The sequence below is a fragment of the Rhodamnia argentea genome, chromosome 8 (genome assembly GCF_020921035.1).
Source record: "Rhodamnia argentea isolate NSW1041297 chromosome 8, ASM2092103v1, whole genome shotgun sequence".
NCBI lineage: Eukaryota > Viridiplantae > Streptophyta > Magnoliopsida > Myrtales > Myrtaceae > Rhodamnia > Rhodamnia argentea.
The window spans coordinates 1,096,131-1,238,306 of NC_063157.1; the positions used below are offsets into that span (position 1 = coordinate 1,096,131).

The window sequence follows — 142,176 nt, forward strand, 5'->3', positions numbered from 1 at the left end:
ATGCTCCGCAAACTCGTTGCACACATGGTGTTGACTTTGTACTGGCCTTCTGCTAGCCTCGAGCAACCGCTGCAATATCGGTTCACCACAAGCGCCCCTCGATAATGCAAGACGGCTCTTAGCTAGCTATTGAGATGGGTGAACCCAATAAAATATAAACCACACATCCAAGTCCCATACTATTGAGTCACATAACTTGCAATCGTGATCATATTAGTTTTCTGATTGAAATGACATTCACTAGTTTGGTTGAATGTTCTGATTGGCTTCTTTGTTTAACCTTTACTATTCTTTTTGTTTCTTTTTACAACTGAAGGGCTTCTTGAATTTTCTACACGTACTTCCCAGTAGAAAGAAGCACTTGACTATCCTTCGAGGTGTCAGTGGGATCATCAAACCTGGCAGGTGAGCAAATCAAACCAAATCAAAAACCAATTTTTCAAACCTCCAAATTGAATTGAACTGAACTTAATTTCATTCAGCACGTCTAATTTGGTTCCATCTCTGAGCTTGGTTCTGTGTTCTATAGACCCATTAAATGTCGTGTAATTATTCAAAATTGTCAACTAAAAATTGTCACATTCTCGTTGGATTGAAGTTTTTCACCATGTCGATTGATTACCGCTTAAAGTTCGATTGGGAACTAATATATTTCCTTTCTTCTAATGATAGCAGAATAGAGCTGAACTGAATCTGGATTAATCTTTTTTCCTTGAACAAAACGGTGAAAAATTAGCTTTACTTTTCTTATCTGGCATGTTTCTTCTCATTTGGATGGACAATTTTGCAGGATGACTTTGCTTCTGGGTCCTCCTAGTTCTGGGAAGACCACGCTCTTGTTAGCTTTGGCTGGAAAGCTTGATCCTGAACTGAAGGTTAATGCCAGTCACCTTTCATTTAATTTAAGCCCTTCTTTTATGGAGAAAATCAATATATCATCCAATTATACTGAAAGAATGAAGATTGTTCCTCAGACAACAGGAAGGGTAACTTACAATGGACACGGCTTGAATGAGTTTGTGCCCCAAAGAACCGCGGCTTACATAAGTCAACACGATCTTCACATAGGAGAAATGACAGTTAGAGAAACTTTGGCCTTCTCTGCAAGATGTCAGGGTGTTGGATCACGATATGGTTAGCGAATTTGAATTAATTCTTATAAATCTTTATAATGTCAATCTTTGAGTTGGACTTAGACAAATTTTTTTGAATGAGAAATGATGATTCTTTTGCGGCATCTGCAGATATGTTATCAGAGTTGTCGAGAAGAGAGAAAGCAGCAAACATAAAACCAGACCCTGATATTGATATCTTCATGAAGGTAATTAAACAAGGGGAGATTAGAGTCGTTTTCATTTTTCCATTTAGAGCAAGGAAATGGATTAAGTAATCCGTAATAAGTAATCCGTAAGAAGAAACTGATGAGGAACAAATGGTTTTGAGTTGGACTCCAGCAAGCAGTTACTATGTTATTGAAATTTTTAGATGTGGGTGTCTGGTTTTTCTTATGCACTGGGTCATCCAAAATTCCACAGGCAGCAGCAACAGAAGGTCAGGAGGCTAATGTTATCACTGATTATATTCTTAAGGTAATTTTGACAAGAATCACCGCAAGATCATGCAGGCACTTGACAAATAGCAGAACTTTTATGCACATGTTTTCTGCACAGGTTTTAGGCCTGGAAATATGTGCTGATACGATGGTCGGAGATGAAATGTTGAGGGGTATTTCCGGAGGACAACGGAAGCGTGTGACCACAGGTTAGAACCAGGTGCCTATTGAACTTTTAGTAACTGAAAATGTTCGTTTGTCTGACCAGTAATTTCTAGGTGAGATGCTGGTTGGGCCTGCTAAGGCATTGTTCATGGATGAGATATCTACTGGGCTCGATAGCTCGACAACGTACCAGATCGTCAACTCCCTGAAACAATTTATTCACATTCTGGATGGAACGGCAGTTATCTCTCTCCTCCAGCCAGCTCCAGAGACTTATGATCTGTTTGATGATATCATTCTACTATCTGATGGTCAGGTTGTGTACCAGGGCCCACGTGAACTTGTCCTAGATTTCTTTGAAGCTATGGGATTCAAATGCCCTGGGAGGAAGGGCGTTGCCGATTTCTTGCAGGAAGTAAGTAAAAATATGAATACTTTATTTGCGCAACTTTTAGGAGATAAAAGATATATACTGTAGCAAGTCTCTTGCAATAACATACTTTCTACTTTTCGATAGGTAACATCAAGAAACGATCAGCATCAGTATTGGGTACGAAAAGATGAGCCATATACTTTTGTCACGGTTCGGGAATTTGCAGAGGCGTTCCAGTCATTTCACGTGGGAAGAAAACTGGGGGATGAACTTTCTACCCCATTCGATAAGAGCGAGAACCACCCAGCCGCTTTGACTACCAAAAGATTTGGTGTTGGAATGAAGGATTTGCTGAAAGCTTGCATTTCAAGAGAGTATTTGCTTATGAAAAGGAACTCCTTTGTCTACATCTTTAAGATCACTCAGGTATATACCGACTTCATTCTCTTTCATTTCACTTCAAACATGAATTGTCTCATGTACTTAAACTGATGTGACCTGTTTTATTAGCTCACAATTATGGCATTTATTACGATGACCCTGTTCTTACGGACAAAGATGCATCGGGATTCCATAACTGATGGAGGACTTTACATTGGTGCCTTGTTCTTCACCGTAGTTTCGATCATGTTCAATGGAATGGCAGAGCTTTCGATGACCATAGCCAAGCTCCCAGTTTTCTACAAGCAAAGAGACCTCCTCTTCTATCCGGCATGGGCATATGCTCTTCCAACATGGATTCTGAAGATCCCCATCACCTTTGTGGAGGTTGCAGTTTGGGTATTCATCACATACTACGTCATTGGATACGACCCAAATGTTGGAAGGTGGGAAAGAGTTGTGATTATTCTTTGGTGGTCAGATGGAAATTCTAATCTTGTTGTCCTAGTTGATCCACTCTACTTTCCATATTTTGTTACAGGTTGTTCAAGCAGTATCTTTTGCTTGTGGTCATTAACCAGATGGCCTCTGGATTGTTCCGATTGATCGCAGCACTCGGGAGAAACCTGATCGTTGCCAACACATTTGGGTCATTTGCTCTGCTCATTCTTTTTGCATTGGGCGGAGTAGTTCTTTCCCGAGGTTTCACAGATGCTAGAGTTCAACCATTTTCTTTGTTTTGTTCGTAGCTTCTTTTTCATTGGAAGTGCTATATCTTGATTTACTTGTATTAGATTTTGTGAGCCATTGCCAACTATTCTAAAAGTTTAAGATGTTTGATGAATGTGTGGTTTATATTTACATATTCTGACACTTTCTATCACGCTTAGTCTGTTCTTTTGCATAAGTACTAACTGTGTACATATTTAATTGAGGAGGCAAATGTGGCCTGGAAAATTTGAACTTAGGACTTCCTGCTCTGATATCATGTTAGATTTTGTGGGCCACTACCAACTGTTCTAAAAGTTTAAGCTGTTAGTTGAAGGCGTGCTATATATCTAAATATTCTAACACTTTGAATTGTAGAGGACGTGAAGAAATGGTGGATTTGGGGCTACTGGACATCTCCTTTAATGTATGGGCAGAATGCGATAGTCATTAATGAGTTTTTAGGATCGAGTTGGGAGAAGGTGAAAGTCTTGTAACTGCTTAAAGCCATTAATTTGACCTTTTATAGATGTGAATCTTTGACTTACTGATTCCCCTTGTATTATTCCTTATAATAGATTCCCACAAATTCAAGTTCAAATGAACCACTAGGAATTCAAGTTTTGAAGTCCCGTGGGTTCTTTACTGAAGCATACTGGTATTGGATAGGAGTTGGGGCATTGTTTGGGTTCATCATCCTCTTCAACTTTGGGTTTTCCGTGGCTCTTGCTCTTCTCAATCGTAAGTGGCTTTTCTTCTTGTTGAGGTTTCTGTCAACGAGAGCTTGCCTACTCAAGCTCCATGTTATGATGCAGCCTTTGGAAAATCCCAGACAGCAAAATCAGATGATCCTGAGGGCAATGGGGACGTTAATAGAATGGGAGGATCAATTCAGATGCAATCTCAAGGCTCTAGTCACAAAAATGGATCAGGTATAAAGTTTAGCTATTTAGTTTCTTTCCATTGTCTATCATTTAGCAGACGTCAAAGGGGTGAATAAAGGTTTTGGTCCATGAAGGATTCGTGTTACTTCTTTGCCTATCTTTTCTTTTTGGTCTTGCAGGGAGGTCATCCGGGTCTACACCTACACTGCCCAAGACAGCCGTTGCCGCTGATAGGAAAAGAGGCATGGTGCTCCCATTTGAGCAGCACTCAATTACTTTCAATGAAATAACTTATTCAGTTGACATGCCACAGGTAACTATGTTAAGCTATGAAAAGTCTGAAGATAGTACTTTCTCGATTTGTTCAACCTCGAATGTTCATCCTAAGATAACTAAGTGTTTGTGGTTATCTTGGCAGGAAATGAAGAATCAAGGTGCTCTTGAGGATAAATTGGTGCTCTTGAAAGGTGTGAGTGGCGCTTTTAGGCCAGGTGTTCTCACAGCTCTGATGGGCGTCAGCGGTGCTGGTAAAACTACTTTGATGGATGTGTTGGCAGGGAGAAAGACCGGAGGGTACATCAAAGGGAACATAACAATTTCTGGGTATCCAAAGAACCAAGATACATTTGCTCGGATTTCCGGATATTGCGAACAGAATGACATCCATTCACCTAATGTTACTGTCTACGAGTCGCTACTTTACTCGGCATGGCTGCGTTTGCCTCCTTGCGTGGATGAACGGACCAGAAAGGTTTGCATTTACCACCACAATCTGTTTCAACGAGGATTGCCTTCTTAACGCAAAACAAATTGTGGATGTGCTTACTGCTTAGCTGGTTATGAAGTCTAATTGAGCATCAATGTAATTCAAATCAAATCATTTCTAATGATAAAAAAATGTTGCAGATGTTTATTGAGGAAGTCATGGAGCTTGTGGAGCTAAATCCGCTGAGACAGTCCTTGGTTGGTTTGCCTGGTGTTGATGGTCTATCCACCGAGCAACGGAAAAGGCTGACCATTGCGGTTGAACTAGTCGCAAACCCCTCCATCATTTTCATGGACGAACCAACCTCCGGGCTTGATGCAAGAGCTGCTGCCATTGTCATGAGAACAGTTAGAAATACGGTGGACACGGGGAGAACGGTCGTATGCACAATTCACCAACCGAGCATTGATATATTTGAAGCATTCGACGAGGTAAGTTCTGTCAGCACATTCAAAATACGATTAGTCTTTTTTGCAGTGCGTTCAAACTTAGAAGCTATTACGTTTTCTCTTGTTTGGCAGCTTTTCTTGATGAAACGCGGGGGACAAGAGATATATGTTGGTCCTCTGGGTTGTCAGTCTTCTCATCTAATAAATTATTTTGAGGTACAGAATGTTTCTTGAATATAATCTGGATTCGATTGTACTTTCATTTTGCTACTCGAATGACCAAGTTATATTTATTCGAAATGAAGGGAATCCAAGGAGTTAGCAATATCAAAGATGGGTATAATCCAGCAACTTGGATGCTCGAAGTTACAAGCCCAGCACAAGAACTCGTTTTGGGTGTCGATTTTTGTGATTTATACAAAAACTCAGATTTGTACAGGTGGGTTTAACGCCGATCCTGAGGTCCAACTTTTAGTCTTGCTATTGACCCGTAAAATGTCAATGGGAAAACACATTTTGGTGATTTTCAGGAGAAACAAGGCTTTGATTAAAGAGTTGAGCATTCCTCCTCCAAATTCTAAGGATCTTTATTTCCCGACTAAGTATTCTCAGTCAACTTTCACTCAGTTAATGGCTTGCTTATGGAAGCAAAATTGGTCTTACTGGCGGAACCCGCCATATACGGCCGTTCGGTTCCTCTTCACCATCTTCATTGCCTTATTGTTTGGGACTATGTTCTGGGACCTCGGCTCTAAAACGTAAGTTCTGCCTAGAATGTCAATTTTTGCCTCATTTATTCTCGAAGTTGTTTCTGAATGTTAGGTTTGCAGGACCCGGCAACAAGATTTGATCAATGCGATGGGATCTATGTATTCGGCCGTTCTCTTCATTGGGATCCAAAATGCGTCTTCGGTGCAACCAGTTGTAGCAGTGGAGAAAACGGTTTTCTATAGAGAGCGAGCTGCAGGGATGTACTCGGCTCTGCCATATGCTTTAGCACAGGTAAAATTGCTTTGAAATGATTCTGATTACGCTTATTCCAAAGATGTTATGCATAAACCCATGCTGCTAGCTAGCTAATGTGATTAATCTTTAATTCATAGGTTTTGATTGAAGTCCCTTATGTTCTCGTGCAAGCTATATCATATGGCATCATAGTTTACACAATGATTGGATTCGAATGGACAATTGCGAAATTTTTCTGGTATCTGTTCTTCATGTACTTCACATTGTTGTATTTCACCTACTATGGTATGATGGCTGTGGGCATGACCCCGAACCACCACATCGGTTCCATCGTCTCTTCTGCATTCTACGGCATATGGAACCTCTTTTCGGGGTTCATTGTGCCAAGGACTGTAAGTTCTATAGCAACCTGTTGATTCTCATGTTTCTGCTGATTTTGTTTTCAACAAGTGTAATGCCTGATTTGTGAACATCTTCATGACTTCTTATTTAACAGAGGATACCTGTCTGGTGGAGATGGTACTATTGGGCATGCCCGGTTTCTTGGACTATATATGGATTGGTAGTCTCTCAGTTCGGCGACCTAAAGAACACGCTCGAGGACACTGAGGGCACGGTCGAAGAATATGTGAGAGATTACTTTGGTTTCCGACATGACTTTTTGGGCGTGATTGCCGCCGTGATCTTAGGATTCACATTGCTCTTTGCATTCATTTTTGCCATTTCCATAAAGGTGCTCAATTTCCAGAGGCGGTAGACTTTAACGTTGCATCGGTCCTCAAAACAAGCGTGTTTCTGAAAGAAAATGAGAAGGGCTAAAGCATTCGCCATGTATCATGTTAATTTTTCTGTCTTCCTCTTTTTGCTTTCCAGTCAAATAAGTTACCTGTAAATTGGTATCTAATTGCCATATCAAGTAGATGAACTCTTTTGCTTATACAGCAACTGTCTCCATTTTTTCAATCATATGAATCTTTTCTGGAAGAAGTACTGAACTGTGAATTGGTTGCTGCAACAAACGAACATTCCTGAGACCAGAGACCAGATTCAGTTTCGAGGAACAGGAATGCATATCATGAACATTTCCCTTTTAAATCCCTGATCTTAATGAATGCCAAAATGTCAGAGTTGGTCCTTTCAAACCATTTCATTAGACATCTAACCCTAAAAGAAAAATGTAATTAGAGACAAATTGAAATGATGGGATGTATTTGTTCTTGAATTCGATAATAAATAAATCCTCGCATGTAATTTTTTGGGAAAATGACACAAATGCTCTTTAAACTTTGGTCCAATATGTAATGTGGTTCTTAAACTTTTAACTTGACCAATATAGTTCATGAACTTTAGCCTAATATACAATGAGATCCCTGAACTTTCAATTTGTTTAATGTGGTTCTTGAACTTTTGGAATATATTCAACTTAGTCCTAGAACTATAAGAAAATGTGCAATTTCATCCCTGAACTTGAATTAAGGGAAATACTACATTGAAATATCTTCATATAATTTAGGGACTAAGTTGAACATGTTTCAAAAGTGTATGGACCATATTGATCAAATTAAAAATTGAGAGACCCATTGCACATTAGTCTAAAGTTCAGGGACCATATTAGTCAAATGAAAATTTTAGGATCATATTATACATTGGGTCAAAGTATATGGACCATTTATGATATTTTCGCTAATCTTTTCATTCTTTTATACACATGATTTGCAAATGGTTCGAGTGTGTTTATTCTTAGGCCTCCATTGAGGCCCAAATATGTAAGTTTATTTATATAAAATACTTACACCTATGGTTCTTGAACTTTGACACATGTGCATTTTTGTCCTTAAACGTTTAATTTATTTAGCGTGAAGGTTGAACTTTAAAAAATGTGCAATCTAATCTCTAGACAATATGAAAATATTCAATGTTATCCTATTATTAATTCAAGATAACAGAATTTGCTTATTTGGCTTTTAATCCAGTAAAATTGAATGGTGGGAAAAATTGACATGTGAATTATCTACGTAAGATGTTTAAATCATAAGGGTATAATAAATCACGTCATCAAATAACATGAATAGTCATTTTTCCAAATTGAACAATTTAAATGGATTATCAAATTTTTATTAGAGTTTAATATAGGCTCTCACATGGACTTCCACATTAGAAAAAATGTATGCATGTTACACTTCAACGTGGTCTCAGGGCCACTTCCATTGGATTTGGGCAGTGATGCCGGAGCATCAAATTCCATTTACTGTTATGCAAGTAAGAGAGACTTTGGCCACAACTTTTATCTAATGGGTCAAATGAAGATAAAACGGCCAAGATGGAGTTTTTAGAAGATTGAAGAGAAAGATTTCTAGATTAAAGTTTTCTTAATTCAATTTGGCTTCCTAATTTGTTATTTTCTAGTTTACTATATCTAGATTAATGTTTCATAATTTGATGTTTGCTAGTTTAAGGTTTTTTTTTAGGTTCCTAATTGAATGTTTCATCGTTAATGTCCTAGTTCTTCTATGAAGAGACGAGCTTTCAAATTTTGAGTTGATAATATATGAGTTTTCCTCTCAAGTGAGCGATTCTTTTAGGTTTATCGTCCAATTGACTTTCAGAGTCATGTTTTTTCCACTTCCATCGTAGCTGAAACACTCATCTATCAAAATGTTTTACTAATATTAGCCTTTATGGGTCACACCTTTTTAAAGTATTTTCTTTTTGGCACGGGGTTTTTTTGTTTATTTTCTTCTCTCTTTTTTCGTGGGTCCCACTATGCTTTTTCTCATTGTCCCTCTCCTCCCTCATTCCGTTTATCGATTTGACACTGTCAATGGTGTCGTTGCAAACCCTTCGACAATTCGACCAACACCCAAAGAGACGAAAAAAAGAAAAAACAGAGGCAAAGCAAAGATGAGTGACGGAAAAGGGCACAACAAAGTTGTGAAGGTCTATGAAGAGATGATAGTGGTGTAATGACTGGCCACAAGACACTTTCCTCACCACGCCTGTGTAGCAGAGGCCCTTCTTTTAGTGTTTCTCAAGGTAACAGTAGTGGCGATGGTTAGAGCTCCAATGTGAAGGAAACAATTTCGACAAGACCAAGGAGCTTAATAACAATGACAATGACGATTTTGGCAAATATGTTGTTCATGGTCATAATTAAGAGGGGAAGATGCAAGCGCCCCAACCTTTGGCCGGAAGCTCTAGCTGAAAGCCTCTCCAGCCGAGGAGCTCTCCGGCTACTTGTCCCATCCACAACCAGCCAGAACCGAAACCGAAGCCAAAGTTGAGAGGATTGGAATCGTGATCTCGTCGATTCGATGCGTTCTTGGCGAGGAAGATGAGGGAGGTCGAGGAGAGAGGCGAAGTCTAGAAGCTGTTTGCAATTGAGGTTGATCAGTATACCGATAGCAGCACTCAAGCTTGCGCTCTCGATAAACACATTCAAAACTAATGATGTGAATGATGATTTTGAGCTTGATTTTGTGGATTGAGAAATTCTAGGGTCTTTTTCTATACCACCAAGGATTGATCCCTTATCAGAATTGACAAGGAACATAGGAAAGTAAAGAAGAAGGAGAAGGAAAATGGGACCACGAGAAGAGAGAATAAAGCAAATGGGTCCCATAGACCAAGCAAAAAAGGAAAATACTTTCGTAGAATGGCAACCAAAGGATGCTAAAAATGTGTACCCATAAAGGTTAATATTGTCAAAACATTGTGATAGCAGGGTGTTTTAGCCACAGTGAAAGTGGAAAAAACGCGATCCTAACTTTAATGGTTATTAAGTTCTTCGTTTCTTTATCCAATCATGGGTAAATTACTCTTTTGTCTGTTAGGATTAAACTCACAATCACAATGAAATGAAGAGTAAACGTGAGAAAGAGAATCGAGACACAAAGGATACTGGTTTACCTTTAAACTAGGGTCGGATCTAGTAGATGATTCAATTATAATTAAACGCATTCGACCTATCTGTTACAACTATCAATTATAAGAGAAAGAGATTATATATAATAATATTTATTTGTGGATTTAAACCTAAATTATCAATAAAATACGGGCTCCAACTATAAAGCCCTTTGGCACTCGACACTGCCCCCCTGAGGCTGTTGTTTGGATTCGAATGGACAATTGCGAAATTCTTCTGGTATCTCTTCTTCATGTACTTCACGTTGTTGTATTTCACCTACTATGGAATGATGGCCGTGGGCATGACCCCGAACTACCACATCGCTTCCATCGTCTCTTCTGCATTCTATGGCATATGGAACCTCTTTTCGGGGTTCATTGTGCCTAGGGCTGTAAGTTCTGTAGCAACCCATCGATTTCGATGTTTCTGCTGATTTTGTTTTCAACTAGTGTAATGCCTGATTTGTGGACATCCCCATGACTTCCTATTTAACAGAGGATTCCTGTCTGGTGGAGATGGTACTATTGGGCGTGCCCGGTTTCTTGGATTTTATATGAATTGGTAGTCTCTCAGTTTGGAGATTTAAAGAGCCCGCTCGAGGACACTGGGGGCACTGTGGAAGAATATGTGAGAGGTTACTTTGGTTTCCGACATGATTTTCTGGGCGTGATCGCCGCCGTGATGTTAGGTTTCACAGTGCTCTTCGCATTCATTCTCGCCATTTCCATTAACTTGCTCAATTTCCAGAGGCGGTAAACTTAAATGTTGCATCGATCCTCAAAACAAGCATGTTTCTGACAGATTTTGTACTGTTTTTACTAGCAACTGTCTCCATCTTTTCAATCATGTGAATCTTTTCCGGAAGAAGGATTAAACTGTGAATTGTTTGCTGCTACAAACGAATAGATTCTGAGACCAGAGACTAGATTCTGAGTCCAGAGACCAGATTCAATAACGAGGGACAGGAATGCTTGTCATGATCATTTCCCTTTGAAACCACTGATCTTAATGAATGCCAAAATGTCCGAGTTAGTCCTTTCAAACCATTTTCTTTTGGACATCTAACCCTAAAAGAAAAATCTATTTTAGCCATGCAAAAGACATTACTGTTATCCAGCAAAATAAAACATGGTCAATAGCTCCACACATGCAAAAGGGAATAAGCGACCGTGAATCACCAAAGCAAGAAGCATGTACCTCGTGCAAAAGGAAAACTTCAATCGAGATGCAAACTTTATTTGATAACAGAAGGCAAGTTGAATCTATAATTCTTTCGACAATCTTAGCATGGTAATCCTTAAGCATCGTGAAGTCCTCAGCATGTAATCCTATTACAAGATTTTTCCAGGTATGTGATAATTGTCATCTAATAATAAAACGTGAGGTGATTGGATTAATGGTTGAAAGTTTGGATAATATTTCTTTTCAACATAGAAAGTAATTTAATTCAAAGTCGGAACTTAGCATCATGGACCGTGGATTTCTGCATATTTCATTGTGATCTGGCACTACCCTGGATATCACCTTTTGCATCCGTATTTTCCTACAATTTTATTTTAGCTTCCATGTATGTTGTAGGTTCAAATATAATATTTACATATATGGATTGTGAAATGGTTGTGAAATTCATATTCTTATATTAATTGATTGACGAAAAAAAATTCGATATTTTATTTTTTCACTTTCACTCAATGTTAAATGTAATGTTTATTTTTGAAATGTCTAAGAAATGGAGCTAAATTTCTACTTTAATTGTAATTGGTTTGAGATTCGTTTTAAAATTAAGAAATTTCACTTTATATTTGTACTGTTCATTGGTCTTTATTTATGTAGTATGCGTGAAGTCTTCATCTGGCCAATCTTAATTTTAATTGACTAATCATTGCGTTATTGAGTATGTTGTTTCGATGGAAATGTTCTCATCTTATTTGACAATGTTGGCAAATATGTTGTTCATGGTCATAATTAAGAGGGGAAGATGCAAGCGCTCCAACATTCGGCCGGCGGGGACAACAAGCTCCGGGCGAAAGCGTCTCCAGCCGAGGAACTCTCCGGCTACTCGTCCCATCCACAACCAGCCAGAACTGAAACCGAAGCCAAAGCTTGAGAGGATTGGAATCAAGATCTCGTTGATTCGATGCGTTCTTGGCAAGGAAGATGAGGGAGGTCGAGGAGAGAGGCGAAGTCTAGAAGCTGTTTGCGATTGAGGTTGATCAGTATACCGATAGCAGCACTCAAGCTTGCGCTCTCGATAAACACATTCAAAACTAATGATGTGAATGATGATTTTGAGCTTGATTTTGTGGATCGAGAAATTCTAGGGTCTTTTTCTACACCACCAAGGATTGAACCCTCATCAGAATTGATAAGGAATAGAGGGAAGTAAAGAAGGAGGAGACGGAAAATGGGACCACGAGAAGAGAGAGAATAAAACAAATGGGTCCCATAGACTGAACAAGAAAGGAAAATACTTTCGTAGAATGCCAACCAAAGGATGCTAAAAATGTGGACCCCCAAAGGGTAATTTTGTCAAAACATTGTGATAGCATAGTATTTTAGCCACAGTGAAAGTGGAAAAAGCGCGATCCTAACTTTAATGGTTTTTAAGTTCTTCGTTTTTTTATCCAATCATGGGTAAATTACTCTTTTATCTGTTAGGATTAAACTCACAATCACAATGAAATGAAGAGTAAATGTGAGAAAGAGAATCGAGGCACAAAGGGTACTGGTTTACCCTTAAACTAGGGTCCGATCGAGTAGATGATTCAATTATAATTAAGCACATTATACCTATCCATTGCAACTATCAATTACAAGAAAAAGAGATCATATATAACAATAGTTATTTATGCGCTCAAACCCAAATTATCAATAAAATACGGACTCAAACTATAAAGCCCTTTGGCACTTGGCGCTGCCCCCTTGAGACGGTCGTCGAGGAGAGTCATCCGGACTCGTGCTCGCTCGGTGGTGAGCGAGACTCCCGTGCCTTCCTATTGATTGAGAGTATCGACCACACCTTAATATTATCTTGGTAATTAACTTCTATTTTCTAAGTCCCATCAAATACTTTTTGCGATCTCACCCACTCATTTGATCGGAAAATTTGTAAAGGTAAATGGATTCAATTAGATAAAATAGAAAAATGATTAAAAAAAGTTAGAAAGTATTGAAAGGAAGAATAAAATTTGACTTCTTATTTTCCAACCAAGGAAAAATAATAGAGTCGACAATTTGAATGCCGCCCGGTCTAACACACTTGCTGTCAAAACCCAAATCTTACAAGAATATGGGTAGCGACACGCCATGTATCCGAAGGACATAATCCCAAACACAAAACCCGATGGTTATGCAAACCATTCGCAGGTAATTAGTTTAAACTATAGTGAACAATTTCTTTTCCATTTCAAACAGAAAAAATGATAGTAAAGTTTTTATCCATATTTCCTGCAATAAAAATGATTTTTCGTAAGTGATAATGTGACGTTTCAAGTACGGCACCTACTAACGAGCTCTGCTTTAATATGATATTAAACATAAATAGAGGGTGCATGTGAGAAACATACTAGAAAATCACCCCTAAGACATAACAGAGCAATCGAGAACAAGCACGCGTATCACATGGGTATGGCCATTATAGGTTTTACTACGCACTTGTCTTGCAGTAACATCAATCCACACACATTAGAGACACCAAATTTCAAATACGTAGATATATTTAGAACCAATTATATGTACATTAGAGTTTTTAGAAGTTAACTAGGAAAGATTGCAAAAGATAACCATCACCACCACCACTGCACTCACAACATCCTCCATCGCCATCATCCCCACCCAAGTCATATCCATTCCATGACTCCAACCAAAAAGTGTTTGCTGCAACGTGACCATCAAAAGCCTGCTTGTACATTCTAGCTGTTCGCTAACTATGAACACCACTGCTACTCCACTCCATTATCATTGTCGCTATTGTCATCAGAGTGCATATAAGGCAACGGACCTGTCAGGTGGCCCGACGAATCCCTCACAAACAAAGACACAAAACGAAGTGGAATCATCACCTTCGGCATTCCTACGTCTACCCAAAGAACCAAAACCATCAACCGAAACTGCTCAGTGGGAAACTCGGGATCATGATAGTCTTCCCACGAGTGAACAAAGTCCACAAGTGCACCATAGCGAAGGGTGGGAATGATGGGAGGAATCGACATACCTAGATGGTCCGAAAAATAGTTCAACAAGAGTGAGCTAATAGCTCAGCTAGTGAAACAACTAATTCAATAGCTAACTATTAATTCATCACTCAATCAAGCAAGACTCGATGTCAAAGACATGCAAGCATGAGACCCAACAACAACTCCACGCATTATGCTGTATAACATCACACACACCCATGAGCATGCGAAAGACTACATGTTTACTCTTCAGTTTTCACTTCATTGTCGGTTTTCCATGGGACACCGGCCATGGTTTCTTGAGGGACACATGGCTTAATTTTTTTTCGGCTTAAGTACACCCCAAGTGCCATAAGTTGCGTATGGCGCTCACTTTAGTGCCAAAACTTTCAAATCGATCACTTTAGTGCTATGTTTTTGTAACTTCGATCACTTCGGTGCTAAGTGCATATGTGGCCACCGGAAAGTGTACGTAGAGCCTATGTGGACTTTTTACATAAAAAAGGAGGACGACGTGGCTCGTCGGAGGCCGACTCAAGCATTCGAAGAGTAATATGACGTCGTTACAACCGATTTCACCCAACATAAACCATAAATCCCCAAATTGAACCCCATAGAAACCCTACTCGCGGCTAGAAGGAAAATTTGAGTCCACATTTTGATTTCATCCCAAAATTGATAGCCCTAGGTCGAAATGGAGGGAAGGAGCTTCAGTAGGAGCTCAAATTCGGTTCGACGAAGCAAAGATAATGGTGAGATTTACTGTTATTGTGAGTTACCGAGTCCAACAAGAACGTCTTGGACTCGGTTGAATCCCGGGAGAAGATTCATGGGATGTGGCAAGTATAGAGAGGGGTCGAAGTGCAAATATTTCAGATGGGTTGATAAAAAATTCTCCGATCGAGCCACAAAGGTGATATTGGAACTTCTTGAAAGACGGCATGAACCTCTACCTACATTCATGGACGAATTGGATGGTGTCGATTCAAGGGAAGCTGAGATAAAGGCCGTAACATCTCCGGCAAATCAACCGAAGAAGGAAGTATCAACGATGCGAAAACAAAGAAAGCATGATCGAGCCTTAATTATCGTTTTGTTATATTGTGTAACCTATGTAATGTTCAAGTGTAAGGTGTGTGATGAGAGAAACTTTCTTAGTCTTTCGTAGGTGAAGTTGAGTTCGATATGTATTTGTATTGCATAATGTATAAGTAATGGACAACTTTTCTATGGATAAAGGAGCTTATCGAAGTATTTTGTTGGAAATGGAAGGTTATAATGCAGTGTTTGCTTAGTTTTTGGACAGTTTTTGGACTAGCTGTATATTGTCAATACTTTTTTCATAGTTTTTCGTTTAGTTGTTTGGTTTAATGCAAAAATGGCAGGTAGTTTGTTGTAGGTTTTTTACGTGATTCTTGTTAGTGCTGTTGCGTATAGTTGGGGAGGTTTTAACATGTTTTTTTTGTTGATACTTTGGTTCATATGTTGAGGTGAGCGATTTGCTTCACATGGAACTACAACTGCGGTCGGAATCGTTTCTCCATTTTTTGAAGCCTGAAATGTATCTTGTGTTGTGATCATGCTCATTTGCTACAAAGTTTGGCTGTTGCTATGTTGAGTGCTCAATTTCTTGGAGTTCAAGGTTTGCTTTTGCATTTTTTATTTGAGTTAAAGCTAGTAAAGTTGTATTGAGGGAGATATTTGTTTGCAAGTTTTCATATTTGGAGCTATTTAAAGGTTGCGGACATCTTGTTGCGGGTAATTTTTTGTTGCTGCAAATGCTGGTTATCGGTTATAATGTAAGTGTTATAAGTTGTACATGCTGATCACTTAAGTGCCGGTCGGGGTTAAAAAGTGATCACTTTAGTGCCAACTTTTTGTGAAAGTGATCACTTAAGTGTCAAGTTTTTCTGAAAATTGGTTACTTGAGTGCCAACTTGCTCTGAAAGCGATTACTTAAGTGCATTAAAATTGCACCAGCAACTTGCTGGTGCATCAAAACCTGCAGATCCCAAATTTGTGCCAAAACAAAACCCCAACAATATAACCACCTACCACAACTAAATATAACCAGCCAACAACCAACAATTATAACCAGCCGTCATTCACAAACAGCCAAACAACACAATAAGAAGTGGAATCACAGCAATAAAAATGCATAATTCAACAACAACAAGTTCCATCGTCATTAAGCTTATAATTTACATTAACTAAAAATACGAGCACGAGTTCCCAACAAAAAATGATAACACTAAACTGGTATGAGTTCCCAACAAAAAATGCCAACACAAAATACAAGTTCCACTCCAATCATATCAGTAAACATTAACCACTCCGACTCATTTTCCTTTTGATGGCTTTTTGACTTGGTTCATGATCCTAGCACTCTTTCTAACATGTGCAGCTTCTAGCTCTTCAAGTGGAGTATCCGGTCTTGGTTGAGATGGAACTGTTGCTGGCTTCTTCCTTGGTGGCTACTTGAAGGCTGCAGCTTTTGTCCTCGTCTTTCGCAAACTCTTGTTTGACGCAGCCGTTGACTCTTGGGTTGGCCCATCTTCGGAAATAAGAATCTCTGAGCTTCTCCCGGGCTACAACAACATAATAATAGAAGCAAATGATTTAGAAATTTTTAAATCGATATCCTTATATGGATAAGTCCTACGAAACTTACATGTAAAATAGTCATTCCGGTGCGTTCGTCCGTGAATACGCCATAACCATATTCCTTCAACCTCTTTCCAAGAGCCCCTCTTGTTAGCCGGGGAAATGGTGGGTGTGCAGCGAGCTCTTTTGGCTGCGGAGGTAGTGGTGGTGGTGCCTGGACTGTTTTCTGAGTTGGTCTTCTTCTCACCTAAAGTGTGAAAACAAAGTTATACTACAAGCCATAAAGTAACATAAACAAAGAATGTATATCTTATTGGATATTTTCTCCTCGTTTGTTCAACGGTAGATTCGGTGTGGTTTGGTGCTGGTGGAGATGGCTGGGCTGTACTCTGAGTTATTGACACTTTAGTTGGCTGCATAACATACCCCGATGCAGCAGATTGTGTTGGCTCTTCGGGTGGTGGCGGTTGGGCGGTTTGGTCAACTCTTGCCCTTCTTGTCACCCGAAATATAAAAATGAGGTTACGTTATTGTAAATCTTATAGGAAGACAAAGAAAACAAATAATGTAATATCTTACCGGATATTTTGTCCTCGGTTGGTGAACGGTTGACTCATTGTGCTTTTTTGGCAGCCCTTCAATTGGCCGCACAATGTGGCTTTCTAGTCGTTCTTGTGTCGGATTTGTAGCGACCACTTGCCCTTCATATTGCTTCCTCACTTGATAGCCTTTTTTATTGTGCCCTAGCTTACGGCAGTATGAGCACATCATCTTTGCACCAAACTTGCTCATCCTTTGTCTTGAAACCTCTCCCTCTTGCATCTTTCGTCTCCGCTTTGGCCTTCCTACTTGCTTCTTTAATGGCAAAGGTGCGGGGGCATCACGATTGGTTGGCTCTCAGTATTTGCTACTTCTAATAGGTTGCATCATGGACTTATACGCATCGAGATAGGACCTTTTGCTGTAGCAATAGCTAGGTAATGTTCTGGGTTCTCTTCTTTGTGGTGGATGGCAGAAATGGCATGCGCGCATGGAATTCCATTAAGTTGCCATGCCCGACATGAACACTTCCTCCTATGGAGGTGAACAACATATGTGTCTTCATTCTTTTTGATCTCAAATCCGTCATCGCCATTCCAAATTGGATGGCAGAACCTATTAGCAGCTATATTGTCATCTAATGTCTTCGCAATCCGAGGACCACATTCTCTAGTCCACTTCGCAGCATCATCTCGTTTATTTCGCAGCCTAGTCATGACCACAAGTCGTATATCCTCAAGCATCGCAACGATTGGCTTGCACCTAGCGGCTAATATGCTGCCATTGAAAGCTTCGCTAAGGTTGTTGTCGATGATATCGCACTTGAATTCTTCGCTAAAGAAAGGCCTACACCAATGCTTTGCTTCAGTTTGGAATAGCTCATTGAAACCGTCCTTGCTCGGCTCAAGCAAACCTTGTTTTGCTATCCTAAAGTCAGTCATGTTCGTGCTCTTTACAATTTCCTAGAATTGCTTTTGCAACTTATCTCCTTTGTACTTCTTCGCCCAGTTCGCATATATGTGCCTCGCACACATTCTATGCTCGGCATATGGCATCAAGTCGGCTAATGCGGGAACAAGCCCCTACAATATTAAACCAAGGAATAATTATAAGAAAAGGGAAAATACTTCATAATAAGCTCATTTCAAAAGAATGCATTGACGATGGCTTTACCTTTTGTTGATCACTCATGAAAGCCCAACCGCTCCCATCGGTAATCTCCAAGTCGCCCATCAAATTTTTCATGAACCAGGACCAAGTGTCCTTATTTTCTATCATCACTACAGCCCAATCTAGAGGAAACATTTGGTTATTGCCATCCCTACCAATTGCAGTCAATAATTCACCATTGCATAAGCCTTTTAAAAAGCACCCATCCAATTCTATTACTTTTCTACAGCCGGATAAAAATCCCCGCTTGCATGCATCGAAGTATACGTAGAACCTATCAAACATGGTCCCTTCATCGGGTAATGGCCTTTCCACAACTTCCGCATACACCCTACTTGAATGGTTTTAAAGCCTACATTCATAAACATAATCCCAGATCTGGGCATATTCTTGCTTGTACTGACCCAAGAGTGTTGTCATCACTTTATACTTGGCTCTCTTGCATTGATTCTCCGACACATTAATCCCTACCTGCTCTTTCACTAGCTGCTTCAAGTGAGGACTTCTAATCTCCGGCATCGCCTTGATCGTGTTGAAGAACCGCTTCGATAACCACTTACTTGTTATCCTTTTGTTGTAAAAAACAACCGAACATGTATGTTCCTCCTGAAATGATCTAATTTGAAACGATCCGCTCCTCTTGCTTAGTGCTGCGTAGATCTTCTATCCACAATTACGTTGTGGACATCTAGCTCTCACATATTTTTTCATATTTCGAAGAAACTCTAAAGTCCTCCGGTCAGCAATAGAGCTCTTTAGAATAGCATCCTTAAACTGTTTCGCATCCTCAAATTTCATACCAAGGCTCAAAATAGGACTTGCTACGGTTGGATCATAGGAAAGGTACTTATTTTTCCTTCTACGCATAGTTGCAGCTTCTTCTTCTTATTCGGGCTCGTCATCAAAAGTACCAACCCGGTCACCACTGCCAATTTCCTCACTATTACCGGTAGTTGTAGTAGGTGTAGGTTCTTCTCCATTTGCTGCTTCACCTCCCTCTAATCCTGCAAGTGCTACACTTTTTCTCCTCGCAAAGTCTTTGTGATTTTGTCTTGACCGTTGCAGCTCCTCATCGTCATCGTCGTCTCCTACGAAGCCGACATTTCGCACAACTTCATCATCGTCATCATCATCACTGGATTCTGCAACATCCCAATTTAATCCAGTGATTGCCTCATCGATTGTATTGCTTACTCCTCCCTCTCCTCACTGTCCTCCCTCTCCCTACAATCCCGCCTAATAGCCCAATCTTCCCTCTCTCCCCATTCCTCATGCCCTTCTACAATAGTTTCACCTCCATGAGAAGTGGAATCAATGCCTACTTCTATTGTTTCAGCTATGTCTTCATCTCGAGCATCATCATCACTATCATTGTCTATATACACTTTTGCTTCCTTGCCATGGAGATAGTGATAAATCACATCTTTAAACCCATTCTCATCCCACAACTCTCTCAACCCATCCCTCAAACCCTTCTCGGGAAGACAATAGAGTAATTTACCTACTTTGCAGCCATATAAATGCACTATATCCCTCACGAAAGAAGCATACGACGACGTCCCGACATCGAGGAAAATTGTTCCTTCATTTCCACCTTCGTAGTCCCACTCGTCGGTGTCAATGACAAAATTTCCACCATAACAAATAATGACAACAACGAGATTCTTGTCCATGGTTGTAGGAAAAGAGCAAAAAAATCAATGAAGATATTAGCTTTTGGGACCACAGTCAACAAATGCACGTGGAGGTCCCCACGAGCATACTTTTGATTAAAGACTCATTATTTGTCGTCTAGTATCAACAAAGCAATAGGACAGACAACCAAAGCACGGTATTCGGATTCCATATTTTGAGGTTCGTTCGCATTCAGTTCACTACTTCATAGCAAATAAAAAGCAATTTTACATTGCAAAGGTGTCAGAGGTTTGATTAAACAAGTGGACCAAAAGGGATGCAAAAAATACAAATTCGAAATGGACCGAAGGAATCTCGGGGGCCACTATTTTTCTTTATCAAGAAACCGAAGACGGAGGCTGTGCTTAAAGTAGTATACATCCCCAATGCATCAATCTCGAGCCTTCATTTTACCATATTCGCCCCCAATTTTGCCCTTAATCCTAATTTTCCCCTCGAAGCCCTAATTTCACCTTAATTTTGCCCTAATTTCTGCTCCGGTCTAACCGAGAGAGGGACAAAGGACACGGACGCATACCTCACGACGGCGAGCGGGCGGTGGCGGCGGCTACCGACCGAAGACGAACGATGGCCAGCGACCGGCGGCCGTGACTCCACGAGCGACGATCGCGACCGGATTTCGCACAAGTCCCTCGGCTCCTTCGCACAACACCTAAGAAGGCAACACTCGGCGACGTCGTTTATCTGAATACATAAACGACGTCATTTTACATTTACGTTCTTTTAAGCCACATTGGATTCCACCGTGGCAGTCGATTCTAAAAATTCGCCATGTAAGATAATAAAAATCAATTATAAAATCCACGTAATTCATTCCGCCGGGATGTTGATCGGAATGGCACCGAAGTGCACGATTTTATCCGAAATTAGCACTAAAGTGATCGAAGTTACAAAAACTTAGCACTAAAGTGATCGATTTGAAAGTTTTGATACTAAAGTGAGCGCCATACGCAACTTATGGCACTTGGGGTGTACTTAAGCCATTTTTTTCGAGGGACGCAGACCTTTTGAGGGATATACACCTCAGCGTTTCATCCATGGGACACCGGCCATGGGCAAAAGTTAACAGCTTAACAACTCTTAAAGTGAGCCTCACAGTTCAGAATTCACGATACTTCGAATTTGTGAGCTAACTTTAAAAATTACTCCCGTTGAACGAGGCCTTGCGAACTGAAGTTGAATCGGCTTGTGGAGATATCTGGGGCGTGTACGGGCTAAGCTTTCTCTCTCTTTCCTTGGCTCGTTCCTTTCTTTTTGTATCCTGAAGAGCGCGCGCGCTCTCTCTCTCTCTCTCTCTCGTTCTTATTGTCCATATATATAGGGCTACTGCTTAGGCGGTAGACTCCTGTGATTCGACTAGTCAAAGAGCACAAGTCGTTCATGAATCATGAGCATTACATAGTGGCCACCTGTCCAACCATTACGCACATAGTCTCTCTCCATATAAACTGAGAGCTGTCACCCAACTCTCCTCCTCCTTCTTCTTCTTATTGTGATTCGGAAACACAGCAAGAGCAACGGTTTAGCAGGCAGCATCAGCCATGGAAAGAGGAGATATATACAGAGCGAGCAACAGCCTGCGCGCGACCAGCTCCCCAATGGGGAGGAACCATGCAACGACCATGGACGAGTTCTCGAGGTCTTCGCACGACGAGGACGACAAAGAATCTCTGAAATGGACTGCTCTGGAGAAACTCCCCACCATGAACCGTCTCCGGAAAGGGATTCTGACGGCTTCCCATGGCGGCAGGCTAACGAGATCGACATCCAGAGCCTGGGTTCTAATGAGAGGAAGATATTGATGGAGAGGTTAGTGAGGGTCGCTGAGGAAGACAACGAGAACTTCTTGCTGATGCTCAAGAACCGCGTGGATAGGTACATACAAAGTCTCTGTTTACTGTGTCTTTGGAACCTCTGTTTCTGGGGTTTCCGAGAAAAAAGATAAAAAATTTACCTATGATTTCAATAATAGTAAAAGTAAAACCTCTTTTAGAGTTGCATCAAGTTGATACTCATGCTATTTTAAGTCTTTAAGTGCTTTCATAAGGATATCTGGAAACCATACTAATTTATCTAGAGATACTCTTACTCACATTAATGTAAATCTTCTTTCTTACAAAAAGATAAGGACTAAGATTTAGATTAGTCTAAGTACAAATATTGATTTATATTAATATGAGTATGAACATCTATAGATAAATTAATATCATTTCTATGAACATCTATAGATAAATTAATATCATTTCTAGATATCCTTACGAAACATATAATCATCAAATAGCATGAATATCAACCCGATAAAACTTTAAATTGGTTTCTACTTTTATTTTTACAGAGATTATAAACTAAAATTTACTTAAATATAAATAATATTTATAGAGACTAAAAAGGTAAAAATATAATGAAAAATATCTTTTTTTTTTGTTGATTTAGGAAAATGATTGAAATGAATAGACATTCCAAAATATGTGCAACAGTATAATTATGAAAACTTATGAATGGAACTGAAGTATTGATTGGACTTTGTCATGTAAAGTTGATGGAGTATATTGAATAATTGAAAGTATAGGGACTACAATGAACATTTAGGAATTGTTCAACGATTACATTAAATGAATTAAAAGTTCAATGATGATATCGTACATGGTGTTAAAATTCATGTACTATTAGCATCATTTTCCCTTTCGAATGCGGAAGTCAACATTATTTCCTCCATTATACGAGTCCAACTTTGGCTATTGTATTAGACTTCTGTACCTCTATTTGCCTTAAGAACAATTTGAATATGATTGATTTTGTGCACGAAATAAGATGGCTCACAAAATCGACCAGCTAGTCCTGTCGAGGCGACATTTTTTTTTTTTTTTTAGCATCTGATGGCGGAGCACATGTCACATCCTCAAATGCTGATAGTCCTCTTAATATTCCACTTATTTTGCATTTATACATCGTTACTTGATAGAAATGATCAATGAACAACTTTGAGCCTTTGCAGGCCTTATAATCACGCCTAATTTATCACTTAGAGCCGCTTACGAACAGAAACAGTCATACTACTATCCCAACTTTGCGAGCCAGGGGAGGCGACACTACTTCGATCCCCTTGCTAGGCCCACCCAAAATTGCCTTCGGGATACTATGGTATCAATGGGGTTGCTACGCCGCTGAACCGCTATATGTATGATTGTGTCGATTCCTTTGTTTGATTCGAAAAGGAGATTGACATATCCAGGAAACAAGAAGATTATATATAATGACCCCGAGCTGCCACTCACAATACACAGCTAGCATATACCTCAATTCCCTTCGCACATTCCTACATTGAAGTTAAGAGGGCCGACAAATCAAGTGAAGAAGGAAGAAAATTGTCAAAATCAATATTCCTTGGGCTGCTTTTGAGAAGAAAAATGTGAGTTGGTGGTTGGACATTGCTTTCACCAAAAGGTTGTGCTTACTAGGAAGATCTCTCGCATTTATAGCACTTGAGACTTGTACAATTATTCCTCAAAAGTCAACTACCTATTTCCATTTTGAAGCCGGTGCCCATTTCCACAGCCAAAATTGCTGAAGCATTTGTATTAATTTCGAAGATGTTTGTCTTCTCCATTCATGGTTACGAGCTGCGACAAGGAATCACGGTTCCCTCTTAAACAATCAACTTACTTAAAAGAGGTTAATTTGACGTAGGGGCAACTCTATCTTGATCAATAAAATCAAGTACGTAATAGGAACTTGTGAGCGCGGTGACAAAAATCCGATACCCAGTAAAGTTCATAGTCTTGTTTTGTGTTGGCAAGTTATCAACTTACATTTAAATATACTTGTTAGGATATTTAGTGCCAATGAGTTATTGGCCAACTAAAATATATTAAATGCTCCATGCTACGTCAATTTTCTCATGTAAGACTTTCTAACACAACTCGAACGCGCATCTCAACACTACTAATGTATAATTGAGCAAGTTATTAACCCACATTTGAACATAACACTATTAGTTGACTATCATGTTACCAACTTCATTTGAATTTTGCCTCGAAGTTTAGGTATAAATATTTAGTACACTACCAACTTACAACTGAATTTAACAAAAATATTGATATTGTCACCGTTTGAAGAAGCTCTTGTAAAAATTTGAATGGCTTATGAACGCTCTGTTTGTTTCGTGCAAAATGAGACATATTATTTAGAAATTCATTCTTTAGGAAAATGACAATATTTTTTAGTGTTGGTACAACCTGAAAATGAATAGGAGAATATTTTTCATCGTTTGGTATGGAAAATATGGTTTGATTTTTCTGGAGAAAATTATCAAAAAATTTAAAATTTTAATTATTCTTTATTTTTTTATTTTGTTTTCTTTCTTCCTCCACCGGTAGCCAACCATGGCGATGGTCGGCAACCGACCACAATGAGCTGGCCCAAGGCCAGCAAGGCTCCACCTCGCTAGATTCTGGCGAGGTTGAGCTCGCTCGAGGCCTGCGACCGGCAAGGAAAAAAGAAAACAAAAGAAAAGAATAAAGAATTATCAAAATTTCACAAATTAAAAGAACAAGGAAAAAAAGAAAGGAAAAATAAAAATAATTAGAAAGAAAAAGAAGGTGAAGTAGTGTAGGGAGGAAAGAGGGGGAAAATGATTTTCTCTTTTCAAAAAAGGAAATCATTTTCTCCACTTTTGAATGTGCCTTATCTATTGGTGGAAAATGTTGTCCTTAACTAGTTTATCTGTGAATCAACATCGGAAAATGCAAATCTTCTTTCTCATGAAGGTTATTTTTCGTGAAACAAATGGAGCCTAAATCGATGTTCACATTAATGTTTCAACATTAGTGTTATTGAGAAGTTTCGCGAGAGGACCTCATCCCTATTACCGGATAAGCACAAATAAATGCTTGAGGGTGAACACCTATTACTAGTCACTAACAAAAGAATGCTATGTACAATTTAAGCATAAGAACGGAATATTTAAGAAGGTATTTTTGGGGCTGACCATTTGATGAGGCTTCTGTTCTACAATGTCATTCCCAAGTCGAATACGTAGATGCGAACACAAGGACGCAAGTGAGAGCAAGCGAAGAGATATAGAACGTACAGAATGTCAAAATTCTCAGTAGAAGAGGAAGAGTAAATAGATTTCAATCACGCGTTAGCTGAGCTTGAGCCCGATTTTCCTCTGGTCTCTTGGTGGGTGGAAATGACAAACCCTTGCTAAACTCTTCTGATTCGCAAGAGCTTGTTTTGGTCATGTCTAGGAGTACGAATTATATGGGGGAGATCTTTTGAAAAAATTTCCCCATTTGTTTGAGGAAATTTGTTGACCGTGAGAATAAAATTCTAACACCTTCATCATCTTTCTGACAAATAATACACCCTTGCTTTTTGTGGTTTTATTCTCACAGCTGCATGAAGTTTTTTCTTAAGTACATTGACACCATGAGTCTTTTTTTTTTTTAAACTTGCCCGGGGCTCCCTAATTCTAAGGCTTCGTTTATTTAGCAAAAAATGTGATGTTTCTGAAAAACATCTTCCAGGAAGTCATTTTTCTAGAAAATGAAAATATTTTTTAGTGTTCGACTGGGATCTTAAAAATGAATTGAGAAATATTTTTCGTCATTCGATAAGGAAAACGAAAGGCTTTCATTTTGGTTGGTTCGTCTATGTAAGTTCATCGATGAGTGAGAGCAATCGAGCCACTTATTTTGTCTTTATTTTATCGCAAAAAATTTCACTTTTTGGCTTTGTAGTTTGACGCTTGTTCCAATTAAATTCCCATGGATTTAATTTATTTAATCTAAGTTCTTTTACTTTCACAGGTATTCTAATCAAATCTCTCTGTCACCAAATCCAACTGACTTCAACTGATGTGCCTCAACATGATGCAAAGTTTGACACAAATAAAATAGGCGAATCACCGGAAAAGGTGTAGAAAAAATCATAAACCTATTGCATTAGTACCAATTCAATCTTAGACCTTTCAATTGGACCAATTTAATATTACGCAAGCAAAAAGAGATATTGGCCACAACATTATCTGATGAATCAAATGAGGATAAAGTGGTCGAGATAGAGTTTCTAGAAGGTTGAAGAATAGATACTTCTTATTTCAAGCCAGAGATTCTAAATTAAAGTTTTCTTATTTCAAGTTGATTTACTAATTTGAGCACATTTCGTGTAATTTCACATTTCATAGTTTCATGTATCTAGGTTAAAGTTTCGTCATTTGATGTTTCCTATTTTGAATTTCTCTTTTTTTTTTAAATTTAAATTTAACATTCCTAATTCAATGTAACGTGGGATATTTTCCTAGTTCCCCTATAAAAAAAAAGAAAGATATACCTGCTTAATTGCAAGAATGCGGAGTTTTGGGTCGATGGTTTATGAAAATTTCTCTCAAATGAGTGATTCTTTCGGTTCTTTGTCCAATTCGCTTTGTCGGTGAACCTTATTTCAAATATATGTTTTTTTGTTTTTTCCGATGAAGTTCCATCGAACGCTTTTTACACTCACGCCCATTCACCACGCATTGTAGTGTTAAAAGGATTTGATCGGAAAAATTTTGGAAGTAAGAAGGTTTAATAAAATACGTTAGATTTAAAAAAGAGTTAGATTTAATCGACAAATTCTGAATGCCGCGTAACACGCACCGTCTCTCTCTCTAGCTCTATATATAAACTCCATTTTCACGTCTCTTCATCTCCTCCATTGCCTCCTCCTTTGTGAGCTCGTTTCATAGAACAACTCTTCATACGTAATTGCAGGAAGGACACATCAGCGGGAAACAGAACACGGAAAGCTGTCGACTGCCTCTTTTTCTTCTTCTTCTTCTTTCTCGTGTATCAGAGAAAGAGCAAGAGCAACGCTTCAGTAGGCAGCTTCATCCATGGAAGGGGGAGACATATACAGAGCGAGGAACAGCCTGCGCGAGACGATGGACGTGTTCTCGAGGTCTTCTCGCGACGAGGACGACGAGGAAGCTCTCAGATGGGCTGCTCTCGAGAAGCTCCCCACCTTCGACCGCCTCCGGAAGGGGATCCTGACGGCTTCGCGTGGTGGCGGTGCTAACGAGGTCGACATCCAGGACCTGGGTTTTCATGAGAGGAAGAGATTGATGGAGAGGTTAGTGAGGGTGGCCGAGGAGGACAACGAGAAGTTCCTGCTGAAGCTCAAGAACCGTATTGATAGGTACGGTCTCTGTTTCCTCTGTTTTGTGGGGTTTCCGAAGGGAGGAGATAAGAGTTACGAAATCTGCAACGTTTCTTGGAATGGAGTCTGCTTGGCTCCCGAGAAAAATCTACCGAGGAAAATCCTCATGTCAGACCATCTCTAGTTAGTGAAATTTTTCTCGTCGACAATGGTGGGAACTGTCCATTCATGAATCATGCACGTTTTTTCCACCGTGAAATTTTCCTGGTGTTCTCAAGATGTTCTTATTTAATTTTCTTTTTGGGCTTGAAGAACTGTGGTTATCGTGAATCTGGGTTTATTTTGCAGAGTTGGAATTGATATTCCTACAATTGAAGTTAGATTTGAGCATTTGAACGTGGAGGCAGAGGCTCATGAAGGAAGCAGAGCTTTGCCAACCTTCATTAATTTCTCCACTAATATTCTAGAGGTAAGCCAGCAATCACCTAAATATTTTTAATGCAAAAGCATAAAAATATGTGATTTAGATGGCCCTGGCTCTCTCACCTCAACGGCTAGCTTTTGGATAAGTGGCGGAGAGTCCATGTGTCATCCAAGTCCCATTTAGGATCATGACAATCAACCATGCTCTGCAAACTTGGTGCACACATGGTGTTGACTTTTGTACTGGCCTTCTGCTAGCCTCGAGCAACCGCTGCAATATGGGTTCACCACGAGTGCCCCACGACAATGCGAGATGGCTCTTATGTGAATTGATATAGACTTTAGGAGAACCACAAACCAGAAGCTAGCTAATGAGATGGGAGAACCCAATAAAACATAGACCACACATCCAAATCCCACACTATTGGGTCACATAACTTGCCATTATGATCATATTAATCTTCTGATTAAAACGACATTCGGTAATTTGGTTGAATGACCTGATTGGATTCTTTGTTTAACCTTCACTATTCTTTGTGTTTCATTTTACACATGAAGGGCTTCTTGAATTTTCTACACGTTCTTCCTAGTAGAAAGAAGCACTTGACTATCCTTCAAGATGTCAGCGGGATCATCAAACCTGGCAGGTGAGCAAACCAAACCAAATCACAAACCAGGTTTTCAAACCTCCAAATTGAATTGAACTGAACTTAATTTTGTTTCAGCATGTCCGATTTGGTTTCATCTTCGAGCTTGGTTCCGTGTTCTACAGATGCATTATGAGCAGTCATTTAAAAGTCTCAACTAAAAATTGTCGCATTCTTGTTGGACAGAAGTTTTCAACATATCGATTGGATTACCGCTTCAAATTTGATTTGGAAATAATGCATGCCCTTTCTTCTTATGATAACAAAATCGAACAGAAACGGATATGGATTCATCTTTTTTCCTTGAACAAAACAGTGAAAAATTAGCTTTAGTTTTCTTATCTGGCATGTTTCTTCTCATTTGGATGGACAATTTTGCAGGATGACTTTGCTTCTGGGTCCTCCTAGTTCTGGGAAGACCACGCTTTTGTTAGCTTTGGCTGGAAAGCTTGATCCTGAACTAAAGGTTAATGCAAGTCACCTTTCATTTGATTTCAGGCCTTCTATTGTGGATTTACAACTTTTATGTGACAAATTAATATAACATGCCATTATACTGAAGAATGAAGATTGTTTCTCAGACAACAGGAAGGGTAACTTACAATGGACATGGCCTGAATGAGTTTGTGCCCCAAAGAACAGCGGCTTACATAAGTCAACATGATCTTCACATAGGAGAAATGACAGTCAGAGAAACGTTGGCCTTCTCTGCAAGATGTCAGGGTGTTGGATCACGATACGGTTAGCTGATTAGAATGGATTCTTTCATACTTTTATGATGTCATATTTGAGTTTGGCTTAGACAAATACTTTCGAATAAGAACCGCTGATTCTTTGGCGGCATCTGCAGATATGTTGTCAGAGTTGTTGAGAAGAGAGAAAGCAGCAAATATAAAACCAGACCCTGATGTTGATATCTTCATGAAGGTAATTAAATTAAACAAGGCGAGCTTAGAGTTGTTTTTCGTTTTTTCATTCAAAGCAAGGAAAGGAATTAAGTAAACCATAAGAAGAGACTGATGAGGAACAAACTGTTTTGAGTTCGACTCCTGCAAGCAGTTACTATGTTATTGGAATTCTTAGATCAACGTGCGTGTCTGGTTTTTCTTATGCCATGGATCATGCAAAATTCCACAGGCAGCAGCAACAGAAGGTCAGGAGGCTAATGTTATCACTGATTACATTCTTAAGGTAATTTCGACAAGATTCACCCCAAAATCATGCAGGCACTTGACAAATAGCAGAACTTTAATGCCCATGTTTTCATCACAGATTTTAGGCCTGGAAATATGTGCTGATACGATGGTCGGAGATGAAATGTTGAGGGGTATTTCCGGAGGACAACGGAAGCGTGTGACCACAGGTTAGAACAAGAAGCATATTAAACTTGTAGTTACTGAAGGTGTTCGATTATCTGACCCGTAAGTTCTAGGTGAGATGCTGGTTGGGCCGTCTAATGCATTGTTCATGGATGAGATATCTACTGGGCTCGATAGCTCGACGACGTACCAGATCGTCAACTCCCTGAAACAATTTATTCACATTCTTGATGGAACAGCTGTTATCTCTCTCCTCCAGCCAGCTCCAGAGACTTATGATCTGTTCGATGATATCATTCTACTATCTGATGGTCAGATTGTGTACCAGGGCCCATGTGAACTCGTCCTGGATTTCTTCGAATCAATGGGATTCAAATGCCCTGCGAGGAAGGGTGTTGCTGATTTCTTGCAGGAAGTAAGTGAAAATATGAAAATTTTATTTGAGCAACTTCTAGGAGATAAAAGATATATACTGTAGCAAGTCTCTTGCAATAACATACTAATCTACTTTTCGATAGGTAACATCAAGGAAAGATCAGCATCAGTATTGGGTACGTAAAGATGAGCCATACACTTTTGTCACGGTTCGGGAATTTGCGGAGGCGTTCCGGTCATTTCACGTGTGGAGAAAACTGGGGGCTGAACTTTCTACTCCATTCGATAAGAGCAAGAACCACCCTGCTGCGTTGACTACCAAAAGATTTGGTGTTGGAATGAAGGATTTGCTGAAAGCTTGCATTTCAAGGGAGTACTTGCTTATGAAAAGGAACTCCTTTGTCTACATCTTCAAGATCACTCAGGTAAATACCGACTTCATTCTCTTTCAGTTCACATCAAACATGAGTTGTCTGGTGTACTTAAGCTGATGTCATTCTGTTTCAGTTCACTTCAAACATGAATTGTCTGATGTGCTTAAACTGATATGACTTGTTTTATTAGCTCACGATTTTGGCGTTTATTACGATGACCCTGTTCTTACGGACGAAGATGCATCGGGATTCCGTAACTGATGGAGGACTTTATATTGGTGCCTTGTTCTTCACCGTAGTTGTGATCATGTTCAATGGAATGGCAGAGCTTTCGATAACAATAGCCAAGCTCCCAGTTTTCTACAAGCAAAGAGACCTCCTCTTCTATCCAGCATGGGCATATGCTCTTCCATTATGGATTCTGAAGATCCCCATCACATTTGTGGAGGTTGCAGTTTGGGTATTCATCACATACTATGTCATTGGATACGACCCAAATGTTGGAAGGTCAGAAAGAGTTGTGATTGTTCTTTGGTGGTCAGATGGAAATTTTAATCTCGTTGTTGTAGTTGATCCATTCTACTGTCTATGTTGTGTTACAGGTTGTTCAAGCAGTATCTTTTACTTGTGGTCGTTAACCAGACGGCCTCTGGATTGTTCCGACTAATCGCAGCACTTGGGAGAAATCTTATCATTGCCAGCACATTTGGGTCTTTTGCTCTGCTCACTCTCTTTGCATTGGGCGGCGTAGTTCTTTCCCGAGGTATTACAGATACTAGAGTTCAACCATTTCCTTTATTATGTTTGTAGCTTCTTTTTCATTAGAAGTGCAATATTTTCATTTCTTTGAATTGTAGAGGACATGAAGAAATGGTGGATTTGGGGCTACTGGACATCTCCTTTAATGTATGGGCAGAATGCAATAGTCATTAACGAGCTTCTAGGATCGAGTTGGGATAAGGTGAAGTCTTGTATTTATCCTTATAATAGATGTGACTTCTTTGACTTACCGATTCCTCTTGTATTAATCCTTCTAATAGATTCCCATAAATTCAAGTTCAAACGAACCACTAGGAATTCAAGTTTTAAAGTCTCGTGGGTTCTTTACTGAAGCATACTGGTATTGGATTGGAATTGGGGCATTGTTTGGCTTCATCATCCTATTCAACTTTGGGTTTTCCGTTGCTCTTGCTCTTCTCAATCGTAAGTGGCTTTCCTTCTTGTTGAGGTTTCTGTCAACAAGAGCTTGCCTACTCAAGCTCCACGTTATGATGCAGCCTTTGGCAAATCCCAGCCAGCAAAATCACATGATCCTGAGGGTAATGAGGACGTTAATAGAAGGGGAGGATCAATTCAGTTGCAATCTGAAGGCTCTAGTCACAAAAATGGATCAGGTATAATGTCTAGCTAGTTAGATTCTTTCCTTTGTCTGTCATTTAGCAGAAGTTAAGACATCAAAGGAGTGAACAACTGTTTTGGTCCATCAACAACTCATGTTACTTCTTTGCCTATCTTTTCTTTTTGTTCTTGCAGGGAGGTCATCTGGGTCTACACCTACATGGCCTGAGACAGCCGTTGCCGCTGATAGGAAAAGTGAAATCGTTCTCCCTTTTGAGCAGCACTCAATTACTTTCAATGAAATAACTTACTCCGTTGATATGCCACAGGTATCTTTAAACTATGAAAAGTCTGAAGATAGTGAAAATAGATCTTTCTCGATTTGTTCATCCTCAAATGTTCATCCTAAGTATAACTAAGTGTTTGTGGTTGTCTTGGCAGGAAATGAAGAATCAAGGTGTTCTTGAGGATAAATTTGTGCTCTTGAAAGGTGTAAGTGGCGCTTTTAGGCCAGGTGTTCTCACAGCTCTGATGGGCGTCAGCGGTGCTGGTAAAACTACTTTGATGGATGTGTTGGCTGGGAGAAAGACCGGAGGGTACATCAAGGGGAACATAACAATTTCTGGGTATCCAAAGAACCAGGATACTTTTGCTCGAATTTCCGGATATTGTGAACAGAATGACATCCATTCACCTAATGTTACTGTCTATGAATTGCTACTTTACTCGGCATGGCTGCGTTTGCCTCCTTGTGTGGATGAACGAACCAGAAAGGTTTGCATATACACCACAATCTGTTTCAACGAGGATTGCCTGCTTAACTCCAAACTAATTGTGGAAGTGCTTAATGCTTAGCTAGTTATAAAGTCTAATTGAGCATCAATCTAGTTCAATCATTTCTACGATAAAAAATGTTGCAGATGTTTATTGAGGAAGTCATGGAGCTTGTGGAGCTAAATCCACTGAGACAGTCCTTGGTCGGTTTGCCCGGTGTTGATGGTCTATCCACCGAGCAACGCAAAAGGCTGACCATTGCGGTTGAGCTAGTCGCAAACCCCTCCATCATTTTCATGGACGAACCAACCTCAGGGCTTGATGCAAGAGCTGCTGCCATTGTCATGAGAACAGTTAGAAATACGGTGGACACGGGGAGAACGGTTGTATGCACAATTCACCAACCGAGCATTGATATATTTGAAGCATTCGATGAGGTGAGTTGTGTCAGCACATTCAAAAAACGAATAGTCTTTTTTGCAGCGCGTTCAAACTGAGAAGCTATTGCGTTTTTACTTGTTTGGCAGCTTTTCCTAATGAAACGCGGGGGACAAGAGATATATGTAGGTCCTCTGGGTCGTCTGTCTTCTCATCTTATAAATTATTTGGAGGTACATACTGTTTCTTGAATATAATCTGGATTCAATTGTACTTTCCTTTTGCTACTCGAATGACCAAGTTATATTTATTCAAAATGAAGGGAATCCAAGGAGTTAGCAATATCAAAGATGGGTATAATCCAGCAACTTGGATGCTCGAAGTTACAACCCCAGCAAATGAACTCGCTTTGGGTGTCGATTTTTCTGATTTATACAAGAACTCAGATTTGTACAGGTAGGTTTACCGCACATCTCGAAGTCAAAATTTTAGTCCTGCTACTGACCCGTAAAATGTCAATGTAAAAATGTATTTTCGTGATTTTCAGGAGAAACAAGGCTTTGATTAAAGAGTTGAGCATACCTCCTCCAAATGCCAAGGATCTCTATTTCTCGACCAAGTATTCTCAGTCAACTTTCACCCAGTTAATGGCTTGCCTATGGAAGCAACATTGGTCTTACTGGCGGAATCCGCCATATACGGCTGTTCGGTTCCTCTTCACTGTCTTCATTGCCTTAATGTTTGGGACTATGTTCTGGGACCTCGGCTCTAAAACGTAAGTTCTGCCTAGAATGTCAATTTTTGCCCCATTCATTCTCGAATTTGTGTGCTTATGAATGTTAGGTTTGCAGTACCCGGCAACAAGATTTGATCAATGCGATGGGATCTATGTATGCGGCCGTTCTCTTCCTTGGGGTCCAAAATGCGTCTTTGGTGCAACCAGTTGTAGCAGTGGAGAGAACGGTTTTCTATAGAGAGCGAGCTGCAGGAATGTACTCGGCTCTCCCATACGCATTAGCACAGGTAAAATTGCTTCGAAATGATTCCGACTACGCTTATTCTAAAGATGTTAAGCATAAATCAATGCTGGAAGCTTGCTGATGTTATTCATCTTTTATTCATAGGTTTTGATTGAAGTTCCTTATGTTCTCATGCAAGCTATATCATATGGCATCATAGTTTATGCAATGATTGGATTCGAATGGACAATTGCAAAATTTTTCTGGTATCTGTTCTTCATGTACTTCACATTGTTGTATTTCACCTACTATGGTATGATGGCCGTGGGCATGACCCCGAACCACCACATCGGTTCCATTGTCTCTTCTGCATTCTACGGCATATGGAACCTCTTTTCGGGGTTCATCGTACCAAGGACTGTAAGTTCTTTAGCAACCTGGCCATTCTGATGTTTGTGCTGATTTTGTTTTCAACAAGTATAATGCCTGATTTGTGAACACCCTCATGACTTCTTATTTAACAGAGGATACCTGTCTGGTGGAGATGGTACTATTGGGCATGCCCGGTTTCCTGGACTCTATATGGATTGGTAGTCTCTCAGTTCGGCGATCTAAAGAACACACTTGAGGACACTGAGGGTACGGTTGAAGAATTTGTGAGAGATTACTTTGGTTTCCGACATGATTTTCTGGGCGTGATCGCCTCCGTAATCTTAGGATTCACATTGCTCTTTGCATTCATTTTCGCCATTTCCATAAAGGTGCTCAATTTCCAGAGGCGGTAGACTTTAACGTTGCATTGGTCCTCAAAACAAGCGTGTTTCTGAAAGAAAATGAGAAGGGCTAAAGCATTCGCCTTGTTTCATGTTAATTTTTTTATCTTCCTCTTTTTGCTTTCCAGTCAAATAAGTTACCTGTAAATTGGTATCTAATTGCCATATCAAGTAGATGAACTCTTTTGCTTATACAGCAACTGTCTCCATTTTTTCAATCATATGAATCTTTTCTGGAAGAAGTATTGAACTGTGAATTGGTTGCTGCAACAAACGAACATTCCTGAGACCAGACACCAGGTTCAGTTTCGGGGAACAGGAATGCATATCATGAACCTTTCCCTTTTAAACCACTGATCTCAATGAATGCCAAAATGTCAGTTGGTCCTTTCAAACCATTTCATTATACATCTAACCCCAAAAGAAAAATCTAATTAGAGACAAATTGAAATGATGGGATTTATTTGTTCTTGAATTCGATAATAAATAAATCCTCATGTGTAATTTTTTGGGAAAATGACACAAATGGTCCCTAAACTTTGCCCCAGTATGCAATGTGGTCATTGAACTTTTAACTTGACCAATATAGTTTATGAACTTTAGTCCAATGTATTGAGATCCCTGAATTTTCAATTTGTTTAATGGGGTCCTCGAACTTTTGGAATATATTCAACTTAGTCCTAAAACTATAAGAAAATGTGCAATTTCGTCCCCGAACTTGAATTAAGGAAAATACTACATTGAAATATCTTCCTATAGTTCGGGGACTAAGTTGAACATATTTAAAAAGTGTATAGACCATATTGATCAAATTAAAAATTGAGAGATCACATTGCACATTAGTCTAAAGTTCAGGAGCCATATTAGTCAAATGAAAAATTTAGGATTATATTGTACATTGGGTCAAAGTTTAGGGACCATTTATATCATTTTTGCTAATCCTTTCGTTCTTTTATAGTCATGATTTGAAAATGATTCGAGCGCGTTTATTCTTAGGCCTCCATTGAGGCCCAAATATGTAAGTTTATTTATATAAAATACTTGTACATATGGTTCTTGAACTTTGGCCCATGTGCATTTTTATCTTTTAACGTTTAATTTATTCAGTGTGATTGTTGAACTTTAAAAAATGTTCAATCTAATCTCTAGATGATATAAAAATATACAATGTTATCCTATTATTAATTCAAGATAACATAATTTTCTTATTTGGCTTTTAATCCAGTAAAATTGAACGGTGGGCAAAAAAATGACATGTGAATTATCTACGTAAGATGTTTAAATCATAAGGGTATAATAAATCACGTCATCAAATAACATGAATAATCATTTTTCCAAATTGAACAATTAAAAAGGATTATCAAATTTTATTAGAGTTTAATATAGGCTCTCACATGGACTTCCACATTAGAAAAAATTTATCCATGTTACACTTCAACGTGGTCTCAGGGCCGCTTCCATTGGATTTGGGCAGTGATGCCGGAGCATCAAATTCCATTTACTGTTATGCAAGTAAGAGAGACTTTGGCCACAACTTTTATCTAATGGGTCAAATGAAGATAAAACGGCAAAGATAGAGTTTTTAGAAGATTGAAGAGAAAAACTTCTAGATTAAAGTTTTCTCAGTTCAAGTTGGCTTCCTAATTTGTTATTTTCTAGTTTACTATATCTAGATTAAGGTTTCATAATTTGATGTTTCTTAGTTTAAGGTTTTTCTTTTAGGTTCCTAATTCAATGTTTCATAGTTAATGTCCTAGTTCTTCTATAAAGAAACGAGTTTTCGAATTTTGAATTGATGATATATGAGTTTTCCTCTCAAGTGAGTGATTCTTTTGGGTTTTTTGTCCAATTGACTTTTAGGATCACGCTTTTTCCACTCTCATTGTAGCGAAAATACTCATCTATCACGATGTTTTACCAATATTAGCCTTTGTGGGTCTCACCTTTTTAAAGCATTTTCTTTTTGGCACGGAGTGTTTTGTTTATTTTCTTCTCTCTTTTTTTGTGTGTCCCACTTTGCTTCTTCTCATTGACCCTCTCCTCCCTTATTCCATTTATCGATTTGACACTGCCAATGGTGTCGTTGCGAACTCCTCGGCAATTCGACCAACACCCAATGAGACGAAAAAAAACAGAAGCAAGGCAAAGATGAGTGACGAAAAAGGGCACCACAAAATTGTGAATGTAAATATACATGAAGAGATGATAGTGGTGTAATGACTGGCGACGAGACACTTTCCTCGCCACGCCTGTGTAGCGGAGGCCCTTCTTGTAGTGTTTCTCAAGGTAACAGTAGTGGCGATGGTTAGAGCTTCAATGCGAAGGAAACAATTTCGACAAGACCAAGGAGCTTAATGACATTGACAATGACAATGTTGGCAAATATGTTGTTCATGGTCATAATTAAGAGGGGAAGATGCAAGCGCTCCAACATTCGGCCGGCGGGGACAACAAGCTCCGGCAGAAAGCGTCTCCAGCCGAGGAACTCTCCGGCTACTCGTCCCATCCACAACCAGCCAGAACTGAAACCGAAGCCAAAGCTTGAGAGGATTGGAATCAAGATCTCGTTGATTCGATGTGTTCTTGGCAAGGAAGATGAGGGAGGTCGAGGAGAGAGGCGAAGTCTAGAAGCTGTTTGCGATTGAGGTTGATCAGTATACCGATAGCAGCACTCAAGCTTGCGCTCTCGATAAACACATTCAAAACTAATGATGTGAATGATGATTTTGAGCTTGATTTTGTGGATTGAGAAATTCTAGGGTCTTTTTCTATACCACCAAGGATTGATCCCTTATCAGAATTGACAAGGAACATAGGAAAGTAAAGAAGAAGGAGAAGGAAAATGGGACCACGAGAAGAGAGAATAAAGCAAATGGGTCCCATAGACCAAGCAAAAAAGGAAAATACTTTCGTAGAATGGCAACCAAAGGATGCTAAAAATGTGTACCCATAAAGGTTAATATTGTCAAAACATTGTGATAGCAGAGTGTTTTAGCCACGGTGAAAGTGGAAAAAACGCGATCCTAACTTTAATGGTTATTAAGTTCTTCGTTTCTTTATCCAATCATGGGTAAATTACTCTTTTGTCTGTTAGGATTAAACTCACAATCACAATTAAATGAAGAGTAAACGTGAGAAAGAGAATCGAGACACAAATGATACTGGTTTACCCTTAAACTAGGGTCGGATCTAGTAGATGATTCAATTATAATTAAGCGCATTCGACCTATCTGTTACAACTATCAATGATAAAAGAAAGAGATTATATATAATAATATTTATTTATGGGTTTAAACCCAAATTATCAATAAAATACGGGCTCCAACTATAAAGCCCTTTGGCACCCGACACTGCCCCCTTGAGGCTGTTGTTTGGATTCGAATGGACAATTGCAAAATTCTTCTGGTATCTCTTCTTCATGTACTTCACGTTGTTGTATTTCACCTACTATGGAATGATGGCCGTGGGCATGACCCCGAACTACCACATCGCTTCCATCGTCTCTTCTGCATTCTATGGCATATGGAACCTCTTTTCGGGGTTCATTGTGCCTAGGGCTGTAAGTTCTGTAGCAACCCATTGATTTCGATGTTTCTGCTGATTTTGTTTTCAACTAGTGTAATGCCTGATTTGTGGACATCCCCATGATTTCCTATTTAACGGAGGATTCCTGTCTGGTGGAGATGGTACTATTGGGCGTGCCCGGTTTCTTGGATTTTATATGGATTGGTAGTCTCTCAGTTTGGAGATTTAAAGAGCCCGCTCGAGGACACTGGGGGCACTGTGGAAGAATATGTGAGAGGTTACTTTGGTTTCCGACATGATTTTCTGGGCATGATCGCCGCCGTGATGTTAGGTTTCACAGTGCTCTTCGCATTCATTTTCGCCATTTTCATTAACTTGCTCAATTTCCAGAGGAGGTAAACTTACATGTTGCATCGATCCGCAAAACAAGCATGTTTCTGACAGATGTTGTACTGTTTTTACTAGCAACTATCTCCATCTTCTCAATCATGTGAATCTTTTCCCGAAGAAGGATTAAACTGTGAATTGTTTGCTGCTACAAACGAATAGATTCTGAGACCAGAGACCAGATTCAATAACGAGGGACAGGAATGCTTGTCATGATCATTTCCCTTTTAAACCACTGATCTTAATGAATGCCAAAATGTCCGAGTTAGTCCTTTCAAACCATTTTCATTTGGACATCTAACCCTAAAAGAAAAATCTATTTTAGCCATGCAAAAGACATTACAGTTATCCAGCAAAATAAAACATGGTCAAAAGCTCCACACATGCAAAAGGGAATAAGCGACCGTGAATCACCAAAGCAAGAAGCATGTACCTCGTGCAAAAGGAAAACTTCAATCGAGATGCAAACTTTATTTGATAACAGAAGGCAAGTTGAATCTATAATTCTTTCGACAATCTTAGCATGGTAATCCTTAAGCATCGTGAAGTCCTCAGCATGTAATCCTATTAAGTGCAAACCAAACACTACCTCCAATAGAGTACCAAAACGTGATCATGGAAGGAGGCTGCGCACAGCGACAAAACGCCGGTGGAGGACGTCGGTGGAGGACGAGCAAGGACGCCAGAATTGTGGATTGGAGGCTCAGACAGAGGACGAACTGAATTGGTGCAGGACGTGAAGGTCGGTGAGAAGACAACCAAAAGTTATTGAAACCACACAACACATTTTCCTGTTGTTTATCTATACTCCGAACTCGGCCAATTCGTAATTGCCGCAAGACCCTTTTGCCACTGTACTCAATGTCAATTCACAAGGACCAACCCAAATAGGGAAAATTAGGAAAAATTTTAAATAAGGGCTTGAAGTGCCTTTATTTTTTCAAATAAGAGCATTGCTAATGTTGGCCAAGGTTGACGGCCTCTGGCAAGGGTCACTGTTGCTGGAGTTGAATGACACCGTCGCTTGGGCTAGCGAGGGCGACCCTTGCCAAATCCCACAAGGGCAACCCTCGCCCTTGCTCGAGTCTAGCAACCTCCTCCGGCCGTCAATGAGGCTCAATGATGGTCGGCAGAGGGAAGAGGAAAAAAGGAAAAAGAAAAGCAAAAGAAAAAAAAAAGAAAAAGGAAAAAGGAAAGAAAAAAAGGAAAAAAAAAATCATAAACAAAAAGGGCGAAAATGCCCTACGGCCGGCGAGGTCAGGCTGTTCTTTCAGATAAATGTGGCTACTTCTATCCCTTATTTGAGAAAATAAGGTTACTTCAGGCCCTTGGGCACTTCCCGCCTTCGTTTGGAATTTTCCTGAAAAATTATTGAACAAATTGTGAACTATTGTACAGAGGTTAATTATGTCCTAAACTTTTCAATTAAATCAATTTAGTTTCAAACCTTTTGACGATTTGACAATATAGTCATTTCGATCTCTTTTGGCCGAAAACACTAGTGTGGACGTTGTACAATAGGGTTTGTTGACACCAAATTTCGTTGACCCCATTCATTGCATAGAAAAATTAGGGACGGACCCAATTCTTAAACAAAAATATTGTTAAGTTACGTTTGCATATCAGGAGCATTGACATTTAGTGGTAATAAGCCCACATAAAACACATTATAATTGGACTGAGTTATGCAACCATGCTCTAAGTTTAATTTGATTATTTGGACTAAGCCCAAGATGATTCGAAATTCGGGCAAGCCCAGTGAGATTTCACATATGTGATTCACATGACAGAAGTCGAATTAGGAAAAATTGCTTTCTTTAATTAAGTTGGAGAGCAGCAAAACAAAGTGAGCTCAGAATTTCCGTTATTGGATAGGGAATGAACGAGACATCTTATTTTCTTATGTTAATGTATCACACAATTTCTTTGAAGGAGAAAATCGGACTGGTTGGACTGCTAGAGAGTCCAACACGCGCGGTCGTGCGAAAACGGTGAGTATGTGTATGCGTTGAAATTTTGAGGAGGCCTCTAAGACACCTAGATCATCAACTTCACCAAAGGAATCAAACATCAAAGATCCCGAGATCCTCTTGGGACTTCCACAATCGCCACATCTTGCCGCCCATCGTGAGTCCCGCTGTCCCGATGTGATTCCTTGTTGCCTCCTGATGCCTTAGCCCCTGCCGGACTCCCTGCCGCCGTTTGTCCATCATCGCCGGCCCTCTCGTTCGAAGTTGCTTCCCATTGCCGTTCTAGGCCTTTGTGTAACCATGCCCATTGCTGTTCGAAGTTGGGGTCTCAATTTAAGTAACTTCCCTGAAACGGTTATGCTTTACTTAATGCATTGAGATTTTTGCCCTATTTCTAGCAATTTATCTATTGCTTTGATTTATTGAGTAATAGACTCTGGCTTGCGCACTCACAAAAATCACACATCACATGTTAGTCGCTTAAGGGTAAAATTGGCTGAGGCTGCATGCAATTTTTTTTGAAACAAAGAGATAAAGTAGCGGAAGTAGGGCAGGTTAGATTTATCTGTAGCATAACAAAGTGCTCGTATCCATGAATCTCTAGTTCGCAACAGTAAAGTATTGTCCCACAATTTACTTGGGTTTCTAATCGATCCGTAATAGATTAGTGGTGACTCCTGATGAATTAAATCGCATGTCATATTGATTAAGTCAAAATCCCAGAGTTGAGATTGGTATGGGCACAGGAGAGTCCGCATTAAATATTTAGATTAGTAATCTATCTATTAGCTTTATTTTCGGTGGGTCACTTCTAGAAAGGTGACAAGAAGGTTAAGGACTTTTTAGACAATTCTCCCAACTCAAATATGCAAAATGGTAGGTGGAGTGGAGTGATACAAACTGCAAAGAGTTTGAAATTGCAATGTGTTACACGTGTATGTGGCTTTTCGAATAAGTCTACAAGACTCTCTCTATTCTTCAGAGTCCAACTTTGGCTGGATGATATCAGTATTTACAATACTCAGTTGAGATAAGAATACGCAGAATAGGGAACCGTGGGATTTTGTATATATTCCCTAATGAAAAGCACATGAGAGATTCACATATTTTACAAGATAGTTATCTAAAGACAAAATGATGTTATATTATCAGTTGCAATCAACGGAACTCAATCGAGGATATGCACGATACGCACGTGATAAGTGCAGAGTTCTAAAAGATCCAGCGAATCAAGGGAGGTATGGTAAATCTCCCAGATATGTCACTGAAAAAACTGATTAATAAGTAAGCAACTCACATTTGAAGTCTATAACAAAGTTTATGGTATGAATAATGAGTAAATTACCGGCTTACGGTTGAATTTGACAAACATTTGAGTACTATTAGTGTTGTGAAGCTCGTGTAAACATTTGGAAAACTTGTTAACTAACATCCATATGTATGGACGAGGATGGAACACATTTGTTCTTGGCGACCAATGAAAAAAGTGCTAGTGGAACTCCTACTAGGGTAATCCTATTAATTGAAGCAGAAGATACGACACGTAATATGTGGGGCTAACCTAACCATTTGATGAAGCTTCTGTTCTGCGGTGGCATTCCAAAGTCAAACGCGTGCATGTGAATATAATAAAGGGGAAAATTATCCATAAAGTCCTGAACCTATTATGATTGTGCCAATTCAGTCATAAACCTTTTAATTGTGTCAATTCAGTCCTAAACCTTTTAACAACTTGCCAATTCAGTCATAAACCTTTAAATTATGCCAATTTAGTCCTAAATCTTTTATTGATTTGCCAAACTAGTCCTAAACCTTTTAACGAATTGCTAATTTAGCCATTTCGGTCAATTACTCAAATAATAAGTTTATGACTAAAATGACAAAACTTCAAAAGATTTAAGACTAAATTGGCACAATTTCAAAAGATTTAGGACTAAATTGATACAATTGAAAAGTTTAAAATTAAATTGGCAAATCGTCAAAATGTTTAGGATTAAATTAACACAATTAAAATATTTAGGACTGAATTAGCAAGTTGTCAAAAGGTTTAGGACTCTTCTGATAATTTTCCCGAATATAAAGACGTCTACAAGAGCAAGATAAGAGAAACCGAACGCACAAAATGTTGGCACTATCAAGGTATTTCCCTAAAGGGAAAGAAAGTAACTTTGAAACATGCCTTAGCCGAGCCTGAGCCTTATCTTTTTTTGTCTTGGTGGGTAGAAATTGGACAAGCCTTTCGAGAGTTTTTGCATGTATAGGACATATATTTGACAAAGTGAGTTGGTGAACGCGGACGGTCCCGTCGCTTAATTCATAGGTTTTGGAACTAAAGTGGAGCTACGTTACCAATTGAAGGTGATGGATGGCATGTCGAAACTTTCGAATAAACCTACCCATTTGTCCTCTATGTTTGTGGACCATGAGAATCAAATTCTAGCATCTTCACCGCTAACTTCACAGGGACATCAAGAATCTCTAATGGCTAAGCAGGTTGCGCCAGTTTCTTCATGGTAAACAATGCACTTTCCCCTAGGAGACGGAATCGAATATCATTAAACATATCTCTTGAAAGCCTAATGTCACAGCGACATCTTAAAATTGTATGATGGTTTGATGATTTTATATTAGTACGTAGTCCAACCGATTTTCTAATGTAAGATCTAAAGACCCCCTGTGCTTCGAATAATTGATTACCCTAACGAAGTCGAGGTAGTTAATTCCATAATTAGTGTGAAATACCGCATCCGTTCAAAATTACTATGCTGAGTTTCAAGTAGATTTGGGGATGCCCGAATACATTAGCAACCTCAAATTGTGATTTATTTCCAAAATCTTGATAGGGTATCATAGCAAGTTAATGAGATGGATTTCGGTCACAGGTTAGGTTATATCCCAAGTCCGTCTCAAGCTCTATGAGCAGAGGCGGGCCCAAGGTTTAGTTGGCCGGGACTCTCTAAATCTAAAAGTCTGCGTTGGCCATTGTCCATAGGTTTTATAAATGGTTAATGCCACGAAAAATTTCAAATTGATACATCTATATGTGACAAATTTACCCTCTATTAATTTCTATAAAATTAAGTATAGCTTCCGTTAAATTGAGTTATTACTACGAAAAGCTCTAAATTGGTACATCTGTAATAAACGGAGGATAAAAATCTCAAATTGGTACACCCGTCAGCTGCTACATGTCATTTAACTCAAAAATTTGACGACAAATTTTAACAAAAACTAATATAGGGAAAATTTATCTTTGGTGTATCGGTTTGAGATTTTTGGTGGTCCAAGATTTTTCTCAGTATTAACCCTTTTCTTAATGGACCATAAACCCATCTTGAAGTTGAAAATCCCATTTAATACCTAACAAAATTAAGATGGATGGATCAAGAGTCGGATTAAAACTAGGCTCCATTTGTTTCATGAAAAATAATTTTCAGAAAAATATTCTTTTTGAATTTTTCGCTGGTCTCTTCACGGAAAATTAATGAATCAATGGAAAAAACATCTTACAAAGTGGGAATTCCTCTATTTGAAAAGAGGAAATCATTTTTCGTAGAGACAATTCTCTTTATCTACATGCTTCAACTTTTTTTATAATATTTTTCATTCCTTTGCCGGTTGTCGGGCCTCGGCACTAGGCCATAGACGCAGCTTGCTGAGCTTCAAGCTTGCTTGTGGCCATTGCCGGCTGGTTGCGGCGGAGGAAGGAGGAAAAAGAAAAGAAAAGAAAAGAAAAGAGAAAGAAGAAAAATAAATAAAATTATTTCTTAAATATAAGGTAAAATAAAGAGAAAATGTAAAATAAAAGAAGAAGAAAAATAAAAAAAAAATCATTAAAATCAGTACACTAATGGTAATAAATTCCGATTTTCCATATCAAAAGGCGGACTATTTTTTCCAATTCATTTTCAGGTGTCAACGAAACATAAAAAAATATTATCATTTTCCTGGAAAACATTTTCCGGAAGCATCACATTTTTCACTAAACAAACGGAGCCTTAGTCTGTTTTCATCTGTTCACATGCCTTGTAACTTACAAATTACAATAATAATTCCTTTTGAGTTTCTTTTTTATTTTCAACAAAAAGTTTAGTTGTAAGGTAGATCACTTCATTTCCAGGGAAAGGCATTCCAGCGGCCTACTTTGAGGACTTACATTGGACTTGCATATCACCTATTTATGGTTTAGAACTAAATTGACACAATTAAAAGGTTTATGACTGAATTGGCGAATCGACAAAAGATTTGGAACTCAATTGGTACAATAACAAAGGTTTAGGACTGAACTAGCCGCCGTGCAATAGAATTATGACTTTTTGGACAATTTTCGCGTTGAACTTTAGTGGTATTAAAAGGGTTTGTGGAGGAACGGATGGAACACATCTGTTTTATTTGCGACCAATGAAAAGTGCAAATGAAACACCTTATTAGGTAATCCTATTAATAGAAGCAGAAGTTCGGACTGTAATATGTGGGGGCTGACCATTTGATGGAAGCTTCCATACTCTAATGGCACTCCCAAGCCAAACACACACATACATATGAACACAAAGACACAAGTGTGAGCAAGAGAAGAGAAATCGAACGGATGAAATGCATACGCTATCAAGGTAATTCCGGAAAAAAGGGAAAGAAAAAAGTGACCTTAGAACATGCCTTAGCCGAGATGGAGCCCGAGCCCGAGAGCCTGATTTTTCCTGTTATGGGTGGAAATCGAAAGGCCTTTCGAGAGTTTTTTTGCATATCTAGGACAGAGGCTTGATAATGAGCCGTCGCTTTAATTATAGGTTTTGGGATATAAAGTGGGGCGACGGTAGACCTAAAACGTGATGAATCATATGTGGGGACTCTTGAATAAATCTATCCATTTGTTTTCTAAGTTTGGGGACCATCAGAATCACATGCTAACATCTTCACCTCCTAACTTCATATGGAGGAAAACACTTAAGATCATGCATAAAGTTGTATGATCTAAAGACCACGTATGCTTCAAATAACTGATTGCGGTAACGAAGTCGAGGTGGTTAATTGGATTCCAGAATCAGTGTGAAATACTGGGTGAATTTAAAAGTACTTCGAAGTAGATTTTAGATGTCTGACCACATTATTAAGCCCGAATTGCGACATTTCCAAAACCGTGATGATAGTATAATGGAAAGCTAACAAGACGGATTTGGGTCACATGTTAGGTTTAAGTCACAAATCCGTCTCAAGCTCTACGAGCAGAGACGGGCGAAAGGGTTAGTTGGTGCCGACTTTCATGTATTTTATGAGATTTCTTGTAAATCTTGTTACTCTATTTTCATCTGTTAGTTGCCTTGTAACTCATGAATAAAAATAGTAGTCTTTTTAAGTTCTTTTTTTTTTCTTGTATCAAAAATTTCAGTCAGAAGGTAGGTTACTCCATTAATGGGAGAACGCTAGCAGCGCGAATCGAACCTAAGCAAGACCAATGCGGAGTGTCCGACCCTTACCCGCGGTCGGCTTCTTTTAAGTTGAATGAATTTTGGGTTACTCAAGCATTCCTGTTTTTGACCAAGATGTACAATTTTGTAGGTGATTGTTTCCGGAAGAAGAAGGCAACGTATCTTCAAGGTAACATGTGTACCGGAATATGTCTTACAAATTTCTCCGCTCACGTCAAAATTTCATGAAAGCAGCAAGAGGCCTTTCGTTACTCTCTTATTTACATCAAAACTTTACAAAAACAGCAAGAAAATTGAAAATCCTTCTACTCCATGGCTCTTTGGTTCATGTCGAAATTTCATGAAAATGGTGAGACAGTCGAAGTATTATATTTTCGGGATTGCAAAAGTGCATGACACTTTCTCTTCCTTACTAATGTAATGTTCTTTGACTAATTTATCTAGTCGATATCGTTGTAACCCGTTTAAATTTCTTGTCACAGTCAATTTTGTGGCTCTAGAATACTAGAATGAGCTTCTTTGTGGTTTAAAATTTAGATCGTATAATAATCTTAGGGAAAAAGAACACCTGAAGTGTTAATATTTGTGTACGACGCTCACTTTAGTGTCAAATTTTTTTTTTATCAATTAAGTGCCAGTTTTTTTGAAAAACGGTTATTTCAATGCCCACTCTGATGAGCTTCACTGAAAATCATATGTGGCATCTAAGTGGCTCGCCGAAAGATCCTAGTTAGGAAAAAAATTTAAAAATCAATAAAAAAATACACATAATATTAAAAAAATAAAAATAACTAAAAATAACCTAAAAATAAAAAAAAATAAAAAGGCAAAATGACACAAATGGTCTCTAAACATTGATTCAATGTGCAATGTATTTCCTAAACTTTTAATTTGATTAATGTGGTCCCCGAACTTTAACCCAATGTGCAATATGGTTCATAAACTTTTAATTTGACAAAGATAGTCCCTAAACTATTGGAACATGTCCAACTTAGTCTCTAAACTATAGGAATATGTTCAATATATTCCTTTCATCAATTCAAGTTCGGGGACTAAGTTGAACATGTTCTAAAAGTTCATGGACCATATTGCACATTGGATTAAAGCTTAAGGACCACATTGATCAAATTAAAAGTTCGGGGACTAAATTGCATATTGAATCAAAGTTTAGAGACCATTGGTATCATTTTTCCAAGTAAAAAGGGAAGCAATTGCAGCGGCAAGGGCTTTTCCTTTTCTTTGATTTTTTTTTATTTTTAGGTTATTTTTCTGTTTAGTTTTGATTTTAAAAAATAATTATTTTTAAGTTTAAAAGTTCACGTGGACGCCACAGAGATTGATTTTTTTTAAAAAAATTCATGTAATATTAAAAAATTTAAAATAAATGAAATGTAATTAGTTGGTCAAAATTTCTCATTGTTGACATTTAAGTGATCACTTTTCTCCAATTTGGCACTTAAGTCATAAAAAAAAAAAATATTGCGACCAAAGTGAGCATTGTAGACAAATATTGACACTCCGGATATCCTTTTGCCATAATCTTAGCTGCCTTTGATTGAGGAAATTTTTTTTCCAAGGATTCATTTTTTGGACTTTCACCTGTTTGGTTCTCCGCAAATGATAAGTCAACCGAAAACACTTGCTGGGCAACGTAAATATTCATGCATTAAATCAGGAAAGTCAATTCTCGAATCTTTCAACCAAAAAAAGAATTCCCAATTTGAAGAGGTGAAAACACTTTTCAATATTGCTCATCTATAATTTTTTAATATTTATTTTGTTATTAAATATTTTATTTTATTGTATTTTCTTTTCTTTTTAGCTTCTTTTTTTTCAATTCCCTTGGCCGATCGTTGAGCCTTAGAGACAGTTGGTGATCGGCCACAGGTGCTAGCTAGCAAGCTCGCCCGAGGCCGGGGAGCTCTAGCCTCGCACTTGCTCGAGGCTTGCTAGCTCCCGACAAGGCCAAGACTTGTCCGACGAGCTCGAGCTCACCAGATTTAGTGAGGCAGGCAAGTTTCGGCCTCGAGCTAGCTCCAAGAATGCGGAAGAAAAAAATAAAATAAATAAAAATAATAAAAAATTAACAAAAAAATTAAAAAAAAATAGAAATCTTCTTTTCCTACAAGATAAAGTCATGAGATTGAAATAATTTTCAAAATTAGAATCAAACGCCTGAAAACATTTTTAATCACATATCATCATATAAAGAAAAACAAATCATTTTCCAGTTTTCCGAGAAATGGTTTTTCTATTTCATAAAATTTTTCATGAAACAAATGCATTCTAAATCTAATTGACGTGGCCATCTAATGATGCAAACTCTAATATCGAAAACAAAAAAAATGCGAACCCCACATGGACGTGTGAGGAATATTTAGCCAATGTAGGCAACGGGAGTATAACATGGATTGAAATTTTATGTGCGTTACACTAATTGCATGCATGATAACCATTCTATTTATCTGTTTCTGTTCCAAACTTAGTTTGGGAACAAATTTGGAAAAAAATTCGTTTGGTAATGCAATTCTATTTTTTAGTTTTTGGGACAAATTTTTGTTCAAGAAAAATATTTGAAGGAGAAATGAGAAACTAAAAATTGTAGATTCGTTGCTCCTAAAACGTAAATAAGAAGTAACCTATCAAAGCCTTTCGTTTTTCTGAAGTCCTCATTGCACTTTCTCTGTCACCCTTCCTTTATTGGTGCTGCTCCCAATCACCAACCGCCGGCCCTCGCCGACCTCCACCGGCCGCACCCGCCCACCATCGACCGTTGTTGACCCCCACCGCCGGTCGTCGTCGATTGCTGCGACCACTATCAACCGCCGCAGCTACTGAAACTATCGCCTTCGCTACCATTGTTGGCCGCCACTGCCTACGGCAATGACCATCGTCGGTTGCTGCTAACCATCAACCTCGCCTTCGCCAACCATGGCCAACCACCACAACCACCGCCGACCGCCATTGACCATTGCTGGCCTTCGCTAACCGCCGCTGCCCACTACCATTGGCCGCTGCAACCACTACCGTCGCCGGAGTAAAAAATAAATAATAATTTTTTATTTTTAGATAGTAATTAATATTTTTTAATAATAAAAATTATTTTTTAAAGAATTTTAAAAAAAATAAAAATGAAGTAGAAATTTTTCATAGAAGATTTTTTTGTTAATAATATTCTAGAAGTTGAAATTTTCAACCGTTATCAAATGAACTTTTATTTTAGGAACAGAAATATATTGTTATCAAAAGCCTTTTTTTTTCTCAAAAATTCATCTAGTCACAAATTGATTCTAGAAATAGAATGGCTATCATGCGTGTCATAAGATATAGTTTAAGGCCACATCCATTGGGTTTCGGTGGACTAGGAGCTAGAAGGATTTGATCAAGAAACTTGTGAAAGTTCAAGGATTTAATTATATTTTTTTTTGGTCAGAAAGGATTTAATCAGACAAATTGAAAATATAGATATATGATTTTATTTATTAATAATTTTAAATGATAAAAGCGATTATTTTTTAGGAAATATTTTTTTAAATAATTCAATTTTCACGCAACAAGAGGGCCCGTCTCTCTCTTGCTTATGAGCTCCAATCAAAGAGCAACTTCCTCTACGTAATTACACTAAGCACGCCTCAGCTTGGACCAGCAGTAAACAGAACACGAAAAGCTGTCATCTACCTCTTCTTCTGCTTCTTGTGTTTTAGAAACCGAGCAAGATCAACACTTTTGTAGACACAATCATCCATGGAAGGAGGAGACATATACAGAGCGAGCAACAGCCTGCGCGCGACCAGCTCCACCATGTGGAGGAGACATGCAACGACGATGGACGTGTTCTCGAGGTCTTCGCGTGACGAGGACGACGAAGAAGCTCTCAAATGGGCTGCTCTCGAGAGACTCCCCACCTTCGACCGTCTCCGGAAAGGGATTCTGATGGCTTCGCAGGGCGGCGGCCCTTACGAAATCGACATCCAGAACATGGGTTTTCATGAGAGGAAGAGATTGATGGAGAGGTTGGTGAGGGTCGCTGAGGAGGACAACGAGAAGTTCTTGCTCAAGCTCAAGAACCGCATTGATAGGTACGGTTTCCGTTTGCTCTGTTTTTGGAAACTCTGCTTTTGGGGATTCTGACAAAAGAGTGAACTTTACCAAATGGGCAACGTTTTGTGGAATGGAGTCTGTTTGGGTAAGAATGGCGGGAGTTGTTCATTCATGTTTGGGTTTGAATAGTTGTGGTTATCGTGAATCTGGGTTTATTTGCAGAGTTGGAATTGATATTCCTACAATTGAAGTTAGATTTGAGCATTTGAATGTGGAGGCAGAGGCTCATGAAGGAAGCAGAGCTTTGCCAACCCTCATTAATTTCTGCACTAATATTCTAGAGGTAAGCCAGCAACCACCTCAATATGTGAAATGTAAAAGCCAGAAAGGCAACTTCATTCTTTGTTAAGATCCCAATTCAAGGTGTAGTACTTGGATTCACACCAGTGGGATGGACTTCGATATGTACAAGACCATTAAATTGCTTTGAATGTTCTGATCAGTTTCTTTGTTTAACCTTTATTTTCCTATTTGCTTACTTTTACCCCTGAAGGGCTTCTTGAATTTTCTGCCCATACTTCCTAGTAGAAAGAAGCACTTGACTATCCTTCAAGATGTCAGTGGGATCATCAAGCCTGGCAGGTGAGCAAATCAAACCAAATCAAAAACCAGTTTTTTAAACCTCAAAATTGAACTGAACTAACTTAATCTTATTTCAGCAAGCCCGATTCAGTTCCATCTCCGAGCTTGGTACTGTGTTCTATAAATGCATTACATGTTATTATTCCAAAATCTCCATTAAAATCACATTCATGTTGATAGAAGTTTTCAACATGTCGATTGGAATACCGCTTTAAATTCTATGTGGACCTAATTTATTTTCTAATGAGAACGTAATCGAACTGAACTGGATTCAGATTTGTCTTTTTTCCCTGAACGAAATGATGAAGAATTATATTTACGTTTCTTCTCTGGCAATTTTCTTCTCATTTGGATGCACAAATTTTGCAGGATGACTTTGCTTCTGGGTCCTCCTAGTTCAGGGAAGACCACATTCTTGTTAGCATTGGCTGGCAAGCTTGATCCTGAACTAAAGGTTAATGCAAGTCACCTTTCATATAATTTCAGCCCTTCTTGTGAAATTTTTATGATAAACCAATATATCATGCCATTATACTGAAAGAATGAAAATTGTTCCTCAGACAACAGGAAGGGTAACTTACAATGGACACGGCTTTAATGAGTTTGTGCCCCAAAGAACTGCGGCTTACATAAGTCAACACGATCTTCACATAGGAGAAATGACAGTTAGAGAAACTTTGGCCTTCTCTGCAAGATGTCAGGGTGTTGGATCACGATACGGTTAGTGGATTTGAATTGATTCTTTTATACTTTTATAATGTCATGTTCGAGTTTGACTTAGACAAATATTTTCGAATGAGAAAGGCTGATTCTTTGGCGGCATCTGCAGAAATGTTGTCAGAGTTGTCGAGAAGAGAGAAAGCAGCAAATATAAAACCAGACCCTGATATTGATATCTTCATGAAGGTAACTAAACAAGGCAAGCTTATAGTTGCTTTTCATATTTTTCATTTAAAGCAAGGAATTGAATTGAGTAATCCAAAGGAAGAAACTGATGAGGAGCAAATGGTTTTGAGTTGGACTTCAGCAAGCAGTTACTTTGTTATTGAAATTATTACATCAAAGTGGGTGTCTGTTTTTTCTTATGCAATGAGTCATGCAAAATTCCACAGGCAGCAGCAACAGAAGGTCAGGAGGCCAATGTTATCACTGATTATATTCTTAAGGTAAATTTGATAGGGATCACCACAAAATCATGCAGACACTTGACAAATTGCAGAACTTTAATGCACATGTTTTCTCCACAGATTTTAGGTCTGGAAATATGTGCTGATACGATGGTTGGAGATGAAATGTTGAGGGGTATTTCTGGAGGACAACGGAAGCGTGTGACCACAGGTTAGAACTAGAAGCAAATGAAACTTTTAGTAACTGAAAGTGTTCGATTCTTCTGACCTGTAATCTCTAGGTGAGATGCTGGTTGGGCCTGCCAAGGCATTGTTCATGGATGAGATATCTACTGGGCTCGATAGCTCAACGACATACCAGATCGTCAATTCCCTGAAACAATTTATTCACATTCTTGATGGAACGACAGTTATCTCTCTCCTCCAGCCAGCACCGGAGACGTACGATCTGTTTGATGATATCATTCTCCTATCTGATGGTCAGATCGTGTACCAGGGTCCACGTGAACTTGTTCTAGATTTCTTTCAAATCATGGGATTCAAATGCCCTGGGAGGAAGGGTGTTGCCGATTTCTTACAGGAAGTACGCTATAGTATGAGTTATTCCAGCAACTTTGTGGAGATAAAAGATATTCTCTAGAGCAATCCTCCTGCAATAACATACTTTTCTGCGTTTTGATAGGTAACATCAAGAAAGGATCAGCATCAGTATTGGGTACACAAAGACGATCCTTACACTTTTGTCACAGTTCGGGAATTTGCGGAGGCATTCCAGTCATTTCATTTGGGAAGAAGACTTGGAGATGAAATTTCCACTCCATTTGATAAGAGCAAGAACCACCCGGCCGCTTTAACTACCAAAAGATTTGGTGTTGGAATGAAGGATTTGCTGAAAGCTTGTATTTCAAGAGAGTACTTGCTTATGAAAAGGAACTCCTTTGTCTACATCTTCAAGCTCACTCAGGTAAGTACCTACTTCATTCTCTTTCAGTTCCACTTCAACCATGAATTGTCTGGTGTACTTGAACTGATGTTACTTGATTTATCAGCTCACAATTAATGCGATTATTACAATGACCGTGTTCTTTCGGACTAAGATGCATCGGGATACTGTAACTGATGGTGGAATTTACATTGGTGCCTTGTTCTTCACTGTAAATTCGATGATGTTCAATGGACTGGCGGAGATTTCGATGACAGTAGCCAAGCTCCCAGTTTTCTTCAAGCAGAGAGACCTCCTCTTCTATCCAGCATGGGCATATGCTCTTCCAACCTGGATTCTAAAGGTCCCTATCACATTTTTGGAGGCTGCTGTTTGGGTATTCATTAGCTACTACGTCATTGGATTCGACCCAAATGTTGGAAGGTAAGAAAGAACTGTGATTATTCTTTGGTGGTCAGATGGAAATTCTAATATTGTTGTCGTAGTTGATACATTCTACTGTCTATGTGGTGTTACAGGTTTTTCAAGCAGTATCTTTTGCTTGTGCTCGTTAACCAGATGTCCTCTGGAGTGTTTCGATCGATCGCGGCACTTGGGAGAAACCTGATCATTGCCAATACATTCGGATCATTTGCACTGTTCACTCTCTTTTCATTGGGCGGAGTCGTTATTTCCCGAAGTATCAAAGATACTAGAGTTAACCTATTTTTTCTTTCTTTTGTTCATAGCTTCTTTTTCATAAGCAGCGCTAATTCTGATTGATTTGATTTGTAGAGGACGTGAAGAAATGGTGGATTTGGGGCTACTGGACATCTCCTTTAATGTATGGGCAGAGCGCGATAGTCATTAACGAGCTTTTAGGGTCAAGTTGGGATAAGGTAAAGTCTTGTAATTGCCCAATGCCAACATATCGACTTTCATAGATCTGACTCTCTAACTAACGGATTCCTGGTGTTATTCATTATAATAGATCCCCCTAGATTTAAGTTCAAACGAACCACTGGGAATCCAAGTTTTGAAGTCCCGTGGGTTCTTTACTGAAGCATACCGGTATTGGATAGGAGTTGGGGCATTGTTTGGGTTCATCATCCTCTTCAACTTTGGGTTTTCACTGGCTCTTGCTCTTCTCAATCGTAAGTGGCTTCTGTTATTGTTGAGGTTTCTATCAACAAGAGCTCTCCTACTCAAGCTCCATGTTATGATGCAGCCTTCGGCAAATCCCAGACAGTAAAATCACTTGATCCCGAGGGCAATGATGATGTTAATGGAATAGGAGGATCAATTCAGTTGCAATCTCAGGGCTCTAGTCACATAAATGGACCAGGTATAGATAAAGTCTTTATAGTCAGTTTCTTTTCATTGATAATCATTTTGTAATAGTTAAGACCTCAAATGGGTGAAAAGGCTTTGGTCCATTGATGACTTGTGTTCCTTCTTTGCCTATCTTTTCTTTTGGGTATTGTAGGGAGGTCACCCAGGTCTACAACTGCGCAACCCGAGACAGCCGCTGCCACCAATAGGAAAAGAGGAATGGTGCTTCCATTTGAGCAGCACTCGATTACTTTTAATGAAATAACTTATTCAGTTGACATGCCACAGGTAATTATGTGACAAGACATGAAGATAGTATTTTTTGATATATCATCATAGGAGATCCATGAGTGTTAAACCTCAAATGTTTATCCGAAATATTACTAAGTGTTTGTTGTCATATTGACAGGAAATGAAGAATAAAGGTGCTCTTGAGGATAAATTGGTTCTCCTGAAAGGTGTAAGTGGTGCTTTTAGGCCAGGTGTTCTCACAGCCTTGATGGGCGTTAGCGGTGCTGGTAAAACTACTCTGATGGATGTATTGGCTGGAAGAAAGACCGGAGGATACATCGAAGGGGACATAACAATTTCTGGGTATCCAAAGAAGCAAGATACATTTGCTCGGATTTCTGGATACTGTGAACAGAATGACATCCATTCACCTCATGTTACTGTCTACGAGTCGTTGCTTTACTCTGCATGGCTGCGTTTGCCTCCTGGTGTGGACCACCGAACCAGAAAGGTTTGCTGGTTCTACCGCCATAATCTGCTATCAGGATTGCCTTCTTAACTCAGAAACTAATTGTTGAAGTGCTTGCAATTAGGTGGTCATAGAGTCTTCATTGAGGACCCATCTAATTTAAATCATTTCTAATGAAAATGAAAATGTTGCAGATGTTTATTGAGGAAGTCATGGAGCTTGTGGAGCTAAATCCGCTGAGACAGGCCTTGGTCGGTTTGCCTGGTGTGGATGGTCTCTCCACCGAGCAACGCAAAAGGCTGACCATAGCAGTTGAGCTAGTCGCAAACCCTTCCATTATTTTCATGGATGAACCAACTTCAGGGCTTGATGCAAGAGCTGCTGCTATTGTCATGAGAACAGTTAGGAATACAGTGGACACGGGAAGAACAGTTGTATGCACAATTCACCAGCCGAGCATTGATATATTTGAAGCTTTCGATGAGGTGAGTCATGTCAACACCTTCAACATGTGAAAAATCTTCTTGCAGCGAACTAAAAATTACAAGCTATTGCATTTTTACTTGTTCTGCAGCTTTTCTTAATGAAACGAGGGGGACAAGAGATATATGTCGGTCCTTTGGGTCGCCAGTCTTCTCATTTAATAAAGTATTTTGAGGTACTTACTGTTTGATGAAAGTAACCTGGCTTGGCTTGTACTTTCATTTCACTCGAATCACCAAGATATGTATTTTCAAAATGAAGGGAATCGAAGGAGTTAGCAAAATCAAAGATGGCTATAATCCAGCAACTTGGATGCTCGAAGTTACAACCCCAGCACAAGAGCTCGCTTTGGGTGTTGATTTTTCTGATTTATACAAAAACTCAGATTTATACAGGTGGGTTTACCTCACATCCTGAGGTCCAACTTTTCGTCTTGCTATTGACCCATCGAATGTCAATGGAACCAACAAATATTGTATCGATATAGATTGATGCATATCGTGATTTTCAGGAGAAACAAGGCTTTGATTAAGGAGTTGAGCATACCTTCTCCGAATTCCAAAGACCTCTATTTCCCAACTAAATATTCTCAGTCAACTTCCACCCAGTTAATGGCTTGCTTATGGAAGCAACATTGGTCTTATTGGCGGAATCCGCCATACACAGCCGTCCGATACCTCTTCACCATCTTGATTGCCTTAATGATCGGGACTATGTTCTGGGACCTCGGCTCTAAAACGTAAGTACTGCCTAGAATGTCAATTTCTGCCTCATTCATTCTCGAAGTTGTGTGTTTCTGAATGTCAGGTTCGCAGGACCCGGGAACAAGACTTGATCAATGCGATGGGATCTATGTATGCAGCTGCTCTCTTCCTTGGGGTTCAAAATGCATCCTCTGTGCAACCAATTGTAGCAGTGGAGAGAGCGGTTTTCTACAGAGAGCGAGCTGCGGGGATGTACTCGGCCCTGCCTTATGCATTAGCACAGGTGAAATTGCTTCAAATTAATTACGTGTACACTTATACCATAATAGCTTTATGCATGAATCACTATTGGAAAGTTGCTTATGTAATTTAGTTTGTAGGTTCTAATCGAAGTCCCTTATGTTCTCGTGCAAGCTACATCATATGGCGTCATAGTTTACGCAATGATTGGATTCGAATGGACTGCTGTGAAATTTTTCTGGTATCTGTTCTTCACGTACTTCACATTGCTGTATTTCACCTACTATGGCATGATGACCGTGGGCATAAGCCCCAACCACCACATCGCTGCCATCGTTGCTGCTTTATTCTATGGCATGTGGAACCTCTTTTCGGGATTTATCGTTCCAAGGACAGTAAGTTCTACAACAACCCATCGATCTTCACTTTTCTGCTGATTTTGTTATCAACACAAGCGTAATGTCTGATCTGTGAACATCCTCATAACTTCCTATTTTAACAGAGGATACCTGTCTGGTGGAGATGGTACTATTGGGCATGCCCGTATGCTTGGAGTTTATATGGATTGGTGGTCTCTCAGTATGGTGATTTAAAGAACACGCTAGAGGACACCGGGGCCACGGTGGAAGAATACATGAGAGATTACTTCGGTTTCCGACATAGTTTTCTGGGCGTGATCGCTGCCGCCATCTTAGGATTCACAGTGTTCTTCGCGTTCATTTTCGCCATTTCCATCAAGGTGCTAAATTTCCAGAAGCGATAGACTTTAGCATTGCATCGATCTGGATAACTGGCATGTTTTCTGTCAGAAAATGAGAACGGCTAAAGCTTCTAACTGCAATAGCAAGTAGATGAACTCTTTTGCATTTACAAGCAACTGTCTCCATCTTTTCAATCATATGATTCTTTTCCCAAAGAAGGATGAAATTGTGAAATGTTTGCAGCATCTAACGAATTAGTCATGATAGATAACCTGGAATAGGAATGAAAACGATTCCTAGCAGTAAAGTGGGGGTGACAAAGCCGTGCTTCCACCCGAAGGACGCAACCTCAAACCATCCAGCGAATAGTGCATATCTCTTCTGAATAGATTAAGCACCTACCTTGCATATTCAGAAGGTTAATACTACAAAAAATTCCAAACTGGTATATTTATGACAAATTTACCCCAAATTATTTTTTTCATCACAAAAAATTTTAAACTGGTACACCCGTCATGATTTTATCCTAAATTATTTTTTGACTGTCAAAAATCCCAAACCGATACACTATAATCAGATCTGTCAAAATGGGTGCAAAATTCATTTACTAACCCACAAGCATTTCAATGGATAAAAATGGATTATAACAAACTTAGCAGTCCAACATATTGGGTCAATAAAATAAAGAAATCAAAATAAGTGGTTTCTAAGTGGGTTCATTATGACCCATTTATAACTTACTTAAGACAATACATTTAAAGTCCTCTACCCTTTCTTTTTTATTTTCCTTTTACTTTTTTTTCCTCCTTTTTTCTTTCTTTTAGTTTTCTTTTTTACTTTTTTATTTCTTTCTTTTTTCCTACGAAGCTGGCGAGGGTCGTGCCGCTGCCCCCCGCCACTCGCCTATTTATTGCGTGGTCGCATTGGTCTATGATCTATACCTCTGAACCTTTAAACCAAGCACCCCCGTTGCGCATCACCGAACCATCATCAGATTCACCAATCATTACCACCTGGGACTGCCGGCCATCAATACCCACCTCATGAAGAAGAGCTGCAAGAATCTAGAGAAACATTGATAGATTGCCCGGGAGCAGTGAAATAGGATGATTATCTCCAGCACAATTACAAAAATCACAAAGGCCTGGGTTCGGTTCAGCCGACCACTTCTACCCAAGGACGACCCAAAACCACTCTACGTAAGAACCTGTCTCGTAAGAGTCTACAACTGAGACAAAGCTTTTATTTACATCCATCAATACGACCCTTGTCTTATTTCTGGCAATAAGATGCTATACAGGTTACGAATCCTAGTCACTGAACTGTCAATATACCAATGATAGAGGTGGGCATGGATGGTCGACAGTCGCACCTGGTAATGATTGATGGATCTGGTGGTGATTCCGTGATGGGCGACAGTGGTGCTCGATTTACAGATCCTGAGGTGTAGATCATAGACCAATGCGACCACGGAATAAATTGATGGGCGACGAGGCAGGCGGTGGCGATAGGCGACCAGCAACCGGATGGTGGCAGTGGCGGGCAGCCCTGCTGATTTTAGAAGGGAAAAAAACAAAACAATCAGATTTTTTAAAGTGAAAAATAAAAAAAAAATCATATTTTTAGAAGTAATAAAAATGAGAAGATTGAGATTTTTTATATTACAAAAAAATATAAAAATTGTGCACAATGATTAGATATAGAAGTGTTTTAGTAATTGGGTCGGTTCATTTACGGGTCAAGAATATATATATTTTTTATCGGGCATGGGTTAAGAAATTTGCATTACGCATAAATGGGTCAATTTGGATCGGACCGTTTACGACCCGATCCAAATCCGACCATACCCACCCTTTTAACAGGTCTACCTGTGACATATTTATCTCAAATTAATTTTTTTGACCACAAAAACCCTAAACTGTTACACCTATGACAAATTTACTGCATGTTATTTCCCGTTAAATTGTTTTAATACTACGAAAAATCTTAAATTGATATACCTGTGATAAACAGAGGATAAATGCCCCAAATTAGTATACTTGTCAACTACCATGTGCCATCCAACTCAATAATTTGAATCTAAATCTTTTGATGATTTCTAATTCAGTTCTTCTAATTAATTTTGGTCGAAAATAAATAAAGTGGACACTGATTATCTTATGTAGCTGACTAGTGCTGATATGTGTAATGTTTATATATATATATATTGTTGCTTTTTTTTTACTTTTTTTTTTTTATTCTTCTTCCCTTGGGCTATGGCCAGCAATCATCGAACATTGGGCAAGGGCCGCAACGACCTTCACTTCTGTGCAAGGCAAGGGCTGTGGCAGCGCTTGCCAGCCATTGCGTGAAGGCCATAATAGCCCTCACCTCTCACAAATTTGGGGAGTTGACGACCCTCGCCAGGTATGTGCAATTCGGCAAGGGTTGTGGTGGCCTTCGTTGCTCACAGAGGTGAAGGTTGTCGATGGCCATCGCCAAGGCCCTAACGACCCCGACATCCTTTAGGAAAGGAAAATGGTTTAAAAAAAGAATAAAAATAAAAAAAATTAGAAATACTCCTAAAAAATAACAAAATTTATCCACGTCAAAGCCAACTATGCCACCTAGGATGACCGATATCTATTCCGGCCAAAATTAGCCCAAAAGACTAAATTGACAATTCACCAAAAGGTACAAGACTAAATTGGAAAAATTAAAATATTTAGGACCAAATTGACCGTCGTATAATATGTTTAGGCAAAGGTTGTGGTGGTCCTCGTAGCGCATAGAGGCGAAGGTTGTCGATGGCCATCGCTAATGCCCTGGAAAGAAAAAAATTTAAAAAAAGAATAAAAATAAAACAATTAGATATCTTTTAAAAATAATAGAATTTCCTACATCAAAAGTAGTTATGCCATGTAGGACGATTGGTGTCTATTTTTGTCAAAATTAACCAAAAAGACTAAATTAACAAATCATCAAAATGTAAGATCTCATGAAATCCAATCAAATGTTTAAAGAGTAACGCAACGTCAACAAAAGGGTCATCTTTATTTCGGACTTCGTACTACCCTCTAATTAATATGGAAGGCAAGATCTCAAAAGATCCAATGATAAGTTGTATTACATAGTATACGACTATAAAACATTATAGTAAATTTGGCACGCTCTAATAGATGGCAAGATCTCATGAAATCCAATCAGAATCTTCTTTGGCGGTCATGTAAGATACACAAACATATCGACCATTTTGTTTGTATTTAAAGTATAATTCAATGGGGAAGGCACGATTGGAAAGAGTCCAAATCCGAATCTCGTGGGGATTTCAAGGAAATTGTGAACATACACATAAACCACACGGATTTGTTTGGTGGGAAGTCCAAATAGGAGATTAAAATAGTCGTTATGTCATTGTAATCTAAGATAGAGTTGCAATCTGAATTTGCCCATAATTTCGTTATTATATGAGGCAATTTCTTGGCTCCCACAACTTTTTGTGCTAGGACAAAGAGTGGTCCTCGGTAACCAATGTTGTAGTCACATCTAATCTTCGTAATTGATGACGAAATGGCCTTATATTATAGCTGTCTTAGCGGCCGTCGAGACCTGCGAGATTATCGTGTCGAATTATTTAGTTGGAACTAGTCAATCACATATCAAGAATTAGTTGAATGATATGGGGTTTCTTAATTTAAATCCATATAAGGGCATGAAGATATTTCCAACACAACCTCCCACATACTTCTTTTGGAAATACATTCCTTCCATTTCATTTTTGAAGCTTGGTTCGTACGAAGCAATGGCTATTACTCCAATGAAATCATTCTAGAGGATGCAAGTCGTAATGAAAGAAACTCATGAGTATCGATGCGAGTAATTGACAGATAGTTGAATTTCAAAACCTAATAATTAGATTGTTTTTATTTTTTTATTTTTTTATTTTAGAAGTGTTTTTGGGTTGTAACGCTCCTCCAAGTTCAAGGGCGCCATTTTAATTCACACAACATTATTCGCATATAACCATCACATTTCGATCCCTTTCACGTCTCTATTTTAGTACGTAACGTGTCTATAATCGCCATCCTTATCTCGTAAAACTATTTAGGTTTCTATCACATATACCATCACTACAACTGCATAATTTGTTTGAAATCAATTGAATAAGTCACTTAGATACAACTCTGATGGTGTAACTTTCTGTCTAGAACCAGGGGACGGGGGACCAAATTACTCTTGGTCCCCCTAGTGGTGAATAGACTCCGATACGAAATAACAAGTATGATGAGCTATCTTAGCACCACTAGTTTATTTATCATGAGCAAAACCATATCTATCGACACTGACTCAACAATTATACTTGGAAAGATATTCAAAAACTAATTTACAACTTCTCACGCGTGATTGTTCTCCGTAGCAAAATGACAATGCGTAATGAAAAAAAAATATTAATAGGAAGTGAATAGGTGATATGTGTTGTTTGTAGGAAATGCACTTGAACTCTGTAGCAGTTTCAACTATGAAAAATGGGTGCTTTAGGTTTCAATACCTCACGGTTGTACTACCTTCAAAGGTACAATAGTTTTGAGGAAGCTGTCTCATCCAGTTTTGAGATGCTGCAACAATAAAACGTGTATTACGAAACCCAAAAGCTTTCATATTTCATAAAACAGTTGACACTGCATAATCATAGTTGAAGGTATAGTTAAATCAAATGAGCTCCTAGGGAGATATGAGCAAAATTGCTAAAATTACCAAAACATTTCTTATTGTAATTGTGTCAATTCAATCATAAATATTTTTTTTTGCCGAGTTGAGTCATAAACATTTTGCAATTGTGTTAATTCAGTCCACTTTGCGGGTAACACTAACGCGGCATTGCCGGCGCTAACATAGATATTTTTAATAATGTTTTAATTTCTCAAATTTTTTTCTCGAATTATTTAATTAAAAGTTTTTTCATTTTTCTTCTTCCTTCTTTGGTTTTGTGCGTGGCCAGCGAGGATGGCCAGAGCTCGCCGGCTACTAGGCGAGGGCTATGAAGCCGTCACTGGGCCTTGCCCAAATCCGGGAGAGGGCAGCCTCATCGGCCATGGCAAAGGCGGCCTCACTTTCAGTTGGCAAGGCCATGGCCGCCTTTGCTCGTGGCCAATGTGGCCTTGACAGGCTGGCCTCACCCGTTGCCGTGCCCTTGTGAAGCGCGGCGGCGAGTGAAGCAAGTTGAGGGCCATGAAGCCCTTGGCGGAGCTCGCTATCATCAATAACAAGTAAGAAAAAAAAAAAAGAAAGAGAAAAAAAAAGGAAATAAAAAATATTATTAAAAAATATCTATGTCAGCACCGGCATCGTCATGTCAGCGCCGATCGATAAAGTGGACTGAATTGTCATAATTGCAAAAATTTTAGGACTCAACCGACTAAAAAAAAGTTTAGGACTGAATTTGCATAATTCCAATAGGTTTAGGATCTTTTTATAAATTTTCCAATAAAAATTAATATGAAAAAACGCAGAATCTACGATAGATTATGGGATAAGATGAGATTCAAGTTGACTCAATTGAATTATCCTTTTTTCTAATTATAGTCTTCTCATTTTATGTTCTTTAACACTCCAAGAGCATGAGCGTGGAAAATCGGCGACCTAGTGGTCCATGAAATACTTTGCTAATCTTGTGAATTAGTTAAATCCTTGCTTTTGACTTGTGCGTTTTCCCTTAAAAGTGATTAGAAAGAATGACGGAGTTTGAGGGGATGAACGAGTAAATTAAGTGATCTTTACTATGTAGAAAGCAAATCATACGACAGTTTCAACCTCAAAATGTGGTCAAAATTTCTGGGACATGTCCGCGTCTTCTATTACATTGAATTATGGAATGGGGTACAGCAAAATGTACAAAACTATAATTTACAATCGTTCAACTTCCTTCCTCAAATTAATTTGCCTTTTTACACATTTATCTGCCTCCCACACATTTATGCATTATTTTAAACACCCATTTCTATTGATGGTGCAAATTGGTTAAGACGGTGAAATATCAATGGCTATACAAGTGTTGGCTCCAAGAAAATTTGTGTATTCTACCAAAAACACCACCATCTGCGATCTAGAGAAAATGTATGAATTGCCTCTCCCATATCAAGAAGGTTACTAGTTATATCATGGATCTATCTTGGGGATCTTATGTATTGAAAGCTGGAATTGACTTTAGGAAAGGATTTGTCCACATCTTTCAAATCTTTTATTTATTATAAAAACATGGATGCTTGAGAATAATAACATCCCAGTTCCGTAACATATAAATACCTACGTACACAAAAATATCATACTTTAACCCTATTACAAAACCTTGTGGGATCTAATATATTCAGAAGCACATCTATCTTGTTGTTCAAGTTATATTTGAATTAATGAAAGCTTTTTTTAACAAAAAAAAAAACTTAATAACTTTTTGATGGGGGACATTTTTCTCTTGCTCCTCACAGTCGTACCACATTATTTGATAACGACATACCCGCCTTAGGTCAACAAATCAAAACCTATGAAAAATACCCCAATTTAATCATCCTACACAAATGTCACTCAATGTCTTCCTAGGCCAATGTACAATGTGTCAAAGCAAACACCCGGAATCAATATCCACCATGCGTCTATAATATTCAAGAAAATTCCCGCCCACCATGTTTTTTTTTGGTAAGGAAAAAAAAAAACATGGTGGGCGGGAATTTTCTTGAATATTATAGACGCATGTTAATAACTCACCTCGGCAATGAAAATTTTCCACCTTGGTTTATGTCTTCCTTTCTTACCCCCATAGATGTCATCTCTTCTTTAGTCATAGGAAGAATAACATTCAGTAAAACTACAAATAGAGACATGTTGATCCTTCACTGTGCCTATTAATACTCCTCGAAATATCTCGGATTATATTCACTATCGATCGAAAAAGCCGACACTTGAAAATGGGTAGCGAAGGGTCATCAAAGCTTCCAATTCTCAATTTCTCCAGTGAAAATCTGAAACCAGGGACGCCTTCTTGTGTCTGTACACGCAAGAACGTGATCCAAGCCCTCGAAGAATTTGGCTTCTTCGTAGCGAACTGCGAAGAAATAATCCCATCACAACTGCACGATGCCACGTTTGGCGTTTTGCAAGAACTCTTCGCTCTTCCCACGGAGACCAAAATGAAGAACCAGTACCAGAAACCCTTGAACGGCTACGTCGGCCAGATTGCAAAGCTCCCTCTACACGAGAGCTTGGGCATCGACGATGCCACATCTTTGGAAGGGACTCAGAGATTCACCGACCTTATGTGGCCTAATGGAAACGATCGCTTCCGGTTGTCCATTCTTAAATTCAGCCACTTGCTTCCTCTTCTATGTATTTCGAGCATTTTGTTTCGAGTTTGTGACCATTTTGCTCTTTGTTTGGTCAGCAACATCATGAACTCGTATGCAAAGCTTGCGGCGGAGTTGGACCGGACTGTTACAAGAATGATATTCGAGAGCTACAATTCTGGGAAGTATTATGATTCTTACATCGGATCAACGACGTACCTCCTTCGGCTCTTAAAGAATAGGGCACCTCTAGAGAACGAGCCAAGTCTTGGATTTATCAATCACACCGACAAGAGCTTCACCACCATTCTTCATCAAGACGGCAAAGTCAACGGCTTGGAGGTCGAAACCAAGGCCAGAGAATGGATCACTGTCGAGCTTTCGCCTTCCAAATTCGTCGTCATGGCTGGAGATGCATTAATGGTGAGTGCAAATCTAAATTTCATTACTGAAACAAGGGCATATCTCAAGAAAACTATAGCGCTTACTGTATCCACAAGTATAATTCACCGGCTGCAAGGTTTAAATTTCTATGATTGAAATATATGGTGTTGCTTGTCTTTCATCTTGGTTCAAAATAGGATAGTCACTCACGAGATGAGTGCCAACTATTCCTAGAAAAACAGATAAGTCAAACTCAGATTAGGGGAATGAGTGGAAAATGGTCCTGAAGTACTTCAGGCCCACTAAATACTTAGATTTCAATCTATGTGAATGACTAATATATTATTCCAATACAGAAGTAGAAGTAGTTCTGAAGAGTAATCTCATTCGGTCAATTTCCAGACTCGATCAAAATGTCGAGTACATGGCATTACAAATCTTGAGCTAAGCTTGACATAACAAGAAATAAATCCAGGATCGGTGCCGGTCTCACCATAAAACGATCGAGTTCTCGATTCCAGTCAAGTTCAAGACTTTGACTCAGTTACATCTATATAAACCGGAAGTTTCAAGTTCTAACAATCCGAATTGGCATTTGAACAGGCATGGAGCAATGATAGGATACAATCTCCAAACCACAAGGTGACCATTAACGGCAAGGAAGACAGATACTCGCTGGCGCTGTTTTCGTTCAACAATGGAACTCTACAAGTTCCCGAAGAGCTCGTTGATGACGATCACCCGTTGAAGTACAAGCCGTTCGAGCATCTTGGTCTCCTCCGATTCTACCGTACGGATGAAGGGTATAAATCCAAGTGTCCAATCAAAGCCTACTGTGGCGTTTAGGGTCTTGATTGATTAGAAAGTGTTGATAAATTCCCAGTTACGTCCTCCTAGTCTTGGTGTAACTTGTGTGTCGTGGGTGATGTCTTTCTAGTCGTCAAGGAATGACTACTTTTGTTTTTTCTTCTCATGTGACGTGGAACTCCACCTTGGTGGATAAATCTTAAACCCTGTGAAACTCTCTTGCAATGACTAGATTTGGGTTTGTTACCTTCATCTCGCAATCGTGCAACCCTTTAAAGCTGCGATTTTTGGTGAGGATAATTTGTTTCCCGGGAGTATCATCCATTAGTGACGCACATAACATGCATGAGAATTATGTTATCAAACTAATCCTTGTGATAAATCCAATAATATTTTTTTATAAATATTTTTTTTTCCACAATCACTGAATTTTTAATGACAAAAATTCAAAATTTACTAATCTAGTTAACATGCAATGGAGGAAGCATTTCAAGCGATAAGCTTGTTCGTGGAGTTTAACTCAAGTACCGAGAAAATTAATTTAGAGTTCATAAATGATTATCTAATTAAAAAAAGGGTTCAAATGTCAAATGCTAATCAATCAATTGAGCTTTACAAAAAAATGGGAGACCGCTGAAATCCAGGGGTTGTTAGTACACTCATTTTTCTATGACGAGAAATAGCAGGAAAGATTTGTATTGTCTTAGATATTGTTCCTGTAAATTGGGGCCATTGGAATAGCAAAGTATATTGAGACCCCACAAGGCAATTGCTCTTTGGGATTCAGTCACCATCGTAGAATCAGATTTCCTCCAAAACACAAAGTTGGATTTCTCAAATCTTCCCCACTATTTTTTTTTTTTTTTTGGTAAAAGTAAGAATTCTATTAACTTTAACCAAGGCGCAACTATACAAAGGAGGGGAAACCCGACACTACAAAAATAGGTCTTGCACTCATGATGACATTGACGAATGTCATAACGAGTGCAAGAGTGTCGTGGTTCCAAAACAGGGTAAGGTCCCCAACATGTACAAAGAAGCCCGGCCAAGCAAGCAGGGCCAAAAGAAAATAAGAACTACACGAGTGGGACGACCCTCTCTAGGCACAAAAGATTGTCGGATCAATACCCCATGTGGCTTGCATCCTTCTATTAGGAGGAGTGTCTTCCACATGTTTGAAGGTCAGAGCTTTGTCCTTGACCAGCTTCTGCAAGCGTGTCTTGATGGCTGGAATGAAGATAGGTCGGTTACGAAATAAGGCGTGATTTCTCTCTCTCCATATAATATGGCATAGAGCAGCAAACGAGAAACGGGCCATGGCTTGGTGGAATGTGTGGCCGCCGAGGTGCTGCATGGCCCAGCATACGTTATCACCCCAACTTCTGTTTAACCAGGCTAAGTTACATTTGGCTGCCCAAAAAGAAGCCAAAGTACCCGTATGTCGGCAAGCAAAGTATAGATGATCCACACTGTCCGGTCTGCATTGGCAATAGGCACAAGTAGCATTTGTTATGCGTTTGTAGTTCAATAAGATCACCTGGGTGGGCAAACGATTGAGGGTGATCAGCCAAAGATGGAACGAATGGCGAGGAGCAAGAGTCTTGTTCCAAATGAGTGAGTGCGATGGCATAATCTGCGCCTTTGGTCGAATGGAATTCCAGGCAGAGGCAACAGAAAAGTCACCCGAGGTATGGCCAAGCCACATAAATCGATCAACACGGCTGTGGTGAATAATCGGGAGTTGTTCGAGCCAGGAGTCCAAAAGTCGTGTTATCTGCAGCGGATGGTTAGAAGAGCTGAAGTAGTCCGCCACCTTAGCATTCCGTGGAATGCCCGATCTGTATATGTCTATATCGGACATGAATCTATTAAGAGGTCCTCGAGGATGCCAGGGATCAAACCTGAAGGATACATCTCGGCCATTGCCAATCCGCCATCTAAACAAGTGCTGGAAATCCGAGCGGAGGGCCAATATCTTGTTCCAAGACCAAGAAACGAACGTTGGCTTAGTTGCTATCCAAAAGTTTTTATTTTTCAAGAACGTTGAGTGGATCCAACGGCACCACAGGGATTCCTTGTCGGTGAATAGAATCCAAATGTGTTTGAGCATAGCCGCCCTATTACAATCATGTAGTCTGCGAATACCCAGTCCTCCCTCCTCCTTAGGTAGGCATACGTCATCCCAAGAGACTTTCGCTCCGCCCGGACCCAATCCCGGGCCTTTCCAAAGAAATTGTCTAAGTATATGTTCAATGCATGATATTACCGACTTGGGGAGTAGGAATACGCTCGCTCAATATACATGAATGGCATGGAGGACTGATCTGATAAGTCGCAACCGACCAGCGAAGGATAGAAATCGCTGGGTCCACGACTTCGCTCTAGCTGTTATCATATTGACCAGGGAATTGCAGTGTTCCTTCCCCAATCTTGACGGGATTACAGGTACTCCAAGGTACCGGAAGGGCAGTGTGCCCTCCCGGAAACCGAGAACTTGGCCAACCCGGGTACGGAGTACCTCGGCCCCCCCAGAGCAATAGATTTCGCTCTTATTCATATTAGGTTGTAACCCCGCCCAATCCGAAAATTTATCCAAGCCTTCCTTAAGTAAGCATATAGACCGCATATTTGTCTTCGCAAAAAGGAGCACATCATCAGCAAAAAACAGGTGAGAGAGCCTTGAAGCTTTACATCTCCAAAAAAAATTGAACCCTGGCTGCATGGTCTGGCGATTCAATATTCCTGTGAATATTTCCATAACCAAGGTAAATAGGTAGGGAGACATGGGATCCCCTTGCCGAATCCCTCGTCCGCTAGGAAAGAAGCCGTGTAACTCCCCATTAATTGAGACAGAGAACTTCGGAGTACTTGCGCTTAATTTGATGTGAGAGGAACCGAAATCTCAAAAAGCCCCCACATTCATTTATTTCCTGAATGAACTCCCATAACTTGCCAGAGCAAATGTGTCCCTAATTTATCACGAGAACACTTAAGTGCGGTCAGTGGGAAAATTGTCCAAAAAATCTTAAACCTATTGTACTTTTGTCAATTTAGTCTTAATTTTTTTAATTTTGTTAATTGAGTCTTAAACCTTTCATATCATGTAAACTTTAGCCAAAAATCACTTATGTGCTGGCTACCGTTGCCCGCCTTGAGTGAGGGCACCCAGATCTAGGCGACGATGGCACTCGCCAGGGCCTATACTATCCAAGAAACCCATCTTCGTCTGCAGGTACTTCCCAATGACTGAATCGATTGCCTTTTGTATTTTTTCGACAGCGTATGAGTTTGGCCTCTTGTATAGAAAGACTTGCGATCGTGAACACGGCATTGCTTAAATATTTTCTCAGGCAATGGCTTCTTGAACTTAGACCTAATGTTGGCCAACATAAGGAGCTTCGTCAACTGGTGAAACTTCATCTTCAATGCTTTGCTTCGTGCATGCCACACCCTCACTAGGCCCGGACGAACGTCGCCGTTGCCCAAATCTGGGTTCGCTTGCTCAGGGTGGGCAATGGTTGCTGGTAATATGCAAGCACCGCCGTCACCCAAATCTGGGCTCCCTCACCTCGGTCTCACGAGGGTCGGTAGCCCTTGCTTGGGCTGGCGAGACCTCGTCATGGTATGTGCGTGCACCTGGAAAAGGCTGGCCACCCTTGCCTATGGCCAGAGACCTCGACAAGGCCCTTCGGTGGGGGGCGGCGGCCGCGGCATCGCCCCACCAGCGAGCTTGCCATTGTTTCTTCTTCTTTTTTCAGTTTTGTTTTTAACATTTATTTTTTATTTTTAGTTTATTTAATCTAATTTTAAATCAAAGAATAGAAAAGAAGAGAAAATAAAAAAGAAAAGAAAACATAAAAGATCAATAAAAATTTGAAAATATAAAAAGCTGTCAATGTCAGCAATTTCAGACCAAAATTGGATGGATTGACTCAATTGGTAAAATATGAAAAGGTTTAGGAGTCAATTGTCAAAATTAAAAGATGTAGGAATGAATTGACAAAAATGCAATAAATTTAGCACGTTTGGACAAATTTCCCTTGTGCATGTACATGTGATGTGATTCTTTGTTGCCACAAGAAGGGAAAATATTAGGTATTCCCGATCTATGTTAACTCACTCTACATGAATTGTTAGATCATGTGAGATCCACATCAGAATCCTCCACCGTGCCAATTAATACTCCTCGAAATCTCTTAGATTATATTCTTTTTTTTTTTTTGTCAAAAATCAGATTATATTCAAAATCGATGGAAAAAGCCAAAATGGCTAGTGAAGGGTCACCAAAGTTGCCTATTCGAGAGCTACGATTCCGGGAAGTATTATGATTCTTGTATGGGATCAATGACGTACCTACTTAGGCTCTTAAAGAATAGGACGCCTCTGGAGAACGGGCCTAATCTTGGATTCATCATATCACACCGACAAGACCTTCACTACCATTCTTCATCAAGACGGCGAAGTTAACGGCTTGGAGGTCGAAACCAAGGACGGAGAATGGATCACTGTCGAGCTTTCGCCTTCGAAATTCGTCTTCATGGCTGGAGATGCATTAATGGTGAGCGCAAATCTAATTTCCATTATTCAAGTAAGGAACGAGAAATGATTAGTGCGAAATTAAACATATCCCAACAAAACTATAGTGGTTACTGGATCCACAAGTATAAATCACCAGCTCCAAGGATTGAATTTCTATATTTGAAATATGTGATATTGCTTGTCTTACATCTTGGTTTAAAGTAGGATAGTGACACATGTGATTGTTGGGAAATTATATTTGATTTTGAAGAAAACAAAACTCATATACTTTGTTGAAAAGATTTTGATTTATACTTTGAGGATTTACTATAAATACATTCCTATGCCTTTTATACATAATGAGCTTAACACTTTTATTCTGATAGAAGCAGGATTTGTGGCAGAGGCGGTCTCATACGAGATTCTATAGGAGATATATTTTGCTCTTCATATTAATCCTCGTTGTTTATTCAATCTTATTCTTATTTGTTTAGCAGGTTAAATTTCCCTCGCTAATTATCTGGTTAGGATTCCATTTCTAAGTTAAATTGGTTGATTGACAATCAAAAAGATATTCTCGTAACTTATGAGAATTCTTATTTGGCAATCTTCCGTAGATAATTTCCTTATTAATGGCTTGATTTAAGGATTTTATGATTTGATTGTATGGACGAACAAATCCTCTCAAACTTCTAGTCCTTCTCACCTCAACAGCTCGTGATCTTTATTCGACAATCAACCAACAACTAGTTTTGGAGATTGATTCTTGGAGTGGTGTTGTCCAGGGAGAAGCTTGGAAGATGAAGAGTATATAAAGAGCACCAAGTTCGAAGAATGGAGTGAGAGAGATCGAGGGTTCATCATCCTTACTAGGAAGAGCTTTACTTATTCAATTGTCTGCTTGAACGTTTAATTGTGAATCTTGTGAGAGGTGTATACGGAGTTAAGTGTATAGAGTGAGACAACCTTAGTAGAGGCGGCACTCGCTTCTGCAGAAGAGCTTATGGCAATCACATATTTCTGTAATCTCTCATTTAACTAGTTAGTGAAATCCAACCAATAGGCTATTAGTGTGGACATAGGCTTACCAAAAGCCGAACCACTATAATCTCTTATGCACTGTCTTCTAGTCTCTACTTGCCTCTATTTACTGTCTTGTAGAAGCACCGCATGGTCTTGTTAACTACATCCGCTTCTATCAAACTTGATCATTTTATTTCAACATTATTTTGAAACACCTATTCACACCCTCTAGGTAATAGATAGTTATAGCCAAACAACTAAGTCAAATTCAGATTAAAGGAATGAATGGAAAATAGTCCTGAAGGACTTCAAGCCCACTAAATGCTCATATTTCAATCTATGTAAATGAGTAATATATTATTCCAATGCAGAAGTATATTATGTTCTGAAGGTAATCTCATTCTGCCAATTTCCAGGACTCGATTGAAATGTCCAGTGCATGGAATTACAAATCTTGAACTAAGTTTAACATTACCAGAATAAATCTGGGATCGGTGCCGGGCCAAACATAACATGTCGAGTTCACGATTCCAGTCAACTTCAAGACTTCGACTCAGTTACATTTATATAGGCAGGAAATTTCAAGTTCTGACAATCGAATTGCCATTTGAACTGGCATGGAGCAATAATAGGATACAATCTCCAAACCACAAGGTGACAATTAATGGCAAGGAATACAGACGCTCGCCCTGTTTTCGTTCAACCAGGGAACGCTACAAGTTCCCGAAGGGCTCGTTGATGACGATCACCCATTAAAGTACAAGCCGTTCGATCATCTTGGTCTACTACTACTCCAATTCTACCGCGTCGACGAAGAGTATAAATCCGAGTGTCCAGTCAAAGCCTACTGTGGCGTTTAGGGTCTTGATTGATTAGGAAGCGTTGATAATTCCCAATTACGTACTCTAGTCTTGGTGTAACTCGTGTGTCGTGGCTGATGTCTTTCTTTTTTATGATAATGAAAGGGGCGAAACCTAAAAGTTACACCAGAACTCGCCTAACGGAACTAGATCCAACCTAATCTCCTAACAATAAAGGAATCAAACCTCTCGCAATTTTGGTGACACGCTCATTTTTCAGATTCAGAAGCTTTTATTGTACTTCCAGCATATCAAATTTTTGCATAACTTTATAAAAGCAAACTCATATGCTGATTGAGTAGCAAATTGGGTCATTCAGCCGTCAAGGAATGATTACTTTTGGTTTTTCTTCTCATGTGACGTGGAACTCCACCTCGGTGAATAAATCTTAAACCCTATGAAACTCTCTTGCAATGACTGGATTTGGGTTGTTACATTTATCTCGTAATCGTGCAAACCTTTAAAGTCACAATTTGGTGAGGATAACATGCATGAAAATTATGTTACTAAACTAACCCTTATATTAAATCCAATAATGTTTTTTGAGATTTTTTTTTTCACAAACGCTGGATTTTCAACGACAAAAACTCAAAATTTACTAAATCTAATTAACATGTAATGGAGGAAGCATCTCAAGTGATATGACCTTTGCGTAGTCCCTTGAGGCAATATAGGAATAAGATCATTTTTTAAGTTGCTAAGAAAATTAACGAAGAGTTCATAAATGACGATCTAATTTAATAAAAAAAAAAAGAAGGGTATAAATGTGAAATGCTAACCAATCAGTTGAGCTTTAAAAAAAAATATGAGACCACTAAAATAAGATTTGGATCGTCTTAGATATTATTCCTGTAAATTGGGGCCATTGAATTAGCAAAGTATATTGAGAACCCCCAAGGATTTTTTTCTTTGTACACAGGTTATTATACACATGGCAATTACTCTTTGGGTTTAGTCTCTATCCTAGAATCAGATTTTCTCGTAACACGAAGTTGGATTTCTCAAATCTTCCCCACTATTAGTTATTAAACTTGTGCTTAATTTGATGTTAGAGGAACCGAAATCTCGAAGTGCCCCTACATTCATTTATTTCCTCAACGAACTCCGATAATTCGCTAGAGAAAATGCGTCCCTAATTTATCACGAGAACACTTAAAGTGCGGTCACTGGGAAAATTGTCTAAAAAAATCTTAAACCTATTGTACTTTTGCCAATTCAATCATAAATATTTTACTTTCGTTAATTGAGTCCTAAATCTTTTCATATTTTGCCAATTTTGACAGGAAATTGCTGAGTGCCAATGACTATCGCCCGCCCTGGTCGAGGGCACCCAGATCTAGGGGATTACGGTGCTCGTCGGGGCCTATACTATCCAAGAAATCCATCCTCGTCTGCACATACTACCCAACCACAAAATCGACTGCCTTTTGTATGATTCCGAGAGCGTATGAGATCGGCCTCTTGCATAGAAAGACTTGTGGTCGTGACCATGGTGCTGCTTAAATAGTTCTCTGGCAATGCCTTCTTGAACTTAGACCTAATGTTGGCCAACATAAAGAGCTTTGTCAACTGGTGAGGCTTCATCATCAATGCCTTGCTTTGTGCGCTCCACACTCTCGCTAGGCCTGGGCAAACGCCGTTGTCACCCAAATTTGGCTGCCCTCGCTCAGGGTCGGCGATGGTCACCAGCATCATGCGAACGCTGCCGTCACCCAAATTTGGGCGCCCTTCCCATGGCCTTCACCTGCACTTGGCAAGGGCTAGCCACCCTCACCTAGGGACAATGACCTCGACAAGCCCCTCTAGTGAGGGGCAGCGGCGACAGCGTCCCACCGGCGATTTAGTCTTTCTTTCTTCTTCTTTTTCAGTTTTTCTTTTTGTCCTTTTTTTAAAATTTAGTTTTTCTTTTTAGTTTCTTTAATCTAATTTAAATTCAAACAAAATAAAAGAATAGAAAATTAAAAAAAAAGAAAACACAAAATATTAATAAAATTTGAAAATATAAAAAAATGTCCATGTCGGCGATTTCGGACCAAAATTGGCCTAATGAACGCATTAGTAAAATATGAAAAGGTTTAGGAGTCACCGACAAAATTAAAATGTTTAGGAATGAATTGACAAAAGTTCAATAAATTTAACACTTTTTGGATAATTTTCCCTTGTGCATGTACATCTAACGTGATTCTTTGATGCTGCAAGAAGAGAAAACTACTAGGCACTCCTGATCTATGTTAACTCACTCTACGTGAATTGTTAGATCTTGCGAGACTCACATGATTTAACGGCCCATGCAGATTGGGCTAATGTAAGTTGGAAGTACCCAAAAATAACTTGGAAGAGGACCATCTTGGTCGCAAATCTTAGCTGACATAAAATGGGTAAGTCACGCTAATTTAGGTTGGTAATCTCTAAAAGAATTTGTAAATGAAAATGGTTGCTAACCAAGGCATACGAAAATAGACCAATCAATGTTACAACGAAATGAATTTTTTAACGCCTTTCAGAGGCAACTACAATAAAATCAACTTGTCAGCGACATAATCGCTCATCGGAAGTTGGAATGCCATGTGAAAGTGATTAGGGACGCGGATAGTCTTCCTTATATTATAAAGAAGTGAATTGTTTAACTCCTTTCAGAGGCAACAGCAATAGAATCAAATTGCCAGAGATCAAATGGGTCATCACACGTGGTAATGTCATGTGCACGTGATGAGTAGTTGGAAAACAGTGTCCTTTTAGTACCACTGTCTCATTGTCTTTAGGGAAAAAGCCACCAAAAACCCTAAACTATGCCCGTTGTGACACATTTACCCCAAAATTTTATTTGTGACATAAAAAACCCTAAACTTGTATGCATGTGACATATTTACCCCAAACTTATGCTCGTGTGATATATTTACCCCAAACTTTTTGTTGGGACACTAAAAACTCCAAACTTATATTCGTTTGACACATTTACCTTAAAATTTTGAGGTAAATGTGTCACACGAATATAAATTTGGGATTTTTGATGTCACAAAAAAATATTTTGGGGTAAATATGTCACACGGGTATAAGTTTAGGGTTTTCAATATCACAAGAAAAAGTTTAGGGTAAATATGTCACATGAGTAAAAGTTTGGGATTTTTGGTGTCACAAAAAAAAGTTTAGGGTAAATGTGTCACGCTTAGCATAGTTCAGGGTTTTTGGTGGTTTTTTCCCTTGTCTTTATAAGCCGGTTTATATGATAAAGAAGTTGATACAGTGACCTGTTCAGATCTTCCTATTAACTTTCTAAATTGTATCTCCAAGGTTATTTTATGTCTTCCTTACCTCCCTCATGGATGTCATCTCTTCTTTAATTTAGTCCTAGGAAGAAAAGCACGTTTGATAAAACCTACAAATGAACGCATGTGAATTCTCCACCGTGCCTATTAATACTCCTCAAAATCTCTCAGATTATATTCAAACCAAAAGAGAAGGCCAAGACTCAAAATGGGTAGTGAAGGGTCACCAAAGCTACCTATTCTCAATATCTCTAGTGAAAATCTGAAACCAGGGACAACTTCTTGGGTCTCTACTCGCAAGAAAGTGATCCAAGCCCTTGAAGAATTTGGCATCTTCGTTGTGAACTGCGATGAAATAATCCCATCACAGCTCCATGATGACACTTTTGGCGTTTTGCAAGAACTCTTCGCTCTTCCCACGGAGACTAAAATGAAGAACCAGTATGAGATACCCTTGAACGGCTACGTAGGCCAGATCTCCAAACTTCCTCTCCACGAGAGCTTGGGCATTGACGACGCTACATCTTTGCAGGCCACTGAGAAATTCACGAACCTTATGTGGCCTAATGGCAATGATCTCTTTTGGTACTCCCTTCTTAAAACTAGCCGCTTGTTTCCGATTAATGTATTTTGAGATTTTTGTTCAAGTCTGTGACCATTTTGCTCTTCATTTGGTTAGCAATGTCATTGATTCGTATGCGAAACTTGTGGCGGAGTTGGACCGGATTATTACGAGAATGATATTCGAGAGCTACAATTCGGAGAAATATTACGATCCTTACATCGGATCAACGAAGTACCTCCTTCGGCTCTTAAAGAATAGGGCACCTCTAGAGAATGAGCGTAATCTTGGATTCATCCCTCACACAGACAAGAGCTTCACCACCATTCTTCATCAAGACGGCGAAGTTAACGGCTTGGAGGTCGAAACAAAGGACGGAGAATGGATCACTGTTGAGCTGTCGCCTTCGAAATTCGTCTTCATGGCTGGAGATGCATTAATGGTGAGTGCAAATATAATTCCCAATGTTGAATCTAAAGAATGAGAAATGATAAGAGCGAAATAAAGCATATCTCAAGAAAACGATATTGCTTACTGGATCCACAAGTATTATTCATCAGCTACATGGATTAAGTTTCTATAATTGAAAATGTATGTTGTTGCTTGTCTTACATATTGGTTTAAAGTTGGATAGTCACTCATGAATTAAATGCCAACTAATTTCCTCCAAAAACAGATAAGTCAAATTCAGATGAGAGGGAATGAGTGGAAAATGGTCCTGAAGTACTTCAAACCCACCAACTACTTAGATTTCAATCTATGTAAATTACTAATATGTTATTCCAATAGAGAAGATGTAGTTCTCAAGGTAATCTCAGGCTGTCAATTTCCAGGAATCAATCGAAATGTCGAGTGCATTGAATTACAAATCTTGAGTTAAGCTTGACATAACCAGAAATAAAACAAGGATCAATGCCGGGCCAGACATAAAATGATCGAGTTTTCGATTCCAGTCAAACTCAGTTGCATCTATAGCTGCCGGAAATTTCAAGTCCTCACAGTTGAACTGGCATTTGAACAGGCATGGAGCAATGACAGGATACAATCTCCAACCCACAAGGTGACCATTAATGGCAAGGAAGACAGATACTCCCTCGCGCTGTTTTCATTCAACAATGGAACGCTACAAGTTCCCGAAGAGCTAGTTGATGACGATCACCCGTTAAAGTACAAGCCGTTCGATCATCTTGGTCTACTCCGATTCTATCGTACCGACCACGGTTTTAAATCCAAGTGTCCAATCAAAGCCTATTGTGGCGTTTAGGGTCATGATTATTGATTGATCAATAAGTGTTGCCAAATTCCCAGTTACGTACGCTAGTCTTGGTGTAACTTATGTGTTGTGGGGGATGTCTTTCTAGTAGTAAAGGAATGACTACTTTTGGTTCTGGTTCTTATGTGACGTGGAACTCCACCTTTGTTGAATAAATCATAAACCCATGAAACTCTATCGCAATGACTAGATTTGGGTTGTTACTATTAGGATTTTGCGTACAATCACAACGAAGGAGAAAAGAAGCGAGAAAAAAATTAAGACACAAAAGTTTATCTTTATTTACCCTTAAATGAGGGTACATTTAGCAGAGAATTTCACTATAATTAGTACATCATACCTTTCTATTACATCACTCAATTACAAGGAAAATAAATAATATATAATAGTAGTTAATCATAGGCTCAAGTTCAAACTACTAATAAAATATGGATTCAAACTATAAAAGCCCTTTAGCGGCTCGGGGGATGCCCTCATCCTTAATGCTATGGCTCCCTCAGGACCCCCGTGCTTTCTTGTTAATGGGAAGTATGAACGACACCCCAATATTCTCCCATTAGGTGAATACTTCACATGCTTCTTTAAATGCAACACAGTTTTACACTATTCAAACTTTTCTGCACTCACAGTCTTGGTAAAAAAATCCGCACTATTCACTTGTGTGTCAACTTTCTCTAGCATTGTAACTTTTTCTTCCACTCTATCTCGAATGAGTCTACATTGATGATTGACTTGCTCTGACGAAGGTTTCCCAACTTCATCCAGAGATCCTTCGTCGTCTTCTCAAATGTCACGTTCACCGGGACGTTATCAGCAAGACATAGCCAGATTAGGCTTTGTGCCTTTCGACTGCTGCTGATCCACTCCTTTAATTCATTGGATGTTGACTCCTTCTTCTCGTCCTCCTCGGAGTCACCTCAGGTTTATCATCTTCGATCATGTGCTACAAATCTCTATCCTCGAGCAAAACCTTCATCTTCAACTTTCATAATTCAAAACCCTTTCCTCCGAACTTCTCTACTTCAATCGTTGATTGACTAGCCAACATCATCCCAAGATTTAATTTTTTGAATTTCTTGTCACCATAACTTCAAAGCTCTGATACTCGATATTATGATTCGACACATAATCACAACGAAAATAAAGAGTAGTAAGAAAAAGAAATTGAGAGGCAAATGTTTATCCCATTGCACCCTTAAAGTAGAGTTACATCGAATAGAGGATTTCATTATAATTAACTCATCGTACATCTTTGTTACATCACTCAATTATAAGTGAAAGAGATAATATAGCAGTGGCTATTCATGAGATCAAACTCAAACTATCAATAAAATATGGGTTCAAACTATAAAAACCTTTTAGCAGCTCGGGAGCACAGCCTCAATGACCCCCGCTGGGGTGGCTACCTTGGGATCCATGTGCTTTTCTGTTGATGGAGTGTATGAATCACATCTCAACAATTGCCTTCATCTAGTATGCATGCGTTTACGTCCTTGAGGTCGCGCCCCACATCCATCGGGCACGTCAACATCCCTTCTCGGTCGTTAAGTTGTAACGTCTCGAGACACGTCACCGACCCATTTAAAATTTTATCTGTTAATTAAGCGCATGCGGAACGTGCTACTTCTCGGACAACATTTAAACGACAGTAGGGATAGCACATCATACAGTCAAATCAATCAACATCAGCAAAACAATACTTTTTTTATTTATCTCGTTAACCTTGGGAAATACGTATATGCAAGCCCTACCTCAAGGCCACTTCCTACAACCATAAAAAAATAGTATGTTTAGATTAGAGTTAACCCTACTCCGTGCTAACTCAAAAATGGATCCACGTCCACTTCCAGATTTTCACAGCTAAGGGCCTGAAAAATGGTTAACAATAACGGGTGAGATATAAAATCTCCGTGAGTCAACGCTTAAGTCCGAGTATGGCACCGATTCGCTTAGGGCGGCCTAAATATACAGGTCAATGTCAATAACAGATCAATAGCGTGCGACTCTCGCAACGCTATAGCTATCACTTGATTAGGCGCAACTTAACAATTAACCATCAATCACATATCAGCTTACCCGGCCTTAGCTTACATATTATACAGTACTCAACATGGAATTCAACCACACACAAATCAAGGCTCACAACCGGAACACCGATCACAACTTTCATGCTAAATATGCAATAAATAAATTGCACGTGATCAAACATGCGGTAAATAAATTGCACGTGATTACCTACACACAATTCAATCACCATCTTTGAAAGTTGCCAATCAATTTATTACATAAGCCAATTTATATGACTATTCCCAATATTGACAGCACAATTCAAGCATAGAACGATCACAGACAAGTATTAAAACTACACAATAATATTAGTAAAATAATAAATCAATAGTTTATCGTCCAAACCTCAACAGTTTATCGTTAAATCCTCGATAGCTTATTGTCCAAACCTCGATAGTTTATTGTCCAAATCTTGATAGCTTATTGCCCAAAACTCAATAGCTTATCGTCCAAAACCTCGATAGCTTATTGACCAAGGTTAACTAACCCAATCATGGTTAACAAAAAGTAATTATAATTAATATAAAGTAACTACAGTTAACGAAAAGTAACTATAGTTAACTAAAAGTAACTGCGGTTAACGAAAAGTAACTATAGTTAGTTAAAACTAACTACGGTTACTTTAACTAACCAGGGTTGACTAACCCAACCGCAATCAACTAACCCAACCGTAGTCGGTTAACTTAACCGAACCATCATTAACTAAACTAACCAATCATTAACATAAACTAATCTATTCTAAACGTAATTAACGACCTAATCATAAATTAGGGGTTAACTCACAAATAACGGCCGGCGACGACGAACGAACGGCAGCGATGACTCGAGCGCGACAACGGCTACCCTCGGCCTCTCGGCTCAGCATGGAGGTTGGTAGCTCAAGCTTGAGGGTGGCGCGTGGCTTGCCAACGACAACCCGCAGTGGCATGGCAACGAACGACGAACGGCGTAACTTGAATCGATGTCGAACGAATCGGGACTCCATCGACCAACCTCTGTCTAGCTCGGATCCACGAAATTCTATCAACTTTCTGGACAATCAGCTCTCACATCCAAATAGCCCTCGTTCTTATGGTCGCGTAGGAGAAAACGGAGCTCGTATTTCCCTCGGGACGGGCTCAAAAGATCGATTTCTTCTCAAGCGCACGCAAAAAATCGAAAAAGAAGCGAGCTCGGGATGGGGAAGATTTATCACGAAAATGGAGGGGAAGAGAAGAGAGAAAGAGAGTCACGGCCAAGCTTGGGGAAGAAGAAGAAAAGGTGGGGCCTACAAGTCAAATCTCCATCAATGAGTTTCGTTTTTATGAATAATATCCAAGGGCAATTTGGTAATTTCACAAATAAGAGTAGGTTAGTCATTTGGCACAAATGATTGAGGGTAATTTGGTAATTTAGCATCAAGGGTAAAATGGTAATTTTACAAAGAGATAGAATGGTCATTTCAAGGTAAAAGGGCAAAACAGTAAATTTACCTTTAAAGGTAAAATGGTAAATTCACTTCTAAAATAAGGCCAAGACTAGGCTCGGGTGCGAATGGTCTCGATACTTTAATTCGACGGTTAGACTATATGGGCTTGATTTTCTCGACCGATACTACTTGGATTATTCAAATCCTTTTTCGCACCAACTACAATTGCGTCCAATCATTGTCCCTTAAATCTCAAAAATCCTATATTATTCACCGGATCGAAATTCGAGACTAAAATCCATCAAATTTATTTTCTTGCAGACCTCAAAATTTTAGGATGTCACGGTTAAAACATAAAACCGTGAATGATATGGATTCTATGGAACCGTATGATTATGTGTCAAATTTCAGTGTTTCACCATATGCTTAAAGTATTAGTATTCGTTTTATTAGTAAGTATTATCCCCCTTCAAATTTTTAGGATTGTTAACTCTCGAGATTACTTTATACACTACGATGGATGATTCTCTTATGTAAGATATCATGAATATATTTTTGATTGGGGACTATATTGAATCTATACATGCAGCAACAAATTCTGCTGAAGAGCAAAACCCTTTAAAGTTGCGATTTTTGGCGAGGATAATTTCTTTCTCGGGAGTATCATCCATTAGTTACACACATGACGTGCAGGAGAATTATGTTTTCAAACTAATCCTTTTATTTAAATCCACTAATGTTTTTGAGATTTTTTTTATAAACACTGAATTTTAAAAGACAAATTTAAAACTTACTAAATCTAATTAACATGTAATGGAGGAAGTATCTCAAATGATAAGCATGTTCCTGGAGTTTAACTCAAGACCAAGCATGTTTCTCTTCCTCTTTTACAAAAATTTGAAATTTAAAAACAAAGACCAGAAAAGGAAAAAAAAATGAAAAAAGAAAGAAAAAATAAAAAATTAACAAAAAAATTTGAAAATATTAAAATATCAATAAATATTATCCACACAAGCGCCGACCGTGCCACATATGACGGTCGATGTCCACGTCAGTGATTTCTAACTAAAATTGATTGCATGGACTAAATTGATAAAAGTAAAAAGGTTTAGAAGTGAATTGGCAAAGGTGAATATGTTTAAGAATTTTTAACAATTTTCCGGTGGTCAATTCATGTACTTCTGACGTAATTCTTTGATACCACAAGAAGGGAAAACTACTAGATACTCTTGATCTATGTTAACTCACTCTACAAGAATTGTTAGATCATGTGAGACCCGTATGACTTAACGGTCCATATGAAGTGGGCTAATGTAAGTTGGAAGTATCCAAGAATAACTCGGAAGCAGACAATCTTGGTTGCAATCTTAGCTGACATAATTAGTAGCACATCAATTTTTTGTATTTTATCTTCTTCTTTTTTCACATTCAAATAAATGCGCACTTTATTGGCGCCGAAATGTCACGCAACATGGCCACGCACTAACATTGATGTGAAATTACTTTTGAAAAAGCGATTTCGGGTGAGAGACATCAAGTTAATTGAGACGAAATTAGAGGAGGCATTTTGAGATTTTGCCTTCATCTCAAAGAGACTTCGAAATCAAACTGTTGACGATATTCATCTAAAAATATATTGCTCTGACCCGAATATTAATGCACTCTATAGAAGAGTAGCGAGTCACCACTTAGCTAGGTTCTACTCGCTATGAGCACTATCACCTAGCAAAATAAATTAATAAATAAATGACCATCTGAAGGACATATAAAATGACCTTTATGCTCAGAGCACAAAGTAAACTAGGGACATTTAACTGGCAGGATTCTAACCGGTCAAGAGAAAAAGGGATTTTCTTTTGGGTTGGTAGATTTTCATAAAAGTTTGGTAAATATAACAATACAAAAAAACGACATTTTAGCGACGAATTTTGCCACAAAAAATTCGGCAAAATCCGTCTCTAGTTGATTTTTACGACGAATTTTGTCACGAAAAAAAATTCGTCGTTAATCCGGCATCGCAAAATTAGAGACGAAAATTTGAATTTTCGTCGCTGAATTTGCTGACGAAAAGAGATTTTGTAGCTAAGTTTGTCGCTAAATTTAGCGACGAAATCAGATTTTCGCCGCTAAAATTTTGCGATGAAAGAAAATTTCATCGCTAAATTTAGCGACGAAATAAAATTTTTGTCGCTAAATTTAGCGATGAAATGTGTTTTCGTCACTAAAATTTAGCAACGAATTCTAATTTCCGTAGCTAAATTTAGCGACGAAAAGTCAAATTTTTGTCGCTAAATTCTGCGACGCCGTGTTAGCCACGAATTTTTTTCATGGCAAAATTCATCGCAAAAATCAATTAGCGACGAATTTTGCCGAACTTTTCGTGGCTAAATTCGTTGCAAAAAAGTCGTTTTTTCGTATTAACAAATATTTTTCGTTTTTTCGTAGCTACACAGGCCCCGCCGGGCACCGCGAATCGGTACAGATCGTTGGTGATGAGGTCAACCTCCACAATCGTGTTACCCCCGTTGTCGACGATCCGACTCGCCCTCACCAACTTCACCCCGCACTCGTTCGCCGCCTTCGTCGGCGCCGCCGCGGCCCCGCGGTGAAGGAGCACTTCACCCGGAGGGCCTTCAAGGATCTGGCCATCGGGATCCCGAAGGCCGAAAGTCGTGAACTTTGGAGTGGCCTCGAGGAAATGAAGGGTCTCTCCAAGAGGGTATTCGCGGCGGTGGCGTGGGAAGCCGGAGCGACGAAAATCTGTTTTCGTCGCTAAACTAACATCTGTAATTTAGCGACGAATCACTTTATCGTCGCAAAATTTGCGACGAATTTTTTTTTTGTCGCTAATTTAGGGACGAAATTCCATTTTCGTGGCAAAATTTGCGACGAACATGGTTTTCGTCGCTAAACCAACATCTATAATTTAGCGACGAATTTTTTTTTGTCGCTAATTTAGCTACGAAATTCCATTTCCGTGGCAAAATTTGCGACGAACATGGTGCTCATCGCTAATTTAGCGACGAAAATTTGTTTCTGTTGCTAAATCAATATCTGTAATTTAGCGATGAATTTTTTTTTTGTCACTAATTTAGCTACGAAAATCATATCCATCGCTAAACTAGCGACGAAATTCCATTTTTGTGGCAAAATTAGCGACGAAAATCTGTTTTCATTGCTAAACCAACATCTGTAATTTAGCGACGAATCATTTTTTCGTTGCAAATTTTGCGAGGAATTTTTTTTTTTTTTGTCGCTAATTTAGCGACGAAAATCTGTTTTCGTCGCTAAACCAACATCTATAATTTAGCGACGAATTTTTTTTTGTCGCAAATTTAGCGATGAATCACATTTTCATCGCTACATTAACGACGAAATTCCATTTTCGTCGCAAAAGTGGCGACGAACATGGTTTTCGTCGATAATTTAGCAATGAAAATGTGATTCATCACTATACCAACATCTGTAATTTTACGACGAATCGCCTTTTCGTCACTAATTTAGCGACGAAATATACTTTTTGTCGCTAATTTAGTGATGAATAGTTTTTCATCGCTAATTTCGTCGCAAATTAGCGACAAAAAAGTTATTCGTCGCTAATTTCGTCGTAAATTAGCAATGAATTTTTTTTCGTCGTTATTTTCGTCCCCAATTAGCGATGAAAAACTATTCGTTGCTATTTTCGTCGCTAATTAGTGACAAATTTTTTAGTTGCTATTTTCATCACAAATAACGACGAATGTTTTTTTCGTTGCTAGTTTCGTAGCAAATTAGCGACGAATTATTTTCGTCGCTAATTTTCCGTGGCTAAATCCTTGTTTTTTTGTAGTGTAAAGAAAACGGTTAGTACAAATATTACTTGATTTCCAAGTAACTTTTAGTAATTTACCCAATTTTTTAAATTCTAACTCATTTTTATAGTCTGCAAATTAGCTAGGTGGCAACGTAATGGGAGAAAAATGGGGACGGTGCCCTAATTTAGGCTGGTAATCTCTGAAAGAGTTTCTAAGTGTAAAGGATTGCTAACCAAGGCATCTGAAAATCGATCAATCTATATACAAAGTTGGTAAATAAGAAAAAAAAAAATCAAAGTAGGTAAATAGCTCAAGTGAGAGTTGGTAACCCAAAACTAATGTGCAATTAATCTCGTATAAAAATTACTCTAATGTAGGTTGGTAAAAAGCCAACCTAGTGTACAATAAAATTATGAGTTGGTGAATCACTCTAATTGGTAATATCAGTTTAATAGGAAGGAGAATCAATCTAATTTAGGCTGGTGAGCCATCCTTTTTTATTCATTCAAGTAGGCGAATCATTCTAATTTAGGTTGGTAATTTCTTATCTTAGCCAATAAGTACGAATCGTTCATACATTGTAGAAATAAAATCTGGTAAGTCATTATAAAACTTGTAAGCATAATTTGTACTTTCATATAAGTATTGAAAAAATTACAAATAAGTTACCCGAAGAAAGTCACAGCCAAGTTTTTACCAATAGTATTTTTCATTTACAAACACTTATTGAAATTTACCAGCACGCAAAAAAGCTTGCGTGTTCAGGCATGGAACAATAGAATTCTATAATTGACTGTTATTAAAGTTGATTAAATGTGAGCCATACTTCAATTTCATGGCATTTCAAACATTCAGTAAAGTTATCTCATCACTTAGGCTCCATTCGTTTAGTGAAAAAACGAAACATTTTCCGAAATATTCTCTAGGAAGTCATTTTTCAGGAAATGACAATATTTTCTTGTGTTTAGCTGAAATCTAAAATAATCTGAAAAATATTTTTCATCTTTGGTATGGAAAATCAAATTTCATTTTCTCTGTGTACTTCTAAATATATTTTCTATTATTTTAATTTTATTAAGTATTTTATTTATTTTATTCTTTAAATTTGAATTTTTAATTTTTTTAAATTTTTTTCTTTTCCCTTCTTCTTCGGCCGGTCGCTTGCCTTGGCCAACCTGGAGCTCACCGGGATCAGCCGAGCCTCAAGATTGCCGAGGCAAGTCATGGCCTGTCATCGGGCCGCCAATCATTGTTGAGGTCTCAGGCCGGCGGAGGAAGAAGGAGAAAGGAGAAGAAAAGAAAATAGAAGAAGAAAAGAAAAATATTTATACAAAAATAATTTGAAAAAAAAGAACGTAAAGGAGATCACGAAAGGGGAAAATGGAAATCATTTTTGCCCCTTTCGAAGGCATTTTCTTCATTGATGAAAAATATTTTTCTTGACTCATTTATTTTTCGAAAGCTGAAAAATTCGAAAGATATTTTTCAAAAAGTTGTTTTCCACAAAAGAATGGAGCCTTATGTAACTATTTTTTTTCTTCTAGGTTGTGTCATCGTTATCTTCTTTGTAATGATAAATTAGGAACAAGTCTTTAAGACTCACGGGTCGAATAGAATCACGGGACCTCGGGTGATGGATACATCAATGTAGACTCATCAATAACTAATTGATCCAAGCATCCAATGTAAAGCCATGGTGGACCATCAAAATGGGCTCTATAAAAATAAAAAAAAAGGACCTTATCATTATGTATATGGACATTATAATTTTTTCTTCTTTGGTCTCGGAGAATGAAAGGGATGTAAACCTTGAATTTACAGGTGATATTAGAGGTGAACGATTTTAGCTTCCTTCTAGGTTTCGGATTCGGGAATCTATTGGTCGGCATCGATTCTTCATTTTCTAGAACCATACCCTAGAACCCGAAACTTACCATATTACAGATTTTAAAAGATTTATAACTAAGTTGGCACCAATATCAAATTCGAGAATGTGCTCATCAAACTACATAAGTGTATCTTGTTATAAACAGTTCTCAGTTTTTGGAGCCTAAGACTTATCCTTTTTGTCATGAAACCTGTTTTGGAATCTACCCTATTTTTTTGGTCTGATTCGAGAGTCTACCCGAGAACCTGTTTTTCTTTTGTTTCTTTTTCTAATTTCATTTTTTCCAGCAAAATAATATGAGTAACAATGAAAATATTCAAAGTAAAAATTGAATAATAAAACTCACTATCCGCCAAAACCAACAATCCCTAATATGAGCTATAGAAATTACCATCTGTAAAAAATAGAGGAGGTGAGGCAAGCCGGACTAGTTTATTTTTTCTAACAGTAACTAAAAACCGGTTCTAAAACCGGTCCATTTCCCGGGTGGGTCTTTATTTGGAACCGAGAATCGGACCAGTTCCAACCGGTTCCCGAACCTATTTTTTGAGTGGTCCAGTTCGGTTCCACACCCCTACAAATGACCACCTGAAGGACACATAAAGATGACATTTATGCGTAGAACAGAAAGCAAACAAGGGACATTTAACTGGTAGGATTCTAACCGGTCTAGAGAAAAAGGGATTTATTTTCGTGTTAGTAGATTTTCATAAAAGTTCGGTAAATAAAAAGAAAACTTTTAGTACAAATAAATATTCACGGATCACTTGATTTCCAAGTAACTTGTTAGTAACTTACCAAAATTTTTAAATTCTAACTCATTTATCGTTTGCAAATTAGCTAGGTGGTAACTTAATGGGAGAAAAATGGGGCTGGTACACTAATTTAGGTTGGTAATATCTAAATGAGTTTGTACCCGTAAAGGATTGCTAACGAAGGCATATGAAAATTGATCAATCTATAGACAAAGATGTTAAATTAGAAAACAAAAACCAAAGTAGGTGACTAGCTCAAGTGAGAGTTGATAACCCAAAACTAATGTGCAATTAATCTCATAGGAAAATTGCTCTAATTTAGGTTGGTACGAAGCCAACCTATTATACAATAAAATAAGGAGTTGGTGAATCACTCTAATTGGTAATCAGTATATTAGGAAGGAGAATCAATCTAATTTAGGTTGGTGAGCCATCCTTTTTTATTCGTACAAGTTGGTGAATCGTTGTAATTTAGGTTAGTAATTTCTTATATTAGTCAATAAGTACGAATCATTAATAAGTTGTAGAAATAAAATTTGGTAAGTCAATATAAAGATTTACAAATAAGTTACCTGAAAAAATCACAGCCAATTTTTTACCAGTAGCTTTTTCATGTACAAGCAGTTATTGAAAACTTACCAGCACGCAGAAAAGCTTGTGTGTTCAGGCACGGATCAATAGAATTCTGTAATTGACTGTTATTAAAGTCGATTAAATGTGAGCCATACTTAAATTCCGTGGCATTTTGCACATTCAGGAGAGTTATCCCATCAATTAGGCTCCATGCGTTTTGTGAAAAAACATAAGGTTTTCCGCAAATATTTTCCAAGAAGTCATTTCTCAAGAAAATGACAATTTTTTCTTGTGTTCTACTGAAATATAAAATAAATTGAAAAATATTTTTCATCTTTTGGTACGGAAAATTGAAATTGATTTTCCTCCGTGTGCTTTGAAATATATTTTATATTATTTTACTTTTAATATTTAATTTTATTAACTATTCTATTTATTATTTTCTCTTCTAAAATCAAAATTTTAATTTCTTTTTTCTTTTGCCTTCTTCGGCCGGTCACCCGTCTCGGCCAAACCCAAGCTCGTCGGGATCGGCCAAGCCTCGAGCTCGCGGGAGATTGTCAACACCAGTCATGGCCGGTCACCGGGCTGCCGGCCATCGCCGAGATCTGCAGCTGATCGAGGAAGGAGAAGCAAGAAGGAGAAAGGAAAAAAAAAATTGAAGAAGAAAAGAAAACATTAATAAAAAATAATTTGAAAGAAAGGAACTTAAAGGAGTCCATGCTGGAAAGAGGGGGGAAATGATTTCCATGTTCCCTACTTTTGAAAACATTTTTTTCATTGATGAAAAATATTTTCCTTGACTTATTTATTTTTTGTGCATTGAAATTCAAAAAATATTTTTCTTAAAATTGTTTTCCGTAAAAAGAATAGAGGCTTATGTAACCATTTTTCTTCTTCTAGATTGTGTCATCGTTATCTTCTTTGTAACGATGAACTAGGAACAACTCTTTAAGACTTACGGGTCGAATAGACTCGTGGGACCTCGGGTGACGGATCCATCAATGTAGACTCATCAATAAATAACTTATCCAAGCATCCAATGTAAAGTCAGGGTGGACCATCAAAATGGGCTCTACCAAAAAAAGGACGTTATCATTATGTATGCGGACGTTATAATTTGTATTATCTTCGGTCTCGGAGGATGAAAGGGATGTAAACCTTGAATTTATAGGTGATATTAGAGGTGAATGATTTGAGCTTCGCTCTAGGTTCATGATTCAGGAATATATCGGTCAGCACCGGTTCCCTATTTTTTAGAACCTAAAACCTACTGTGTATATCTTAGAATTTAAAACTTACCCTGTCATGGGTTTCAAAGTCAATTTCAGGATATACCCAGGTTACACCTATAAACTTAATTTAACGATTGTAGTGAATTATCATCTCTAATAATTATCATTTGTTTCAACAATCCATTGACCATAACTCTTTTTATAGACACACGAAGAATACATATGTAAAAGTTTCGATCATGGGTATCGCAGGAAATGAAAGTTCGGACAAATAGTTCCAGATTATACACTCATTGTCAGAAGCCATAGAATACCGTAGAATCGTGCCAAAACATAGAACAATAAAATCATAAAGACTTTTTCCAAATTTGAAGTTTCAATTTCCAAATCCAGCTATTGGAACCTAAAACCTACTCGTCGGAACCGATTATGCAATTTATGAAACCTCGGACCTACCCTATTTCCACTGGTTCAATTCTCCGATTCCCGATTCTACGTTGAACCATGCTCAACCCTAGGTGATGTAAATTGCTAAAATGATTAATTTGTAGTCATCAATTAGCATGAAACGGAGACTCAGCCAGTTGCTGTTTTTGAGATAATACATACGACCGAGTCGATTGATGTACAGAAAAATAATATATTTTGTAAGTTGATTTCATTTCATTAGGTTGAAACGCCCGTTGTCAACTTATCCAAAAATTCCAAAATTGTTAAGAGTTACTCATAATTTTGGAATTCTAACACTTCCTTCCAATATTTGTTAGGAGGCTGGTCGGATAAGAATTTCACTGAAAATATCCTGTTGCATGTAAAATGTTCTCATAGCAAAATTCACCGCACCGTTCATTAGGAGTACTGTTTAATCACGTATCTACTTAGTTGTGGCAAGTTGTTCGTTTTGGAAGCACATAAAGGATTGGACTTTAATTATCGTAAAGTAACGTGGGCACGTAGGTAATAACATTATGATCAATATTCTAATTACTTTATAACGTTGAAAAGATCATGGTGACTACATTTTTGTCAATAGAATCTTATCGGCAACTCTGGCATTTACTTTTCGAACATTGTTATGAACGACGTGATCCCAAAAAGAACGACAAAAAATTTTACGCTTAAGAATATTCATGTTCATAACCCTCCAAATTAATCAGAAGAGATTACGACAATGACTTTCAATCCAATCCATTCCTCGTATCATAGTATATTACAAAATGACGTTACGCTAAATTTTCATTTTTGTCTGATCTTTACTTCCGCAAGAGGGGGACCTTACAAATCCTAGGACCACGAACTTTACATCCTTAATCAGTGGTCCCTCAGAAAATAATCCACCCTAAACCCAGAGAAAAAAGAAAATCCTTTTTCATAATTGATCAATTCCAATGGGTTCTCAGTCTAGCTTATTGCCTGAACTTCCTGTTATAGAATTTTCCCTGGAAAATCTCAATCCCGGAACGGACCTGTGGATGTCCACGTCCAAACGAGTGGTTTTTGCCCTAGAAGAGTATGGCTGCTTCGTCGCAACATACGCTGATTTCACTTCACAAGCTCACAACGAAATTTTTCAAGCGCTCGAGGAACTATTTGATTTACCTACCAAAATTAAGTCGAGAAACGCCTCCGAGAAACCCTACTTTGGCTACTCCGGGCAGCAACCCTCCATGCCTTTGTATGAGAGCTTGGGCATTGATGATGCGACCACCCTCGAAGGTGTCCAAAGTTTCACGAACCTCTTGTGGCCGGCCGGTAACGAGCGGTTCCGGTACGAATGGCAATTCTTGAAAGATTATCTTCGTGTTTCCTTGACTGAAATTTTGTTAGTTTTGGCTAATTTTTGTTAATGGAAACATTGATTAACTTTATCGGTTCCTAGCGATGGCGTGCTCGCGTTCTCGAAGAAGGTATCAGAGCTTGAGCAGATGGTGAAGAGGATGGTGTTTGAGAGCTATGGGGTGAAGGAGTACTGCGACTCGCATGTCATGTCGACCACTTATCTCCTTCGGGTAATGAAATATAGGGCTCCGGAGATGGACGAGACGAATCGCGGCTGCAACGTCCACACAGATAAGAGCTTCATGACCATACTTCACCAGAATCAAGTTAATGGTTTGGAGGTCAGGAGAAAGGATGGGGATTGGATTGCCTTTGAACCGTCACCATCATCATTTTTGGTCATGGCAGGCGATGCATTCTTGGTAGGTGATCAATAGACAGATCAATGATTCCAACCTCAGATATGCTAGCTATGTTGGGTTAATTATTGTGCCAAAAAAAAAATCAAATTAAAGACGGAAAAATAGTTGATCTCAATCTGTAGACCGGAACTAATCTCGACTCTAGTCCATTCGAATTCATGTCAAGTTCATTTTCTTGTCTTCTGTGTGGATCAAACGTAGCTTGCTCGCAACTGTTTCTAGAAAGACGACGATCCATCAGAAAATTTGAACATGTCCGGTCGATTATCAAGGGCGTCTCATCTATGAGAGTATCTCTATTGACTTGAATAACAGAAAATGACCGAACTACTTCTGAACAAGCGTGGAGCAACGGAAGGATACATTCTGCGGTGCATCAAGTGGTGATGAAGGAGAAGAAACCGCCCAGGTACTCGCTGGGCTTGTTCGCCTTCCACAGTGGAATAATCGAAGTCCCCCGAGAATTAGCAGGTCCTGAGAATCCATTGAAGTTCAAAGCGTTCGAACATTATGGGTTGCTCCGTTACTTTTGCCAGGACGGCGTCCCTAAAGATTGCTGCACTGCCCAGGCCTACTGTGGCATTTAAATGAACCAATGGATCAGCCAAGTTGATAACGCACCACGGCCTTCACAGCATATGTTTTGCAATCGTGTGTGCATATCCGTGACACAGGCGTATATACATGCACGTAATATGTGCTGAAGAAATAAGGCACTTTAGTGTGGAGCACCATATCATAGTTCAATAGTGATCAACTCGTAAGCAACTTGAACGACTGCTGAATGTATCTTTATTGTGTTATAAAGATATCATAGTTGAAGGCTGTCGTGGATCAAGTTATACACTGAGAAGGCTTCACGCTTCAACAATTTGCTCAAAAACAACAAAGAACAAGAATTCCAGTAACCTCCTGATAGACCTCTCCGACTCAGAACAATCATCTCTCTTTCACTCATGTATCTAATCTCATATGCCACGTCTATGACATCTCCTAACCTAAGGCCTTAGTGAATCTAATAGATGACCCGATCATGGCCATTTCCATGAGGAGATACGACTCGCAGTCCATCCTCCCTTGCGTTAGAGTAAGTACACATCGAGAGACCTTAAAAACTTCATATTCAAAGGAAATCCAATATAGGAACATGCCATATGAACATGTCAAGAGTACTCATCGAGGCAAGGTTGTTTCTCAGCTTTGGCACATGCCTTGCGTCAGTCAATGTTAATCAGAATTATTATGATCTCTACTACTTTACAAGCAACATTGTTTCCCATAAACACGTTATCATACTTCGCACGACGATATTTAGTAAACCAGTATCTTCGAGCACCTCCTCCAACACCTCATCCAATATTTTCACTAGGATAATGATTTTTGCGTTCAACATAAACTCTTTCTTATCAGCATCTTTCGTCATTTATGATAATTTATCCTTGTCATCTAACATCTTTATCAAACCTTAAGTTGCTACTATAGAACGCATCTTAAAGATCCACAACTCAAAACTGTTCCTCCTATTGAACTTCTCAATCTCAACTCTTGTTCCGGGTTTAACTGCAAACACATTTTCAAAAAAGATTAGGCAAGCAACAACACTAAATCAACTCTAAAAATCCTAACCTTAGCTACGACGTCAATTGTTGTAAAAAAAAAAAAAAGCGCAAAAGCTAGCACCTATTGCAATTTAAGTCTATCACAAAAAGAATAAATTACTAGAGGAATTAGTGAGTATCGATAAGGACAACAGAGATTTATGTGGTTCGGTCCGAATGTCAATATCTACTCAATGGTGGCGCCAGCCACCAAGAAATCCACTTTAAATTTGAAAAATTTCACAATTTTCATCATTCAAGTGTTTCCTACACCACCCTAAGCAAAATCCAGGAGTCCCTTTTCACACTTTCTCCAAGAGAACTCACTCGTTTGTTCTATTGTGCAATGGCTGAATGGTTTTCGTTCCTGTATTTTCTTATGTCACTTGCCGACTCAAATTAAGATCCCAACTCCAACGAGGATAGTATTTCGATAATATCTTGCTCATTCAAACGTCAAATCACAAGTTCTATTTGGATTTGGAGTTTCTACTTGGATTGGGATTTTTGTCGAACGCTCGAGTTCCAGACATAGTTGTTGACATCTAAATTTTGACTACCTTTTTAGAATATCAAATGTTGCATATAAAATTAGAGAATGACACATAGTTTGCATTTAGATCAATTTAATTTCTGCATGCATCTCATTTATATTTTAATTTGATCGGTGGCGGTGGATATAATTCACGTGAACTTAATTGACAAGGTGGACTAAGCCCAAAGTGAGAGAAAATTTGATCATGCCCGTGCACGTTGCGAGTGCCGAAATTCATATGGGAAATTGGTCCAATGATGAACCTTGGTCGAAATTCATTGAACGTATTCACTGCATGGGGAAGTGAGGGAAGGGCAAGAAAAGGATAGAATTGTGAGATAGTTGGCCCACTTCGCATACACTCATAGAAGGATAAAAGATAATGGAGGAATCCTGGGATTTCCTCACTGCAGGAGGTCATCCGACTCACAAGGCAGAGTCTTTAGAGGATATTACATGGCCAAATGAGAGGACATTGATTAAAAAAAAAAGATTAAAAAAAAAACGATTTGATTCAATGACAATTCAATCAGAAAAGTCAATAAAGAGAGAAAAGAATCATGTCCTAGACTTGTGCAGAGAATATCTAATAACACCATCGGATAGAATCATGGAGAAAAAGAAGCAGTGGAATCCCATAAATCAAGAGACAGTTTCTCTCACTGTGGAAGCTCTTTAGGAAGGGAAGCGCACGATGGAACACACAGGTCAGCAACATGAAAATAAAAGAGAATTGTTTGAGTAAGACAATTGTCTATTACTACGTTCCATCTATTACTAATAGATGCCTGAACATGGTGACCCAAACGTCAATGGGTGGTTCGAAGCACTTTGATGGTTTCATAACCACGTGTATAAAGCGGTAAAAAAGGGAAGATTTTGATGTTCATGTGAATCTCTTTCTGGGGTCCAAGTCTCTATTGTTCATGTTTTGACTTGACCAGCTTTTAAGATTGTCTGCTTGAAAAACTAAATCGGAGCGTGTATGCATGTGAATTAGCCATTTTCACATTAGCCGATTTAAGTAACGAGCGATTTCATCCGCGGTATAAGAAGTTTACCCAAATAGAATGTCGAAAGAGCAGTTAACCCTCCCCGTGCTAAGTTGATGCAGAGCAGGGGTGCCAATGACCCGTTTTCTTACGCATATTTTGTATAAATGAGTTTTATATGAGTTGTTAACTTTGAGAGAATCCTATAAAAATAGGTCCACAAAATTGAAGATGAATCTGATGGGTCAAAAATGAGTTACACATAGAGCCTCATAGAATTCATTTTCGACCCATCAAAAGATTAAGTCATCGCTGTACTTAGATTGGGTCACGGGCCACTGATCACCGTTAGCCGCACGCCTTGCTTGCCGATCGCCTCCCTGACGCCGTCAACCACCACCCACCCACCCGTTGCCGCCGCCGCCGCCTGTCGACCGCTGCCTTGCCCACTGCCGCCGCACCTTCATTTTATTTTTACTTGCTCATTCCACGAATTCCCTCAATATCTGAGCTCAAGAATTCCCGGCTTCAATTTCGAAGCGAAAACCTAGGGAGGCCATCGAGGGAGGTCGGGTAGGGGGATGACCACTGCATGAGGCTTATGTCTCGCGTCCGAATCCGTCCCTCTCTTTACCGAATCCCAGAAAATCCGAATAGAGTTGACGTGTTTAGTGTGCTTTCGTTTCACGTACACGTGCTGAAAATAGACGAAACAGTCGAAATCCTTGAAAATAGGTGGTCCCCAAGGAACAAGGCTCTTCTAGAAGATCAAGCAAGTAGAAGATAGACATCAGACAATCAAGGCTGCGTTTTTCTCAGCTTCGAGAAAGGATTTTGAGCTTCTAGAACCCCACGAGTGAAAGTTCTAAAACCCAAAGCAGGTTCTTCCTCACTTTTTCTCAGCTTCGAGTAACTTTGTAAAAGTGGGATGAAATAAGCTGTGGAAGGATCAATGGGGGGTTCAAGCAAAGGAGCAAAGAAAGAGAACGAAGGTTGACAGTGCCCTGGAAGTTTTGAGGCCAAGGGCTGACAGTTACAAAAACCTTGAACGCATGGATGCCTGAACATAGTTTTGCAGGTTAGATCCCAAGGATAGACTGCTAAACACGGGGGTCGAGAATGCCATAATTAATCGAGTCGAAACAATATCAGGCACACTGCAAAAGTATCTTCACATATGTTCTGACAATCACGACAACTCATGACATGCGAGTACATGCGAACCTTCGTGCTAGGTTCACGTTCAGGAGAGAGATCTTCTAGCGTGACTCCCAGAGAGAAACAGTTCTCAAGAGATTTGGTATTTGTCATCCCTCTTCCTATCCGGTAATCGTCCTCATCAACTGTCAATGATTACCCTTCCGGAAGCCAAAATAACAGAATTTTATTGGAGTCGATACGCCAAGATGTTTTGTCATAAGAAGAAAGAAGTCCAAATCCATGAATAGACAAATCTGAACCTCATACAGAGAAACCTGCTATGATGATAGCTTGGCAAGTTCCAGATGTTTTCTTTTTCTTCATACCGGGGGCAAAATGAAACTGTTATCAGTGTTTCTTTAGTGGTTGACTCTTCTTTTGGTGGAAATGGGTCCCCGGATGAGCTAGCTTTCGTCCACCTCCATGCATCCATCCATGGCATGCACAGACAAACACGCACCGAACACCAGAACCAGACTATTAGTGCGAGACGAAGAAGGAAAGATTAAAATAAATGTGCACATGGTGGAAATGTACCTGGTCCTTGAAAGAATGGATATCCATGGAGACCCACAGGAGAGAAATCCTTCGTGCACTGATTTACAGCAATTCTTGAAGGCATTCCAGACCCAAAATTCAGTAATTGACTCCACGGATTCAGATTTTCCAAAGAAAGCATGAGTGGTTGTTGCTATAAAAGGTGGACATTTTTTTTGTTCAGGGGGCGGAGAGGAAGAGAGGGTGGTGATTCTGGAAGCACGTACAATTCATTCTCGCTTCAACGCCTTGCCGGCATCACCAACCAATCGAGGCTAGCCACCGTCACGAGATTTTCCCGCCCTGCCAATGCCATTTTCTCGAGCATTACTGTGATTGCCCTTGTCCGAGAGGCATCCATACTGCACCTTGAGGCCTTGGTGCAAGTCATTGAGTCTCATCAGACAATCCCTCATCGTTGTCGCTCTGTTCGTCAAACGATCAACACGCTTTGTCCACCAAGTCTACTCAACGTCCCACGCGTTGGATCAATGAACCGTTGACTTGTTGCTCACGTATTCCTGAAGTTCTTTTTGTTTCTGCAGATTATTTGGTTAAAGGCAAAAGTCCAAGCGGTGGTCAAAGAAAAAAGAAAAATTGTTGCATAATGTTGCGATAATTTTTAGTGAGACGATGGGTTATTTTTTAGGTTGCCATATTCTTTGATTTGAAATTTTCATGCACTGCACATGTGGATTAGGTAAGATTTTACCTCTAGCATAGATAATATTCACATTTTAAAAAAAACATCAAAAAATAAAAAATCATGCATGCATATCATACGTTTCAATTTGCACACTTGCCATGTCATTCACATTTGCCGTTTTTGACAAGTCATTAGGGTCATTCATTAAAAAGTGCATGTTATAATGTAGTTGCATTATCTTGACAGCCATTAGAATTAGGTCACGTGATCAGCCATTAAAATGAATCCAACCGCCCGCCAAACATTTTTTTAAATGGTACCGAAAGGGCGTTAGCATGATTTAGCGTAACCAAGTCCCCGAACTTGTAATCTCTGGTTCGTAGGAATAAAAAATTTCTCCCAATGTTTTATTCGGGTGTCTAATCGACCTGCCGTAAACAGATTAGTGGCGACTCTAAATAAAAATCTCTTGCATGAAATGATTGAACCATAAGTTGTGAATTGGTATGGATTTGGGAGAGTCCGAGCTAGGTTTAACAGCTTAGTAATCCATTAGCCTGAAAAGATTAATTTTTAGGTCGCGACAATAGTCTAACAGATGTAATACTTGAATGAGGCCATGGATCATTACATGCTGAGAAGGCTTTCCGCTACAATAAACTCATGAAAAAACAACAAAGAACAAGACTAGGACTATATTTATGTATAGAAAGGTGTCTTGGACCACCATCGAAAACCGTGCAGCAAATCAGAAATAAATCAAACTGAGTCAAGAAAAGATCATGTGACATCTCACATGGATAATCTGTATATGCCCGTCGTCTTCTGTGAAGGAATCAAAATATTCTACGATGATTGTCTCTCTCCATGCAACTGTATAATTATTTTGTGTACGATCAATTAAACATATAAATCCTCCCCGTTTGGCAATTCTATATATGCATTTCACATGACAATCGCCCAGGCCACAAGTGGCTCCTGAACAAAAAGCAATTATTCTGTGTAATATAGAGCAGTTTTTAACTTATTTATTACGTCGCTAGCTTGGTGTCGCACGTAATGAATCCCCAAAATCAAGTGAGGATCGGTCAGCCGGCTGCCTTGTGCTTAAGTTCACGTGAAATTTGTCATTTTACGTTGACTTAATACGATTAAGATGTAAATTGTCCACGTGAATGCTATCAGAGAATCTTCACCTCCAAGAGCAAGCATCTTCATCCTCCTACGTCCTTGTCTTTACTCTCGGCAACCTTCCCCCTCCAACCACAACACCCCCCCAACAAAAAAAAAACCACAAAAAAGTTCAATTTCTCAGTTCTCGATTCATGCTCGGCATATTGCACTAATCTTATATATAGCGACCAAAACCAAAAACAAAACAAAACCAAAGTTCATCAATTCATAGAAAATGGGGTCAGGGGCAGATTTGAAGCTCCCGGTGCTAGACTTCTCGAGCCCGCAGCTCAAGCCGGGCACAGCCGAGTGGACTTCCATGAGGGACGCGGTGATGCAAGCGCTGGAAATTTACGGCTGCTTCGAAGCCCGGTTCGAGAAGGTGCCCGTTGAACTGCAGAAATCCATGCTTGGCTCTGTCGAGGAGCTCTTCGACTTGCCCTTGCAAACCAAGCTCCGGAACGTCTCGAAGAAGCCCTTCCACGGCTATGTCGGCCAGTACCCCATGGTCCCGCTCTACGAGAGCATGGGGATCGACGATGCCGACATGTACGAGAAGGTGGATAGCCTTACCACTACCTTATGGTCCGAGGGAAATCCGAATTTCAGGTAATCAAAGTTTTTAAACACAGGGATTGATTATATACACTTTGTGCCTAGTGATCCAACTTAGAATCTAGGAATGCAAGAACCTAAGTTCAGCTAACTAGCTAGTTGTCTAGATAGGATTCTTTTTCGGTTGGTCCTAGGTAAGTCATGTGTTAGAAGTTGCTTCTGGATAGACTTACCGATTAGGAATTATAGAGCCTTCATCTATAGGTCTCATTCACTTCTTGGATGTCTTTCTTTTTAATAATACTTGGTACAGCTTATGTACGATCACCTTATTCTTAGATAATTTGATGAATAACAACAGCATTCATGTTGCTGAAAAAGTGGTCGAACATAAATTCTTCCAAGGGATGCATGAATTTGCGACTACGTCTTTGTTTTCTTGATATAATTTAAGGGAAGTAACATTTGGAGTAGATGCAATTGATGGAACATGATTCATCTGGCGAAATAACCCTAACGAAAGTTGAGGGTCGGGATAAGGAGAAGTTAAAAGTTCACCCTCAAGATCTAACAAGATAAAAATCTCCATACGACCATTATCCAGAGCTACCACCACAATCACAACCCAAAAAAAAAAAAAGTAAGAAAGAAAAGAAAACACATAACCTCCTTGGACTTTTTTGGTCATTTATTAGATGACTAACTTTTCGTCCCTAAATCAATTAGGCGTCACTGATTGTTTCCTAGTGAACGTTACTTACTGTCATTAACTGGCGAAAAGGGAAAAGACACTTTCATAAATTTGATCAACTTTCTGTGTTTGCATGAAGATTTAGATTTTGTTCATGGTTTATATACAAAAGTGGTCGAACCAAGCTATATACTGAAACAGAACTCTCTCTCTCTCTCTCTCTCTCTGTGGCAGCAAAAACATACAATCATTCTCGGAGAAGTTATCAGAGTTGGATAAGATGATAAGGAGGATGATCTTGGAGGGTCTGGGCGTCGAGAAATACTTGGACGAACACATGAACTCGACCAACTACCTTCTTCGCGTCATGAGGTACGCAGGGCCTCAAACCACTGACACAAAGCTTGGCCTCAACTCTCACACGGACAAGAACATCGTCACAATCTTGTGCCAAAACGAAGTCGAAGGTCTCGAAGTCCAGACCAAAGACGGCGAGTGGTTCAGCGCTCAGCCCTCACCAAATTCTTTCATCGTCATGATAGGAGACTCACTCTATGTAAGTCCTCTTTCCGTTTCTTTTGGAAGGAAAAACGAGAATTTTCGCATCTAACCGACCGATCAAGTGTTCAACTTTGTTCAAAATATCATTCTACCAACTGGTAAGATGTGGCATAATCATGTAACAATATTTGATTTTGATGATATAATGTTAGCATGACACATGATACAACCGTTACATAATGTATAGATCTGCAAACTTGATTTCCCTGGAGGGAACAACCGGAGTTGTGGGGCACAAAATAAGGAATATGTTCCTTGACATATGATATGATCCTACAGGCGTGGGTGAATGGCAGATTACACTCTCCGTATCACCGAGTCATGATGAGCGGGAACAAGGCGAGGTACTCGGTCGGACTGTTCTCGATTCCGAAGGGCGGGTACGTGATAAAAGCACCCGACGAATTGGTGGATCAAGAGCACCCTTTGCTCTTTAAGCCCTTTGATCATGTGGAGTTCTTGAGGTTCTACTATACTGAAGCTGGACAAAGAGATCAATTTGCCCTCAAAACTTATTGTGGTGTTTGAAGTTGGCCTACATTGTTGTTGAATAAAAAATAACGTGCGTATTAGTGTCTGTATTTCTGCAATTTCCTTTCAAGTTTGTAATAAACAGTCGTGTTCAACATTCTCCGATTGGTTAGGTGATGAACTTTTACTGGAATGTCATGTATCAATCGTGCTAGATGAATCCTTGTTGAATGAGGTCATGGATCAAATTACATACATGGAAGGCTTCAAGCTACAATAATTAACTCATAAAAACACAACAAAGAACTGTAATAATTTTTCTGATGTGGGCTACATCAATTGAAATTGATATTTATCACTTAATGAGATTGGTCATTTGGTCTATTAAGGTAGGATATATAGATTCTTAATTAATTTAATATGGGGTTGGCTAGTATGGGCCGAGTTGGGCCCGGCCCATGATGAGAGGGCATGTGGCTAAAAAATCTATAAATATGGCTCAAGTCTCTCCTCTAACCAACAAATACACAAATCATCTCACATAAAGAAAGAACGCACCCGTTCGTGAGTAGCGTTCTCATTTGACTAGTGTCCCAGAGAGGGAAATAGAGGAGAAGAATTTGAGTTCCGAATCGTCGTCATTCCGCATTAGTTTCGATGGATTCCAAATCGGATGTGCTAATCCCTTTTTTCCTCTATCGTGTAGCATTTCAATTTCTAGTTATGGTGTTGCTAGGGTGTGCCATTTCTGTGGTTTTACAAGAACAACACATAGACTATATTTCGTAAACATATATATATATATATATATATATATATAAATCAAGATTAGGATACGAAGATTTTACATTTTGCGCTTATAATTTTATCTTTTGTTTGTAATCTTGTCAACATTCTACGGATCAAATAATTCTTATTTATCCATCAGCATTTATATTTCAGACATCTACTTTGCATACGTCACGCCCCAAATCTACTATAAGGGCCATGACACAGCTATCCTTTCTCAAAAGGACGTAGGCACCACATAACCAAAACTCAACCTGCTATCAAAATCCGTACATCTACATATATACTTGATGAAGGGGTCCTTGGTTACAAAATCAGATCTCGCCACTAAACCAACAAAAGATATAATTACATATCCATCAAAAGACATGTACATATCTCTATCAAAAGGATATATACCTCTAACAACAACTCAAAGCATTCATCATAGCCATATCTAACTCATAACTCATACCCAAAACTCCCCACTAACAAAAATGTGATTTGCTAACAATCGCTCACATCCTATACACGACTTGCTGAACCCGTAAGACAAAGGAAATGGAAGGGGTAAGCTAACACGATTTAGTGAGTAATATATTTCTTTTAAGCGGATCAAACAATCACTATGCACATTTAATATTCAAAATATGACTCATTTATATCAAACTCGAAACATATCAAACTTGTACGATCAAAACAAGTTATACATTACCTTAACATAACATATTCATAGCAAAAGCATCCATATCGGATCATACCATCAAAGCACATATCAATGGTCTAATCCACTAATCAATCTTATCTAAAACACGTCAATGGTCTATCTATTGACTAATCTCATCAAAAAACATGTCAATGATCTATCTACTGACCAATCTCATGTTCAAGATTCTAACCATGGTCAAGTATAACGCATGTGACAAAAGATGACCAAAATTCCTCCCTTGACAAGGTCTCCACCTATAATGCTGGTAGCTCGGCCCACAAGGATATCCTAACTAATATGTGCATACTAACAAACCCATCAACCGAGTTCATAGCCATCTTGAGCACCACTTAATTAACAACAACATCCTCCTCATAAATTAGAAATTATGTCGGAACCAACTCAAAACCAGCAGCACAAATCATTCGCAAACCGTATCAAATAAAAAAAACAGCAGTAAATGTTTGATCTTGTTTTATGCAACAAAAAAATTCTATTTTCTCAAGTTATAACGTACTTAGTATTATCATTTTTGAAATATGAGTTTATAAACACAAAGAAGAAATAGTATCACTCACCTAGAGAAGTCAAAAACCAACCTAAGGTGGTTACCCAAATTGACGCACACTTATTCTTATCAAATATATGAAAAACGGTATCAAAAACTGAGTAATATGCTACCTCAAAGCATGACTCAACTGAAAAATGCCTATTTGTCACTAAGGCAAAATTTACTCACCAACAAAATGCTCGCTCATAACAGACGCGCATGCTGTCCGCTACGCGCAGTATGCGCGATAAACTTAAACGGACCATAACTCTCTCTTCCAAAATTCGATTTAAACGAACTTGTAGTCTAAAGAAAGCTCTTTTAGTGTACAACAAAACCCCCAACACGACTTGACCAGAATCTATCCGAAAATCGGCAAGAAGGGGCGCAACATGTTCTGGTCGTGCACTGTTCACTACGCACGTCAAACTTTCAAATTTTTTTTCGGACAAACCATAAATCCAAATTGAGCTTTGTAAAGTCTTACAACTCCACAACACCCTCAACTATCGTCCCCCCAAAGGATCTCAACTTAACGACTCCAAAATCTAACGTCGCGGCTCAATTTTCACATAAATTGAAATTTGAGCCCTAGATACGGAAACCATTCTAATTAGATGAACAACGAGTGCAAGCACTTACATAGCGTTGCGACACATAGTGAAACGAGCTCGACGAGACAACGTGACATGCAGTCCTCTCTTTTCTTCTTCTGTTCTTCCTTTCTCTTCTTCTTTCTCTCCCTTTTCTTTTCTCTCTTTTTTTTTTCTTCCTTTCAACCGAAGAGCTCTCAATCTTTCAAGAAGGAACCGAGTAGCCCTTTTTCTTTTCTTTTTGTTGACTTTTCAACCCTTTTTTAAGGTGGGTCCCACCACCTTTTTTGACCTGGTCAAACAAGCAAATATTACATTCTACCTTCCTTAAAAGAAATTTCGTCCTCGAAATTTAAATATCTGAACTTACCTCAACTTTCGAACAAGTGAGGATACTTGCATCTCGTCTCCTCCTCGAGTTCCCAAGGAGCCTCTCTTTACGTGTGGTTCTGCCATTGAATCTTAACACAGAGAATAATTTGCCATCATAGCATTTGATCCTTCCTATCGATGATCCGAATAGGTTGCTCCTCATATGTCAAGTTCTCCCCTAATATCAAAGGAGTGAAATCTTGTATATGTTCGGGATTCGGTACATATTTGCGCAATAAGGACACATGGAACACATTATGCACTCCGGATAACGCTGGTGGCAAAGCAAGTTCATAGGTAACTTCGCCAATCTTCTCTAATATCAAAAGTGGTCCCACATATCTTGGACTCAACTTCCATCGAGTGCTACATCTCATAACACCCTTCATAAATGAAACCTTCAAGAATACATGATCTCCCCCATTGAACTCTACGCTGCGTCTTTTGAGATCTGCATAACTTTTCTAACGACTTTAAGCTATTTTCAAGTGCTCTCGGATAAGCCCGACTTTCTCCTGTGATTGTTGTATGAACTCGGGCCCGGTTAGTCTTTTCTCACCAACATTGTCCCAACAAATAGGACTCCTGTATTTTCAACCTTTTAAAGCTTCAAAAGGAGCCATCTTTATACGAGAATGATAACTGTTATTATAAGAAAATTCTGTCGGATGTAAATGTTCATCCCACAAGCCACCAAAGTCAATAATACAGGATCGTAGCATATCTTCTAGTGTCTAAATCGTCCTCTCTGACTGTTCATCCATGCTGAAGTTGAGTTTGATACCCAACACTCCTTGTAAACTCCTCCAAAAGTTGGACACAAACGTGGGATCCCTATAAGAAACAATGCCCACCGGAACCCCATGCAACTTGACTACCTCATTTACGTACCGCTTCGCCATGTCTTCCACCAAAAGCCCAAATCGATATAACAAAAAATGTACTGACTTAGTCAATCAATCAACAATAACCCATATAGTGTTCTTGCCACTCGGTGTCCTTGGTAAACCGACAATGAAGCCCATAGTGATATGCTTCCATTTTCATTTAGGTATCTCAAGTAGGTGCAATTGACCACCTGGTTTTTGATGCTCAACATTTACTTGCCGACAAACTAGGCATTGATCGACAAACTTCACAATATCTTTCTTCATGTTGATCCACTACAAATTTCCTCTCAAATCCATGTACATCTTAGTACTTCCTAAATGAATCTAGTATCTAGTGATGTGAGCTTTCTGCGGTATCTCCTTTTTCAATTCTACATCATTGGGAATACATAGCCGACCACGAAACCTTAATGACTCATCCACATGGATACTAAAATCCGGTTATCCCCCAGCTTCTACACCTTCTTTGATCTTCTCCAACTGAGGATCATCGTTACGCTTAGCCTTGATTCTATCAATCATCGTTTTGCTTAGCCTTGATTCTATCAATCAACGTTGGCTGCACTCAAAGATTAGCTAACCGAGCACCAAGCGGATGCACCAACATCTCCAATTCTAGTTTCCTCATATCCTCTAGAATAGGCCGTTGAAAAGTGAGCAACACTGCCATGTTTTCGGAAGATTTACGACTTAAGGCATTCGCCACTATATTTGCCTTACCTAGATGATAGTTGATAGATAAGTCATAATCCTTCAAGAGTTTTAGCCATCTCCTCTGCCTTATGTTCAATTCTTTTTTAGTAAAGATGTACTTCAAACTTTGTGGTCGGTAAAGACTTCACATTTCTCACCATACAAGTAGTGCCGACATATTTTCAAAGTAAAGACAACTGCTACTAACTCCGGATCATGAGCGGGGTAGTTCTTCTCATGTGCTTCAACTGTCTTGAGGCATAGGCCACCATTTTACCATCCTACATGAGAACACAACCTAGACCTTCCTTAGATGCATCACAATAGATAGTGAAGCCACTAGTTTCTGAAAGGAAGGTCAATATAGGAGCCGACATTAACCGCCTCTTCAATTCTTGAAAACTGCGTTTGCATTGATCTAACCACATGAATTTAACTCCCTTCTGAGTCGGGCGAGTAAGTGGACCAACAATTTTGGAGAATCCCTCCACAAATCACCTGTAATAACCCGCTTACCCAAGAAAACTTCTCACTACTGTAACATTTGTAGGATGATCCCACCGAATGACTACTTCAACTTTCTTTGGGTCAACTGAAATACCATCTTTCGAAATTATATGGCCCAAGAACTCTATACGATTAAGCCAAAAGTAGCACTTATTGAATTTAGCAAATAACTTTTTCTCTAACAAAGTCCGCAAAACAAGTCTCAACTTTTACTCGTGTTCCTCCAAACTCTTCGAATATACCAGAATATCATCAATGAACACCACAATGAATCTGTCAAGATTTGTCTCAATACCTTGTTCATCAAATCCATGAAAGCAGCAAGTACATTCGTTAGTCCAAAAGGCATGACAAGAAACTCATAATGCCCATACCTTGTTCTGAAAGCAGTCTTTAGCACGTCATCTGCTTTTATCTTCCAATGGTAATACCTAGAACGAAGGTTGATTTTTTAAAATACTTGAGCTCCTTGGAGTTGATCAAATAAGTCATCGATCCAAGACACAGGATGTTTATTCTTGATCATCACCTTGCTAAGTTCTCGATAATCTATACAAAGCCGCATACCGCCATCTTTCTTCTTCACAAAAAGAATGGGAGCTCCCTAAAGTGAGACACTGGGTTTAATGAAACCCTTATCCAAAAGCTCATGTAATTGCGTCTTTAACTCTTCCAATTCAACGGGTGCCATCCGATAATGAGCTTTAGAGATATGTATGGTACCAAGCATCAACTCAATGCAAAATTCAATCTCTCTATTAGGAGGTAAACCGATTAAATCACCAGGAAACACATCCGGGAATTCCCTAACAACTGGAACATTTTCTAGCTTCATAACTTCCTTATCGGTGTCTTTTACGCAAGCCGGATAACCATAGCAATCATTCCTTAGAAGCTTCTTCGCTTGCATAGCTGAAATTAGTCTCGGAAAAGTGCCTATACAACTTCTCGAAAAAGAAAATTCGGGCTGATTTAGAAGTCGAAAGACAACTTTCTTCGTATAACAATCAACAATAGTATGATATGTTGATAGCCAATCTATTACTAGAATAACGTCGAAATCCCGTACATCTAACAACACCAAATCTCCAGGCATTTCCACATTATCAATTCGAAGCTTACACCTCGTGAACACACAATCAGCAATCAAGAAATCACAAGGAGGAGTATCAATACGTAATTCATAATCAAGAGGGTCATGCAGCACATCAAGTTTCTTCCCAAATCCGGTAGAAAAAAAAGGAATGCGTAACATCAAAGTCAAATAATGCGTAAGCATACTACGAGGCAATTGAGATAATACCTACAACAACGGTGTTAGAAGTCGCTGCATCCTCTTTCATCATGGCAAAATCTTTCCTGGTCATCTTCTGCCTTTATTGATTTTCTTGTGGCCTATCACCTGAAGAGGCTGTCTTCCTCATAGAACAAGTACGTGCTACATGCCCAGGCTACCCATATACAAAACATAATCTACCATCCGTGGGTACACTCCTCCGAGTAGGATAATCGCGCGTCATATGTCCCATGTTTCCATAAATAAAACATGCTTTTATCTTGTTATGACAATGACCCATGATGTTTCCCACATATAGTGCAAGGGCCTTGAATAGCTTGACTCTTCTCCTTTATAGGCTTGCTAACACCTCTCTACTTCATGTCGCTACTTGTAGGACTTTCTTAAAAATGAGTGAACTTTAGCCTTTTATACAAAGGAGCACCCTATGTGCTACTGATAGAACTCTCAAGTTCACTCTTGATTGCACATTCCAGCATGTCTTTATAAGTTGGTAGTGCAAGAGACACGAGCATAAAGCGAATCTCGGGTCAGAGTCTTCTCATGAAGTATTCAACTTTTTCCTCTTCATCGGCCACCGGACGCTCGACAAATCTACTCATCCGGTTGAAGCGACCTGCATACTCTAGAACAATAGAGTCGCCTCGTGATATATGCAAAAAATCATTTTTCATCTGCGCTTGAAATGACTGTGGGAAGAATTGGGCATTGAAAGTCTCTTTGAAATCCTTCCAAGAAATGGCATTATCCTCGTCTCTAAGTGCAGACCTCATTCCCTCCCACCAATACTCAGCTTCACCTTTCGGATATTATGTGGCAAAGTCAACCTTTTTCTCTTCGGGAACCCCTTCAACTCTAAAGATCCCCTCTATCTTGATAATCCAATGCTTTGTCACAAGAGGATTAGTTGTTTCATCATAAGTAGGTGGTTTTGCCTTTCTAAACCGGGCGAAAGTGTAGCCTCTATCACTTCCAGTTCAATGACTCCAAATACATTGTTTTGGGTCCTTAGTTGTTGGATCTGCTCTCTTGTTTCTTGTGAGTCGGCTCTTGTATCATATTCTCCTCTCGAATGCCTGCCTCTAGAACCTCAAGGGACATCCCCTGTATCGAAGTTAATAGTTCTCTTGCTCCTATCTCTGAGAAGAGAGATAAGCGACGGATCCGAGTCGGAACTCATAGTCACATGGATTCAAGAATGAAACGAAACTATACCTTAGTATCTCTTAAGACTAACACATTAAAATCTATCATACTATCTCACAACATCCCATATCTACCCATAGAGACTAGCTGGCACCTTTTCTAGAAAAAAAATGTCTCACGGACTCCTAAACTCTACCAAAAAACTTCTCCACCACCATTTCAGCCCCTTTTATCGGCTTCAAATGCCCGCCGCCCACAGCTGCTACACATGAGATACTAATCGTCGTCCCCCCGGTGTTGTTGCCTGCTATGGGAAGGAAGGAAAGTAGGGTTTCCTTCCGGGACTGGAGAAGATCAAACTCTAAGCGGTCTGTAGGAACAAATGTCGAGCATACGACGATGTTGCCCCTTTTCATTTCATGGAAGCCCTTGGTAGAGGAAAGGCCCGTAGGTGATAGCATGTTCCGCTTCGTATCTAGAGAGGGGCAGGGGCGCTGAAATCGTTCCTATTGAGTCATGCATGGCAACTAATACATACTTAGTTAAAAGTATAAGTTGAGGACGCCCTTTTCCCAAAAAGAAAAAGTAAAAAAAGTATGGATTAAGAAAGAAAGAGTACATGAGGAGTGATAAAAAAAACTTGGTTAGGGGAACCGAAGGTTAGGCCGACTACTTACTTACTTTAGTATAGCTATACCTAAAAAAGTTTATTCATAGAAGTTGCCTATGAGATCACATTCCATTGGTTTTCATGATTGAGAGACTCCAACCTAAGCTCCGATACTAACAAATATCATGCCACAAATCCACTATAAGGGCCATACACAGCCGTCCTTTCTCAAAATGACGTAGCATCCACATAACTAAAACTCAACCTGCTATCAAAATTCATACATCTGCTTATATACTTGATAAAGGGGTCTTTGGTTACAAAATCAAATCTCGCTACTAAACCAACAAAATATATAACTACATATCCATCAAAAGACATGTACATATCTCTATCAAAAGGATATAGACCTTTACCGACAACTCAAAGAGCTCATCATAGCCACATCTAACTCTTAACACATACACAAACCCCCCCCCACTAGCAAAAGTGTGATTTGCCAACGATCGCTCACGTCCTATAGGCGACTCGCTGAACCTATAAGACAAAGGAAATGGAATGGGTGAGCTACCACGACTTAGTGAGTAATACATTTCTTCTAAGCGGATCAAACAACCACTATGCACATTTAATATTCAAAATATAACTAATTTACATCAAACTCGAAACATATCAAACTCGTACAACCAAAACAAGTTATACCTTACCTTAACATAACATATTCATAGCAAAAGTATCCATATCGGATCATACCATCAAAGCACATATCAATGGTCTAATCCATTGATCAATCTCATCTAAAACACGTCAATAGTATATCCATTGACTAATCTCATCAAAACACATGTCAATGGTCTATCCACCGACCAATCTCATGCTCAAGATTCTTACCATAGTCATGTATAATGCTCGTGGCAAAAGACGACCAAGACTCTCCCCTGGCAAGTTCTCCACCTATAATGTCGATGGCTCGGCCCACAAGAATATCCTAACTAGTATACGCATACCCACAAACCCCTCAACCGGGTTCACAGCCATCTTGAGCACCACTTAATTAACAACAACATCCTCCTCATAAATAAGAAAGTATATTAGAACCAACTCGAAACCAGCAGCACAAATCGTTCGCAAACCGTATCAAATAGACAAAACAGCAGTAAATGTTCGATCATGTTTTATGCAACAAAAAAATGCTACTTTCTCAAGTCATAACATACTTAGTAGTATCATTTTCAAAATATGAGTTTACAAAACACAAAGAAGAAATAATATTACTCATCCGGAGAAGTCGAAAACCAAGCTACGGTGGTTACCCAAATTGATACACGTATTCCTATCAAATATATAAAAAAAGGGTATCAAAAACTGAGTAATATGCTACCCTAAAGCATGACTTGACTGAAAAAGGCCTATTTATCACTAAGACGACACATACGCACAAACAAAACGCTCACTCATAACGGACACACATGCTATCCGCTTCGTGCAGCTTGCGCGATAAACTTAAATGAACCATAACTCCCTCCTTCGAGCTTCGATTTAAACGAACTTGTAGTCTAAAGAAAGCTCTTTTAATGTACAACAAAACCCCCCAACATGGCTTGACCAGAATCTATCCGAAAATCGGCAAGAAGGGGCGCAACATGTTCTGGTCGTGCATTGTTCATTGCGCACGTCAAACTTCCAATTTTTTTTTTCGGACAAACCATAAATCCAAATTGAGCTACGTAGAGTCTCAGAGCTCCACAACACCTAACTATCGTCCCCCCAAAGGATCTCAACTTAACGACTCCAAAATCTAACTTCGCGGCTCAATTTTCGCATAAATCTGAATTTAAGCCCTAGATACGGAAACCATTCTGATTAAATAAATGAGGAGTGTGAGCACTTACCTAGCGTTGCGACACATAGTGAAACAAGCTTGGTGAGGCAACGTGATATGTAGACCTCTCCTTTCTTCTTCCATTCTTCCTTTCTCTTCTTCTTTCTCTCCCTTTTCTTTTCTCTCTTTTTTTCCCTTCCTTTAGCTGAAGAACTCTCGATCTTTCAAGAAGGAACGAGACAACCCTTTTTCTTTTCTTTTTGTTGACTTTTCAACCCTTTTTTAAGGTGGGTCCCACCACCTTTTTGACCTGGTCAAACAAGCAAATATTACAGTATATCCCACAATCGGTAGGTTTTACCGCATGTAGCTGGTCTGTTCGTCATTATTGTCTTTACATAATTTGCATTATTTTGTTGTTCCGTTATATACTTCAATCTTCTTACTATTTTACCCTATATATATATGCGTGTCTTGGACCACCATTGGAGACCATTCGGAAAATGTGTACTAAACTCAAAGTTAATTAAGAAAAGATCATGTGACATCATATAGAATATCTATATAACCTTGTGATTACTTGGAAGGAATCTAAATATTCTATAATGATTGTCCCTCTCCGTGCAATTGTATAATGATTGATTAACATACTTGTGGAAGGACAAAAAACTTATTATTGTCAACAATTTTTCAGATTTTGCATCTATTTGATTCAGAACTGAAAACATTGTATCGGTATATCAATTCAAATCAAAACATGGGTTTGATCTACACTGCATGTTCTAAGAAAAATTGGATCATCTAAAAAGAAGAAAAATGGAGATTTTGTCTAAAGGAATGCGCTAAGAGGGGACAAACGTATAAAATCTTTCGCCACAATAGAGTTTTTCCAACTCTCTCAAAGCTAATAGGCATACGGCTTATCGGTAAAGGAATTGGGGGATGGGAACGTTAGTATCATAGGTGCGGGTTCGAATCCCACACTCTACAAAGAGGCAGAGTAAAAGTCAGAGAGAGGAGAGTTAGAGATAGGACTAGACAATGCCAAATGGACCCGTGGGCCCAGAACCGGCCCGGAATCGGCCCGTTGACCGGCCCGGAACCGGCCCGTTGACCGGGCCCACGGTTCGTAAATTGTTGGAACCGGCCCGGAACCGCCGGTTCCGGGCCGGTTCCAACCCGGGTTAAAAAAAAAAAAGGAGTAGGTTTGATAAAAAGAGTAATTGGGCTTTGGAACCGGCGGTTCCGAACCGGAACCGAAACCGGCGGTTCCAAACCCGGAACCGGAACCGGCTCTTTAAGGGCCGGTTCCGGTTCCACCTTTTTTTGGAACCGGAACCGCCGGTTCCCGAACCGGAACCGGCGGTTCCGTCGAACCGGCCCCCTCTAGATAGGACAAAAAAAAAAAAACCCTCTCAAAATGGAACCTATTCCAGTCATATATGCAAAAAGAATTTATTTATTTATCATGCTACTATGCATGGAGAAGATATATCATGGGAAATTCTTAAAAGAATTTTCTACAATGAAATTTGATGAGAAAAAATTCTTCCGGGGTCCTATAAGATCTATTCTTTCTTTTATTCTAACAAATGATCATAACTTCATCCGGGTTTGCATCCTACTTAGAGATCTACTAAGATCAGAAATAGTTGAAGTAAGAATAAGATGTTTGTTTTTTTCCCTTCCAAGCTCTCGGAAGATAAAGAATGGTCCATATTGTAAGAGTTTTTCCATGTGGGCTTATATTAGTTGAAATTGATATTTATTGATTAACGAGGTTGGTCTAATAAGGTAAGATATAAAGATTGTTAATCGGTTTAATATGGGTTGGCTTAGTATAGACCAAGTTAAGCCCGGCTTGTGATGAGAGGGTCCACGTTGGAAACTATATATAAAGGCTCAAGTTGCCCCTCTGGTCCTCTATTGCAGAATTTCAGAAGTACCTTTTCGTTTTGAATAGCAATTGTCTCATTTGCCAACGTAAACAAGAGGGAATAGAGGGGAAGTGCTCAAGTCTTGATTCATCCACATTCCGCACCAATTCCAATGGATTCCAAACCAGGCAAGTGTGCTAATCCTTTTCCTCCATGGTATGTTGTGTTTCTAGTTCCAGTGTGGATTCGTGGCTTACACATATATTGAATATAATTATGTATTTATCCAATAATGTCTCAATTCATTCTATTTTATCGGATTCAAGAAGTAATATGGTTCTAAAAAAACAACAGAACATAGACAGTTCCAATTAGATTTCATTCTTGATAACAAAAAATGCAATTTTTTAGTTTACTTGTATGTTCCATGAAATAGGTGAATGCTCGTTACACCACGACTTTGAATCTAAAGAGAGATTTTCAAGGATTGGCAAATCACAAAAGAGATGAATATTACTTGAGATATTATGAGATTAGTTCGTATTCAAAATAGAAAGTTCAACTAACCGACAAGGAATTTATTAATTATTATTCAGAAGTTTAACTTTTGATTGTATCCCAAATTTTGTCGTACACATAATCAATCACCACCGGAATCAAGATCAGCTAGTTGCTTATCGTTCAAAACATGAAAATTTTGTTGGTATAAGAACCTCACGAATACCATAACTTTCGATGCTCAATTGAGTGCCATAAACTTTCTTTTGTTCACATAAATGATACCAATTTAAAAATCGATCACTTCAGTGTCATCGGTTTTTTTTTTTTTTTTTGGTAAGGAAAGTGTCTTCGGTTTTTGTGACCTAAAACTTCAAAAATTCCAAGCTAATGGATTATCGGGTTAATTATTTACTAACCTAACTCGGGCTCTCTCAAGTCAATACCAAATCGCAACTTATGGTTCAAATTAATTAATGTGCAAAGATTTTCTAAATTGGAGTCTCGTTTTTTGGTAAGTCGATTAGAAACCTAAGTAAATGAACGGGAGAACTAAATTACTTCTACAAAGTTCGAGGACTTGATTACGCTATATTACTCTAACGTCCTTTCGGTACCATTTTATTTCATGAAAAAAAATTTGTTAGGCAATGTTAATTGATTTTAACCTAAGTCACTAACAAAGGTTATCATGCAGGTGCACAATCAATTAATTAAACATCCAGAAATCAATATAATCAAGGGAGCATGCACTACACAAAACACTATTTCTTTTTTTAAAATTTTTGATTTTTATATGAATGCATGAACCTATTCTAAATGATGTAATGTCATGAATTAAATGCAAGACTGAACTAGATGACATGCAAATTAAATGAATGTACAAGTGAGATCATGGTTTAATTAAATTAACTACGTGACATGTAAATTAATTAAAACCTAGACATGCAATTCTAATATGCAATTTAAGCTAAAATGCAACTTAATATGACATGGCAAGTATGACGTGGCAAGGATGACATGGCATAGATGATGTGATAAGGATGACATGACAAGGATGATGTGGCATAGATGACATGGCAAGGATGAATGATTTTTTTTAAAATTTTCGGATGAATTAATTTCCTAAAGTAGAACTATGCCAAAACAATTCTTATCTTGCATATTTTAGAGTTTAAATTGACTGAAATCCTAATATATTAAAGATAAATTATTTTAAACATGAGATTCTATTTAAACATGCAATTTTTATCCTAAAATGCAATCCTAAAGATTAGATATTCAATTATCTACATGATGCAATTTTTAAAAGATATGCAATTTTCAAATATGGAAAGTGAATGAGTGCAATTTTTTAGAATTTTTGGGATAATCATATCATGTGACGGATAAATTTTGAAAAAAAAAATGACAATCAAGCAATTCAATTCAAATTAGGAAAAGTTGTCTTCTTGCGCCATTGGTAAGTAGAAGATTTTTTTACCGGCTTTGCTCTCTTGACTGAACAGTAATCTCCTCGTGAAGAAAAAGTGGCCGCGGTTGTGGTCGCACCAATCGCCGGGAACAATGCATGAATGCGCACGGTCAGGAAGGGAAGCCAAACGCTCAGTTGCTTCGTCGTCAGTAGGCAGGGAGGGCAATCGTCGCTATTGTCGTCCTCCCACCCCTTTTGTCTGAAGTGGTGTACTTTTTTTATTAGTGGGAAGAACAAATTTTCTTTCCTTATTATAACGCCTCAAATATTTTAATTTTTATTCCTTTCCCTTGTTGACCGATCTTTGCTCTGCCCACTGTCTTTTCTTGTACAAAGATATGAAACGAAATCTGCTGATTCTTCTTGCTTGCTTTTTGCTTCTTCTTTTTTAATTTCTTTTCTTACCCCCAAGCAAGAGAATGGGCCGCGCCCATTCCATATGAGCATTGTGAATTAATTTTGAATCGAGCACAATCTGGTTTTCGGCCATCGAATTTATATCATCATCATGGGCATATCTTAATTAAGCTCAAAACTATCCGCTCGAATCCATCCACTGCCAATCCAATAAATGTGCGAATAATATGCTAATGCTCCTAATGTCTATATGTAATTTAACTAATATTTTTGTTTAAGGGCTAAGGTCGGTCCTTAATTTTCTATGCAATAAATGAATGATTAAGTCACCAAAATTTAGATGTCAACAACATTCTACCTGTTTTCTTTGTTCTTCACTTCTTCTTGTTAAATCTTTAGATATTTGATTATATGCTTGCACTCGTAGTTGAAGATAATGAAATCTCTCTCTCTCTCTCTCTCTCTCTCTCTCTCTCTCTCTCTCTCTCTCCTTTTTTCAGTTTTGGGTTTTCCGTGTTTATCGTGACTCATCCATTTTTATTTTCCTTTCATCCTTCGCCATTTTGTGCTTGAATTCGTGCATTTTTTGGCCTTTTTCGCAACGAAACTCAAAAGATCTATAAATGTACACACACCATCATATATTATTGATGTGGGACAACATATACATGATTAGTATTAAAAAGATGCATGTCAAAATAAAAATTAGCTTTCTTAAGGAGTGAGCCTAAGGATTTTGCATTGCACAAGACCCGATAAGATTTTCCCTTAATAAGTTCTTGTAAACTATATTATACACAGAATAATCCAACGAAGAGCTCATTATTGAAAGCCAGTTTTTAGTTGGTAGAATTAAAAAAATTATGAATTTACGCATCCCGCTACGTATCCCCGATGTGGTGTCACTTATACATGATTTTTTAACATAATTTTTTAGAGGCACTCTGGTGACGAGATATCGACTTTTTTACGTCAAAATCTCAGGTGCAATTGTACAAGTCAATTAAAGGTCGGTTCCCAAAACCCGAAAATGTTTTGACTTTTCAAAAGTCAAAATCTCCTAGCCCACCAAGAAATGCTGATGGAGAAATTTTGTTTGCTCTGGATTTCTCCTCTTTCACTAAATAAGAAGAGGCAAAAGAAAATTGTTGTTTACATGCTCTAAACATTGATTAGTTTGTAACTCCAGAGTTTAGTGAGAAATTAATCATGCTGCATATTGTTCGTTAAAGGCGTTAGAAATATGTAGTCATAGTAGCTGATGATGGATATGATAATATTGGGAGCTGCTCCAACTTCTCTATGGCTCGAACACATCACAACAATCATTATCACAAGGAGGGAAAAAAATGCTTGAGATCACTCGTTGCCAAGTGAATGAAAAAGAACAGATCTCTTCTGAAATGTATATTAAAAGAAGGGAATGAAACCTTGAAATTAAGCTCGTATTTGAGTTGTGGCTTGCCAAAAGAAAATTTTGTCCAAAAAAGGAAAAAGAGTTCTACATCTTCTAGATAGGAGTCGGGTGTCCTTATCAAGAGAGAGGAAAAAGCTACTAATTCAAAGCCTTGGAAGTTCTCAAAATTCTCAGGCCGTGGAGGAGGCCATAGGGGAGAAATTATACGAATATGGTGTATACTATCAATTGAATTTGAATCATTTTGTTGAGAAAACCTTTTTTTGAATATTTTGATTCTGACAAAATTATCCTTCTTTAGAAAGAATATGGTAAATGCCAATAAACATTTTATTACAGGTATGAACACGTCAATAAAAAGCTTATATTGCTCCAAACCTGATTTTCAGACTTTAGGCGGAGTCGTCACATATTTGCCTCCGAAAACTTATTCTTGACAAGACTTATGTGACACGTTACTAAGGGTGTTAATAGAGTGCAAAGTCACTGTTACAGTCTGTTCGGATCCAAAGAGTTTCTTCTACTTTTGAGGACTGCTTCTGAGTTATGTTCGGATTCTGCAATATCTTCTGGCCAAATTCTGAATACTCGTGTTTGGCAGGTTTTCGATTTGGCTGTGTTATTTATGAAAGTCTGTAATGTTTGATTGATATGATTATTTTTCAATCAGATTAGGAGAATATCTTCGAGAGGATATTTACACACCGAAAAAGGCAAGAACTAGACAATAGTTCAATTAATCTATTATTGCTTAGTTCTTTATCAGCAACACCACGAAACAATTTATAGCGACGTCAATCAAGATAAACTTTTGACCCAAAAAAAAAAATCAAGATAAGCTAAAACTTCATTGGAAGATTACTTTCTTTAAGTGAAACCCAGTGTCCTAAAAAGCATGACAGTTTAGATAAGGTCGGGCATATTTCCAACCCCATATGACTATATCCACCTGATTTTCAGTAAAGGGTTGGATTTTCAATTGCAATTTAAAGCAGTGGCCCCAAATTTACTTGCTTTCCTTTTTGTTATGTTTTTTCTAATTCCATGTAGGATCTAGTTTTCATAATTAAGAATATCACATGCTTTTGTTTTGTTTGTTTTTAAGTATGTTTTGCCATGTACACTAAAGACACAATGTTTTCTTTCTATGTTTAGATTTTACTTCTGTAGAAATTAGCTTTTTTGAATAGAGAAATTTTTTGACCCAAAAAAAAAAAAAACAGAGAGAAATTTCAAGAAAACCTAATTCTTTTCTATGTCGACAAGCAAATTTATGAATTAATAGTCAAGTAGAATCTAGAGATATTTGAACGTAGGCATATCATATAATGGGATGATCGGATGAAATATAAAAGAGAACTTCTTCAAAGATTTCCCAAAACAAAGTCACAGTTATATTCCCTAACGTGAAACCTTAAGAGATGAAAGTTAACTAAACCAAAGGTATGCATGAAATAAGAAATTTACTTTAACATGCCAGTGAAACTTCATTCATTTTGAAATGACAAAAACTAATATTATTCATCGAACGATTACAAATATATATATATATATATATATATATATCAAGGTGCCTCAATGTGCATAATTTTTTCACCTCGATGTTTTTCAATGCATTTCTACATACTCCTATAACATCTTAAATGCTATTTGTAAAAGTATCTCGCTGATAGTAAGGAAGCACAACTTTTTTCTTAATATAGTAAATAAAGAGGACTTGATATTTTTTTTTAACCAATGAAATTTAAAAAAAATAAAAAATTCCCCCGGATAGTGAGGTTTTTAGATAGGAGAGACCAAGAGCAAATATGTTGTTATGAGAGCAAAGATGAAGAAGAAACTACTTTTCATCTTCTAAACAGCAATAGGTCTAAATTTGAAGGTAAACATAGAAAGTAAATACCTAATTTGAAGGAAACTGAGCAAATATGGTGACCGTTAAAAGGCGATTTTATCTATCTAGTGAAAAAATGAGTGAACTTAGTTATATAGGACTGGAAATAGCCCAAACTTTGGATAATCGAAGGCACACTGTGCACAAGACTAAGCCAACAAAAATCGCACCTTAGGCAAACCAAGAATAGCATGTGGGGAGATAATGAAAAACAAGCACATGTGAGATTACAAATTAGTATACTTGTGACAAATTTACTCTCCGTTAATTTTCATTAAATTGATTTAATATCCAAAAAACTCCCAAATTGATATGCATGTGACAAACAAAAGTAAAAACTCTAAATGGGTGCACTCATCAACTGTCGTGTGTTATCTAATTCAGCAATTTGAAGGTAAAATTTAACGGAAACTAATGGAGAGTAAGTTCATTACAAGTGTATCGGTTTAAAATTTTTGGTGGTCAAAAAAATAATTTTGAATAAATTTATCGTAAATGTACAGATTTGAAATTTTACGTGGCCAAAAATTTCGTTTGGATAAATCTATAACAAATATATCAGTTTGAATATGGAGGCCCCACCTATAAATACCCGCGTATCTCGCTCTTAGCGATTGCTCTTCGCTCTTCACAGCACATCGTCCTGCCCCCTGATCGTCCGGTGTGACGTGTCCAAAGCGAAGCGAGCGCAAATCGCCGAGACTCGACACGCTTGCGCCTTCTCTAAATTCGTTCCCAGCTCGGGTTTGCAGCCTCTCCGTCGTCCGGGTCCGTGTCAGGTATTGAAAGAATTTAACTAATTTGCGAGGTGGTTCCTTCACTTCTGCGTGAATTGAACGCTTTTGGTAATAATGGGTGTTTGATTCTGGATTTGGGTCTGATTGGCTTGAGATTTTCGTTCTTTGATTGGTATGGGAGGAACTGTTTTTAAATCCGAAGCTTTGTCCCCACATACATTAATGGCTTTTCTTGAAAGTGCTCTCTCTCCGTTGTTTGTCTAGGCTTCTGATTGGCATTTTCCTGCCCCTTTTCTCTTCTCTTCTCTTCTCTTTCTTTATCGTTTCATTTTCAGCTTTTAAGAAGTGTCGGTGGTGTCGGTAAATTCATAGATCACCTCCGGGTATCTTCCCTCGTTCATCGAAAGGTGCCTCTTTAAGCGCGTTTCAGCCTTAATAGCTGCCAAACAATTGTTTGCTGCTTGTTCTTGTGAACCGTAATCTGACCCAGCTGCTGGGGTGTGCGAGTGTTCCTCTTTGTCGTTATGTAGCCACATCTGTTGCACATACGTGGCTCACACTGAGTGAAAACATCCCCTTTCTTTCACCCTGTTGAGTACCTGTTGTCGCTGTTATTTTAGTGATTTTGTCTTGGGTTTAGAATTATGCTTGAGGTCTTTCGATTTTTTGCTTAACATGAGCTTTGTCGATAATGTCTGAAGGTAGTGATTGTAAGATGTCGTGGTATTATAACTGTTTAACTTGCTATTGGTTTGTTTTCCATTTGAGGTATATATGTCATTTGAGTCTTGACCCGTAACCGCGAATTCCCATTAGCATTTGGCTGTGGACGAACTCACTCGGAGTTTATTACAGCCGTTTCTCCCTTCATGACAGTATATGAGGAAGGGCGTGCAATTGATCTGCCTATAAAATATACACAAGACTTGCAGAAACCGGTATTCTATCTCAACTCACCTCTGATATACAGACTCTGTAACCTACAGGAACATAGGGACAACATCATAATGAAGGCTCTAATTCTTGTTGGCGGATTTGGGACTCGGTTGAGGCCCCTGACGCTTAGTGTCCCCAAGCCACTTGTTGACTTCGCTAACAAGCCCATGATCCTGCATCAGGTATTGTTTCAGACCCTTTTGTTTGAGATTTTATTCTGAGGCTGTATAATCATGTTCGCTCTCCCATCCTTAGAGATAACTTCATCTCGGGTTTGAATTTACTTGTGAGATGTATTCAGTCTGTGAGTAGTGTAAGATTATAATCCTACTGTAAGATATAGCACCTTATTGATGCCTGGCTGTACAGGAGTGACGGCTAATCCTAGTTATTTCGGATAGTTCAAACACCGTTTTAGAAGTTCTTTTCTTTTTGGTCAGACTATTTTAGAAGTCGCATCGCTTTATTTTTGGGACGATTATAGTCAATTCTTGATGAAGAATCTATGTCCTTAATTTGTGTTCGTCCTTGGTCGCTGGTTTGTGTCATGCACTTAAGCTTATTCCTCTTTCTAATGTACAGATAGAGGCACTCAAGGCCGTTGGAGTGAGTGAAGTGGTTTTGGCTATCAATTACCAACCAGAGGTGAATGTTTCGACAACATGTCTGTCTATGGTACGCGTTCCATGAGTAGTGTATGTTTAGCTCGATGATTTCATGTACGCTTTAATTTTTCAGATTATGCTGAACTTCTTGAAAGACTTTGAGGGCAAGCTTGGAATTAAGATCTCGTGCTCACAAGAAACTGAGCCACTTGGAACTGCCGGCCCTCTTGCTTTGGCGAGGGACAAGCTGCTGGATGATTCTGGTGTGCCGTTTTTTGTTCTCAACGGTGATGTGATAAGCGATTACCCACTCAAAGAAATGATTGAATTCCACAAAACCCACGGAGGAGAGGCCTCTATAATGGTCACAGAGGTGAATGTCCTACTCAGTCGTTCCTCGTTCATTTATGCTCCTTCCTTTGAGTGGAGGAATTTAATGCTAAAGATTATGTGGAGGCTGACAAGAACCCAAAACTCTGTCCTCCATCGTGCAGGTGGATGAGCCATCAAAGTATGGCGCGGTGATCATGGAAGAGTCAACTGGTAGAGTTGAGAAATTTGTGGAAAAGCCAAAACTGTTTGTTCGCAACAAAATTAATGCCGGAATTTTCTTGCTGAACATCTCGGTCCTTGATCGGATCCAACTGAGGCCTACTTCCATCGAGAAGGAGGTTTTCCCCAAGATTGCAGCCGAGAATCGGCTCTACGCGATGGTCTTACCTGGGTTCTGGATGGACATTGGACAGCCGAGGGACTGCATCACAGGGCTGAAACTCCACCTTGAGTCGACCAGAAAGAAGTCGTCAGAGAAATTGGCAACTGGACCCCACATTGTTGGCAACGTCTTGGTACACAAGACCGCTAAGATTGGCGGGGGATGTCGGATTGGTCCCGATGTGGCGATTGGTCCAGGCTGTGTGGTCGAATCGGGAGTTAGACTATCTTGCTGCACAGTGATGCGCGGAGTCCGCATCAAGAAGCATGCTTGCATTTCCAGCAGCATCATAGGATGGCACTCGACGGTCGGGCAGCGGGCCAGGGTGGAAAACATGACTATACTGGGGGAAGATGTCCATGTCGGGGACGAAATATACAGCAACGGAGGCATCGTCCTACCGCACAAGGAGATCAAGTCTAGTATTTGGAAACCAGAGATCGTCATGTGAGAGTAAGATTATCAGGCAAGTAAGTAGAGCATGCTTAGGGTTTGTTTTCTATCCAAGTTCAAAAACAGAAAAAAGAAAAGAAAAAATAAAGAGAGGTGCTTTGTTATTTTTCTTTCTCTGTTCATGGTTTTTCCCCCTTTCCCATTCTCTTGCACGAGTGTACCAGCCGGTCGCGTGCTTCAAGTTTCGGAGTGGAGTAGGGTTGGAACTTCACGTGTGTTGGACGGTCAGTGTCTTGTGAGATTATGTGCAGAACTGTGTAGGGAAGACTACTCATATTTTCTTTGCTGGAAACTCCACATCTACAACCATCCGTTTCTTGTATTCATTGGTGTGAGTGCTCTGTAAAGCAACTCTCCATTGGCCCCCAGATTGACTTGCCCGAGAGAGAGAGAGAGAGAGAGAGAGAGAGAGAGAGGTGATTTCATCTAAAAGTTGCGGAATGGTTTATCCTCCCCCTCTTCCTCCAAAAGTGATATTTTCTATTAAATTATAAGCTTAATACCGTGAAAAACATCCAACTTGTACACTCACGATAAACTTATTCCAAATTATTTTTTTTTATGACAATAATTTCAAACTTGTGACGAATTTATCCAAACTTTATTTTTTGTCACAAAAAAACCCTAACCGGTACACGTATGGCAAATTCACTCCAAATTAATTTTTTAACTACCGAAAGTCTCAAACTAGTACAAATGTGACAAATTTACTCCAAACTAAATTTTTTGACCACCAAAACTTCCAAATTGGTACATACGTAACAAATTTACCCTTTGCTAATTCTCGTTAAATCATATTAATACCACGAAAAAGCCCAAAATTGATGAATATATGACAAATAGAGGCTAAAAACCTCAAAATGATACACTCGTCAACTGTCACGTGTCATGCAACTCAATAATTTCATGGCAAAATGTAATGAAAAACTAACGGAAGGTAAATTTGTCACAAATGTACCAGTTCAGAGTAAATTTATCATATATTAATCGGTTTGGGATTTTTGGTGATAAAAAAAATAATTTGGGATAAATTTGTCATAGTTATATCAATTTGAGATTTTTTTCCGTGATATTAACTCTATGTCATAATAATCATTAAACAATATTTTCACAAGTTGTGGGACCCTCAAGGTGACTATACCTCATCCCCATCGCCCCACCATCACCTAGGCGATGGCCGACAGAGTCTCCGGCAGCCCTTTGCCAAATTTGAGTGAGGGTCAGCGATTCTCGCCCGGATCTTGACTAAATTCCTTAATTGATTGTATTGTGCAACAACCTAATTCACATTCTTTACTTTTTCTTTTTCGCTTTCTAAATTTCGAGTACTTTGTATTGAAAGATTAGGAAAATGTTAATTTGGTGTTTGCTTTCTAGAAAAGCCTCCGAATAATGGAAAAAAAAATGATTTCATTTGTTTCATGAAAAGCAACTTTTAGGAAAATGTTTTCTAGATTTTCCGCCGTGTGCTTTACGAAAAATTAACTAAACTAGTCAATAAAAATATTTTGTTACCAATAGAATAAACACCTTGAAAAGTAGGAAAATGATTTCCCTTATCTTTCCCTCATCCACTTCTTATACTTCCTTTTCTTTATTATTTATTTTAAAAAAATTCTCAATTGTTTTATTTTTTGCCATATTCCTTTTATATCTATTTTAGTTTTCTTTTTTATTTTTACTTCTTCCTCGATCGTCGCCGGCCACAGTAATTGGTCCGGAGCCCAAGGCCAACAAGCCTTGCGCTCACCAGATCTCGGCAAGCTCTAGAGTGCATGTGGTTGATGCTAGCCAATGGCAAAGGAGGAAGAAGGAAAAAAGAAAAGGAAAAAAAAAAGAAATAAAATAGGGCATTATTAAAATTTCAAATTTTCTTTGCAAATTTTTAGAAAATTGTCCGCATGAGTACCGGTTCTACCACGTAAAACAGCAAATGTCCATGACAGCAGTCCCGACCAAGAGACCACACAAAAAATCAAAATAGATTTTCCTTACCAAACGATGGAAAATATTTTCAGGTTCATTTTGAAATCTTAGTTGAACACCGAGAAATATTATCATTTTTTGCGGAACATCAAAATGTCTTTATTCTCCATTCAACTGGACATGCTAATCTGATTATTAATGTATTATGACGTTGCACGAGGAAACGATAAATGCACGTGACAAATGGAAAACTACTTATATATATATAAGTGTGTATGTCGTTAGTGGTCATCATAATTATATATTTGGTCATCTAACACTATTTACGGTTAGCTTAATTCATGAACGTCGAGAATGAACGATTATCAAGTACATCCATTATCATTTTACGTGTAAAACCCTTTCATCCACGTTATCGGTTTTTATTTTGAAAATGGTTTGATAACATTGATGTCGATCATAATATATAAATGAGTAACCACAATAATGGATATTTGTTATTTATCGATCGGTCGTTTCATCACGTTTGATGACTGAATTTGTAGAAAAAAATGTTTCCTAATTTTAGATCTTGAGTCATTTATGCACTCTTCCAGGAGTATAAATATTTTTCGCATATTAAGTACAACAATCGTCATTAAAGAAAATTTCACAAGTTGCGGGAACCCTCTCAGGCTCTCACGCTCCAAGATTTCCCCGCTGTTTCCAAGATTCTCATCTGTGCTTCTTCAGAACCCCTGACCCTCTCCGCCCGTTTCCGCCACATAGAAACTGCCGTACCCTGCTCCCCGACGTGGCTCAACCCATGGCCGCCAAACACGAGGAGCCCCAATCCAGAATGGCCCTTGACGTTGTGAGCGGCTCGTCCACTCTCACGATCCCCAACTTCTCACAGGCCCCGTCACCGGGAGTGGGCAAGTTCTTGTCCAGCGAGGTGTTTGCCGCTGGCGGGTCCGACTGGGCGATCCGATTCTTCCCCGGCGGCAGGAACCCCATGAACAGTGACTACACATCGGTGTATGTCGCGCTGATGAGTGACGTCTCGCGGGTGGACTGGAGGGCGTTGTTTGTGCTCTTGCTAGAGGACCAAAGCGGGAACAACAATCACCTGGTCGAAATTTTCGAGCAATCCCTTGAGAGCCTCGACTACCCGGCCACGTACGGAAACATGTGGTACGCATTTGAATGATTAGTATTGAATTTGATTGTCTATCTTGATGCTTTTGGGTATATACTTTTTGACATGCTTTCTTTGATTTTGTGCTATTACAGGGGAAACCCTACGTTCGCCAAGAGAGATCGTCTTGCGGCATCGTGCTACCTCAAGAACGACACCCTTATCCTGCACTGCGTCGTTGGAGTCGTGAACACCCGACTTGAGGGGCCCATAAGCTACAGAGTTGTCGTTCCGCCGTCGGACATGGGTCAGGATTTGAAGGCCCTCTTGGATTCTGGATTGGGTACCGATGTAAATTTTCTAGTTGGCTCCGAAATTTTTAAAGCCCACAAAGTGATTCTCGCTGCTCGATCTTCGAAATTCGAAGCCCAGTTTTTCGGTGGGCTCGGCGACAGTAACAAGAAGTATGTCTGGGTGAAGGACGTGGATCCTCCTATTTTCAAGGTAACTATACTCCTTGCTCAAACTGTAGAGGTGACGATATGAAACTTTTCTTGAACAAGCAAGTTCGTGCAGGCTATTCTAGAATTCATCTACACCGACGAGTTTCCCGACATCAGCATTAGCCAGATCGAGAGCTCCACCTCCACCAATGTGCTGATGCATTTAATGGCTGCTGCTGATTACTACTGTGTCAATAGATTGAGATTACTATGCGAGTCAAGGTTGAGCGAGAATATCACCACCGCTACGGTGGCCGCTATGGTTGTGTTTGCTGATCAGCACCAATTTCACAAGCTAAAGGCAATATGCCTAAAATTTGCTATGGCAAACTTGGAAGGTGAGTCTTCGTTGAAGATGAGAAGTTTTTTCTTAGTTTAACCACTATATACTAATCGAGTTGGTGTTTTGACAGCGGTGATGGAATCGGAAGGCTTTAAGAGCCTAAGGGATATTTGCCCTTCCGTGATGTCGGAGTTCTTGGCTCTCGGAGCAGCATGGTCCGCTTAAGTGATGCTATGATCTGATAAGGGAAAAAAACAGAGCTCCCATTGCCTATTGGACTAGAGTAAGTCTTCCAGTAGCTTTGTATCACTTTTCTCGATGCACTCTTCAGAAAGATGTAATGAGAGAACCATATACAACCATCGGCTGCAGTTATTCAACACGAGAAAATTTGCTCTTTGCAATTGCCAAGTCTCGTACAATGAAGAACCAAATAGCTGTCCTGGATTTCCAGCTTGATCAGTAGAAACATAGTTAATGCTTTCAACCAAAAAAATTGCTAGCACTATGAGAATACGGTCTAAATTACAGGAAGAGACTCTTTTCTTTGACGGCATTTTTCGTACGTGTTGTGCACCAGCAACCAAAGTAGCACCAACGCCTACCGCTGTCGCTGTCATGGACTTGCGAGATCTCCACGAATCATATATATCCTGAACACCGGATATTCTCTTTAGATGCAGTTCGATTGGTGCTCCTACATGCATCTTCGCCTCTTTGGGGTCAACAATGAGATATCAGATTTAACTTTCTTCCAACTGCTTTCAAGCACGCAATAGGTGCTTATCACATGTCAAAATCCTATAACTGGCATGAGGAACCTCAGCAGTGTCTCTCAAAGCAACCTGCCAACTCATGGCCTTTGCGATTTCTTGAAGCTCATCCATGACTCAGAGTGAATCACGAATATCTACACGTCTGCCGGGTCTCAAGCTCCCGTCTATCTCAAGCATTATAGGGGACATGTTGCATCTGACACATAGACGCAAACACATCAGAAAATACTCAGAAAGAGACGCTTTATATGAATCCGCACATTTTTCCAAGCGTTTAGGTAAGAGAACAAAGAACCCGGAAAGAACTTGCTATGATCTACAGAGGAACCATAGAAGTCCCTGAGAAAGAAGGAGAAGTAGACCAATCCCATCTACCGTCTATCAGACCAAGAGAATAAGTAATACCTCTTTTTTTCCACGGAGAACTGGCCGGCTGCATGCAACAGGTCGTAGGTCCTGGGATATGAATCAAAGGGCTCACACCTAATACAACCATTCAACCATGGATACCAAATCCATCAATGCCGCTCATATAAAAGAAACCAACAATCACTGTGAGAACTAACAGAAAATGCTGGGCAGGATGAACAGTCCGCACAAAAACAGCAATAATCATACAAAAACTGCAATTTATTTCCGTTGAAGTATAAATAGGCTGATAGCAGTTTAAAAGCCAAAGAGTATCTGTCCAGAATTGCCTAATAAGCTTGCAAGCCAAACACCATTGCAAGTGATTCAGCCTCAAAGAGCAGCACTGCTTGTGATGGAAAGAAAACCATAGAAGGCTACTTAAATTGGAATGTAAATGCCGGAAATTACAAAGAGATACATAGAATAGCGGAGGTCAAGTAGCAGTCATGCATAACTCCAATAAGGCCACGGTTATATATGACAAGGAAACGTGTTGGGGACACTAACAGGAACCACATTTAGAACCCAGCAATCAAGTCGCTAAGCAATTAGTGCTGCCGCAAACCTGCCAAAATTGACACATAAACAGTTGAGATACAACTACTCAGAAGGGGAAAAATAGGATGAGGAGAATGGCTACAATGCCCTCCAAAGCCAGCTCTCATGTCCAATATGTTTCCATATTTTTTTCCAGTGTAAAGCTTGAACATAGCTTTCTATTATATCGTCCCAATATTTTGATTCTGCTTTGAATAGTTCTTTTCTGGAAATGTAAGCATCCATTTGGATGCTCTGGAGCCTATCAGGTGGTGTTTGCAATCGTGCAGGCCATGCGGTAACATTTGCTCCATATCCACTCTCAGGAATCGTGTCAACATACCTGACATGATCATGTAAATGTCATAGTGTTAAAAAGCCCCAGAACAGACATTTTTGACATTGTAGCAGAGAAAAAGGCATGAAAAAAGAACAATTTACCAAGCTGAAAAAAGCTACATCCACCCAATATCCCGACAAACTGCTAGCCCGATAAAGAACAAAAAAAAAAAAAAAAGATTATTGTTGCGAAGAACAAAGTGTCGGTGTTGGAAACTCAAATCTCTTTATTAGCTTCAAAATGACAAATGTACTGGAAGCTACGACACGTTGGAGTAGTTGGTATAGAAAGATCCGACATTAGAATAGCTCTTTAAATTAGCAACATTGAATGTCTAATAGTTAAATCTTAAGTGTCACACTGTTTAATTCGTGCCAGTAAACAGGGAGTCGTGCCAGTAAACAGGGAGACAAACTAAAACTTTGAAGTCCCACATGTTTCTGGTGGCATGGCTGTTAACAAACTACAGATCATCAATGCGACACTCTACCAACTTGACAACGCAAATAAACCATTGATTGATTAACTCACGTCGTATGATTAAATCGTCTAGAACCGAAACAGTGTGTCCTTTTCTCTTTTTGCACAAAACAGTATGTCTGGCACAAAAATCACCACAGAGCAAAAAAAGCATAATCCCAGACATTGTAAGGATCGTCCTCAGGTTCACAAAGTGGAGGTGTGGTCCCCAGTTCACGGCTCAGGTAACAGCTGTTGTTCAATGGCTTTCGCCATATTGAAATTTGTCCCTCCATTTCACAACTTCCCAGCAAAGACAAGTAGTAAGGTTAAGCATCTCTGTGTAAAGTTCAAGATGATAAGGTAATACCCAATGGCAGATTCATCTTTCACACTTGTCAAACGATGAAACTTTACTGACACAGTAGATAAACTACTAGCTTTCAATTTAGTCCAAGCAGAAGCAAACAGATGCTCAATTCAAGTGACCAGCTTTTAGAGGAAAAATCATACAGAAAAACACGAAACATCCAACAATAGTAAAATCAGGAAAGAAAATCCGTGCACGCTGCCTTCCCATTGTTCCTCTAGAATAACCTCATGTTTGTAAACTGGCTGTGCAGCCCAGACAAAGTATCCCCCAGCCCGCAGCATCCGGTTGACCTCAAGCAGCAAAATACCATCTTCACCGCATGATGCAGAGAGTAAGATCAAAATCATAACATATGAAGATTAAATGGAATGTAAAACAACAAATGAAAAATCTTGAAAGATTGCCATGCAGATTGGAAACATACTGAGAAATTTTTCCAAAATTTTGAAATAATGACCTCCCCTCCCATTTCACGAAGCTGAAAGTACGAAAAATGAGAATATGAAGGGATTAGGGATAATTTCTTCCACTTTGCTGATTTTTAGGAGAACACGCAACATGCGCATTCATGAGTAATGGGTACAGGATAATCTCAAAGCAGCTCTGCAGATTCCACCTGAACCAAGCAATCTATATGCGTGCAAGAGAATTAATACTTTTTTAAGCCTTTCCTTGTAACTCAAGAATGTGGAACCAAATAAGCAAATTGAATCACACTCATCTCTCTTCCTTTGATGTCTCCAAAAATAAGACATGGGAAAATTTGCCTTTAAGGATCACCAAGTCAGCCAGTATACTCAATTACCAATTGAAAACCCCAATATGCTACGGCAACTATCTATTTCGGAAAAGAAAAGATGGTAAGAGACATGAGTCACTACGAAACGAGTACAGTTTATTCTGCATCGAGAGCAGTGTATCATGTCGAAAGCTTGACTTGGATATAGCAAGCGTCGAGTTGCAAATGCCGCCACCATTGCAGGCACACCTCGCTCAAGTGCAAACTGAATTTGATTTCCATGAACATCCTTAGGGGCTATGCACAAAGTTACGATATTTCGAGAAAGCAAGTAGGCACCAAAACTTGCAACACCACATCCAACATCCAGAGCAACTCGTGTGTAGTACGAGTAGAAAATTCAACGTCAGTCACACATGAATTAACCATTTATCCTCACGGACACCACACAGATCTTCCTTTTGCATTAGAGTAACCAACACAGATTAAAGACCTGAGAAATCCGATCCAAGTATTGGTCTGCTCCGGGAATAAATTGAGTAACACCTCCAGGAAACTTAAAAACTTGTCTCGCTCCTTGTAGATCCAGTTCTGACCTCTTTTTCCTTTTTTTGGGAATAGACACTGCACAGTGTTCTTCTCTTAAGTCCATGTCATAAATGAATGCAAAAGGCAACGGAAATTGACACCAATCCAAATTCCCAAAACATTATAACTGCGAACGGCATGCCTTAAAGGTGAGCACTGTCTTCACATGTGCTTCAATTTCTCTAAAATTCGAAGAAGAAGAGCACAACCGAAAGTCATCAAACGACGAATTACCTCGTCCCGGCTCTTGGGCCAAGGAATTGGAGGCAGGCCGGTACCCTTTCGGAGGCGGAACCAAGCAACTCAAACCTTTATCTTTCCCCGGACAATGCCGCTCGAATCTCTCGCCTTTCTCCGTCGAATTCAACCTTTTGATAGCCTCAACATTGTCCAAACAAGGTACGTACTCCCGCACACTAGGCGGTGGCGTGAGGGCTAGGGTTTGGTTCTCAGGTTTGAGGGAGGAGACATCGAAGGACTTGCTGAAATTCGGGGAGAGGGCGACGGAGGGAGGCCGCCTCTGACGGGCGGTGGAGGAGGAGGAGAAGACGAGCTGGCCATAGCCGTCGGACTCGGACCAGTGCTTGCCCAAGTAGAAGAAGACGAAGGAGATGGACGCGAACGCCAAGACCTTGATGATCACTGGAGTTCTGGCACTGAAAAGAGAGAGAGAGGGAGAGAGAGGGGGAGGCGTGACTTTATTTCATTTTTTCATAAGAAAGGGGATTTCATCTAGGAGTGGGGAATGGTTTGATTATCCTCCTTCCCTTCCTCCAAAAGTGATATTTTCTATTAAATTATAAGCTTAATACCACAAAAAATACCCACAAATTTATTTCAAATTATTTTTTTATGACAATAATCACAAACTGGTACACATGCCATAAATTTATCCAAACTATTTTTTTACTACAAAAAAAAAATCCAACCGATACACATATGACAAATTCACTCCAAATTATTTTTTTTAACCATCGTAAATCCCAAACTAGTACATATGTGACAAATTTACCCCAAACTAAATTTTTTGACCATAAAAAAATTTTAAACTAATACACATATGACAAATTTACCCTTCGTTAGTTCTCGTTAAATCGAGTTAATACCACGAAAAACCCAAAAATCGATGTATATGTGATAAACAGAGGCTAAAAACCCCAACCCGATACGCTCGTCAACCGCCACGTGTCATCCAACTCAATAATTTTATGGTAAAATGTAACAAAAAACTAATGGAGGGTAAATTTATCACAAATGTCTTGGTTCATAGTAAATCTATCGCATGTTTATCATTTTAGGGATTTTGGTGGTCAAAAAAATAGTTTTTTGGTAAATTTGTCACATGTATACTAATTTGAGATTTTTTCATGATATTAACTCCAAATCACAATAATCATTAGACAATAATTTCACAACTCACCATCTCCCGGGCGATGGTCGGCAGGGTTGCCGGGGCCCGAGCTATGGTCGGCGGCCCTTGACCAAATTTGAGTGAGGGTCGGCGCCCTTCACCCGGATCTTGACTGAATTTCTTCATTGACTGTATTGTGCAATAGCTAATTTCACATTCTTTGCTTTCTTTTTTAACTTTCTAAATTTCAGGTACTTTGTATTGAAAGAATGAAAAAAATGTTAATTTGGTGTTTGCTTTCTAGAAAAGCCTCCGAATAATGGAAAGAAACAAAATGATTTTGTTTGTTTGGAAAATGTTTCCCAGATTTCCCACCGTTTGCTTTACGGAAAATCAATTAAACTAGTTAAGAAAAACATTTTTTACCAATAGAATAAACTCCTTCAAAAATGGGAAAAATGATTTCCCTTATCTTACCCTCATCCACTTCTTCAACTTCCTTTTCTTTTTATTTATTTTAGAAAAAAAATTCTCAATTGTCTTAGTTTTTTACCTATTCCTTTTATTTATATTGTATTTTTCTTTTCTTTTTTTCTTCTTTCTCGGTCGTTGCCGGCCACAATAACCGCCGACGCCCAAGGCCGACAAGCCTTGAGCTCACTAGATCTCGGCAAGCTCCGAATTCCTTAATTGATTGTATCGTGCAATAGCCAACTTCACATTCTTTGCTTTCGTTTTTTACTTTCTAAATTTCAAGTACTTTGTATCGAAAGAATGGAAAAATGTTAATTACGTGTCTGCTTTCTAGAAAAGCCTCCGAATAATGGAAAGAAACAAAATGATTTCGTTTGTTTGGAAAATGTTTTCCGGATTTCCCAACGTTTGCTTTACGGAAAATCAATTAAACTAGTTAAGAAAAACATTTTTTACCAATACAATAAACTCCTTCAAAAATGGAAAAAATGATTTCCCTTATCTTTCCATCATCCACTTCTTCAACTTCCTTTTCTTTTTATTTATTTTAAAAAAAAATTCTCGATTGTCTTAGTTTTTTCCCTATTCCTTTTATTTATATTGTATTTTTCTTTTCTTTTTTTCTTCTTCCTCGGTCGTTGCCGGCCACAAGACCGCCGACGCCCAAGGCTAACAAGCCTTGAGCTCACCGGATCTCGGCAAGCTCCGAATTCGTTAGTTGATTATATTGTGCAATAGCCAACTTCACATTCTTTGCTTTTGTTTTTTACTTTCTAAATTTCAAGTACTTTGTATTGAAAGAATGGAAAAATGTTAATTCGGTGTCCGCTTTCTAGAAAAGCCTCCGAATAATGGAAAGAAACAAAATGATTTCGTTTGTTTGGAAAATGTTTTCTGGGAACAGAAAACCAATTAAACTAGTCAAGAAAAATATTTTTTACCAATAGAATAAACTCCTTCAAAAGTGGAAAAAATGATTTCCCTTTTCTTTCCCTCATCCACTTCTTCAACTTCCTTCTCTTTTTATTTATTTTTAAAAAAATTCTCAATTGTCATAGTTTTTTCCCTATTCCTTTTATTTATTTTGTAATTTTCTTTTCTTTTTTTCTTCTTCCTCGATCGTTCTTGGCCACAAGAATCGCCGACGCCCAAGGCTAAGAATATATCATAATTCACTACCAACTCTAGTAAGAGAGAAAATATGTTCATTCACATTTTCAACTACAAAAATTTTTGTCTTTCTCTCTACTTTCGTTAAACTTCAACGTGATCCACAAAGCCGCGGAGGGGATTGAGTTTTGACTCTCTTTATGCTTCCATAGACTTTTGATGTGAACCAAAAACCTATCAAAGAGAAGAAATTTAGACTCTCTCGTTGTTTTCATAGAGTTTTGATGGGAACTGAAAAACAATAAAGGAGTGGTGAAACTTTAACACGAACCAAAGTGGAGATTTCTATTTTTTTTTAAAGAAATTTCATTGCCCCACATTCTTCGAGAATTATTTTCATTTTCAAAGTTCGAATTTTGTTCATTTAGACTCTCGGTTCTTCTACTTCATTTTTATACTTATTTTTTATTTTTATATCTCTTTTTTTCATTATTTTTATTTCGTTCCATCATTTCTTAATAAATTTATAATAAATAATAAATTATACTACCATACCTAAAATATGTAATGATGTAATGTGGATATGAAGTGTGTGTATATGCACAAAAAATATATTTTAAAGTAGAAAAAAAAAACTAAAATTTGTAAATACATAAATAAATAAATAAATGATTTTTTTTATTTTTAATTCTTATAATTTAGAATTCAAATTTAATAATAATAATAATTTTATTATTTAAGAAGTTTGTTATTCGATATAAAATAACTTTCATACCATAAACATAAGAAATCTTATCCACCTTTATCCCACCTCTCCCAAGAGATAATTTTATCCAAGCTATATCCCCTTGATATCCTACTTTGCCCTGTCGTGGGCGGGAGCCGAACATAAGATAGGATAAATTTTAGGGTTATTATCTTGAAAAACTCTAAACCAGTACACTTGTGACAAATTTATCTCAAACTATTTTCTTGATTACGAAAAATCGCAAACTTGTACACCTTTAACAAATTTACCCCAAACTATTTTTTTTTACCACAAAAAATTATAAACTGCTATATCCGTGATAAATTTACCCTAAATCAATTTTTTTACCACGAAATACCCCAAATTGGTACATTTGTGATAAATTTATCCTATTTTAAATTGAGTCAATATCATGATAAATCCCAAATTGATAAACCTGTGACAAATAGATGGCAAAATCTCAAAATGGTATACCCGTCAACCGCCACGTGTTATCTAACTCAGCAATTTGACAGTTAAATTTATCGAAAACTAATGGAGGGCAAATTTATCACCGGTGTACCAGTTTAGGGTAGATTTGTCACAAGTGTACCAGTTTGGGATTTTTTGAGGTCAAAAAAATAGTTTGAGGGAAATTTATCATAAGTGTACCGGTTTAGGTTTCTGTGGTATTAATCCTAAATTTTATCATATCCTGATTTTTATCCTGACTCACAAACGCAGCCTAATTGACTGTATTGTGCAATAGCTAACTTCACATTCTTTGCTTTCTTTTTAACTTTCTAAATTTCAAATACTTTGTATTGAAAGAATGGAAAAATGTTAATTTGATGTTTGCTTTCTAAAAATGCCTCCGAATAATAGAAAAAATAAAATGATTTTGTTTGTTTGGAAAATGTTTTCTGGGAACAGAAAATCAATTAAACTAAGCTTGCAAGCCAAACACCATTGCAAGTGATTCAGCCTCAAAGAGCGGCACTGCTTGTGATGGAAAGAAAACCATAGAAGGCTACTTAAATTGGTTTATCATCTGTGCTTATATTTGATGCTTTGCAGATAACAGCACAGGAGGTGCAGGGTATGTGATGGACTACCGTGCATATCCGAGGCCTCCTCCGAGGGAAGCATGGATTGCTGCTCAAGCATCCAACCAGGGACCTGGAAATCAGACCAACCCTGGCCGGGAAAATCTACAGTTACATCCTCTGTGGCAGAGCAGTCCAGAAAATCATCAGTGTGACCTCTTCCTTCAAGGTCCGTCTCCTTCGGTGGGAGGCACCAGCTCTTCCGGTCCAGGGTTTCCTCCAGGAGACAGCTTTAACCCCAGCTGTGCTCTCTCTCTTCTGTCAAACCAACAATCGGACTCTGCAAGTCAAGCATCGGGTCCTGCACTTAACAGCGACGTCCCGAGTCCTGAAGCCTCAATCGGGGCTCAAGTAATAAGTCCTCTTGATGCTGTCTGCAATTTTGCTAGCGCCTCGTGGGCTTTGAAGGTGAATGAGGCTCGCGCAGTGCACCGGATATAGCCCCTGACCTTGGTTTAGTTCATGTCTCACAGCCTCTCGATGGTCCGTTCTGGAACGGCCTCGAGTTCTCGCTGCAGAGCAGGAGGTAGAACACGGACCAAGATCATTCTCAGGATTACAACTCAACTCAGCAGATGCACTGGTCGCTCTAAGCACCCAGTTCTGCAGAATTTGCAAAAACCAAAGGATATTAAAGAATTCGACATGATTCCTGCTTTTCTGGATTTAGCAATACTTCAGACGATTGATTATCCTCCTTCTCTCCCTCCAAAAGTGATATTTTCTATTAAATTATAAGCTTAATACCACGAAAAATATCCACAAATTTATTTTAAATTATTTTTTTATGACAGTAATCACAAACTGGTACACATGTCATAAATTTATCTAAACTATTTTTTTACTACAAAAAAAAAAAATCCAACCGATACACATATGACAAATTCACTCCAAATTATTTTTTTTAACCATCGCAAATCTCAAACTAGTACATATGTGACAAATTTACCGCAAATTAAATTTTTTTTACCATCAAAAATTTCAAACTGATACACATATGACAAATTTACCCTTTGTTAGTTCTCGTTAAATCGAGTTAATACCACGAAAAACCCAAAAACCGATGTATCTGTGACAAACAGAGGCTAAAAACCCCAACCTCATACGCTCGTCAACCGCCACGTGTCATCCAACTCAATAATTTTATGGTAAAATGTAACGAAAAACTAATGGAGGGTAAATTTATCGCAAATGTACTGGTTCATGGTAAATCTATCGCATGTTTATCATTTTGGGGATTTTGGTGGTCAAAAAAATAGTTTTTTGGTAAATTTGTCACATGTATACTAATTTGAGATTTTTTCATGATATTAACTCCAAATCATAATAATCATTAGACAATAATTTCACAACTCACCATCTCCTGGGCGATGGCCGGCGGGGTTGCCGGGGCCCGAGCTATGGCCGGCGGCCCTTGGCCAAATTTGAGTGAGGGCCAGCACCCTTCACCCAGATCTTGACTGAATTCCTTAATTGACTGTATTGTGCAATAGCTAATTTCACATTCTTTGCTTTCTTTTTTAACTTTCTAAATTTCAAGTACTTTGTATTGAAAGAATGAAAAAATGTTAATTTGGTGTTTGCTTTCTAGAAAAGCCTCCGAATAATGGAAAGAAACAAAATGATTTTGTTTGCTTGGAAAATGTTTCCCAAATTTCCCACCGTTTGCTTTACGGAAAATCAATTAAACTAGTTAAGAAAAAAAAATTTTACCAATAGAATAAACTCCTTCAAAAATGGGAAAAATGATTTCCCTTATCTTACCCTCATCCACTTCTTCAACTTCCTTTTCTTTTTATTTATTTTAGAAAAAAAATTCTCAATTGTCTTAGTTTTTTACCTATTCCTTTTATTTACATTGCCGGCCACAATAACCGCCGACGCCCAAGGCTGACAAGCCTTGAGCTCACTAGATCTCGGCAAGCTCTGAATTCCTTAATTGATTGTGTTGTGCAATAGCCAACTTCACATTCTTTGCTTTCATTTTTTACTTTCTAAATTTCAAGTACTTTGTATTGAAAGAATGGAAAAATGTTAATTCTGTGTCTGCTTTCTAGAAAAGCCTCCGAATAATGGAAAGAAACAAAACGATTTCGTTTGTTTGGAAAATGTTTTCCGGATTTCCCACCGTTTGCTTTATAGAAAATCAATTAAACTAGTCAGGAAAAACATTTTTTTTACCAATACAATAAACTCCTTCAAAAATGGAAAAAATGATTTCCCTTATCTTTCCCTCATCGACTTCTTCAACTTCCTTTTCTTTTTATTTATTTTAGAAAAAAATTCTCAATTGTCTTAGTTTTTTCCCTATTCCTTTTATTTATATTTTTTTTCTTTTTTTCTTCTTCCTCGGTCGTTGCCCGCCACAAGATCTGCCGACGCCCAAGGCCGACAAGCCTTGAGCCGACCAGATCTCGGCAAGCTCCGAATTCCTTAATTGATTGTATTGTGAAATAGCCAACTTCACATTCTTTGCTTTCATTTTTTACTTTCTAAATTTGAAGTACTTTGTATTGAAAGAATGGAAAAATGTTAATTCGGTGTCTGCTTTCTAGAAAAGCCTCCGAATAATGGAAAGAAACAAAATGATTTCGTTTGTTTGGAAAATGTTTTCTAGGAACAGAAAACCAATTAAACTAGTCAAAAAAAATATTTTTTACTAATAGAATAAACTCCTTCAAAAGTGGGAAAAATGATTTCCCTTTTCTTTCCCTCATCCACTTCTTCAACCTCCTTCTCCTTTTATTTATTTTTAAAAAAATTCTCAATTGTCTTAGTTTTTTCCCTATTCCTTTTATTTATTTTGTAATTTTCTTTTCTTGTTTTCTTCTTCCTCGATCGTTGCCGGCCACAAGAATCGCCGACGCCCAAGGCTAAGAATATCTCATAATTCACTACCAACTCTAGTAAGAGAGAAAATATGTTCATTCACATTTTCAACTACAAAAATTTTTGTCTCTCTCTACTTTCGTTAAACTTCAACGTGATCCACAAAGCCGCGGAGGGGATTGAGTTTTGACTCTCTTTATGCTTCCATAAACTTTGACGTGAACCAAAAACCTATCAAAGAGAAGAAATTTAGACTCTCTTGTTGTTTTCATAGAGTTTTGATGGGAACTGAAAAACAATAAAGGAGTGGTGAAACTTTAACACGAACCAAAGTGGAGATTTCTTTTTTTTTTTTTTTAAAGAAATTTCATTGCCCCACATTCTTCGAGAATCATTTTCATTTTCAAAGTTCGAATTTTGTTCATTTAGACTCTTGGTTCTTCTACTTCATTTTTATACTTATTTTTTATTTTTATATCTCTTTTTTCATTATTTTTATTTCGTTCCATCATTTCTTAATAAATTTATAATAAATAATAAATAATACTACCATACCTAAAATATGTAATGATGTAATGTGGATATGAAGTGTGTGTGTATATGCACAAAAAATATATTTTAAAGTAGAAAAAAAACTAAAATTTGTAAATACGTATATGAATAAATAAATGATATTTTTTTAGTTTTAATTCTTATAATTTAGAATTCAAATTTAATAATAATTTTAATTTTATTATTTAAGAAGTTTGTTATTGGAGATAAAATAACTTTTATACCATAAACATAAGAAATCTTATCCATCTTTATCCCACCTCTCCCAAGAGATAATTTTATCCAAGCTATATTCCCCTGATATCCTACTTTGCCCTGTTGTGGGTAGGAGCCAAACATAAGATAGGATAAATTTTAAGGTTATTATCTTGAAAAACTCTAAACTGGTACACTTGTGACAAATTTATCCCAAAATATTTTCTTGACCACGAAAAATCCGAAACTGGTACACATTTGACAAATTTGTCCAAAACTATTTTTTTTTACCATAAAAAATTATAAATTGCTATATCTGTGATAAATTTACCCTAAATCAATTTTTTTACCACGAAATACTCCAAATTGGTATATTTGTGATAAATTTATCCTATTTTAAATTGAGTCAATATCACGATAAATCCCAAATTGATAAACCCGTGACAAATATAGGGTAAAATCTCAAAATGGTATACCCGTCAACCGCCACGTGTTATCCAACTCAGCAATTTGACAGTTAAATTTATCGAAAACTAACGAAGGGCAAATTTATCACCGGTGTACCAGTTTGGGGTAGATTTGTCACAAGTGTACCAGTTTGGAGTTTTTGGGGTCAAAAAAATAGTTTGAGGGAAATTTATCATAAGTGTACCGGTTTAGGGTTTTTCGTGGTATTAACCCTAAATTTTATCATATCCTGATTTTTATCCTGACTGTCAAACGCAGCATAATTGACTGTATTGTGCAATAGCTAACTTCACATTCTTTGCTTTCTTTTTTACTTTCTAAATTTCAAGTACTTTGTATTGAAAGAATGGAAAAATGTTAATTTGGTGTTTGCTTTCTAAAAAACCCTCCGAATAATAGAAAAAATAAAATGATTTTGTTTGTTTGGAAAATGTTTTCTGGGAACAGAAAATCAATTAAACTAGTCAAGAAAATTTTTTTACGAATAGAATAAACTCTTTCAAAAGTAGGAAAAATGATTTCCCTTATCTTTCCCTCATCCGCTTCTTCAACTTCCTTTTCTTTTTATTTATTTCAAAAAAATTCTCAATTATCTTAGTTTTTTCCCTATTCCTTTTATTTATATTTTATTTTTCTTTTCTTTTTTTCTTCTTCCTCTGTCATTGCTGACCACAGCAACTACTAACGCCTAAGGCTGACAAGCCTTGAGCTCACCAAATCTCGGCAAGCTCTAAATCCCTTAATTGACTGTATTGTGCAATAGCCAACTTCACATTCTTTACTTTCTTTTTTTACTTTCTAAATTTTGAGTACTTTTTATTGAAAGAATGGGAAAATGTTAATTTGGTGTTTGCTTTCTAGAAAAGCCTCCGAATAATGGAAAGAAACAAAATGATTTCGTTTGTTTGTAAAATGTTTTCCGGATTTCCCACCATTTGCTTTATAGAAAATCAATTAAACTAGTCAAGAAATACATTTTTTACCAATAGAATAAACTCCTTCAAAAATGGGAAAAATGATTCCCTCATCTTTCCCTCATCCACTTCTTGAACTTCCTTTTCTTTTTATTTATTTTAAAAAAATTTCTCAATTGTCTCAGTTTTTTCCCTATTCCTTTTATTTATATTGTCTTTTTCTTTTCTTTTTTTTCTTCTTCCTCGATCGTTGCCGGCCATAGTAACTGCCGATGCCCAATGCTGACAAGCCTTGAGCTCACCAAATCTCGGCAAGCTCTGAATTCCTTAATTGACTGTATTGTGCAATAGCCAACTTCACATTTTTTGCTTTCTATTTTTGCTTTCTAAATTTAAAGTACTTAGTATTGAAAGAATGGAAAAATGTTAATTTGGTGTTTGCTTTCTAGAAAAGCCTCCGAATAATGGAAAAAAAAAATGATTTCGTTTGTTTGGAAAATGTTTTCCGGATTTCCCACTGTTTGCTTTACAGAAAATCAATTAAACTAGTCAAGAAAAACATTTTTTACCAATACAATAAACTCCTTCAAAAATGGGAAAAATGATTTCCCTTATCTTCCCCTCATCCACTTCTTCAACTTCCTTTTCTTTTTATTTATTTTAGAAAAAAATTCTCAATTGTCTTAGTTTTTCCCTAATCCTTTTATTTATATGTATTTTTATTTTCTTTTTCTATTCTTCCTCGATCGTTGCCAGCAACAATAATTGCCGATGCCCAAGGCCGACAAGCCTTGAGCTCACGAGATCTCGACAAGCTCTGAATTCCTTAATTGACTGTATTGTGCAATAGCCAACTTCACATTCTGTGCTTTCTTTTTTTACTTTCTAAATTTCAAGTACTTTGTACTGAAAGAATGGAAAAATGTTAATTCGGTGTCTGCTTTCTACAAAAGCCTCCGACTAATGGAAAGAAACAAAATGATTTCGTTTGTTTGGAAAATGTTTTCTGGATTTCCCACCATTTGCTTTATTAAAAATCAATTAAACTAGTCAAGAAAAACGTTTTTTACCAATAGAATTAACTCCTTCAAAAATGGGAAAAGTGATTTCCCTCATCCACTTCTTCAACTTCCTTTTCTTTTTATTTATTTTAGAAAAAAAATTCTCAATTGTCTCATATCCGGAAAATGTGAAATCAATTAAACAAATAAATAAGTGGACCCGAGTTGAACCATGAATGTATAAGCTATCCTTTAGTAAATGATATTTTCGGGCAAGAGTTGTAATTGTTTGTTAAATGTTAAATAAATTTAATTGCCTAAAGCAAAATAAAAATTGTGTCGTCCAATCATCAAACTACCTTTTTTCCCCGATAAAGTCCACACAATTTTCCATAAAAGAATATCCTCAACATCAACAACCGTTTCGTTTCCCCTTTTCTTGACCCACAATTAGGAAAGTACAATTTCATTCTTAACCTCTCGAAGTAGCCAAATCTAGAAACTTTTGCTTGCATTGTATTATTTGGTCGATGTACCGATTTACTTATAAATTGAGAGATAAGGAAGTCGGCTCATTCACATTCGGATCATGAATATTGGGTTTTCTTATTTTGTTCCCTAAACTTCACCGAGTATTTCAGTCTATCTTTTTAGGGTTAATACCACGAAAACATCCAAATTAATATATCTGTGACAAATTTATTTCAAATTATTTTTTTAATCGCGAAAAATTTCAAACTAGTATACTTATAACAAATTTACTCGAAATTTTTTTTGGATCATGTAAAATCCCAAACTGGTATATCTATGATATATTTACCTCAAACTAAATTTTTAATCATCAAAAACTCTAAATTCGTACACCAGTGATAAATTTACCTCAAACTAATACACTTATAAAAAATTTATCCTTCATTAATTTCCATTAAATTAATTTAATACCCTAAAAACCTCAAATTGATATATTTGTGATAAAAAAAAAAGGTAAAAATCCAAAATAGATATACTCATCAACTGTTGCGTGTCATCTAATTTAGTAGTTTGAAGGTAAAATTTAACGAAAAGTAACGAAGGGTAAATTTATCACGGATGTATCAATTTCGCGTAAAAATTTATCATAAATGTATCAGTTTAGGATTTTTTATGGTCAAAAAAATAATTTTAAATAAATTTATCGCAGATGTGCTAATTTAAAATTTTTTGTGCATAAAAATTTTATTTAGATAAATTTATCACAAATATATCGATTTGAATACAGATTCATATACGTATTTATAAATTTTAGTTTTTTTTCTACTTTATAATATATATTTTGTGCATAAACACACTTCATATCCACTTTACATCCTCACATATTTTAGGCATGGTAGTACAGTTTATTATTTATTAAAAATTTATTAAGAAATGATGGAACGAAATAAAAATAATGAAAAAGAGATATAAAAATAAAAAATAAGTATAAAAATGAAGTAGAAGAACCAAGAGTCTAAATGAACAAAATTTGAACTTGAAAATGAAAATAATTCATGAAGAATGTGGGGAAAAAATAGAAATCTCTTTAAAAAAAAATAGAAATCTCCACTTTGGTTCGTGTTAAAGTTTCACCACTCCTTTGTTTTTTTTTAGTTCCCATCAAAACACTATGAAAACGACGAGAGAGTCTAAACATCTGCTCTTTCATAGGTTTTTTCTTTCACGTCAAAAGTCTATGGAAATAGAAAGAGAGTCAAAACTCAATCCCCTCCGCGGCTTTGCGGATCATGTTGAAGTTTAACGAAAGTAGAGAGAAAGGAAAATTTTTTTGTAATTGAAAATGTGAATGATCATATTTTCTCTCTTACTAGAGTTGGTATTGAATTATGAGAGATTCTTAGCCTTGGGCGTCGGCGATTCATGTGGCTGGCAACGACCGAGGAAGAAGAAAAAAAGAAAATAAAAATACAAAATAAATAAAAGGAATAGGGAAAAAGCTAAGACAATTGAGAATTTTTTTAAAAAATAAATACAAAGTAAAAGAAGTTGAAGAAGTGGATGAGGGAAAGAAAAGGGAAATCATTTTTCCCACTTTTGAAGGAGTTTATTCTATTGGTAAAAAACATTTTTCTTGACTAGTTTAATTGGTTTTCTGTTCCCAGAAAACATTTTCCAAACAAATGAAAACATTTTGTTTTTTTTCCATTATTCGAAGGCTTTTCTAGAAAGCAAGCACAAAATATTTTTCCATTCTTTTAATATAAAGTACTTGAAATTTAGAAAGTAAAAAAGAAAGCAAAGAATGTGAAGTTGGCTATTGCACAATTTAGTCAATTAAGGAATTCAGAGCTTGCCGAGATCTAGTGAGCACCAGGCTTGTCAACGTTGGGTGTCGGCGATTCTTGTGGCCGGCAATGATCGAGGAAGAAGAAAAAAAAGAAAAGAAAAATACAATATAAATAAAAGGAATAGGGAAAAAATAAGACAATTGAGAATTTTTTTTAAATAAATAAAAAGAAAAGGAAGTTGAAGAAGTGGATGAGGGAAAGATCAAGGAAATCATTTTCCCCATTTTTGAAGGAGTTTATTGTATTGGTAAAAAATGTTTTTCTTGACTAGTTTAATTGATTTTCTATAAAGCAAACG

General features: G+C 38.4%; 9 protein-coding genes and 2 pseudogenes across 15 annotated transcripts in view; 10 read left to right on the plus strand and 1 right to left on the minus strand.

Annotated features, from left to right (window-relative positions):
• Positions 1 to 10,974, plus strand: part of LOC115737901 (pleiotropic drug resistance protein 1-like) — a 12,071-nt gene extending 1,097 nt beyond the window's left edge. The window contains exons 3-24 of one of the 2 annotated variants that reach the window (XM_030670311.2): positions 317 to 405; positions 791 to 875; positions 975 to 1,134; positions 1,245 to 1,321; positions 1,536 to 1,589; positions 1,671 to 1,761; positions 1,831 to 2,132; positions 2,235 to 2,516; positions 2,601 to 2,917; positions 3,013 to 3,173; positions 3,558 to 3,661; positions 3,758 to 3,920; positions 3,995 to 4,111; positions 4,243 to 4,376; positions 4,482 to 4,814; positions 4,970 to 5,260; positions 5,351 to 5,434; positions 5,524 to 5,657; positions 5,749 to 5,976; positions 6,049 to 6,220; positions 6,322 to 6,576; positions 10,584 to 10,974. In XM_030670311.2, coding sequence (XP_030526171.1) covers positions 317 to 405; positions 791 to 875; positions 975 to 1,134; positions 1,245 to 1,321; positions 1,536 to 1,589; positions 1,671 to 1,761; positions 1,831 to 2,132; positions 2,235 to 2,516; positions 2,601 to 2,917; positions 3,013 to 3,173; positions 3,558 to 3,661; positions 3,758 to 3,920; positions 3,995 to 4,111; positions 4,243 to 4,376; positions 4,482 to 4,814; positions 4,970 to 5,260; positions 5,351 to 5,434; positions 5,524 to 5,657; positions 5,749 to 5,976; positions 6,049 to 6,220; positions 6,322 to 6,576; positions 10,584 to 10,844 — 3,894 coding nt within the window. In that variant the 3' untranslated portion in view covers positions 10,845 to 10,974. Of the gene's footprint in view, positions 1 to 316; positions 406 to 790; positions 876 to 974; positions 1,135 to 1,244; positions 1,322 to 1,535; positions 1,590 to 1,670; positions 1,762 to 1,830; positions 2,133 to 2,234; positions 2,517 to 2,600; positions 2,918 to 3,012; positions 3,174 to 3,557; positions 3,662 to 3,757; positions 3,921 to 3,994; positions 4,112 to 4,242; positions 4,377 to 4,481; positions 4,815 to 4,969; positions 5,261 to 5,350; positions 5,435 to 5,523; positions 5,658 to 5,748; positions 5,977 to 6,048; positions 6,221 to 6,321; positions 6,577 to 6,680; positions 7,315 to 10,583 lie in introns of those variants that run through there. The other variant, XM_030670310.2, reaches the window with a different exon arrangement.
• A 10,825-nt stretch (positions 10,975 to 21,799) lies between these two features.
• On the plus strand, positions 21,800 to 35,065 carry LOC125316117 (pleiotropic drug resistance protein 1-like). The gene is made up of 25 exons (XM_048283399.1): positions 21,800 to 21,893; positions 27,197 to 27,451; positions 27,761 to 27,881; positions 28,394 to 28,482; positions 28,864 to 28,948; positions 29,064 to 29,223; positions 29,333 to 29,409; positions 29,620 to 29,673; positions 29,755 to 29,845; positions 29,915 to 30,216; positions 30,320 to 30,601; positions 30,741 to 31,057; positions 31,153 to 31,313; positions 31,408 to 31,511; positions 31,591 to 31,753; positions 31,828 to 31,944; positions 32,084 to 32,217; positions 32,330 to 32,662; positions 32,809 to 33,099; positions 33,190 to 33,273; positions 33,363 to 33,496; positions 33,588 to 33,815; positions 33,892 to 34,063; positions 34,165 to 34,419; positions 34,524 to 35,065. The coding sequence occupies exons 1-25, from the start codon at positions 21,814 to 21,816 to the stop codon at positions 34,782 to 34,784; spliced, it is 4,350 nt and encodes a 1,449-aa protein (XP_048139356.1). The 5' UTR covers positions 21,800 to 21,813; the 3' UTR covers positions 34,785 to 35,065.
• A 14,626-nt stretch (positions 35,066 to 49,691) lies between these two features.
• Positions 49,692 to 57,171, plus strand: LOC115737900 (pleiotropic drug resistance protein 1-like). The gene is made up of 24 exons (XM_030670309.2): positions 49,692 to 50,159; positions 50,344 to 50,464; positions 50,675 to 50,763; positions 51,133 to 51,217; positions 51,324 to 51,483; positions 51,593 to 51,669; positions 51,876 to 51,929; positions 52,011 to 52,101; positions 52,172 to 52,473; positions 52,573 to 52,854; positions 52,940 to 53,256; positions 53,352 to 53,512; positions 53,608 to 53,711; positions 53,804 to 53,966; positions 54,041 to 54,157; positions 54,299 to 54,432; positions 54,554 to 54,886; positions 55,039 to 55,329; positions 55,419 to 55,502; positions 55,589 to 55,722; positions 55,839 to 56,066; positions 56,143 to 56,314; positions 56,412 to 56,666; positions 56,774 to 57,171. The coding sequence occupies exons 1-24, from the start codon at positions 49,825 to 49,827 to the stop codon at positions 57,032 to 57,034; spliced, it is 4,350 nt and encodes a 1,449-aa protein (XP_030526169.1). The 5' UTR covers positions 49,692 to 49,824; the 3' UTR covers positions 57,035 to 57,171.
• A 6,725-nt stretch (positions 57,172 to 63,896) lies between these two features.
• Positions 63,897 to 65,693, plus strand: LOC115737989 (probable inactive 2-oxoglutarate-dependent dioxygenase AOP2). The gene is made up of 3 exons (XM_030670471.1): positions 63,897 to 64,287; positions 64,384 to 64,708; positions 65,273 to 65,693. The coding sequence occupies exons 1-3, from the start codon at positions 63,911 to 63,913 to the stop codon at positions 65,513 to 65,515; spliced, it is 945 nt and encodes a 314-aa protein (XP_030526331.1). The 5' UTR covers positions 63,897 to 63,910; the 3' UTR covers positions 65,516 to 65,693.
• A 2,089-nt stretch (positions 65,694 to 67,782) lies between these two features.
• LOC115738019 lies at positions 67,783 to 71,945 on the plus strand (annotated as a pseudogene).
• Positions 71,946 to 75,344: 3,399 nt separating this feature from the next.
• LOC115738053 (2-oxoglutarate-dependent dioxygenase AOP2-like) lies at positions 75,345 to 76,969 on the plus strand. Its single transcript, XM_030670540.2, has 3 exons — positions 75,345 to 75,728; positions 75,823 to 76,147; positions 76,727 to 76,969. Exons 1-3 carry the CDS (start codon positions 75,352 to 75,354, stop codon positions 76,967 to 76,969), a joined length of 945 nt encoding a protein of 314 aa, XP_030526400.1. The 5' UTR covers positions 75,345 to 75,351.
• Positions 76,970 to 90,025: 13,056 nt separating this feature from the next.
• LOC115738029 (probable 2-oxoglutarate-dependent dioxygenase AOP1) lies at positions 90,026 to 91,551 on the plus strand. The gene is made up of 3 exons (XM_030670506.1): positions 90,026 to 90,466; positions 90,578 to 90,899; positions 91,241 to 91,551. The coding sequence occupies exons 1-3, from the start codon at positions 90,087 to 90,089 to the stop codon at positions 91,484 to 91,486; spliced, it is 948 nt and encodes a 315-aa protein (XP_030526366.1). The 5' UTR covers positions 90,026 to 90,086; the 3' UTR covers positions 91,487 to 91,551.
• A 6,238-nt stretch (positions 91,552 to 97,789) lies between these two features.
• On the plus strand, positions 97,790 to 100,115 carry LOC115738080 (probable 2-oxoglutarate-dependent dioxygenase AOP1). Its single transcript, XM_030670581.2, has 3 exons — positions 97,790 to 98,189; positions 99,061 to 99,382; positions 99,667 to 100,115. Exons 1-3 carry the CDS (start codon positions 97,816 to 97,818, stop codon positions 99,913 to 99,915), a joined length of 945 nt encoding a protein of 314 aa, XP_030526441.1. The 5' UTR covers positions 97,790 to 97,815; the 3' UTR covers positions 99,916 to 100,115.
• A 17,807-nt stretch (positions 100,116 to 117,922) lies between these two features.
• Positions 117,923 to 121,035, plus strand: LOC115738078 (mannose-1-phosphate guanylyltransferase 1-like). Of its 6 annotated transcripts, none has more exons than XM_048283515.1 (5): positions 117,923 to 118,177; positions 119,056 to 119,187; positions 119,588 to 119,650; positions 119,744 to 119,983; positions 120,105 to 121,035. In XM_048283515.1, exons 2-5 carry the CDS (start codon positions 119,077 to 119,079, stop codon positions 120,774 to 120,776), a joined length of 1,086 nt encoding a protein of 361 aa, XP_048139472.1. In that variant the 5' UTR covers positions 117,923 to 118,177; positions 119,056 to 119,076; the 3' UTR covers positions 120,777 to 121,035. The 6 variants fall into 6 exon arrangements, with proteins under 6 accessions (XP_048139472.1, XP_030526438.2, XP_030526439.2 ...); XM_030670578.2 differs by having other exon boundaries at positions 117,923 to 118,140; XM_030670579.2 differs by having other exon boundaries at positions 117,923 to 118,111.
• A 2,474-nt stretch (positions 121,036 to 123,509) lies between these two features.
• Positions 123,510 to 124,832, plus strand: LOC115738018 (BTB/POZ and MATH domain-containing protein 3-like). The gene is made up of 4 exons (XM_030670494.1): positions 123,510 to 123,877; positions 123,977 to 124,325; positions 124,398 to 124,662; positions 124,738 to 124,832. Exons 1-4 carry the CDS (start codon positions 123,510 to 123,512, stop codon positions 124,830 to 124,832), a joined length of 1,077 nt encoding a protein of 358 aa, XP_030526354.1.
• Positions 124,833 to 124,991: 159 nt separating this feature from the next.
• LOC115738017 lies at positions 124,992 to 130,367 on the minus strand (annotated as a pseudogene).
• Positions 130,368 to 142,176: the final 11,809 nt, after the last annotated feature.

Bases quoted from the DNA above. Each gene is read 5' to 3' on its own strand.
- LOC115738053 (XM_030670540.2), top strand. From the start codon at position 75,352: ATGGGTAGTGAAGGGTCACCAAAGCTACCTATTCTCAATATCTCTAGT. The intron at 75,729-75,822 runs GTACTCCCTTCT...TCATTTGGTTAG, and splicing joins AATGGCAATGATCTCTTTTG to CAATGTCATTGATTCGTATG. The intron at 76,148-76,726 runs GTGAGTGCAAAT...GCATTTGAACAG, and splicing joins TGGCTGGAGATGCATTAATG to GCATGGAGCAATGACAGGAT.
- LOC115738080 (XM_030670581.2), top strand. From the start codon at position 97,816: ATGGGGTCAGGGGCAGATTTGAAGCTCCCGGTGCTAGACTTCTCGAGC. The intron at 98,190-99,060 runs GTAATCAAAGTT...TCTCTGTGGCAG, and splicing joins GAGGGAAATCCGAATTTCAG to CAAAAACATACAATCATTCT. The intron at 99,383-99,666 runs GTAAGTCCTCTT...ATGATCCTACAG, and splicing joins TGATAGGAGACTCACTCTAT to GCGTGGGTGAATGGCAGATT.
- LOC115737900 (XM_030670309.2), top strand. From the start codon at position 49,825: ATGGAAGGAGGAGACATATACAGAGCGAGCAACAGCCTGCGCGCGACC. The intron at 54,158-54,298 runs GTATAGATAAAG...TGGGTATTGTAG, and splicing joins TAGTCACATAAATGGACCAG to GGAGGTCACCCAGGTCTACA. The intron at 54,887-55,038 runs GTTTGCTGGTTC...AAAATGTTGCAG, and splicing joins TGGACCACCGAACCAGAAAG to ATGTTTATTGAGGAAGTCAT.
- LOC115738078 (XM_048283515.1), top strand. From the start codon at position 119,077: ATGAAGGCTCTAATTCTTGTTGGCGGATTTGGGACTCGGTTGAGGCCC. The intron at 119,188-119,587 runs GTATTGTTTCAG...TCTAATGTACAG, and splicing joins AGCCCATGATCCTGCATCAG to ATAGAGGCACTCAAGGCCGT. The intron at 119,984-120,104 runs GTGAATGTCCTA...TCCATCGTGCAG, and splicing joins CCTCTATAATGGTCACAGAG to GTGGATGAGCCATCAAAGTA.
- LOC115737989 (XM_030670471.1), top strand. From the start codon at position 63,911: ATGGGTAGCGAAGGGTCATCAAAGCTTCCAATTCTCAATTTCTCCAGT. The intron at 64,288-64,383 runs GTTGTCCATTCT...TTGTTTGGTCAG, and splicing joins AATGGAAACGATCGCTTCCG to CAACATCATGAACTCGTATG. The intron at 64,709-65,272 runs GTGAGTGCAAAT...GCATTTGAACAG, and splicing joins TGGCTGGAGATGCATTAATG to GCATGGAGCAATGATAGGAT.
- LOC115738029 (XM_030670506.1), top strand. From the start codon at position 90,087: ATGGGTTCTCAGTCTAGCTTATTGCCTGAACTTCCTGTTATAGAATTT. The intron at 90,467-90,577 runs GTACGAATGGCA...ATCGGTTCCTAG, and splicing joins GCCGGTAACGAGCGGTTCCG to CGATGGCGTGCTCGCGTTCT. The intron at 90,900-91,240 runs GTAGGTGATCAA...ACTTCTGAACAA, and splicing joins TGGCAGGCGATGCATTCTTG to GCGTGGAGCAACGGAAGGAT.
- LOC125316117 (XM_048283399.1), top strand. From the start codon at position 21,814: ATGGAAAGAGGAGATATATACAGAGCGAGCAACAGCCTGCGCGCGACC. The intron at 31,314-31,407 runs GTATTACAGATA...TTTGAATTGTAG, and splicing joins CGGCGTAGTTCTTTCCCGAG to AGGACATGAAGAAATGGTGG. The intron at 33,497-33,587 runs GTAGGTTTACCG...CGTGATTTTCAG, and splicing joins AAGAACTCAGATTTGTACAG to GAGAAACAAGGCTTTGATTA.
- LOC115738018 (XM_030670494.1), top strand. From the start codon at position 123,510: ATGGCCGCCAAACACGAGGAGCCCCAATCCAGAATGGCCCTTGACGTT. The intron at 123,878-123,976 runs GTACGCATTTGA...GTGCTATTACAG, and splicing joins GCCACGTACGGAAACATGTG to GGGAAACCCTACGTTCGCCA. The intron at 124,326-124,397 runs GTAACTATACTC...AAGTTCGTGCAG, and splicing joins TGGATCCTCCTATTTTCAAG to GCTATTCTAGAATTCATCTA.